This window comes from Eulemur rufifrons, chromosome 27 (assembly GCF_041146395.1).
Source record: "Eulemur rufifrons isolate Redbay chromosome 27, OSU_ERuf_1, whole genome shotgun sequence".
NCBI classification, from domain to species: domain Eukaryota; kingdom Metazoa; phylum Chordata; class Mammalia; order Primates; family Lemuridae; genus Eulemur; species Eulemur rufifrons.
In genome coordinates, this window is record NC_091009.1 from 7,286,308 (window position 1) to 7,430,486 (window position 144,179).

At 38.0% G+C, this 144,179-nt stretch overlaps 3 protein-coding genes, 1 non-coding gene and 1 pseudogene across 8 annotated transcripts; 4 read left to right on the top strand and 1 right to left on the bottom strand.

The window, feature by feature from the left end:
* The first annotated feature begins 4,218 nt into the window (after positions 1 to 4,218).
* GLRX2 (glutaredoxin 2) lies at positions 4,219 to 12,316 on the top strand. 2 transcript variants are annotated; one of them, XM_069459459.1, is made up of 4 exons: positions 4,219 to 4,434; positions 8,147 to 8,210; positions 10,950 to 11,126; positions 12,028 to 12,316. In XM_069459459.1, exons 1-4 carry the CDS (start codon positions 4,295 to 4,297, stop codon positions 12,160 to 12,162), a joined length of 516 nt encoding a protein of 171 aa, XP_069315560.1. In that variant the 5' UTR covers positions 4,219 to 4,294; the 3' UTR covers positions 12,163 to 12,316. The 2 variants fall into 2 exon arrangements, with proteins under 2 accessions (XP_069315560.1, XP_069315558.1); XM_069459457.1 differs by having other exon boundaries at positions 4,242 to 4,404.
* A 10,710-nt stretch (positions 12,317 to 23,026) lies between these two features.
* RO60 (Ro60, Y RNA binding protein) lies at positions 23,027 to 44,190 on the bottom strand. Its single transcript, XM_069459356.1, has 9 exons — positions 44,140 to 44,190; positions 34,587 to 35,188; positions 29,840 to 30,060; positions 29,232 to 29,378; positions 28,822 to 28,959; positions 25,353 to 25,469; positions 24,302 to 24,415; positions 23,900 to 24,046; positions 23,027 to 23,636 (listed from the first exon to the last, which is right to left on the bottom strand). Exons 2-9 carry the CDS (start codon positions 35,164 to 35,166, stop codon positions 23,484 to 23,486), a joined length of 1,617 nt encoding a protein of 538 aa, XP_069315457.1. The 5' UTR covers positions 35,167 to 35,188; positions 44,140 to 44,190; the 3' UTR covers positions 23,027 to 23,483.
* On the top strand, positions 37,318 to 44,492 carry LOC138375542 (uncharacterized; annotated as a pseudogene).
* On the top strand, positions 44,430 to 84,418 carry LOC138375619 (ubiquitin carboxyl-terminal hydrolase isozyme L5). 4 transcript variants are annotated; one of them, XM_069459357.1, is made up of 11 exons: positions 44,430 to 44,716; positions 52,002 to 52,065; positions 53,515 to 53,620; positions 66,138 to 66,263; positions 66,349 to 66,410; positions 66,487 to 66,617; positions 67,338 to 67,401; positions 73,318 to 73,420; positions 74,491 to 74,604; positions 77,561 to 77,659; positions 84,185 to 84,418. In XM_069459357.1, the coding sequence occupies exons 1-11, from the start codon at positions 44,641 to 44,643 to the stop codon at positions 84,227 to 84,229; spliced, it is 990 nt and encodes a 329-aa protein (XP_069315458.1). In that variant the 5' UTR covers positions 44,430 to 44,640; the 3' UTR covers positions 84,230 to 84,418. The 4 variants fall into 4 exon arrangements, with proteins under 4 accessions (XP_069315458.1, XP_069315459.1, XP_069315460.1 ...); XM_069459358.1 differs by having other exon boundaries at positions 74,494 to 74,604; XM_069459359.1 differs by lacking the exon at positions 84,185 to 84,418 and adding an exon at positions 78,376 to 78,414 and having other exon boundaries at positions 74,494 to 74,604.
* Positions 46,147 to 46,281, top strand: LOC138375905 (small nucleolar RNA U109). The gene has a single exon (XR_011231600.1). It is a non-coding gene; the product is annotated as a small nucleolar RNA U109 (small nucleolar RNA).
* Positions 84,419 to 144,179: the final 59,761 nt, after the last annotated feature.

Below are 144,179 nucleotides of genomic sequence, written 5' to 3' on the forward strand. Positions count from 1 at the left end.
GCTTCCCTTTTTTCCTCTCAGTATGTGAGCTACTTTATAAGTTGCTTCAGTGGCATTATTTCCGGGTCTTATTGCTGCTTGAAAGAATTGTCTTTGCTTTTGCTCTTCATCTTTTGATTTCTTCAATATAACCTTTCACATCTCTCCAATTTAAAATATTTGCAGTCCTTATGAGTGTTATAATGATGATGAGCATTGAATTTTTAAAATGTTGATATTGCAGTATCACAAAGCAAGCAAATCATCTTATTTTTAGCAGAAACAAGATAATATTGCAATTCCCAATCCTCATTAAAAAAATCTGTTTTTTCCTTCAGTGTTTTCTTCGTCTGCTTTGACGTGATGGATTGTTAAGTAGACAGAATTAAAAAAATACTGTAGAGCTCTGCAACTATTCATGAATTCCACTTCAAACAGAAACGTAGTGCACTGTTGTCAAGAGCTGATAACAGACTGGTGTACTTGACCCCCATAAACTCTTTCTAGCCAGCCTCATGTGGTAGTGGTGCCAGTCATGAAGGGGAAGTTAGAGCTAAATCATTAGCATAGCAGCTGTCAGGTTAGCCCTTATGGTTTACTTATGTTCTAATTGTTCCGGTCAATCTGGGAGGATTATTTTGTTGAAACTTATTTTATTCTTTGGTATTTTAAATATGTTCATTTTTAAAAGAAAATAAAAAATATAAAAGAAGAACAAAAATGTGTTAATAAAAATAAAGGATTTGTTCTGTAAAATTTGGATTTAGTCAAAAATCTGCACTTATGGACCTAGAAGGCCACATGTGGCCTTACGGCTACAGCTTCCCTACCCCTGCACTAGAGGTTCTAGTTTGGATAGGCAAATGATAAAACTTTCATTTCTTGAAATGCTAGAGTTAAATACTTCTTTTTCTATGACTTATGAAATAGAACTAAATATTAGGTTGACAATAGTGAAATAATTACATTATATAAGATATTGTAATAAAAATTCTATTATTTTTCAATAGAAAGCTGTGAATTTGTTTTTGATGACTGCTAAATTAAAATGTTATGGGCCGGGCGCGGTGGCTCACGCCTGTAATCCTAGCACTCTGGGAGGCCGAGGCGGGTGGATCGCTCGAGGTCAGGAGTTCGAGACCAGCTTGAGCAAGAGCGAGACCCCGTCTCTACTAAAAATAGAAAGAAATTATCTGGCCAACTAAAATATATATAGAAAAAATTAGCCGGGCATGGTGGCTCATGCCTGTAGTCCCACCTATCTGGGAGGCTGAGGCAGTAGGATCGCTTAAGCCCAGGAGTTTGAGGTTGCTGTGAGCTAGGCTGATGCCATGGCACTCACTCTAGCCCGAGCAACAAAGGGAGACTCTGTCTCAAAAAAAAAAAAAAAAAGAATCTGTCTCCAAAATATATATATATATATATATTCTGTACTAAAATGCAATGAAATAATTCATGCATTTATGAAATACTTACTGAATGTCTGCAACATGATATGCAAAGTTCTGGGACCTGGAAATCTGGTAGTGAACCAAATAATTGAGGCCCTTGCCTTTATGGAGCTTAGATTCTTTGGGGAAGACAGGTAATAAATATGAATACAAACAAGTATACAATATCAAGAAGTGGTAAAATAGTCTGGAGGAATATAAAGCAATAAGAGGTATAGGGAGTGTAGAATGTGTTAGCTATTTTATGTAATACTGTAAGAGAAGGCCTCTTTGATAAGCTGTTTGATTAGATTAAAAGGGTCTAGAATTGATTCAAAAGAGCTTGATTATCTTCCTATGGCATTGCTCTCTTCTTTCTCATATTTGTATTGTGGAAATAATTATAGATTTTAACTAATTCAGCATGAATAAAAAGATCATTATAGTTCCTTTTTTCTGAAAAATCATCAGCCTTCTGTTCTAGCAAATGTTATTAAATTTCCAATGTGAACTTATTTATACTACATTTAATGTCACTTATTTTTTTTTCCTGAGAAAGGGTCTTTCTGTGTCACCCTGGCTAGAGTGTAGTGATATCACCATAGCTCACTGTGACCTCAGACTCCTGGGCTCAAGCGATCCTCCTGCTTCAGCCTCCTCAGTAGCTGGGACTACAGACATGCACCACCACTCCTGGATAATTTTTCTATTTTTTGTAGTGATGGGGTCTCACACTTGCTCAGGCTGGTCTCGAACTCCTGGCCTCAAGTGATCCTCCCAGCCCAGCCTCCCAAAGTACTGGGATTACAGGCATGAGCCACCATGCCCAGCCTCCTTATTTAATTTCAAAATTAAATAATTTTAATATATGTATATGTGTTTGTTTTCTGTTGCTTATAGCACAACACCTGAAACAGTAATTTATAAAGAAACAAAACTTATTTCTTATAGTTATGGAGAAGTACAAGACTGAGAGGCTCATCTGGTGAGGGCATTCTTGCTGGTGGGGACTGTGCAGGACATTGTGTGACCAGGGTACTGACAGCATGCTAGCTCAGGACTCTCCTCCTCTTCCTATAAAGCCACCACTTCCACTCCCATGATAACTCACTAATCCACTAATCCGTTCATTCAAGTGGGAGCCTTCATGACCCAATCACCTCTTAAGGGTTCAGCTCTCAATACTGCCACATCGGAGATTAAATTATAACATAAGTTTCAGAGCGGAGAAACATTTAAACCATAGCAGTATACATTGTATAATAATCACCACAATTAAACTAATTAACATATCCACCATATGTCACATTTACCATTTTCTTTTTTTTTTTGATGAGAATACTTACTATCTACCGTCTTAGCAAATTTCAAGTATACAATACAGTTTTCTTAACTACAGTCACATTGCTGTACATTAGCTCTCTAGAACTTTGCATAATTGAAATTCTGTACCCTTTGACCAACATCTCTTCATTTCCCCCTTCCCCCAACCTCTGGCAACCACTATTCTACTCTTTGCCAACATACTTCTTAATGTGCTATTTAATCATTACAACTATAACAAAAAGTCATCACTTCCATAGCTACCCCATGAAGCACAAAGATGTTGAAAGTCATCAATACATTTATCAATATATTTAGCTTAATTCAGGCATAACATTTTTGTCTGAAGTACTTTAAAAAAAAAAAATCTGTCCAGTGAATTATTTGTTTGATGTAATGCATCCACACGGTATTAAACTGTCACGATTGTTTCAATTTTCTTATTTTGTAAAACAATTTGAGACACTAAGGTAAAATCCTACAACAATAATGAAAACAACATAGTAAATTTCCCAAATAGGTCTTTGTTGATTAAAAAAACCCACATAATAGATAGAAAACATACCTAATTATTAAAGTTAAATGTGGATTTATGAGGAATGACTTCACACCCTCTGGGAGCATTTGCTTTTGCAACTAACTTCCATTCTTTTATGAAGTCGTCAACCATAGCCCATTTGAAAGTAGGAAAAGAACTTTCAGAAACAGAAGTTCTAATTTTGTATCTTGGTAACATGAATTTAATACTTAGTTGAACATGAAGAATCACAAAAAAAAGGTCTGGATCGTTTTAATAATTGCTTAGAATTTTGGACATACCATTTGACCTTTGACTTTAATAGATTTCAGTGTCCTGAGTGAATAAAAATAAAGGCTAACCTCCTTGACCTACACAAAGAGCTATTACTACCATCACTGAGTGGCCCAAACAATCTTGTCATTAGTGGCTCTCGCTCATTTTTACAGCCCTGGAGAAACACCTCTGAGCTATTTTCTTTTCTTTCGTTTTCTAATTTCATTTTTATTTTGAAACCATAATCTTTGTAATAAACATTCAACATTCGATTACTTTTTTCTTTTCATTCTGAGTGGAAAGCCCAACCTGCGCACGATTTACATGGGCTCTCCGCACGCCCCGATGTTAAGATGACACATGGAGGAGGCTCTCATTTCATCCACACAGAAACTTGTCTGACGGGAAGTCGGAACGTGTCGGGCACTCGGATTCTGTTCCGGACCTTTTCTTCCTCCTCGGTTCCTCCGGAATGTTGGCCACCGTCTCCGCGCACCGTGTCCCCGCGCCGGCGAGCCTTCAGGAGCTGGTCCCGCCCCAAAAGGAACGGGGCGGGGCTTCGACGAGAGCGCGAGGTCGGCCAGGGAGGCTTCCCGGACCCGCCGGGTCTCCGCGCTCCCGGCCGCCGAGCGGAGAGGACGCGCGGCGGCGCCCGTGAGACCGGCGGGGCGCGGGCAGCCCGGCGGGGCGGGGCGCGGCGCGGAGGAGGCGGGCTCTGCGGCGTCGCGGTCTCGGGTCGCCTGGCTCGCGGCTGCTGAGGGAGGTGACCATGTACTGGCGCGGCGCGGCGCTGGCGGGGACGCGGCTCATTCGGAGCGGGAGCTGCTCGCCAGGCCGGCTCGGCGGGGCGGCGGGAGCTGCGGGAGCGGCGGCCTCCGGGTACGGGGCCGCGCGGGCCGCACGGGCGGGGTCTGGGGAGGGCGCCGGTGGCCCAGCCGCTCCGCCGCGCGGGCCCGGAGTCCTGCCGCGCGGGGTGCCCAGATGGGCGGGCCCTGGGGACAGAAGGGCGCCCTAAGCGTCTGTGTGCGCGTCAGGCTCCTGTGGTGCTCGGGGGGAAACGCGTCGCGTTCTCTTCACCAGCCCCCTGTGAGTAGCCGGCTGAGCACAGGGCGCCCTGACACACCGGAACTTCAGATAAACGGTGGTGGTTTCAGGCCCAGCGTGTCTCGGATATCGCACTGGACGTCCTTAAAACGAAAGCGTTATCCTCTGTTTCTCTGAAATTGTAATTTAACCGGTCGTCCTGCATTTTTATTTGTGAAACCTGGCCACCCTCCCGCAGGAGGTGAAGGTGACGATTCCTACTAAATGGCCAAGGATTTGAGCACTGTGACTTGTGTTGGTAGCGCCGCTGGCTAGACGAAAACAGTGCTTTCCTTGCGTCCCCCGTCTCGTGTACCCGCGGCTGCCGGGCGGGTTGTCGGAACCCCGGCAGCTGCTGTGACCTCCCGCCCCGGGCGGTCCCCGGCGGTCTTGTGGCTCGCGCCCTCGCGCCTGCCACGGCGCATGCGCCCCTCGCGCGGAGCTCCCTGTCTTCATCTGGGAACGGTAGGAACTCCTAATTAATTTTCCAGACCAAGCTGGAGACCCCCTCCGGAATGGGCTAATCACGTGGTGTTAACTGTTTGACTGACAGACCCTGGAGGTCCCGTGGTGTTTTTTCTGATACGTGTCCCTGGGGCATATGGCACTTTGCCTGCTTAGCACATCCTAGGCGCCCCATAGTGTAGCGTGACCAGTTGGCGCTTCGTCAGTGTTGAAATGTTTACTGTGCACTGACTGCCTCTGTGGATGTACAGGTGATAGCTTTTACGGAGGCCAACTAGGAATCCAAGGGGAAGGGTGCCTTCTAGAAACTTTCTCTTTTATTTGGCTGGGAAGGGGGTTCAAAGTGCGCCTCCTAGCTCCTCTCACTACCCAAGGAAACAATCTCTTATGAAAGTTCTACTGGAAAGCCTGTTTCGACAATAAATAGTGTGCAAAAATAAGTAAATAAAAAAATGCCATCACTACAATGGGCTGCTAAAAAAGAAATAAAAAGAATGCTGTGACACATGGTTTGGGATGACAGTCAAATGCTGGGCTTGATGAAAAGGGTTTGTTTTCTTAGTTGATAAACCAGAAACAGCTTGCCGGCTCATTCCACCAAAACTCCTTCTTAGGTCCAGGCCGGGGCTGCCTGACCTTTTCTTTTCTGGTTTAGGCTTCAGGAACTAAGCCTGCTTTTTCCTTAAACCTGCACCCCTCTCCTGAGTTGGCTGCAGTCTCCGCAGCTCGCTGCTCCTAACTCCTTCCTGAATTAAACACACAGGACTTTTTTGTTTTAAAGATTTTCTTGCTAATCTATTGGGAAGCAAGGAATAAAAGATTGTAAGCATTGGATAGTTATAATGTCATAATGTTTAGTTGCAGTAGTTCCTGTCTCTCTTACTCTTTGTTATAACTGAAGGTGATGTTTGTTATAGCTGCCTTATTCTGTGTGGGGTTCACTATCCAGTATTCCCCCCACTTACCCATGGGGGATACATTCCAAGACCCCTAGCGGATGTTTGGAACTACAGATAGTGCTGAAGCCTGTCAGGGAATTCTGGTAGTAAAAATAAAATAAAATAAATAAATAAATAAAGTACTGGACCCTGTATATACTATGTTTTTTCCCATACATACATACCTATGATAAAGTTTAATTTATTAATTAGGCAGAATAAGAGATTAACAATCATAACAATAAAGTAGAACAATCATATTAATAATAAAACATTCGTTTCAAGAGCTCGCTTGCTGAATCTTTGCAGAGGCTGAATGCTTTCTGGCTTAACACATTGCCATCCTTGTAACACATTTTCGGTTCATGTCTCTGTAAGTTTAATGCTTTACGCACTTACACGCAATGTGGCCGTCACTTTTGCAGTTTGATGTGTGACAGCAAAGCTAGCATGAATTTGTTTTCCTCTTCACAATTTCACAGATAGAGCTTTGCTTGTACTGCAGATCTTAGTAACCTTAGCATATGATTTTCTTTTCTTTCCTTGTTAAGTGTAGAACTTTTACCCTTGTACTTAAAGGGAAGCACTTTCGGGCTCCTTGTTGGCCTATCCTAATTGCCAGCATCGTTATTCTTGTCCTTTGGGGACATTACTAAGTAAAATAAGGGCTACTTGAACACAAGCACTGCCATACTGTGACAGTCAATGTGATCATCTGGAGGACTAGGACGTGATTAACGGGTAGGCAGGGTACACAGCGTGGATGTGCCAGACAAATGGAGGATTTGCATCCTGGGCAGGAGACAGCTAGATGGCACGGGATTCCATCGTGCTACTCAGAACTCAAAACTTATGAATTGTTTGTTTCTGGAATCTTTCATTTGATAGTTTTGGACCACAGTTGACCTTGGTAACTGAAACTACAGATAAGGGGAAATTATTACATACAGCAGATGTTCATCATCCAAAGATAACATATATTAGAAAGAACCATTTAGAGTGGATTAACTTTGACAAAAGTGAAAGAAAACATTATAAAAAGTAGCTTACTTTTATATTTGAGAACATTTTAAATGCACTCACTAAATGAATGACTAAATTGTTGATTTGGAGAAAAATCTTTCTGTCAAAATTTGAGTTTTGCAAGGTAATCCTAAGGATATTTTAAAAAATATTTGAAGCTTCAAATCTTTGCTCTCTTATTTCTTAGATATTTGAGTAATTGTCTTTTGAAGCATCTGTTATATCTTATCGTGTTGTAAGATTTGTGTGATAATTTCACTCTGCAGTTAGTGTGCATCATGGTATTTGATATTGTTCCAACAATGCAGTAGGGCCTGACTGACCAAGAAGGATGAGTGGATGGGGAAAGAAAGGTTCTAGGGATAAACAGAGAGATTTGATGATGTTAGACTGGTTGGTTTTTTAATGAATATTTTCCGACAACAAATGCTTGCTTTCACAAGCTCCCAGCAGCTAGGTTTTGGACAATGAATACTGACATAATGAGGGGCGCGATAAGCAGGAAGTAATGGTAGTAATGTCAAAGGTTATTGAACACTTACTCTGTGTAAGGCACTGTTCTACTTTCTGTGTGTCAATTCATTTAATTGTCACAAAACCCTCAGAGATGAGAGTGATTGCTGTGCCCACTTTATAGACTGGAATATTTGGAGCAATGGACTGTTGTGGTTGAGCCATCTTAGTTTCCTTGAAATCTTTAAATATCTGTAGATTCCCTGCTTCACAGAATGTTCATGGAGTTTTGTCAAGTTTTAATAAGAAAATGGAAACTATATTTTTTAATCAATGGTCAGGTCATATGGCCAATAAGTAGAACAGAATATTTGAAATTTGATGGTCATAAATGAAAATGTGATGGGCTTTAAACACAGTAAATGTGATTTTATTAAATAATTTAGGGCATTGGAAAGCTAGTTAGATAAGCACGTAGGCCCTTTTGGTTTTAGTAAACGAATACTTTGTAAACTGATCTTTTGTACTGATAAAAGGTAATTTTTTTTCTATTTTATAAGTTTGGATATATTTGTATATAAGGTTTTCTTCAAATAGAACTTGTGATAAATTACCTTCAATGCTTAATAAACCACGTTGACCTTTTTAATTCCATTTAGGATGGGGAGCAGCATATCATCATCTTTGGGGAAGTCAGCAACTGCTCCTATGAACCAGATCCAAGTGAGTGATATGGGAGATGTGGGAACAAACTTTCCTTTGTGGAAAAAGAATGATTTTACATATTCACTTTACTTATTCAATATCCAGACTTAATATAACTTAGCAAAAAATGAATTACTAAATTACCATTTATTTTAAAATCTGTCAAAATAAATCCATGTAACAAAGAAGTCCGAGATCATTTTGCTAATAAAAATTTATGAGATTTATTCTTAATGAGGTATTCATCCCCTCTAAGTCGGCTCTATGAGGTTGACTGCTCCTTTTTATCATACCCACCTCAGGGCCACTGTTGGCAGCAGTCGAGCTGCCCTTAGCTAGGGATCCTGTTTGATTTTGGCCTGGGCAGCTGTTTAACAGCTCTGTTCCCTAACATAGAACATAGTATGCAGTAGTTGCTCCATAAATGATGCTCTCAGCCGTACTGTACACTGCTGTGTTCTCTTGTTTTCTTCTCTCTTTTACTGCAAAGCTTATTCTGCCTCAGAAACCTTCTCTTACACATATGTTTTTCTTCCCTTGCAGCTTAAAAGACATACTCATTTTTTTTCTTTTTCTTGCTTATCACCCACTATCACCACATACAAAAAAGTTGTGCCTTTAATTGATTTGGCTAAACGTATAGCTGTCGAATGTAACAGTAATACTAGAAACAGAATACTAGGAACTAGATTTGGCTAAACGTGTAGCTGTGAAATGTAACAGTAATACTAGAAACCTGTTGTGAGGGAATTGCATTTTTTAAAATAAAAATACAACATCATGAAATGTAAAGTAAGGATGAACTTCAGAAAAGTTGGGAAGAGGGTTCAAGGAACCCTGACACTGTCGTCTTCAGTTCCAGCTCACTTTGGAATCTGTTTGTCTGCGTTTTTACTACGTATCGGCACCCACGAGGCTCATCTCTCTCCGACAGTGGTCTCGACAGTGGTCTCGGTGTGCCGGTAACCTGCAGCAGCATGGTGGAGGGAAGAGCGCTGGCTTTGCTATCGTGACAGGGTTGGGTCAAATCCCGGTATTGTGAACCTCAGCCTCAGTTTTGTCTTCTGTAAAATGGATTCACTAATATTATACATCTCTGGTATGGCTGCCCCTCCCTGAGGTAGACTTTTATACTAAATATTATGAGTAAGCAGAAGGGAAAGTATAAAAACAGACCAACTTGCAGACAGCTAGGCTATAACTTAGGACCTTTCTAACACGCAAGGGTGGGTACAACTTCTGAAGCACTTTGCCTGGGTACTGTACTTTCTGATATTTGGCCTTCATCTCGAAAGTGCTGCTATGACCACTCACCACAGAAGAACAACCTAGACAAATGCCTGGGTACTAAACCTATCCATTTAAAATTTCTTAAAGGACCTAGCCATTCATATATCTAGAAACTTAAGACAAAATAAACTTAACAAGCTGTGCAGATGCATAGCAAAATCTCATGGTCATTGTGGTAAAGGTCTGGAGACTAGTTTCCAAACCAGGATGATACAAGAATCATGTGGGAAAGTTTTTAAAAACTACAGATTTTGACCTCTGCCTCAAAGTCATTGAATCAGCATTTCTGGAAGTAGCTTTCCCAGGACCAACGGTACGAGAATATCAATGCAGTGACAACAGCTTTTGCACTATGAATATGTATAGGAAGGGGTGGAAGTGGAAGAGTGTGCTGTTGTTTTGACCTGGATCAGTGAAAGCCTTACATTTTAAAGAGAGCTCACACATTATTCCTCACCATTGAAAGTTATGGAAGGTGCCCTCTTGGCCTTAGCATCATCTTTCTAAAAACCTCCGTGCCAGGAGAGCCAAGTGGAGGAAGAAGTGAATGTTCAGGCTGACGCACAGCAGGAAGAGGCAGAGGTCCAAGTACACCACTTGCTTGTGCACACGTGAAGGCCACAAGAGAGAAACGTGGAAGGCCAGAGCCTGGGGATGCTGGGACCAGTTGCTGGACTGCACGCTACTGTCTAGAACTTGCCTCTCAGTGGATCTAGAACTTCATTGTCATCCTATCGCCAAGACCAGCTCTGAGAGACCCATCTTGCTCATACCAAAACAGTGCCTATTGGTCCTCTGCCCTGCACCTGACACTTTGGACTAGCTCTGTTCTCAGTTGTGGCTGAGTGTCACAAGTGTACAATAAATCATATCTTCTGCTGTTGCAAAAAAAAAAAAAAATTTGTAGAAGGTAAGGAGTTAACTCCTTCTGAACTCCTCCTACTGAATATTAGAGCAGCAGGATATCAGAGAATAAGTACCTGGACTATAGAGCCAGATTTGCCTGGGTTCAAATCCCAGCTCTCCCACTTATTATCTGAGGACCATAAACAAGTTATTTATCTTACTCTGTACTTCGTTTTCCTCGTCTGCAAAGTGGGGATGATAATAGGACCTATCTCAGGATTGTAGTGATGTTTATATGGCCTGGTAAAGGCAAAGTGTTGAGAATAGTGCCTGGCACACGGAAATGTTTGCTCAATATGAATTGGCTATGATTATTATTTGTTATTATTAGTAATATTACTATTCCATGCCTGGTGCTTTCTATTTGTAACATCTTTTTTTCCTAAAACATTCTTTGAAGTGCATAATATCCTCAGTCTACGGATGAGAAAATAGATGATAGAGACTTAGTTTGAGCCTGAATCATGAGACTCCAAAATCTACACCCTTTCTACAACAGTATGATATTATTCTAAAAGGTAATGTCTAGAATTAAGATGATTTTTTAAAATTTTATTTCAGGAAACAATTTCTGATCATTGTGTAGTGATTTTCTCAAAAACATCCTGTTCTTACTGTAACATGGCAAAAAAGCTTTTCCATGATATGAATGTTAACTATAAAGTGGTGGAATTGGACATGCTTGAATACGGAAGCCAGTTTCAAGATGCTCTTTACAAAATGACTGGCGACAGAACTGTGAGTATATCCTCTGGTGCTATTCCTCCTTGGTAGGTTCTGACCTGGATTACCTAGAGCTTAGACTCTTGTGTTAGGAAAATGAGCCAGACATTGAGTATCTTACATTGATAAAGAAACTGCAGATCTGGGAACTAGATTCTTGGAATAGGAAACAGCAGAGTTAATTCATTTTATTCTTATTCTTACCGTGTGCACGTGTGTGTGCACGTGTGTGTGCGTGCATGCCTGTGTGGGGTTTGACTGGAGCAGGTGGGGTAATGGAGTCATAAGAGCTTGTCTATGGTGCTTGAAGGTCCTCTTGGAGCTCTTTGCGAGATGAAAGGGTCCTTCCTGCCTTTACTTGGACAATACAGAACAGAGGTTGGCCTTCAAATACTGTGCTAATAGGAGTGCGCTTCATGTTTATGGGCTCTTGAAATTTGTAGATTTTTCCATAATTTGCATAATCAAAAAATATACAATATTGCCACTTTTTTCCTTCGTGTTTATATATGCACGAAAGAAGTTTATAGCCCATTCTTCCCCTTCGGTAAACAAATGTAAGACATAACCATTTAAACATTATTAATAATTAGACTGCTTAGTTTATCTTTTATAAACCATAGTGATTAGGAAGAAGGGTTTTGAATCAGATTGTCCTGGATTTGAATCCCAGCTCTTTGATTTACTATCACTGTGATCTTGGGCAAGTTCCTGGGTCTCATTTTCCTCCAAAATCAGGCTAAAAATGATTACCTACCTCAAAGGTTGTAAAGATTTAAAGTTCTAATTGTGAAAGAGCTCAGTGTGGTGCCTGGCTCATAAAAGTACCCAGAGTGTGAACGTCTATTATTATGTGAAATGATCTTACAGTTCTGATGCTGGGGGAAGCCTAATCTATCTTTTATTTGTCCAACAGGTTCCAAGAATATTTGTCAATGGAACTTTTATTGGAGGTGCAGCTGACACTCATAGGCTTCACAAAGAAGGGAAATTGCTTCCATTAGTTCATCAGTGTTATTTAAAAAAAAGTAAGAGGAAAGAATCACAGTGACATAGGTACTCAAAACTTTGCTAGTAAATGTCAGTTATTTACAGCGATGATGCCTGATAGTGTCTTTAAAATGAGGATGTTTTAAATATATGAATTCTCTTCATGAAGGAGATGTAAAAATAATGAACAATAAATGCAGTGGAAACCTCATCTTCCTACTTGCCAATTCTTTTTTTTTTTTATTTCAGCATATTATGGGAGTACAAAAGTTTAGGTTATGTATATTGCCCATTCCCCACCCCCCAGTCAAGCGCGTCCATTCCCCAGACAGTGCGCATCACACTCATTATGTAGGTATACACCCATCCCCTCTCCCCCCACATCTGTCTGACACCCAATTGGTGTTATTCCCAAATGTGCACTTGAGTGATTACTTGCCAATTCTTGAGCCAACGGGATGGTATTTAAAAGACAAGGGAAGAATGTGTTTTATTAGGAAGTTACATATGAATTTTACAACTGATAGCTAGAAGGTAAGCATTTGGAATTCTTTATTCCCTATAGTATTCAGAAGGAGTTAACTCTTTGCCTTTCATAGCTTTCAGTGGTAAGGACTGATGTGTGATTTCTCTGTAGAATTTAAATTTCTCTCATTGATACAGTTGTGAAGTAGGTAGGGATATCTTGTACCATATTGTGACAAGCCTTCACATTTTGTACTTGCAGAGTAATAGAAGCATATTAAATTTGTAGCATGGAACAAAATTTATATTAGAGAAACTAAATTACTCATTTAATGACTTAGTAGTTCCAGGGAACAGAACTGTACCTATGGGCAGAAATTAAAAGGAAGATTTCAGCATTTTATGAGGATGAACTTTTGAAACAGTTCAGGAATATACTTGAGTTATGTTCTGAGGTGAAGAGTTCTGCTTTCCAGAACGTGTTTAACGGCTGTTGGAAATGTTACATAAGGGAACCAGGTATTGGATGGGAAGCTAGACTGAATGTCCCTGGAGTCATTTCTGATGTTGATATTGTACAATTCTGTTGACTGGGAATACTATTCAAACTGATTTCATCTCAGATAGATTTAGCAAACAAGATTTATCCTATAGGAAGTCTTATTTTAGAATAATTGAAAATACTTTTAATACTTTATTGATCAAGTCATATTTTTAACTTCTTATCAATAAGACTTTTTTAAGTGCCTAGTACAGAAAGTATTAGTTGAAACTACAGAGTCGCATGGAGCAGATTACCAGATTCTGAGAAGAGAAAACTCTTCCTTTGAAGTGGAAGGAAAATGGATTTCAAGAGTGAGTGCTTCTGCTTTCTGGTCAGATAGAGCAGGGAATCTGGAATAGTCCTGAGGAAGACAGCTGGTGGCTTTCTTGGCCGTTTGCCATCAATGATGCTTCCTACATAAACTTAAACTGCCATTAGGAAACTTGATAAAGCAAGAATTTAGGTTATTTCATTCCCATGTGATAATTTGAATTATAACACAGAAGGGCACAGAAAATGGAATGTCTTTAGGTTTTTTTTGTTTTTTTTTTTGAGACAGAGTCTCGCTCTTTCTCCCAGGCTAGAGTGCCGTGGCGTCAGCCTAGCTCACAGCAACCTCCAACTCCTGGGCTTAAGCGATCCTACTGCCTCAGCCTCCCGGGTAGCTGGGACTACAGGCACACGCCACCATGCCCAGCTAATTTTTCTTCTATATAGTTTTAGTTGTCCAGATAATTTATTTCAATTTTTTTAGTAGAGACAGGGTCTCGCTCTTGCTCAGACTGGTCTTGAACTCCTGACCTCAAGCGATCCACCCACCTTGGCTTCCCAGGGTGCTAGGATTGCAGGCGTGAGCCACCGTGTCCGCCCATCTTTAGTTCTTTATTTTGCATCGTCATGAGAAATTTTACATGCTTGCTATGTTGTAAAATCTTTGATAGAGAGTTGAAGAAGTCTGATACCTATGAGAAAGATAAAACTGTAATTGTATGTCATCATTGTTAATCATATTAGGTATCAAGGGTTGAGGCAGTTTACTTCAAGGTGTACAAACACCAGGTGATGTTGATAGTGCTCAACTGTGAAGAAACATCTTTTATCAACTCTTCCTAGAATGGTAAAGGACGGGAGGGTGAGGGGCGAGTGGTGGTTGGTTCTTGATTATGTTCAGATCTTGAAATAATTCAGTATGAAGGAGAGAAACCTTATCATCAAGAGGCTCTAAAACTCTAGTGAAGGTAATATGATAAGAGATTATCACTTTTGGCTTTATCTTTTTTTTTTTTAAATAGAGACGGGGTCTCACTCTTGCTGAGGCTTGTCTTGAACTCCTGAGCCCAAGCAATCCTCCCCCCTCAACCTCCCAGAGTCTTAGGATTATAGGCGTGAGCCACCATGCCTGGCCTAGTTGTGGCTTTATTAAAAAAAGAAGAAATAAACCCTTCCAAAGGCTGCCTCTTAGTCTTCTGATCTTTATACTTAATGAATAATAAAAAAAGATTGTGGCCGGCTGTGGTAGCTTACACCTGTAAACCCAGCCCTTTGGGAGGCTGAGGCAGGAGGATCGTTTGAGGCCAGGAATTTGAGACCAGCCTGGGTAGCATAGCAAGACCCTATCTCTACAAAAAATATAAATATTAGCCAGGTCTGGTGGCATGTGCCTATAGTCCTGGCCACAAGGGAAGCTGAGGCAGGAGGATTGCTTGAGCCCAGGAGTTCAAGGCTGCAGTGAGCTATGATTGTGCCACTGCTCTCCAGCCTGGGGTGAAAGAATGTACCCTGTCTCTTAAAAAAGAAAAAAAGATTGTTAACTTTTGAGGGTCTCCACTGCATTAAAAACCAAGCATTTAGCAAGATTCTCCTAATTGTTAAATGCGAAGGGATGACAAAAATATGAGAAATCTGACCTCTTTTTGGCCATATGGCAGATTAAGTATCTTTAAAAAACCCAAAACAGTAACAAGAAAGTTGCCACATTAAAACTTTTAAAATGTTGGATACAATATTAAAAATTTTTTTTTTTTTAAATGCAGGGCTAAGGTGGTTTAAAAGAAAAATACAGAATCTCTTCAAGGGGAGAACAAAACTGGGAGCATACATAATCCGAGGGTGTGAGCAAGCACTTAAGCCAGCAGCCACCCTAACATGTCAGTTCTGGAATACTAAGAGCCTTAGTTTTAACTGTTTATTCAAGGGGCTAGTTACACAGCTGGGGGTTAAGGGAGAGGGATTTAGATAGGGGACCACAACATAAAACCACTAAATCACCAAAGAAAAAAATAATGGGTACTTTCTGAGTATATAATAGCCATCAGAGCAAGACAGACAAGCATTCAAATCACTGATGGTGTAACCAGTAGGTAACTGACTTAATCTCTCAGAACATCAGGTTTCTTATAAAATATGGATAATATCATCTTTCTTCAGGGTTTGTGTTTAGGAATGGAAATAATACATGTAAATTACCCAGCGTGGTGTTCAAGGGAAGGCAGATGCTCCAAATGTAATGGCCAGTTTATTAATCAGGATTGTTACGATATATGTGTGGTTTTCTTGTGGATCCATCAGGGTTTTCCAGGGTCCCCCCACGCCCGACTAGTCAAAATTTTAGAGGGACAGGGGAGCCTCGAAGCTTTCATGTTGCCTTGGATGTTGATTTCCATTTCTTCTCCCTTTCCATACCTTACAGCTGGACAAAAGTACAATATAAAACCTAAAGCAAACTAGGTTGTTGGAGCAGATCTGCTTTTTTTCCAGAACCATAGCTAGAAAGAAGAGAATGACGACTAATTTAAGGAAATTTAATTTTTTTCTCCAGTCCTCTAATTTATTTTTAATGTTAAGATCTGAAAGAAAAACTGTTTACTGAAGTCATTATTAAAAAATGGGCCATGTGTCTTTTCATTTTAATCACTAGATAATTTATATTTTAATTGCCAAAATATCTGTAATTAGGAAAATATTGAGGAAGAAAGGAATCTTTTGTATCTAGATTTTATTGTTTGCTAATATTATAAAAGTCATTTGAACAATATTTTTTAAAGTCAGATTTTCTTCGTAAGATTTACTATTGTTAAAATTTATTAAATCTAGTTTTCTTTATGAAGAAAGGTAGTTTGGAATCTTCCTTTTTCCTAACAACTGTTGACTCCGTCTTTAAATAGAGAACTGTGAAATCAACCAAATGTTTGAAGTTTGGGTGGGTGTATTCTGACGGAACTTGCTCTCACCCTTCTGCATTACCTACAGCTGGATCTCAGAACTTTTCAGACTTTATGGGCATTGAGAGAGAAATTTCTGCAAATTGGCAATGAAACAAAATGTTTTTATTTGCATAGTTGACTTTTTTTGTGTTAGTATGATTAATTTTTCCCAAAGGCAACTCTGAATAGATTTTTTTTCACAAAAGAATCCTGTTTTAAAACTGTTTTAAGAATTTGCATTTGGATTAAATCTTACTGTTTTGATCCTGTAATTGAACTCCACTGGAAAAGAATCCTCAACCACATATACTTTACTTAAATAATAGTTAAATACCATTAGAGACATTAAAAGGCCGATTGATGATAATTATTGATTAACGTAATAAACAATTTGAAAAACTTAATTTTACCTCTTCAAATATAACAGGTTAATTCCTGAAGGCCTTAGATAACCCCCAAATTCATACTTCTTGAAAGAAATAAGAAGTCAGTTATTTGATGTGCATAGAATTTATTTGGTACACCTATGAATTTCTACAATAATCAATTGACCAGAACCAGTTCACATAGTGCCCACCTGCACTCCAAGTCTCCAGGGATTTATTCAGTAGGATATTTTGAAAGGCTAGAAAGTCAAGATTTCACAGTATCAGTGAAAACTGTTTTCTCATGAAATAAACTTAATACATTAGTAAATTCATCCATTCCCTATCAGACAACAGCGAAGTTACATGGTTACGTGTGTTATTTACAGTGAAAACTTGGAAGACTTGACAAAGCGTCAGTTTGTCAACAGACCTAGGAAACTTCCTGGCCCCCCTGCCTTCAGGATCCTTTCCTTGGAAATGAAATAAATTTGTTATAAATAAAACTTTATATACCTTGAAGCACCAGCTTGACAATTTAAGATTTTCTTTCAGTTTTATAAAATATTCTTGCTTTGAAAGGCAAAGTGTATGTAAAAATATGAATGTAATTAAATCACTGGCCCGGATACTTTTTATTGCAATAGTCCTGATGTTTTACTACTATATATTCACTTCCTTGAATGAATTTGCTTGTAGCGTTGAAACAAAATATTTGCCTTTTATCCTGAAAAATTCCCTTTAAAAATTAATCATTTTTGGAACTGTACAACTGCATTTTTCACTCATAGTGTCAAATATGCAACTTGGTCCTTAGAGGTCATATTATAGTCAGAAAGTCCAGCTTCTTGGATAATTTGTTATATAAAACAATAGAAAAACCTTAAACGACCACAAAATCTTAACAGTCATGTACGTATAACACATCAGTGTACCCAGATTATACTGTTAATGGGCTTTTAAATTACCAAGATACAATCAGGTTTTAAAACTTAATAGTTAAATTCCCATTCATTACGTAAAATTAAAAGCTCTAAAAGACCCTTTGAGTTCTGTACTTCAGAAACACTAGAACACTATTAAGGCATTAATTAATAAACAGATCCCAAGGAAAGTAAGTAGTATGCCTGAATTGGAGGAGCAAGTCATATTTTAAGGCAGTCAAAAAGTTCATTTTTTCACTTTAAGGCTCTTGAATACTTAAATTTATTTTATGCAGACATTATTCTGTGTAATTTAAACACTCATCAAATGGTCAATTTTGGAAATCAAAGCCTTTATACAAAGCAAATAGATAGTTTAGAACTAGATTATAACACTGTCCTCCTCCTCACTCCACCACCCCCAGCAAATTTTTATTTTTTAGAAGATAAGTTCACATATCTCACCCCATTGGATAATTTCTTTATTATCAGAAGGTGGCAATAAAAGGAAGAAAATATTACTTAGATACATTACAAAAGTTAAATCTAGTCACACCATACCAAATATATAAAGTCTATATTTAAAATAATATTGCAACAAAAACATTTTCTCTTGGTTACTATCCGTTAATTGTATAATAATTCTACTTTAATTTGGCTGTGTATGGATTCTAAATAGTTTATGTTGCAAATAAAGCCTAATTTAAAGTAATTTAAATAGAAGTTTCAATACAGTGTTTGTACTGATACAATATTACATTATACGTGGTAATGATCTATATAAAACAGCAAGGTTCACTCTCCTTAACAATCCCAAGTATTCATTAAGTGAAACCAGCAGAAATGTAGCTAATTTACTATTTCCTTTGTTCAAGCACAGATTCTGATAATTTCTAAAAGTGCACAAATTTAAACATTTTAAAATTAAAATTTAAATATCACTTGTATTCATAAAATCAACATGATGCATGGCAGGGCTAAGTAAAATAGAAGCAAAGGGAAAAATCTTTAGGATCAGAAATAGTTAACTTTTGTGTATTTCCATTATGTTTACAAATTCATTCTCACTGAAAATAATCACCTTAATTTCAGCAATAGAATTTTGTAACATTCTCTTCTGGTTTGTTTCTTTCTGCCACTTTCCAATATAACTTGGTATTTTCGGAGTTTAAGAAAATGTGCCATTTATTACAATTTTATTCAGACAGTATGCTTAACTACATTATTAGTTTTTCTACATGAAAAACATTACCTTAGAATTAACTTTTTATTAATTTCATAATTTTCAAAAAAGCAAATAAAAAATATACCAATTAAAAAAAATACTGACTGTGAATACAAGTTATTTACAAGGCTTTTAAGGCTACAAGCCATGTATCTACATATGCTCAGTGAACTATTTAGTAAACCAAAGATTTTGACAGTGGTGTTTATAATTATGGAAACATGAGCATTGAGACATGCTATTTTCTGAAAGAGTATTCAGTTAATTATTTTTTTAAGAGTGCTTAATAGGAGAGCACTTCTCTTTCAATACAGCTAGATACATCTATAATTGCAAACAGTGGCTGAATAATTGATCTTAATCAAAAGCCACAAAATTTCTGCAAACAGCTAATACAAAAAGTATATAACTTGATTTGGGGAGAGAATATATCAACCCAATTATTGTTCCAAGAAACCTGCCCATTAATTTGAAAAAATATATTACATCTGTCTGAAACAAAAAGCAATCTGCAAAAGATTCGTCCCAAACCTAAATGTGAGTGACTTTCCTGTCATTCATTTTATTACCTGGGTAGAGCAGGACTAGAAAAAAAGAGGACAGAAATGTCAGAAAGAAAGGAATTTTAAAAGACAAAAAGGTATAAAAGTAATCTTCCAACAAATAAGAGATTAGGGAGGGAGGTATCAGGGAAACACTAAATAAAATCTACACAGTAAATATAACTAATTTCATAGCTTAACCTGTCATTTTTTCTAAATCTTTCTTGTGCATGTTTACATTGAGGCTATATATTTTGTTAGAGGGGATATTGTCATAACAAATCACACCAAACCTGTGATATACAAGACTAGAATTTTTTGTTGATACTTACTGTAAGGGTATCACTTACCAAGAAATTTATATTTGCGGCTATAATACCTTTAGATCAAATTAAAATAAGTCCAACAAAAGATTACAACGATTTAGCCTTTAATTACTATTTAGTTTTAACTTTATTGTGCTTTTCAGGATGTTTCTCACTTAATTGTCAGACATTCAGATTTATTCAGGGAATTCTGCCTTATCTTTCCAAAATAATTTTAATATTGCTTTTGCAAAATCTAGAAAATGAGGGGGATAAAATATTTTATCATCTGTAGATTTACTTATTTTAAAAGATTAAGCAAATGTTTAACAGCATCTCCTCATTTAGAGTATGAGTTTTTCTATGTCTAGGAAGATCTTAGACTTGGAATATGTTTTTTTCTCTTTATCAGAGAATAGTGACTTCTTAATAATTCAACTGTAAAAAATTTTCTTCTACATTTTCTCACTATGAACAGGAATGTTTTAAAAAATTATTGGGCCTATTGAGCTAGCTATTTTTCTAAAACATTTTATCCTGCAAAACATATCCTATTAACAAGAATGTTTCTAAGTCAAAAAATAAAAAAAATAAAGTTCTAACTTGAATTGCAAGCCCTCTTCCCAGTTTCAATTTTTATGTGAATATTAAGTCATTGATTCTTCTATGATTCAAGCATCAGATAATGTTACTTTTTAAAGACAGCAAAGTTGAATCACTTAGGTTAAACTGGTTGTCTACAGTCACACAATAAGTTAGATACAGCAAAAGAGGTTCGAAAGGGGCAACACTAAATTCCATTCACTAGCATTTGCCTTACTAATATTCTCATAAAAGTTACTAAACTAAATGTTTTAATAAATGCAATTTCCAAGAAATTTTAACTAATAAGAAAGGGTGAGGTTATATGATTAGTTTTTGTTTTGTTAATTATAACTATATCCTGAAAATATTTACATACTACCTAGGAAATAAAGTTTGTTTACTTTTCTTAGGAATGCTTTAAAAAGCAGTATTTCCTCAAATATTAAGGTAACAGTAATCATACAAGTAATTCAGAAAATAAAAAACTTGTTTACCACTTGAGTGTATTTTATTCATGAGGTAAAGTTTTTGTTTTTTTAATAGGACTGTTATATAGCAATGCAGATTATTAAAACATTAATTGTGCTTGAGGATTGCTATGAATTAACAAAATTATACTTGTTCACGATCTTTTTCTTCTCCTAAAAAAAACTCATGTATATACATTATTTCCTAATAGCTATATAAGAAAAGTCTTGAATAATTCTCTTTTATACCTTGCTCTTCTGAGACAGTGTGTTCCTATGTTGAGGAGAAATAAATACTAGAATGGGAATGAAGAGACCAAGAATGAAGGGACCAAGTACCAAGGTCATGGTACCTCAGAATCATACCCTGTTCTTGGACCTCAGCTCTCAAACCAAAATTAAAATGTTAGCTTTTAAATTTCTAAGGTTTCTTCCAGCTCTAGTGTTCATCATTTGAAAATAAAGTTACCTTCAGTGGCGGTTTCTTTTAGTTCCCTTTCTTTTATTCTTTCTTAAATGTTATCTTAATCTATTTAATTAGACCTACCCTAAATACTTCAAAAAGGTCACATCTAATCTTATTTCCCTGATGGGTGGCGATTTGGGGTTTGGGTTTTTGTTTGTTTTTAATGTGGAAAAGACCGAGCTTTGCTTTCTTGTTGGTTTTGAGTGAAGAAGACGGGCAGGTGAAGAACAATTCTGGACACCGATCTTTGTTAGTTGCTGTCTGACCTTAGTCAAGTTACATATCTTCTCACAGCATCAACTGGTTAATAGAGAAAATGGAGTTAATACGAAAGTAAGGTAAAGTATTAATGCTTAGATGTATTTGTCTAAAAGCACTGTTGAAAGAGTACATAACTGAAGGAAATAAATTTTTATACTATATTTAACATTTATATTAGGAATACAATTAGATGTTATAATTTTTAATTTCAGAAGATCTTGGGTTTACTTAAAAAATATAATTCTACTAGGTTCCTTAAATTCAATCTGAACATAATATTTTAATGTATCAAAAGTAGCTGACATATAAATTCAATGCTTGACAGAGGTTAAAAACAGAGTAACATCAGATGAAATACATATTTGTGGGGAAGTGGGGTACCACGAGCTTTGCTGACCAAAAACATCTCTGTTAAAAACTGCTCCCAGTTGCCTTGATAGAATGGGTACATATCAAAGCTGGCATTAATATGTCAAATAAATTTGAATGGAAAATTTTCTTATTCCCAGAGCCCAAATTTCCCATGAAACAATACACAAATCCTCACACTGCTAAAGTCCCCCTTTCCCAAAAAACATAAAACCTCTAACCCCCAAGCACCTAAAAGGCTATAATTTACATTAACTAGAGTTTGACTTTTCACATAACAGCAAGAAGGGCTTTATAAACCCTTAGTAAATCTTCAATTAATATTTAAAGAACAACGCATACAACTGAAGTTTTAAGTGTAAGCTACCTTAGACGTATATAATTATGAGCAAAGGTAATGGCATTTCAACAGATTGCTTTAATGTTAAACCTCACAAGGAAGAAGGGATACTTGCTCAAGAAAATAATGCACTTTAGTGTAATAATGAAAAAAGTTTAATACAAGATTGAAAAAAAAAATGTCCTACAGACTGATTAATTGGTATTACCCTACTCAGAAATTGCCTTTCAAACCTGAAGGACCTAGATTGCTTTATTTCTTTACACTATCAAAAGAGAATGTTTTGCCACAAAATGAATCATGAAATAAGAGCTAGGAGGCCACTGACATGTTTACAATTAGAAAATATCTAAAACCCCTTTACAGTTGACTAAAAAAATAGTTAAGAGTAATTGAAACAATTTTTATTTCTAAGGTAAGGAAAAAGCTAATCTAGTTATAGTTAATACCTTAATTGTTATACTTTCAAGATTAGAATGGGAGACTTAAATGCTTAAAACATTTTATGTTATTTTCATTTAGGAGTATAAAAAAAAGGAATGTGTGACTACCTGGCCATAAATCACCGTCAAGTCACACCCTTCACTCACTGAAATAAAATACAACAAAACAAAAAAGTAAAACAAACAGAATTCCTCAGCCAACACAAATAGTCTCTTCTTAGGGGCTGCTATTATATTTCTGGTTAATGGTAACATATTCTACAAGTGCAAATAAAACATTAGAAATAAAGTATCTTTTTCATTGAATAAGAAAGCTGTTATTTAGGTGATCTTAGAAAACTCTGAAAGGAATTGTAAAACTCACTCATAATTTAATCAAATGTCTTAGTGTTTTTTTTGTCCCTTAGTATAAAAGTTTACAGATGAGTTTCATATTCCATCACAGTACATGGTCTAGTGCATTTCAGAGTATTTGGACATTATCAAAGCTGTCCTTCCCAATGAAAACATTTAAGAAAATGTAAGCACTTCTCAAACAAGTGACATGATATGGAATTACACTTTTGGCTCTCACCTCTTTTAAGTACAAATGTATTATTCACCAAAGCAAAACTATTTTACATTGTCTATTAACAAAAAAATCCTCCATTAGATAGAGGAAGCTACAGTATCCTGAAGCTATTTCCCAAGAGCTAGTTTAGTAGATGGAACTTTGGGCTCTTCTTCTTCTTCTTCTTCTTTTTTGTTTTGGTAAGGTAACTTTCCATCATGCACATACTATACCTCATCTTTAGATTGACATTAGCTGGGAAGTAGCTGCAGATTTCTAGTGAGATCACTGATGGCAATGGACCTCTAAGATCATGCTGGTGCTTATGGTTAAATCACATCTAACGTGAAATTTCGAATTACATCCAGAGCTCCAGTGTCAAAGCCACACATATCCAACATGCCTCTATCATCTGGGTCTGCAATGGTAAAACCATTTGATGTCATTCCACAAACAATCAATTTAGCTGGAATATCCATTTTCTGTAAGAAAAGACCCAAAATATATATTAAAAACTTATATGTAAGGAAAAGCAAACCTCCCAAATTAAAACACTTTAATATCTCTCCTACAGCTTTTTATTACAGTGAGTTTTTTTTTTTTGAGTCAATCTTTCGAGGCCAGAAGAGTATGTGAGCTTTCGAAGAGCCACCACACCTGGCCCATTAGTAACATTTTTTGAAAAACACAGTAAATGAGAATTGAGTATCATTTGGGTGAGAAACCATATTAGAATTAGTTTTACCTTTCGATACTCCCTCAGAGCAGTAGCAGGATGGACACTTCCAGCAAAGGTCTCGTTATCAGTGAAGACAACGAAGACATCTGCAGCTGTGTTTGTCTTCCTCGCCCAGATCATTGGAAGAGAGCAATCAGTCCCCCCTGCTGGGATCTTACTCAGAAAAAAACATGAATAAGAATAAACACTTAGAAATACTATATTTTACATTATTGTTTTGTTTAGCACCAATATATAGGACTTCCCAAGGCCTGTATATATTTTTTGGCTTTTGTGCTTCTCATGAGAAAATCAAGATAAAGCAATTTGTTCTTATAAATGAATACCATGCATGACATCAACATAAAATCATTATACATGTTAAGTAAACTTACTAATTTAAGAAAACTTAATAAAACAGTTTCTTACCTGATTCATAGCCATTAAAACCTGTTGTAAGGTCATATCTGGAGTCAGCGGACATGGTACCATTTCATCTGAAAAAGCAACTACATAAGAATCTTTTTCTGTTCGTGTGACAACCTGAAAAATTCAATGGTAGTAATTTTCAGCAAATTGGGAGGAAATAAATACCATATCTTGAAGTTTATATATCTTTAAAAGAAACACTATGACGTTTATTATTTCTAATGTCTATTACTGTGTTTTAGAACTATATAGTAACAGTAGTATAGCTTTCAAAGTATTTTCACAAACTCTTATAAAGAAACTGGCTTTCACAATAATCCTTTGAAACAAACAGAGTATATATTCTTATTTTATTAAGTAAGAAATAAAGCCACCCTCTGTCCTTCTAAAGGATAAAATAAATTTTACTTTTATATGTCTAAAAAAAAAAAAAGAAAGCCACAGAAAAGCTAAAAGAGCAGCTAAAAAGTTTGCTTATTCATCTGCTTGCTAGTCCACAATAGAGTCAGGATAGAACTACAGTCTCCTGACTCTTATTATTAGTTCCCTGATCGTTTTGTTTTGTTTGTTGTTGTTTTTTTTTTTTTTTTTTTTTTTGAGACCAGGTCTCACTGTGTTGCCCAGGCTAGTCTTTAACTCCTGACCTCAAGTGATCCTCCTCCTGCCTCAGTCTCCAGAGTAGGTGGGACTATAATTGTGTGCCATCATCCTGGTTTAGTTCCCTGATCTTTTAACTTTTATATCATTAAATAATTTTTTTAAGCATTATCTGCTTCTTTAAAAATACCATTAGCATTTAATCTTTTGTGGTAAAAATTAAAATTTCTATTCTAACTATTCTTTAGACATGCTTTTCCAATACACTTAAAAGTTGGCTTTACAAAATTATCTTTAGATACAAAATTAAAAGAGTGCTAAATAAGCTGAAATGACAAAAATAGGTGAATATATACTTTTTTGAATATATATTTCTTAATCATATCCAACTTTATAGTTTTGCTCCATAGCAAACAGTTTTTTAGAGTGGCAAAACTGGCTTAAGTGTTCTCACCATGCACATCGCTGCCGCAACCGTACTGGCGTTGAGCACACTACCTAGAACTCTTTGGTTCATGGAAGCACTGACATCAACAGCTAGTAGGAAACGCTTTCCAGTTGGCTCAATTGTCTAAAGAGAAAACAAAATAAAATAATTTTCATTAAAAGCAATCATATAAATTATAAGTAGATTAAATTTCTAACAAATCATATTTACTTATCTTCCATTCAAAAGACTCTAAGATAAAATGCCTTCTGATTTTTTGCTATACCAGTTAACTGACAACTATTTAAAAATGCTTAGCTCTTACTACAGGTAATAGAAAGGAAATAATATAATGTATTCAATAATTTTATTTAAAGAAATAACCATCCTATTTTTTTAAATCTTTCTTTATTGAACTAAAACGAGAATTTCGAGCAAGAATTTTTTTTGTTGTGGTAAAATATAAGTAACATAAAATTCACCTTTTTAGCCATTTTTAAGTGTACAGTTCTGTGGTATTAAGTACTCTCAAAATGTTGGGTAACTATCACCTCTATTTATTTACAGAACTCTTTCATTATCCTAAATAGAAACTTGTACCTATTAAGTAGTAACTCCCCATTCACACCTCTCCCTAGTCTGGCAACTTCTATTCCACTTTCTGTATTTACAAATTTGCCTATTCTACATTCCTCATATAATACTTATCCTTTTATATTTGGCTTATTTTACTTAGCATAATGTTTTCAAGGTTTATTCATGGTGTGGCTTGTATCAAATTTCATTCTTTTGTAAAGCTGAATAATATCCCATTGTATATATATGCCACATTTAGTTTATCTATTCATCTTTTGATGGACCCAACCCTTGGGTTGTTTCTACCTTTTGGTTATTATGAATAAGGCTATAATGAACAATGGTATACAAAAGTATCTGTGAGTACCTGTTTTCTGGATGGTATGGTAATTCTATGTTTAACTTTTTTGAGCACTACCAAACTGTTTTCCACATGGGTGGTACCATTTTACATTCCCATCAGCAATACATTAGGGTTCTAATTTCTCCACATCCTTCTCAATATTTGTTATTTTCTGCTTTTTTATTATTAGCTATCCAACTAGGTGTGAAGTGGTATCTCCTTGTGGTTTTGATTTGCATTTGTCTGATGATTAATTATGTTGAGCATTTTCCATGTGCTTATTGGTATATCTTTGGGAAAATATCTATTCAAGTACTTTGCTCATTTTTAAATTGGGTTGTATTTTTGCTGTTGAACTGTAGGAGTTCTTTATAGTCTGGATATTAGGCCCTTGTCAGGTTTCTGATCTATACGTATTTTCTACCATTGTGTAGGTTACCTTTTCACTCTCAATAGTATTCTTTACTTTTTTTTTTTTTTTTGAGACAGAGTCTCAGTCTGTTGCCTCAGCTAGAGTGTTGTGGCATCAGCCTAGCTCACAGCAACCTCAAACTCCTGGGCTCAAGCGATCCTCCTGCCTCAGCCTCCCAAGTAGCTGGGACTACAGGCATGTAGCACCATGCCTGGCTAATTTTTCTACATATTCTTAGTTGTCCAGCTAATTTCTTTCTATTTTTTCAGTAGAGCCAGGGTCTCACTCTTGCTCAGGCTAGTCTTGAACTCCTGAACTCAAAGGATCCGTCCGTCTCGGCCTCCCAGAGTGCTAGGATTACAGGTGTGAACCCCCACGCTGGCCTTCAATAGTATTCTTTAATACATAGAAGTTTTTAATTTTGATGAAGTTCAGTTTATCTACTTTTTCTTTTGTTGCTTATGCTTTTGGTGTTTTATAGTTTTAGCTATTAAATTTAGGTCATTGATCCATTCTGAACTAATTTTTGTATATGGTATAAGGTAATGGTCCAACTTCATTCTCTTACATGTGGATATTCGGTTTTCCCAGCATCATTTGTTGAAGGCTGTCCTTTCTCTGTTCAACCATCCTGCCACCATTGTCAAAAGTCAACTGACCATATATGTAAGGTTTATTTCTGGACATTATTCTATTTCATTGGTCCGTATGGTTATCCTAATGTCAGTACCACACTGTTTTGATTACTACAGCTTTGTAGTTAAGTTTTGAAATCCAGAAGTGTGAGTCCTCCAACTTTGTTCTTCCATTCAAGATTGTTTTGGCTATTCCGGGTCACGTGAAAAATTAAGTATTTTAGAATGGATTTTTCTATTTCTGCAAAATATGCCATTGGGGTTTTGAAAGGGATCATGCTGAATCTGTACACTGATTGCTTTGGATAGTATTGTCATTTTAACAATATCAAGTCTTCGAAACTATGAACATGGATGTCTTTCCATTTATTTATGTCTTTAATTTTCTTTCAGTAACATTTTTATAATTTTCAGTGTATAAATCTTGAAGCTTCTTAGTTAAATGTATTTGTCTTTTATTATTTTTGATGCTGTTACAAATGGAAATGTTTTCTAAATTTCCTTTTTGGATTGTTCATTGCTAGTATATAGACATACAACTGATTTTTATGTGTTGGTTTTATATTCTGCAACTTTGCTGAATTCATTTGTTAACTCTAATAATTTTTTTGTGGATTCTTTAGAGTTTTCTACATATGAGATCACAACCTCTGAGGTCAGAAATAATTCTACTTCTTCCTTTCGAATTTGGATGTTTTATTATTTCATTTTCTTGCCAAATTGCTAGAACTTCCATTACTATGTGGAATCTAAATGGAAAAGGTGGGCGGCCTTGTCTTGTTCCCGATCTCAGGGGAAAAGCTATCAATCTTGCACTATTGAATACATGATGTTAGCTATGAATTTTTGTTTTTTTATTTATTCTATGACCTTTATCATGTGTTTAGAAAGTTCACTTTTATTCCTAGTTTACTGAGTTTTTTTTTTTTTATCATGAAAGGATGTTTAATTTTGTCAAATGTTTTTTCTATATCAATTGAGATGATCTTGTGGTTTTTGTCCCTTCATTCTACTAATGGGATGTATTACATTGATTCGTTTTCATATGTTGAACCATCCTTGCATGCCAGGGATAAATATCACTTGGTCATGGTAGATAATCCTTTTAATTTACTGCAGAATTTGGTTGCTAGTATTTTCTTGTACAGCAAGAAACTTTTAAAACCAAAGGTTTTAACTTATGTCTCCGAAGTGAGATTGCCATCCCTAAAAGCTCACTTCCTACCAAGATTGATGAAATCCATCTACCAATTAATGGGAAAAACACAGGACAAATACCAAGTTAAAGGACCCCATGGGAATGCAAATTTTTAAATTTAGTAATTTTAAAATTATCAAAGGGATCCGAAGGGTAAGAAAAAATACTTTACTCATAAATTTACAATGTTAATTATATACCCACCTCACATGAACTAAAGAAAAACAAACAGTATCTAATAAAAAATGGTATTGATGCTACCTTTAAAATGTATTTTTACGAAATTATTAAGCATTGAGTCATTTGTTTTAAAACAAAAATCAAACCATTACCTTAAATATTTTATAAAAAGCAGCATCCAATGCTTTCAAAATTTCTTCATCAGGGCGCCACTTCAGTTTTCCTCTGAGCCCATGACCTGTCTTGTAAGTTTCTAATGCAATTAAAACATGAAATGGATGTATACGAGCCTAGAAACAAAGAAAAAGTAAATGCAAAATTCCAGTAAGAAACAGTAATTATGTGTCTTCATTAGATTTTTATGTTATTGTAGCTAATAAATACTTTCATTAAAAAAAGAGAAAAATGAGGATGTATTAAACTTATATTTGAGTCAAAATACAATTTGGTATGACAAAATTCTCAGAACATCTAAAATATGTACTAAGTGCATTTCCAAAATTTAGTAGCCAACTTTTTCAGTTAGTAGTGGTAGCTAACAAAGGGCACTGATAATGCTTACCTTTTTTAACAGTTTTTCATTACACAGTTTTTCACAGACTAATGATACTTCTGAATTTCCTGGTTCAAGCACTGAATTTGCAGTCATCTTTCCTAGATTCCTAAGCAACGCAGTGAGAGGCATTTCTTGTAACAAAGCCTTCCATACCTATTGTGATAACATCGATAGAAATATCAGGAATTAAGGGGAAATGGATCAATATAACATAACTACATCAATAACAATATAATATATCTCTAAGGCTTTCATTTGGGGTTCAGAGTACTTTCAGAATGAAAATTTATTTTAATTGGTCAAAGGCTTTTCAAATAAGCTAAGTTATTCTTTACTAGAATAAGGAAGTGAAGTATATTTTAGGAAGGAAATACCCAGATGATTTTTTTTTTTAAATTAGCAAGGCAGCATATTCTCTGGAGCAGAACTAACATTTATGAATGCCAACTACATTAGGGCATCATGTTAGGTGTTTTAAATAAACATTAGTTTTAAGACATATTTTCATTATTTTCTCTCCTTTAAAGAATATATAGTTACCCAAAGTTTATCCTTTTAACATTTATAATAACTCATGTTTAATCACATGTTGTAAGATACAATAATTTACTCACCTCTTTAGACTTTAAGTGATTTGTCAGGAGATGTTCTCTAACTAATCTGTGTTCTTCTATTAGATGAATGACTTCCAGTTCATCTTTTGTGCGCTTCACTTTCTCTACAGCCTCCAGATACTTTAATAATTTTTCAGTCTCCACAGAAAGTGCTTTTTCTTTATACAATTCATGCACTTCTTTCCAGCCTTTTGTAATATATTTGGTAACAATTGCAAGTCCTTTAACAAGATAAAGAATTGAAAAAGCATGTAGGGTTACCAAGTAAAAAACAGAACATGTTTCCTAAGAATGCATCATATGGTTAGGCACAACTAGATACACAGGAGTTAACACCCTTAAACTGGGATGCTGTTTTCTATGATATAACAAACAAATTTAAGTAAATGGAGGGAATTAATTAATTTTGCTTATTCCATTATTACTGTCTAAATGTGAGACTTTGGGGGGGGAAAGCCTTCCTGTATCCTAAGTAATTTTATTACAGAGGCTTTTTTCTTTTTTTGAGATACTAGCATTAAAAACTTTGGTAGACAGTGCCTATGTCAGGTTCACAATGTCAGAACTACTCACAAGAGTATAGAGCTGTCTCAATTAATGCTACATTCACTCATCCTTCATTGTTGTTGCATAATTATACATTTACAAACAGCAGAGATAAGTGGAAATGGATGGGTAGGTAGGTCCTTTTTAATTATGTTTTAGTAGCTGAGAAGTAGTATAAGCCAAATTTTTTTTTAAAAAGGAAAGTAGTTATTTGTTCATTTCTTTTGGAATGTCTTCTAACAGAAGAAAGAACTTTGGATTGGAGTTGAGAAAATCTGGGTTCTTATCTACACTCTGTCAAGAAGTGGGTCTTCATTTCCACTTCTGTATAAGGGCGGGGTTGAATTATCAAATTCAAATGTTTATGAGGGAAAGGAAAGTGAAAATAAAGAAATGAAACAAGCCATGGTGATATAGTAGAGAGTTGTCAGGACTGTGATGAACTGAAGAGAGTGTGCCCTGACAAGTGTTTTAGCCAAGTATTGTCTTAGTGCTTGTCAAAAAAATGTATTTTCAAGAGAAGCCAGAATACGGATTTTTCTGTCTTGTGATTTTTAAAAATACTGGCAAAGAATTAATTTTTTTCCCTGAAATACTGAATAGGTCAAATGAAATACATTATCTAAGCCAGACTGAGCCTATGTGTTATTTTTGAACTCTAATTTAAATAAGTTGATCAAAAGTTAATATTAACATGCAGGAACTTCTATAGTATTATGACTCTTGCTATCTTCCACATTTTGGTGTCTTTCCAATGAAAATAAAAATTCCTTTAAGCAGTTTTATCCTACCCAGTTTATAATTGTGCTGGCCACACAGTAGTTGCACAATAATACGAGATTAACTGAATCATATTTTGACTTGTTTTATCTATTATAAATATATATTTCAGTTAAGGCATTAAAATATTACTTATTCTATAGTTATTTGGAGTTTGTTTCAAAATTCTGTTCACTCTGAAAAGCCAAGGGATTCTATATATCCAACATGACATTGCTATTATTAACAAAGTTTCGAGTATGAGTTCTGCTCTCAACAATTTGAAATTAAAGAATCCTATGTGTGAGAGTAAGTTTAGGGAACATCTGCTAATTCCTCATTTTATAGACCAAGAAAACAAACTTATGAAACTTACTTTCATAAGTTCAGAAACTAATTTGTCCAATTAGAACTAGGAGTAGTGTCTTAACAAACAAATAAATAAGCTGGATGTGTACATATTTCTTATACTGGATCAAAGATTTGTAAGTAAAAAAATAATGTTTCCTAATCATGAATATGTAAGGAAAAAAACCATAGGTAAGTATTTTTATGACTTTAGGTTGGAAACGGCTTTTCTAAATCTAACACAAAACAGAAACCTATGAAGACACAGATTAATTTGATTACATTAAAATACCCAACTTTAGTGTACCAGAAACAATCCCCATCTACCAAAAAAACTGAAAGACAAAAAAGAATGTAATATATATAATAAATTATTAACTTCTGTAATATGAATTCCAAGTTTTTAGAATAGTGTCCATCTATAGTAGGTGTTCAATAAATATTTGTTGAAGGGGTAATGACCACAATTAATATTTTTAAAAATAGTAGCTAAATGGATAAGGGGCAATAATACAATAATCCACCAAAGAAATTGGTAAGCATGTAAAAAGATGAGTTTTTGCCCAAAAATGTAAATTTATAGAATAAGATGTAATTTTTCACCTATTCTATTGGCAGAGATTAAAAAACAGTGACAACAGTTAGTGTTCAAATGTGCAGAAACTGACCACTTTCATATATTGTTTGTGGTTTAACCATTATAAAACATTTACCCTATACATGTTTTTTCATTGTAGTTTCACAATGTATAAAAAACTAGAATCTACTTAAATGTTGTCTCTTACTATAAATCATAGTATATTCATACACAGTATGGAGGTTCCTCAGAAAACTAAAACTAGAACTACCATATGCCCCAGCAATCCCACTGCTGGGCATATATCCAAAGGAGGGGAATTCAGTATATCGAAACGATATCTGCACGCCCATGTTTACTGCAGCACTATTCAGAATAGCCAAGATTTGGAATCAACCTAAGTGTCCATGCACAGATGAGTGGATAAAGAAATTGTGGTACATATACACAATGGCATATTATACAGTCACAAAAAAGAACGAAATCCGGTCATTTCCAGCAACATGGATGGAACTGGCGAACACTATGTTAAGTGAAATGAGCCAAGCACAGAAAGACAAATCTTGCATGTTTTCATTCATGTGGGGGGAGCTAAATATTAAAACCAATTGATTTCATAGAGATAGAGAGTAGAATGATGGGTACCAAAGGCTGGGAAGAGTAGTGGGGGAGGGACGATAAAGTGGGGATGATTAATGGGTACGAAAATATAGTTAGATAGAATGAATAATATTTGATAGTATAACAAAATGATTATAATTAACAGTAAGTTAGGGTATACTTTAAAATACCTATAAGAGTGGAATGGGAATGTTTCTAACCCAAAGAAATGATAAATGCCTGAGAGGATGGATTCCCCAATTACCCTGATTTGATTAATTCACATTGTATACCTGTATCAAAACATCACATGTACCCTATAAAGATACAGAAATATTATATATCCATAATACATAAAAATTTTAAAAAAGCAAACCCAAAAACCAAAAAATAAAATCATGTTAGGTGGCATTAGTACGATCAGAGGTATCAACTGTTTGGGATAGAGCAAATAAACATAAAAAATGTTAAATAACTGTAATAGAAAGTTTGTCTAATTAAGAATATAAATAAAAGGACAGCATTTCTCACCAGTAAAAAAAAAAAAAACAAAACCAAAAACCACCCAAAATTATAGTATATTCATACAATGGTATATATTTTCTACTGACCTGAAAAAAGCAATAACACTTTTAACTGAAACACAGAAGGTATATAACATTTTAGTGAAACATAGTGTATGCTTAGGAAAAACCTGCAGTATATAATGTATCACATATACTGATTTCTTTCTTTCCTTTTTTTTTTTTTTGAGACAGTTTGGGTATGTAGCCCCAGGGGGAGTGCAGTGGTGTCATCATAGCTCACAGCAACCTCAACTCCTGGGCTCAAGCGATCCTCCTGCCTCTTGAGCAGCTGGGACTACAGGTGTATACCGTCTCTATTTTTAGTAGAGACGGGATTCTTTCTCTTGCTCAGGCTGGTCTCGAACTCCTGAGCTCAAACAATCCTTCTGCCTCAGCTTCTCCTACAGTGATTTCTTTTGAAGGGCAGGACTCATACTTGGAAGGGCGGGGGAGGGAACCAACAGTGTACTTCTACTATATGTCAGGAACTTTGTGCTAAGTTTTAGAATATACGTTATCATATTTAGTCACAACAGTTGAAAAGTTATTATCTTTGTGCCTTTTTTAATAGATGAAGGTACAAAAACTCAGGTTATTTGGCTTAAGGACACAGAATTGAAATTTGAACCTACCAGTTTAAGTGGCTGTCTTTTCAAGGTTTACTTCTGGTGGAAAAAAATGTCAAATTTTGGGCATGCTGATTTTTGTGGAAGTCTATACTTCAAATTACACCTGCCTAAGAGTTTTCCTTACTTCCCTCCTAAGAAGGACTAGTAATTATTACTATGATAGATCCAAGTAACTTCACAAAAGTTTCTTCCCGTAGATATAGAAAAACTGCCCCAAGTTACCATGTTCCCTGGCTGACTGGAGACAATTAACATCCCGAATTAAGTTCATCACTATTTCAGGTAGCCTTTAGGTTCCATGGAACATATGGCCTATGAAGACAGGGAGGGAAAAAAATAAGGGGCCAGAGCACCATGTACAGCTTGGCCATCTGCCACCTACGGACAAGGCGCTGTTTTGCTTATTCCAACTTTAATCTTGTCCTTGCTGCTTTCACAGTCCACAATCACCCGGATGAATGTTCTAGTTAGCATGGTGATGTTTTAAGATTCAGAATATTAACCTGTAAATCTGTCATTTGATTCTTAATGTCTGGATTGCCTGTGGTAGGTGTTTAATTCCAGGTTGGCATTAAACATATTTGAATTCGACAACCAATGCATATTTTGAGAATGAAAGGCTATTTCTAGAAAATATTACATAATTATCTCATATCAAATAAAAATTGGCTGTTTTTGGAAAACCCTCACCATCCCTCACCCAATGAAGATCTTATGCTTACCTTCACTGGAAGGTTTAAGATGTGACAATCTCAATAGATCTTTGTGAGACCAGCCATTTCTTTGTTTATATTTTGTAACCGCCAGAGCGAGGGCCATGCCACCTTTCTCATTGTACCAGTCTGCTATGGCCTTCCGGAGGGCACGACCCCACATGCCACATTTCATGCTTTCTTTCAGATCTTTCTTAAACTGGATAAAAGTAAAGAGATGGGTAGGAATGCGACAAACTTCAGAAACGGCTTTAAATGCTGCTTGTTTTGTGCTTATGTCAGCGCACTGGGAACAAATGGCAAGTGCAAAGAGCATGGGCTCTTGCTTGGCGGTTCTGCCTTCTTGACTAAACGACTTTATTTCCTGTATCACTTCACATCCTCTGCCATCTTCGATCAGTCTAATTAAAGCTTCAGCATTTTCAAGGCCCAGCTTCTGTTCTTTGATATAGTAAGTCCCACCTTCAGAACCAAAACACAAGAACCGGTGTAGTCGATTCATGTCGGTGACGTGCCACACATATCCGTCTTCAGAGTTGGCTATCTGCTTCTCATTCAGTGGTTGCATTTGGTTTATGGATTCCTCCATTTTTTTCTGTCTTTTGGGAAACCTATCAAAAAGGCAAAATGTTACTACAACTAGATGGGCACAATAAAATTACAGAAAACTATAGCTATTAATCTATGCTTACTGATTAATATGAGTTATGAACTTTTAATTTAAAAATCTCTTAAGCTCATTAAGTTTTTCTCTTTGTACAAAATCAATATAGAAGTCCTGAAGTAAAATTAGAAAAGGCAGAAAATGAAAGAAGAAAACCACATCTAACCTCCTAGAAATGACTACTGGTATTAAGTTTTTAAAGTGTTTTCTTTGTTTTGCATATATTTTCATAATCTAAGAAAACTCAGAATCCTTGAGAGCAAACAATTAAACCAGATTATAGGCACAGTGGTACGATAACCAGAAGCAACAACTAGGGAGTCACATTTTTGTGGTGTAGTGTGTTGCTTCAGAGATGAAGCAGGTAGGTTGGTGTGGTGTCTTGAGGCACAGATAGAGAGGAAGAAAAGGGGGAGGAAAGGCAGCAATAGTAGCTGACACTAAGAAAGATCTTACTCCCTGAAGAACTGTGTAGACTTGGTTGCCTATCCAACATCCATTCCTCCCCCTTCTTCCTTTTCCTCTTCATGGTCTCCTGTCCTTCAGAGGAGGTCAGGCCTTTCCCTAGCCCCAAGGGGTGAATCTTGACTGCTCTAAGTCAGTGGTTCTCAAGCTCTGTATGGGAAGTAGCAATTGACACACAGACTGATGGAGCACCACTGGCACGGCCCTCCCTTCCCACCACGGCGCCCCCCGCCGTTTCTTTCAGAATTCAGTAGGTCTGGGGAGAGGCCTACGCATGGATACTTACCACGTTTCCAGGTGATGCTGCTGATGCTGAACTCAGGCCCCATCATGCTGTTCTCATTTCCCTTGCCACATGACCAGTATAGGCAACTGAGCATGTGTCATGACTCTGACCAGTATGATAAGTCTGCTAGGAATACTTTTGAGATTTTCTTCATTCTTAAAAGGGGGTTCAGGCTCTTAAAAAAGAATGTTCCCTTTTCTGCCTTGAGGCATTTTCGTTTGCAAGTGAGCCTGGAGTGGTGACAGCCATGTTGAGACCTCGAGGGGAGCCAGTTTAAGAGGGCACACCGACACATAAAGACAACAGAACAGAAAAAACAGAAGGAACCTGGGCCCCTGATATCATCAAGATACCCGAAACTCTCCTACTTCCAAGTTTCCTATTATGTCATAGATGTACCTTTACCATTCAAGCCATTTTTAGATTTTCTGCTACCTGTAGTTGAGCACATCCTGATTAATACGCTGTCAACTGTGCTTGCTTACAGTTTAGGTCATCTGTAACTACCCTCAATTTCCTCCTTCCATTATCTCTAGAACTCCTAGAACTAGCCATCTGGCAACAATATCCCCCTCTCTCCTCCCAGTGGAGCAACCACAATTGTCACTACTTCATCAGTCCACCAAGATTTTCACCGTAGTATAGCTGTTTATCCAGGTCTCTCTGTCTGTCCTATACTATTATAGTGCACTGGGCTTCTGCCAGCCCGTGGCAAAAAACAAAAACAACAAACAAACAAAAAACACAACCAACAAAAAACCTCAACCAGCATTTATTGAATACATACTATGTGTAGGATATGAAGGAGATTTATGATCCATTAAAAAGACCAAAAAAATTTTTGTTTTCCTGCTCTTAGGGAAGTCATATTCTTTTGGGGAAGTAGAATTAAAATGCAAACTGTAATTAAGTGCTATAGTAGAAAAATACTATGAGTAAGGGAGAATAAAATAATGTTGTCTCATAACCCAGAAAGACTTGCAGAAAAGGCAAACTAAAAAACCAGTAAGTTTGGGGGAGGCATTCTAGGAAGAGGTTTCTGAAATCCCGTTCTGTGTCTTTATATTCTAGAAAAGGAATTGTCTAAATGTACTGGCAGAGCCATAAAGACATGTTGACAGATTAGGGCAGTAGCTTAAAGAGGAACACAGGGTAAAAGAAGTTTTGAAGATAAAACCTACTTGAGCATGTTTATATATTGTGAGGAATTCTAAGGATGGAATCCTGGTGAATATTAACAATTAAGAGCTAAGGAAGGAAAGGCCCTTTAAAGGAGACAGAAAAGAAGGTAACAGAGTTAAAGAAAACTAGGAGAGAGTGGTATCATGGACCGCAAGGAAGAGACTTCCAAGGAGTAAATGGCTGGTGATGTCAAATGGTCAGAGATCAAGTAAATAAAGTAAGGGTTGGAAAACAACCATTGGAATCAGCGAACAGGGGAGACTAGGAAAAGCAATTGCAGTAGAGTGGTACAAACAGTATCATGATTACAGTGAAATGAGGAGGGTATGCAACGAGCAGGAGACTTCACAGGTAGACTGCTACTCTTTTGTAGAAGCATAGTTATAAACAAACTATGAAGGAAAGGTAGGAGAGAGTATGGGACCCAGAGAAAAACTTCTTCATTTCTTTCAATGAGAGAACACTGAAGTTGAGTTTGAAAGATTCAATTTGCAGAGCTGAAGACACAGTGGAGATAGGGCATAACTGAGGGAGTGAGAGTCCTGAAAGAAGTCACACAATGAGCTTGGAGCACCCAGGTTGAAACTGGCCTACTAACATCGAGGTACCTTCTTCACCCTTCAATGAGGGCAAAGGGTATGGGTGAGGACAGAGATTTGAGTGAGGGGTAAGTAAACTGAGGAAGTTCCCATCTCACAGAGATGTAAAGTCCCAAATGGTAGATATGGGAGCCATGAAAGACTGGGTCTCAGAGGGAACACAAAATGGTGTAGGGATAAGTGCATGGGAGAATAGAGAGTCTGACATTTTGAATGTGACTAAGGGGGACAGTGATTTGAACTGTGTTAGAAATATTAGGGTTAATATTCCAAATAAAAAGCTAGTATAAATTTGCTTATGTTAGTGCAGGAAGAGGCTTCCGGTGGTATCAGAGATGTAATGATCACATTAGTCATTAGGGATTTATAGTTACCGAATACAGCACAGGCTGAAACTCCTGGTACAGTGGATGCCTTTTCTATTTATTCTTATCCTCTTTTCAATTTAGCTTTCACCTCTACCTTTCAGTCCAAAGAACTCTGAGAAGACTAATAGGCTTCTCAAAGACTGACATCTTAATTGTCAATTCCAGTAAAAAATTTTATCTTATTTGATCTTTACATTGAATTAGACACTATTAGCCTCTCCCTTAGCTTTTACAAAAACAGTCTTGGGTGGTACTTCAACCTGTCTATTCTTTCATATTAGTTATATTTATTAGATGAATAACATTGAAATGACATTTAATATTAGATTATTCTACTACATCTGCTTTCCTGCACAAAGGTCCAAGTGGGGGGACTGAGAGGTCCCAATCCAAACCTCCAAATTCTCTTTCCTCAGACTCTTTTCCTGGAATTATTCATTGTTACCCTATCTAGCTACATCATTAGTTCCCTTGAGAATAGGGATCAGGTCTTATTTTTGCATTCCTTTTTGTACTGCTTTTAAGTAATTAGTAATAAATATATACTTAATCAAAATTAAATAGTATCAAAGTTGATTTCCTAAACTATTTGCCTAAGAATTATGCATGATGGGTTTTTCTTTCCTAGAACATGTTTATTTTGAAAATAAAATCTCAACATGTGAAATGAAAAACTTAATAAAAAGCCTTTAAGATAAATTCTGTAATCAGAAAAAAATAATAAATGTACATATGCAGGTAATGGAAATATAATCAGAAAAAAAACGAAAAAGTTACACAGAAAAGGAATGAGTACTGCATTAAACTGTCATCTGAGAACAATTTCTTTGTAAATTTTTCTTACATATTTAATATTAGGTATTCAAGTATCTTTTCTAGAGCAAGCAGCAAAATGAACTTTTAAACCTAGGAGGGATGTCCTGAGAGGTAATCCCTAAATGTAATCCTTGTAATCCCTATTATAAGAAATGAAGTTAGTTACTTATTCATAGCTGTATCAATCTAATCTTCCCTATGCATATTATCATATTAATGACAACCATGAAGATATGTCCTTTCAGTATTTCTGCAGCAGAATTACTTAGATTTTCATATGTTCTGTGACTATACTTTCCAAAGTGCAATGTAAAACAGTGGAAAAGAAGGTGACATTATCAATAGCCAGGGCATCTCTCTACTTGCTTGTGTAAATTTGTCAGGGTCAAATTTTTAAAGTGAGAGATGGCAAACAGAATGGCAGCATGTCCCAAACTAGGTTCTAGTAATCCCTACCCCTTCCCCTTTGTTCCCACAACCCTGGGGGTGGGTTGGGGTAGGGGAGTGGGGGTTGGGGTGAGGAAGTAGGTAGCTTCCTGAATTTATTACTTAGTGTCTCCTTTGTGCCTTTGCAACATTTGGATAACCAATTCCCTCCATTTTAAAATACCTAGGGTGATTTCTCTTTCTTGTCATTGAGTGCTGATATACAAATTAACTTTAAAATTGGCTAGGTAGCCCAGCTAGCTCAATCGGTAGAGCATGAGACAGACTCTTAAAATTGGCTAGGTGACAGTAGTAGAATAAAGAATATCTGGAGGGGGGGGAGAATATCTGGTCTTTATACAGGGTTCCTGGGTAGAGTTTCAAAAACCCTTGGAATTTCCTAAGGGATTGTTATGCTAATGAGGTGACTCATGGTAGGACCCTAGATAGGTTCAGGATGGAAGGTTGTCACCAGAAAGACCAACTATGTGATCAGAGGAATAAACTGGCTAGATCAACCTCCTAGGAAGGGAAGGGGGCTTAAGATTTAATCAATCATGCCCATGTAATGAAACTCCATGTAAAAACTCTGTTCACTGATGCTCAATGGAGCTTCCTTGTTGGTTAACAAACTGATGTGCTGGGAAGGTGATGTGCCCTGGACCTTGCCCTGTGTGTGTCTTCCATTTAGCTGTTCATGAGTTGTATCCTTTATAATAAAACTGTAATCAAAAGGATAGCACTTTCAGTGAGTGAGTTATGTGAGTCATTCTAGTGAAATATTAAATCTTGAGAGGGTTATGGGAAGCTGTGAATTTGTAGTTGGCAGCACAGAAGCGTGGGCAGTCAGGGAACACAACTTGCATTTGAAGTCTGAATTAAGGGCAGTCTTACTGGACACCTTGCCCTTTAACTTGTGGGATCTGATACTAACTCTGGGTAGTTATTGTCAGAATTAAATTGAATTGTAGGACACCCAGCTGGTGTTGGAACATAGACCGAAGGCACAAGTGACACAATAAAAAAATAGATGAACTATACTTTATCAGAATTTAAAACTTGTGATTCAAAGGATACCACCAAGAAAGTGAAAAGAAAACCCATGTAATAGAGAAAATATTTGTAAATCATACATATAAGAGATTTATATCTAGAATATTATATATTCTAGAACATGTACAACTCAATATTAAAATAACCCAACTAAAAAATAGGCAAATAATTTGAACAGACATTTCTCCAAAGAAAATATACAAATGGCTAAGGAATCTAAAAGGTATTTTTCCAAAGAAGATTACTAAATGGCCAATAACACATAAAAAGATGATGAACGTTATTAATCATCAGGGAAATGCAAATCAAAACCACAATGAGATACTATTTCACATCCACTAGTATGGCTATAATCAAAAGAAAAATAATATTTAGTGTTGATGAAGATTTAGAGAAATTGGAACCCTCATACACTGCTGGTGGGAATGTAAAATGATACAGCCACTTTGGAAAACAGTCTGGCAGTTCCTCAAAAGGAAATATAGTTAGCATAGGACCCAGGAATTCCACTACAAACCCAAGAGGAATGAAAACATGTATCCATAAACTTGTACACAAATGTTCTTAAAAACATTATTCCTAATAGTCAAAAAGTGGAAACAACCACTTACACACACACACGCACACACACAATGGACTATTATTTGCCAATAAAAAGGCATGAAGTACTGATACATGGTACAACATGAACAAATTTTGAAAACATGCCAAATGAAAAAAGCCAGTCAAAAAAGGTCACATATTATATCACGATTCCATTTATATGAAATTTCCACAATAGTTGAATCCACAGAAATAAAAACTATTAAGTGGCTGTCAGAGGCTGGAAGGAGGGAAGACTGGGAAGTGACTTCTAATGGGTGAGGGATTTCTTTTTGGACGATGAAAATGTGTGAAATTAGTGGTGGTGGTGGTGGTTGTACAACTCAGTGAATATACTAAAAACCACTGCACTGGCTACTCTAAAATAGTGAATTTTATTAGCATGAATTATATGCTAAAAATCTCATAAAAATATAAAGGTGAAAAATTTGCTAGTTGAAATATATTTGGGAGGTTATTTAAATAAATAACCATTTATTTAACTCTATTGTCTATAGAGTGGAGAGCGGCAATAGTATTCATTACACAAAAATGATACTTAGCCCTACAAATTTTATATTTGATTTTAGAAAATGATTTGAGATACACAGACATACACAGCAACTTAATTTCTTCTCTCCCCAAATGCCATCATTTGCCTCCTCAAAGCTTAAGCTCCATTATCAGTGGTTTAGAAGGCAGTTGGGCAGTAAGGGAGGTCAAAGCCTGGTCATCAGTTAATCCATTACTGAATAATCAACTGTTGTAAATCCAGATTAACAAACAAAAAAACAAAAAACTGTTAATACTTCTTTGGGTTGACCTGACCTATCTCCTGCCCTTAAAGCACACCACTGCAAAGAATTTAATACAACTACACTTGTATTACATCTCTATAAATTAAAATTTGGGAAAGAAGTGGAAGAGATCACAGTACTATTAGAAGCACAGCCACATTTTAAATTGGTTGTGGATATTTTACACATTGTCCAATTCTCTCTCTCTTAACTTAATTTAGAATACAAAACCAATAAATGCTAGTAAAACACATTATATAATAGCACTTTTTTCTGCTTCACATTCATTAGAACTACAACATGTATAGTATCTTCTAATAGCATTGATATGGTATTTCTAAGGATTCTCACATTTTTCTTGAATTTACACATCTTAATATCTTTCCAAAGTCTCTTAATAATTTATTTTAAAATGCTACTTTTCATCCCAAGAAGTCAAACAAATTTGCAGTTTATTCTTTTAAAAATAAAGTCAAAGCTGACATATCTACGAGAGAGTGCAAAACAAATGAAAAGAAATAATACTACAAAAACTGGGGCCACAAAATCAAATGCCTGTATCATACTGGTCATGTAAATGAGTGGATCAAGTGTGATGCAATAGAAAGTTGTTGAGGAACTGTGGGAAAAATGACAGCATGCTAGTCTGAAGGGAGCAGCCAACCGGCCAAGTGATGTGGACCTAGTATTGCCAGATCTCATTTTCATCAAAGATCCAGAAATCTGGCTTTTTATGTGAACTCTCAGGGCCAAATGTTATGCATGCATGTATGTTTGTTTATTTAGACAAGGTTATTTATTTATTTAGACAGGGTCTCACTGTCATCCAGACTGGAGTGCAGTGGCATCATCATAGACTGCAACCTCAAACTCCTGTGAGGCAGTTCTGCTGAGACTACAGGCAAGGCTTGGCTAATTTTTCTATTTTTCCTAGAGAGGGGGTCTTACTCTTGCTCAGTCTGGCCTCAAGCGATCCTCTCACCTTTGCCTCTGAAAGTGCTAGGATTTACAGGCCTGAGCCACCAGTGCCGGTGCCCGGCTGGGACTAAATGTTATCATAAAGAATTTATAAGCCCCCTTTCTGATTACTTCTAGATTGTGTTAAAGGCTACGTTTTCAGGTTGGTCCTTCTACAATACGTACTACATTAAGTTGGGTATCAACTAAATTTAGTTTTGATGTATTCATTTAGCACAGAAAGCAATTGTACAGGCTAAAAAATACTGCAAACTGTTTTGGGCTCTGATGCCTATCATTCTAGCTATGGTTCATAAGGGACATAGGCTAGACAGCCTTGCATTTCTCAAACTTTTCCAATTAAGAATCTCAAGGGCAGATACTCAATAGACTCTGCCCCCCAATCTGAGAGCAGAGTGTCTAGGAAGAAATTAAAAAAAAATTTTTGTTTAACCAACATTCCATACAAATTTGGGCATCTACTCCATATCATACTTATGATTATTTTAATACAAAAGTTGCTTTATTGTTTCCCTCGTAAAAGTTACCATGTTTGTTTTGTGGCTTCACATATTCGGTAGCACAATGCTCCCTAACTCGAGGTCACAGGTCACCTGTTTGTGAAGGAGTCAGAATTTCATCCACTAAAACACTCCTGGAAGCCAAAGTCCTTTCTTGATACATGTGGATTTTAAGGAGTAAAATACAAATATATTCATAATGACTATCACATTCTGTTAGAGCCTGCTGAATGAGAACGATTTAGTGAAAATAGGTATTTTTGGTTTAATTCATCATCCAGTATTACAACCATCCCCGATGTTTTTAGATTAATATACCACACTTCTTTTCAAGCTCATTTTCCTTTGGGCATCGCATCCCCTTGAAGCAATATATCATCCCCATGGACTATAGGACAGATCTTTCTCCTCTTCCCAGGTTATTCCCTCTGGGATAATTCGCCTCTGTCTCCCACAAAGATCCTTCTCCCCAAACCCCGGATCCGGGGCGACGCCTCTCCGCGCAGAAGCCGCGGGAGGAGGAGGAAGAGGAGGAGTAAAGCAGGCCCTCCCGACGCCGGCCTGTGCGGAGCTGAGCGGGCAGGAGCAGGAGCGGCACCGGGTTCGGAAAGGCCGCACCCTCGGGAGCGGTCGGGCCGGCCTAGCGAGGACGTCCCTGCGGCGATGCCGGTTCCGCTACCCAGCGTGGGCAGGGCGCGGCAGCGCAGCGGGGGAGAGCGATGGTTTCGCGGTGTCTGCCCGGGCCTCCGCCGCCGGGACGCGGGCTGAGAGACATGGAGGACCGGTCAGACCGCGAGCTGCTCACCGCACAAAGGGCCCGCAACCGGCCTCCCGCAATTTCCTCACCTGTGCCTCGCAGCCAACCCAGCAGCGCCGCCAGGAGAAGCCCTGCGCAGCGCTGGGACACTACAAGACGCGGCGGCCTGACGGGCGGCAACAGCTCCGGCTCCAGCTTCACTGCTGCGGGGACTTCCAGGTTCGGTTCCCGGGAGCGAGCCCCGCCCCTTTCCTCTTGCCCCGCCCTCCCCCAGAGTGGCAAGGATCCCGGATGTTACCTCCTTCGGCGCTCCGGATCCCCGCCTTTTCTTCTCAGGCTCCCGCCCTTCCGAAGCGCTACGGGTCCTGCAAGGCCCAGGAAGAGTTTCGACGTCTCCTGGGTGGCTAGAGCGTCCTCCCGCGCTCCGTCGCGTTGCAGGTGACGGCGCCCGGAGGCTGTCGGGAAGTAGGCGGGGTGACGTGGGGTTGACGAGCGCGGCGGCGGGTTTGCCGAGATCCGTGGTCGGCCGCAGCCGGTGCGGGGGGCGGCCGAGACCGAGAGGTGGAGAGGGGCGGTGTGTGGCCGGGGCCATGACGGGCAATGCCGGGGAGTGGTGCCTCATGGAAAGCGACCCCGGGGTCTTCACCGAGCTCATTAAAGGATTCGGTGAGAACCAAGGGGACTGTCCTGGGCCGAGGGTCACGGGAGGAGGCCCAAGCTGGGCATGGAGTGGTTCCCTACAGCCACCGCCGCCCCGCGTCTGAAGAGAGGTGACTTCAGGAACCTGGAGTCAAGGCAGGGGAAATGTGGGTCTCCTCGGCCCGTGGCAGTCACGGTTCCACGGTAGTTTTGAGAGCCACACCACGAGGACGAGGATCGTGTCTGCCTTCTGCCCCGCTGTATCATCAGGTCTTAGCACCCAAATACTGTAATTGACCTGAGGGCCTTCCCTCCCCGATCCCTTGTACGTATATTTTCCTTCCACTGTCCCTTCTCTGCGGAGCGCTCCCTGTCGCGGGCTGGTGCGCTCAGGTGCATCGCTCGGGCCATTGGTCCTGCGGGAGAAGCCAGCTTGGGGTGCGGTGTGCCTTCTCTCCAGGATGGGGTGTGTCAGGCCCAGGCCGCCAAGGAACTCGAGATTCTAGTTCCTCAAAGCAGAAGACCTTGAATGTGTGACTAGCTCTTCGGGACAGGACGTCCGCACACGCTGACTGGTTCAGCTCTCTGCTCATTTCTGGCTTCCGGTGAAGTGAGTTTTCTTGAGCTAGCTCTATACTAGGGGCCACATGCTTACCTCGTAATTCCTCTCTGGCTATATTTATGGCCTTCTATTGTAGATAATCAACACATTTGACTTTTTCCTTTCCCTATTTCTTTTGTTCCCAGCCTCTTCTTTGGGCAGCAAGTTTCTTCTTATCTATTCCATTTACCAACTGTTATTAATTCTAGCTATTATGTTAAAACTTGTACTCGAGATAACAATTAAATGTTGATATAGGTATTGAATATTTGGAGTACCATTTTTCAAGCATATATTGTTCATCTACTGTATCTTAGGCACAGTGGTAATGATTGGCAATTTTTAATGTGAATAAACCATGACCGCTGTTCTGAAAAACTCAAACTATAATATGGTATGTTAATTGCTATGTTAGAGTATGTACAAAATGTTGTAAGAACACAGATTGTGGAAGAGGATGGGCAGAAGGAAAAGCATGACATCAGTGGTGTTAAAGCACATGGTTTAGGCAACAGCTAGCAAAGTGACTAAAACATAATGTAACAGATTGGAGGAGTGTATTTGGATCTGAAGCTGAAGAGATAAACTAAGGCCAGATTGTATGCCATGTTGCATAGTTTGGATTGCCCGGCAGTAATTGGGGGCTTAACTGGCAAAGATATTTGAATGCTTAAATGACATTACTTTTATAATTAAGGTTTACTATGCTTGTAGTGGGCCGGGTGGATTAGAATGAAGGGAGAGAAGCTAGAATTCTCTTAAAATGGTTAGAGTCTGAGGTGATTGACTTCACATAAAGCAGTGGTTTAGAGAGGAAGCTGTATATTCAATAATTTTGCTGAATTTAAATCAACAGTTGCATGTGGAAATGTCTGCTCCTCATTCCTTTGGGAGCAGAAATACATCCATAACATGCTACATTACTAAAGGAGTTCTCAGGGCTGCCAGCCTTACAGTAGAGGTTGAGCAGTAGTATATTACTCTTACATAAAAGAAAAAAAGTCATCAGGACTGCTGACTGAGTTGATGTGGGCAAAAAGAGACAAAAATGACTCCATAATTTCCACCAGCTTGGGTGGCTGGTGAAGTACAATTACAAGTGAAGAGCTAGCTTGTTCAGTTTTTATACTGAGCCTGAGATGTCTACAGGTTTAGCCATAAATTTTACCTTCAGAACCTTAACTATTATGACATTTTAAAGTTGACTTTCAGAAATATTGTACTAGGTAACTTTATTTTAAAATTAATTCAGTCCATTAATAGCTACTGCTTCCATTTCATATGTGCAGAAAACTTGTAATTGAAAATTATATAAAGTCAAGCATCAAAAATGATATGTAAATGTACCTTATGCATCTGCACATTTGAAAAATAAAGCAATAACTTTACGAATTGGCTTTATTACCAGAAGAACTTTGCAAAAAGTTAAGCGATGGTAGTCTTATCAAATGCTTCAGAGAGAAAAGCAGTTTATTCCAGTCATTTCCATCATTTCCATTTAATTCATGCATTTTAAAAAGCTTTTAGAAGTTGATTCTTTCAAAAGTGTAGTATCTGTATGCAAGTGTTATTGTAAACTCATTTTAAAAGTTTCATCATTGAAGGGAAATTATTTGTGGATGCAGTGAAGATATAAATACAAAGATTGATGGAATATAATATCATAGTAGAACAAAGCTTTTATTAAAGTAAGAAACTAATGGAGCAGAACTATACTTTTAATTGGTATGGTGCATACATAATACACAAACCTGCCAAAACAAACTGTGATAGTTTACTAATAAAAATAGAAGTTGTAAACATCTGCTTCCAGCCAAGATGGAGTAATAGAAACTGGATCTGCTTTTCCTATGATAAACCAGTGACCCCAGCTTACATTTTAAGAAACTAGAAAATGAAGAGCACATTAAAACTAAAGTAAGCAGATGAAAGGAAATGATAAAGATCAGAGTCGAAATTAGTGAAACAGAAGAGAAAAAAACAGTGCAGAGAATAAATGAAACCAAAAGCTGTTTCTTTGAGAAGATCAGAAAAGGAGGAGACATAAATTACCAGGAATGAGAGAGGTGAGATCACTACATCTTCTACAGTTATTAAAAGGATAATAAAGGAATATTATGAATAACTTTATGCCAAGAAATTGAAATTGTAGTTTAAAATCTTCCCACAAAGAAACTCTAGCCAAGATGGTTTCACTGGTAAATTCTATCAAATATTTAAGGAATAATACTAATTCTATACAAACTCATCCCAAAAAAATTGGAGAGGAAGGAATATTTCCTAACTCATTCTATGAGGGCCAACATTACTCCAACACCAAATACAGACAAAGACATCACAAGAAAATAAAACTATAGACCTATATCCATTATTAACATAAATGTAAAAATTCTAAACAAAATTTTAGCAAATTGAATCCTGCAAAATACATTAAAGGGATAATACATCATTACTACATGGGATTTATCCCAGGAATTTAGCGTTGGTTTCACATTAAAAAATTAATGTAACTCACCATATTAGTAAACCAAAAAGGAAAAATCATGATTATGTGAATAGATAGATGCAAAATGCATTTGACAAAATCTAACATCTATTGAGAATTATGAAATGTTGGACTTTATCCTCCTTGCCAGTTAATAGTTAGCTTGCTAGTTTCATAGATGCTAGTAGACAACTTTTGGTTTAGAGATAAAGGATTTTATTACATACGGCGCGGTAGGCAGCAAGAGATTACGTTTGCACATTGGTTCCCTTGTCCTACAAGTCCATGGGGCTGGAGGCAGAGTCAGGTGGAGGCTGCACACATAGTGAGTGTGTGTAATAACTGCGGAACTCTGAGCTTAGGGAACTTGAAATTTTATAAAGGGGCTGCTAGCAAACCTGCTCAACCTTTGCCCCTAGGGAGATGTCTTCTTTATTGTCTTGGACAGCAAATGAATCTTCCCTCTGCTCAAGAGAGAGATGCTTATCTCTATATTCCGAGTCTGTTTACTATGTGAACATCCTTGAAAAGATAGTCCAGAGCAAATCTGGTAATTTCTCTCAGAAGACATGTAGAAACAGGACAAACCCATTGAGAATTGTGTCCCCAAAATATCCCCTCTTTCCACATGAAATACGCTATTCCCTCAACCATTCTGATCAATACGACCTGACCGACAGGGTTGGTACCAAATCTGTTTAATTTATCTCTGGTAGTGTTTACCTTAGAAAGCCAGGTGGCTTTTTAAAGTTTTTGTATTGACCTTTCCTCTTGGCTCAAGCTGTTATCCAGGTACTGCAGGGTATATTAGTGATTTTTGCGCACTCCACCTTGGCATGCACAGAGGAAGTCTAGAATAATTCCATCGTCTATAACAACTCTGACCCATAAGTTAAGGTAGATTTGAATGACTTGGGGGTCCAAGGTGGTGTTTCCTTAACATGAAGGTATATTATGACTGCTCCTAAGGTGAATTTCACCTTATTTTGAGGAGAGAGGCAAGTTAATGCCTAGCTTTCACACAAGAAATAGAAATATATTCTTGGGGGTGCATATGGTGCCCCTGGAAGCAAGTGTTCCAATTGGTGGGGCCCCGAAAATGAGACAGACTCAGTTTAGAGGTACAAGTTAACAGTGCCTCCAATTTAGGGCTCCCAATTCTGTTCAAATAATTGAATCCTTGTTTTTGGAGAGACTGCTTGAGGACCGTCAATCCAGTTTTTCCTATTTGGTCACATCACCACCCCAATGGGATTTATTGAATGAGTAATGACTGAGAATGGGGCTGGGGAAGACAGCTGGGCGTGTTTTTTGTAGAAGGTGCAGAAGCTAGGATCCTCCCTGTTGCTTCTGGTGGGCTTGTTAGTAAGATTAGGGAAATGACAAATTATTGTCAAAATTGTCTGTTGGAAGATAGCCTACCTAGCAGTGGATTACATTCAAGGCACTCGGCAACAGTTTGGGAGAGCTCCACAAGAGTACTTTTCCTAGGGAGGAATGCTCTGGGTTAAGAAAATTATTTTTGAAATTAGTTTCTGAATAGAGCTATTTTATAGTGCTACCATATCAATAGGAATGTGTTAGTGAATTTATAAATATTTCAGAATGTTTTACTTTTAGCACCCTCTTTCGCTTTGTAACAGTGTTCTGGTTTGGATGACAAGTCATAGGATCATCCTTTTTAAGACCCAGTTCAATTATCCATTACAGTTTTTCTGAGCAGCACGGATAGTAATGTTCTTTCCTACCTCTGAACTTTTAGAACATATATCATGTGTACCCTTCATATGTAATTTATGTATGCTACACTGTCTCTGAATTGTATATGCTTGTTTCCTACTAGATTGTGAGGTTTTTAAGTATTGTGGCAATAGTTTATTAATTTCTGTCCTTGCCAGGGCCTAGTACTATGCTTGGCACACAAAAGATATTTGGTAAATACTAGTATTTTATTAACTTTTAAAAACCTTCCCTCCTCCCCAACTTCTTATTTAATATATATTAGGGGAGTCTATATTAAGTGATTCTTAGTGTTTAGTGTTTGATAACAATATATACCTCATGAGAATTTTGTGGTTTGGATGAAGCAGGTAATATCCTTATTTTATGTATACATGAGGAAAGTGAGGCTCAAGGAAATTGTATTCTTTCTCAAGGATAAGAACTTTGAGGCAGTTCTGAGATTAGAACCTAGGTCTCTTGACCCATTGCTCACATCTTTGCATTATGCCATACTGTATTAGATATTGAATATATAAGGAGATAGGTGCTGATAGTTGAGTACTATATTTTCCTTACATAAAGAGGCATGTGTAGGTTTAACATGAGATTATTTAAACAGTGTCACCACTTGAAATTCTAGCTGTGCAGAAGATTTTGCAGCACTTTTATTCAGTGTATTTTTGTTGTGGTGGTGGTGTGATATGTGGAATGTTTTAATGTTTGGCTTTTTTTTTTTTTTTACACAGTTGATGTCCGATAAGAGTAACCAATGTTAATAATTGCATTAGCATCCTTCCATGCCCTTCTTACACTCACACAAGCATAGGTTCACATTTATGAGGTTTTCTTTCCAACTTGATATATGTGAATGTCTGTTACCGTCAATCTGTTGCTAGACATTCAGTTTTTTGTTTTGTTTTTTTTGAATTCTTCACAACAAAGCATGTAGCAACTCTCCTTGTACAATATTTTTAATACCAGAGTGGGCTCTTAATAGATATTTGCTGAACAGAGCAAACTGAGGCACTGAGTGGTACGAATGCCCAAAGTCACATTTTTGGTTGACTCAACTTTTTTTTTTTAAACCATTGGGTTTTGTAGGCAGCATAAAGCCTTCTCTAGCTCTCCTTTGAAAATCATCTGAAATATTAGAAAGTGCCCACACTTTGGAACCAGATGTGGATTTTAATTAATTTTCTGGCTCATACTAGCTGCACTGAATGTAGGCAAACCACTTAACATCCAAAGCCTCTTTCATTACCTTACCTTTCAGGGATTGGGGTAAATGCATTTAAAGCACTTTACAAAGACATAAAGACATACGAGACCCTGGTAAATATGGTTGTTTTTTGTATTGTGATGATAATTCTAGCTAACATATGGTGGACCCTTAGGGTGTGCTGGGCACTATGTTAAACTTATCTCATGCATTATCTCATTTATTCCTCACAACAACTCTATGAGTATGAGGAAGGGAGAGGTTAAATGATCATGCAGCTAGTAAATGGAGGAGCCAGGTTTCAAACTCTGGCAGTTTAGAGGCCAACTTCTTAACCACTACACTATTACTATAATACATGCTAGTAGAGCAGTGTTTCTCAATTTTGGCGCTGTTGACATTTTGGGCCAGATAATTTTTTTTTTTTGAGATAGGGTCTCATTCTCTTGCCCAGGCTAGAATGTAGTGGCATCATCCTAGCTCATTACAACCTCAAATTCCTGGGCTCAAGCGATCCTCCCACCTCAGTCTTCCAAGTACCTGGGAATACCGGCATGTACCAGATAATTCTTTGTTGTCAGGGGCAGTCTTGTACAATGTAGGATGTTTATCTACATCCCTGGCCTTTACCCACTAGATGGTGGTAGCAAACTACCCCAACTCCAGCGACAATAAAATGTCTCTGACTTTGCCAAATGTTCCCTGCTGGGTACATTCACCATAGTTGAGAACACGTGTCCTAGAGGAAGAGCACAGTTGGGGAGGGAGAAGGGAAGGTGACTTTGAGGTATCTGAAAATGTACAATTGTAATTTAGAAAAAGCATCAGAACTAAAGATGTGATTTGAAAGTCACTGTTAATTGGTAGTTATTTAGTTCCGACCCCCAAAAGGTGAACAGTAAGAAAAAGAAGGTTAAAGACAGCTGAGAAAACTTAATAGGTGAGTAAAAGGAGTGAGTGAAAAGGAACCAGAGATTGAGAGAGACAGAAGAAACAGTCATAGGGTGGTGATTCAATGAAAACTAACTATTGAAACCTTTTAAAATTAGGAAAGTAATATACTGCCATTGTAAATATTAATAATTGGGAAATTTTAAAGGAAATGATAGAATTTGACTGTGAGCTTTATCAGTTTTACCATTTTAGTTTATCATTTCTTATTGCTACCAGTTGTGCATTTTGTTTTATTAATATTTAATAGTAAAGAAAAAATGAATTATTTTTTTCTGAAGAAGAAATAAAGAAGATAATTTGTTTGTCTTCTGAGGATAATTTCTTATTTCAGGTTGCCGAGGAGCCCAAGTAGAAGAAATATGGAGTTTAGAGCCTGAGAATTTTGAAAAATTAAAGTAAGTATAATATTGGTTGTGTTAAAAATAATATGTCTATACTTCAGCAAACTTTTAAAGGATACTCAAATTTGTCTTTTTATTTTACTTGGATTACCCTAGGCTGAATGCATTATTTCCTTTAAGTTTCTTTTCAATCCTCTGAGATGGGCATTATTATTTTTATTTTATAACCAAGAACCTGAGGCTGATAGATAAATAAGTTGCAAGGGATTCAAACCTGTCTCTGTAATTCCGTACCCACACAGTATTGATTGGTTGGTTTTTCCAAATTCACTTATCTATCAATAGTGTTACAACATGGACACTTTAACATAAAAAACTGAATAATAGGTCAGTCTACAAAAGCATATTTAATAGAAAATATATCTTAATAGTAATTCATAACTTATCTACACATTATCACATTGCTTCTTGGGAAAGTTACAGTTCAAGTTTCAAGTGTTGATACCAGGAAGAACCTTCCCCTGTCCCCATCTTTCTGCCCAGAATCACCTCTCTGAGCTTCTTACTGCTGACCTCCGTGCCCTCAAACACTGGCACTGCGTCTGCAGATGGAGGGCTATAGGGGTCTTCACTGGTGGGAGAGTTCTTGGAATTTTGGAACAGGGACAAGGAATAGGCTTTAAAAGGGAAAATGGGGACTTAGGGATATGATAACTGTTTATAATAGTAAGAAGGAGATAAGGTGGTTTGCTGCCTCCTACCTTCCTCTTCCCCTCAAAAAGGACGATCACTTTGCATGGAATGAGATCAATTTTGTCTGAGATCAGTGAAGGTTCATTAAAGATGCATCATTTGAACTATCTTTAAAAAGGTAGGAAAGATTTTTTTTTTTGAGTGGAAGGCAGTTGTGAAAGATAGACTGTAGGTAATCCTAAAGTAGTGATTTAACGTTTCATGGGCAACAACAGTTCCTTTAGGAAAGTGGATGACTTCATTATGTATGAGGTGACAGCATCCATTCATATTGTAGTATGAAGGAGTGTGCATGAATCTAATAATATAGGAAGGTAGCTTCCTATATTCAATACCAGTTATATATATAATATCAGCCATTTATCTGTAAACATCCTACATGAACTTTATTGATATGTCTTCGAATTCAGTCTAGGGTTAACAGCTTCTTCTAGATTTGCTATGTTCTAATTTTTTGTTTTCAAGTGAGGTGATATAAGGCAGAAAGGAATAGTCCACAGATTTGAGAATAAACCTTTAATTATTATTTTATTGTAACTGATGTAATAAGTTTTATTAGCATATTATAAGGCAACATTTTAGTGACTATGAATGGCAATATCAATCTTTAAAAAGTTTTCTCATATTTAATTAATTAATTTACTTCATTTGCATTGTATTTGTTAAATAAGTGACTAAAATTTCATATATTAACAGCATGTTATAAAAGAAGCAAGGGTTGGTGTCACTAATTTGTGTTTTATTTTGTAGGCCAGTTCATGGGTTAATTTTTCTTTTCAAGTGGCAGCCAGGAGAAGAACCAGCAGGCTCTGTGGTTCAGGACTCCAGACTTGACACAATATTTTTTGCCAAGCAGGTATGGTCCTTGAATACTCTGAAAAGTCCCAAGAGCAGCCCTTTTCATAAACAGGACTCCAGTCTGCTGTGCGCCTCTAGTATAGCAATTCTCAAACTTGTTTGTCTCAGGACCCCTGTACACTCGTACAAATTATTGAGATTCCCCAAAGAGCTTTTGTTTACGGGACTATGGGTCAATATATTAAAATTGAAACATTTAAAAGTATTTATCAGTTGAGTTAAAAATAACAATAAGCTCATTGCATATTTATATATATAACATTTTTAAATTAAACATAACTATTTTTACCAAAACAAAAAAATCAGAGGTGTATATTGTTTTACATTTTGGCAAATCTTTCTGATGTCTAGCTTAATAGTACACAGTTGGATTCTCCTATCTGTTACTTCATTCCGTCTGTTGCAGTGTTTTTGTTCTGTTTTGCTTTTGGTTGAAATATATGAAGAAAATCCATTCTCATATGTATGTGTAGTTGGAAAGGGAGGAGTATTATCTTTTCCTGGTAAACAAGATATTCTTTGATACTATGTCAAAACTTTAAAAGTGTTGCTTTCTTAAAGGTTAATTGCAATGTGAAATTTGTACTTTGTAAAATCCTTTTGTTAAAATCCTTTGGATTATCTTGCCCTTAAAGTGGGTCTTTTATTCCTGCATAATTTTGTACCATTGTACATTGGTCATTTGGAAAACTTACCCATTTATGTACATCTTCTAAGTGTTGATACATTTGATATGCTTTGACAATGATATGATTTGACAAGTCACATTTGTTAATATCATCTGTGATATCATCAGAAAAGTTAAGTATCAAAGAATTTTTAAGCTCACACTGATGGATCCAAGTTTTATAAAGTTCTGATTTTTACTTCAAAGTTCAAACTTTATCAGTGACAACAAATATCATCAGGTGTTTTCTCCGAAGCCACAGACTGATTTCACTCATTTTGAAGAAAATATCTGCCAGATACCCTTGTCTGGAAAACCGTATTTGTCTGTCATTTCTTCTTTCAAGTAAAAATGATGTTTCAAGAAAAAAGCTACCAATTTAGCTCACAACTAAATTGCCCAAGTGCCTTTCCTTGAGATAACTAGCATATTTTGGTATGCAGCCGCAGTTCTTTATTGCTACTTCCTGTTTCATTTCACAGAATATTAAAGACTTGTGCTCCAATGTAAAAATTTAATAAAAATAACTTTTACTGCTTTATCAAAGACATTCTTCAGTAAAAACTGACTTTTTGTCTTATTTTTTTTACTGTGTGTGTGTCAGTGAAGTAGTTTAATGCCACTGTCTAGATTTGTGCTAAAATACCAGCAGTTTTATATATTATTGCTTTTGTGCCAACAGTGCAGATGGAAAAGCCGGGAAAAAGGCAAAAACTTTCTTAGAACTGTGATGGAAACAATTTTGAGCTCACTAGACCCTTTGGAAACGATCTTAGGGATTCCTAGAGATCCGTGGACTGCACTTGAGAACTATTGTTCTAGTGAATACAATGATTTGAAAAATACAGTTTTAACTCACGTATTAGATGCCTCCATGTATCTGGCTTGTTGTGTGGAAAAGCTGAAAAAGAGAATTAATTAATTAGTTTCATTAATGTTTGAAATCCAAGCTAAATATGATTGCATCTGTTTTAAAATTACACTTAGTTCTGAGACCCAAAAAATTGTTTAGAATAATCTGGTTAACCTTTAGAAAGGTGGAAAAATAAAACTGCTTATTCTCATTATTGCCCTTGAGATAAAGCCTTTGCTGTTCTACTAAGTAACTTGTTTTCCTTTTTTCTCTTATCATATTGGTTCTTTCCATTTTCCCCTGATTTTTTTGAATTGAATGTTTTAGAGAAATCAAAACTTTCTTGCTTTTACTTTAAGGAAAATATGTTTTTATTATTGTTTGGTTAAAAATATATCATTTGGTTTTTTTTCTGATAGCAGAACTTACATTACAGAAATATGTATATAGTGATGAAAGTGAATATCCTTGTAATCCCACAACCATCTCTACTAACCACTTGTAACAGTTTGAATTATTCATTTAATCAAGAAGTAGTTATTGAGTACCTACTTTATACAAGGCATTGTTTTAGGTAATAGGTATATAATAGTTAACAAGACAGTCATGTTCCTTATTAATAACGATCATAATGATAATACCAAGAGTAGCCAACATTTACCACTCTTACTATGTGCCAGATATTGTGTGTTGTGCTTTAGATTTATTCTTTATTTAATCTTTGCAACAACCCCATGAGGCTGTTACCCTCATTGCATAGATGAAGGAATTGAGGCCTTGAAAAATTATTTGCCTGAGATCAGAGATAATATGTGGTGGGTCCAGAACTAAAACCCAGGTTTGTGATTCTACATGTCATACTACCTCCCACATTTTCTAATCATATGCTAATATATTCTCCTTATAATTTTTTTTTTACTAAAATTGGATTATTCAAAATATTGTGTATCTTTTTTCACTTAATAAAAGTTTGACTTTGTTTCATTTCAGTACACATAACAGATATTAATTAACATTTATCAAAGGCTTGTTAAGTGTTTTTATATATTTTTTAAATTATTAATTTGTTTATAGTAACAAACAGCAGAGCTGGGGTACAAACTCAAGCACTTGGGCTCTAAAGTTTGTACTCTTAACCTTATTACCACACTGCCTCTTTAAAAAGTGTTCTTGGTATAAATGCGCTATAATTTATTTAACTAATCTCTTAATGGTCAACATTTTGAGTTTCTAATTATTTTTCTAACACAGATAATCAATTTATATGTTATAATATTTGTGTACTGTGAGTATCATTGTACTTACAATATTATAATTTTAAAACCACTGTTAGTGAATTTTAAAATCTGAGTAGCAGAGAAAAGATAGGGGACAGATAGTTTTAAAAGTCCTTCAGGTAATTTTTCTCCTTTTTAAAAAAAGTTTTTATTTTTTTCAATGTATATAGAATATATACCCATTATAAAAATGTAAGCATTATAGAATGTGTGATACAGAATACAAAAGTATCTTAGAACTCTGCTTTAGAGATAACCACTGAAAACAATTTATATTCTTACAAATTTTTTTCTGCGTATTTGTGTGTGTATTTAATTATATTTCTTCCACAGTAAATTGTAAACATGGGCATCAGGGATTTTGTTTTTATATATAGACCCTGGAACATAGTAGTTATCTAATAAATGCAGCCTGAACTGTTCATGTCTAAGAATATTACAACAAAGAATGCTAGAATTCACAATACTAAGATGCTAATGGTATCTGATTTATAGAGGCCTATTTTTAAGGTATAAGAAAATACTCCATGAAAGGAAAAAAATGATACTAGAGTATGAATTTTTAATTTCTAGAGTCCCTTAATATTTTTATTAAAGTGACAAGTCAATTCCCCAATAATATTTGTTAAGTCTTGTTAGTATATGACTCTTGTGAGTCTATGTTAGGAATTTATAATATATAAATAAATACATAAATACATAATTCTTAGTTTAAGGCTGTAAGAGCTTATGGTAATGATTTCCAACCCAGGGTGTCTGAACTCTTAAGAATATTTTCAGAAATTTAAAAAATTTAATTGAATCATATTTATTTTTGATAATGTTATACTGATTAACTAAATGGTATTTATACATGGAATCGCATCAATTTTGAGAAGTAACACTGGCCATCTTATGCTATCATATCCTCTAATTGGAGATGTGTGTGTGCATGGATCATTGATATTTTATTTATCAAGAAAAGAAATTATACCCTAGTAATTGCAATTTGTATATGAGCATCCAAAAATGACATTTTGGTAATGCTTCTCTGTAAAACAGTGTTGTCTTGTCACCATTTCATTGATGAGAAAGCAAGGTGTGATTCATGCCTAAAATAATGCTTCAGTGGTCCTGGGTTTGTCTGACTTTGTTCAGTCTTTTGAGACAGAGTGATTGAATACCTACAATGTGCGAGATACTCTGCCAGGTGCTGCTTGGAGAATGAAAAACTCTCATGATCCGTGCCCTCTAGGGTGCTTAGAGTTTAATGGAGGAGATTGGTATTAGTCAGTTAAATGCAAAATTACAATGGTGATAAGTGCTGTGTGGAGTGAAATGAGAACTATATTATGAAGTTTGGGAACCACCCAAAAGACTGTCCTCACTTTGAACATCAACTGTAGAGTTTTGGGTCCCCAAGACCACCTTCACTTCTAACAGCAATTGCAAGTTTGTAAAATGCCACAGGACCGTCCTCAGGTTCTATAATTTTGCTAGAGGGGCTCACAGATCTTACTGAAAGCTGTTATGCCTACAGTTATGGCTTATTACAGTGAAAGGATATAGATTAAAATCAGCCAAGGGAAGAGGCAGGTGGAGCAGAGTCCAGGAAAGTTCTGTGGGCAGAGCTTCCAGTTGTCTTCTCCTGATGGTGTCACAGACAGTGCTGACTTTCCTGGCAATGCTGTGTGACAATATGCAGAGTATTGCCATCCAAGAAAGCTTATCCAATTCTTGGTGTCCAAAGTTTTTACTGGGCCTTGGTCACATACACCCAGTTGACCACCCATGTGGCTAACCTCAGTCTCCAGCCCTATGGGAGGTTGAGCTGTTAATGTTGATGCAGTATCGCTACCCCTAAGTCACATTGTTGGACTACCAGTGTGGCCCAAAGCCCCCAGGTAAACAGGTACTTTTCTCAGGCATGACTTTTCAAAGGCTTGGAGATCGCCTCCCAGGAGCCAAGGGCAAAGGCCAGATCTTTCCTTGGGCAAGGTTAACTTCTTTACTGCACACATAAATAAAAATGGGACTTGACCTTGTTAGGGAGGTCTGAGAAAGCTTCTCTAAGTGATAGCTCAGCTTAAATCTAAAGGTTAAGTAGGTATTAACTAGGGAAGAGAAGTTGAAGATCATTCCAAATAAATAACAGCTTTATAGCAAAAAGTGAGTAGCACTAGTATAATAAAAGGCACTAGAAGAAAGCCAGTGTAGCTGAGGTGTGGAGAGCAAAGGGGAGATGTCATGGGATACGAAGCTGAACGCGCTGTGTGGATTAGAAACAGGAAGGTGTAGAGAAACAATAGTTTGTAAGAAATAGTTGCGGTTTTTTTCATATTCAAGAATTATTAAGGCTAAATACTCCTTCATTTTGCTCCTTTGTATATGTCTTCTATTCCAAAGGTTGCATCGTAGTACAAAATGATTGCTGGGTCTTCAGCCTTTCTATCTCAATTCCACATCAGACAGCAGGAATGGGGCAGCATACTCCCTTACCTTTATGGGCAAGAAGTTGCCCATGTCACATGCTTACTTCTCTTTGGCCAAAACTCAGTAAATTGAGTTAGCAGCAAAGGCGACTAGGAAAATTGCCTTTATTCCACGTTGCCATAGGCCCAGATAAAATTTGAGTACTCTGATCCTTTGTAAGAAGGAGAAGATGGATATTGGACAACAACTATCAGCCTACAGATGCAGATAGGAGTCAGATCATACAGTATTTTAGGCTGTGATTGAGACTTTTGTCTGTATCCATAGAGTCATAGAAAGTTAGTGGGGTATTTTAAGGAGGATGGCGTGATCAGATTTTCATTTAGAAGAGATCACTTTGGCTACCGTGTTGGGAATGCATTTGAAAAGTGTATAGGATATAAGAGTAATAAGAACTTTTGCACAAGTCCACGTCAGAGACTATTCCAAAAGACTGGAAGTAGAGATAGATGTGAACAGATTTGAATAATACTGAGGAGGTGAAGTATTAGCACCTTTAATTTGTAATGGATTGGAATATGAGGATAAAGGAGGACGACATCAGTGATGATGCCTGATTTTCTTTCTTCCTTTAAAAAAAATTGCTCCTAAGGTACACAGAATGGAATTATAATAATCTTGGGTGATGACACTTACGACTGGTCCATTCATGGCCTCCTTTTTATCTGTTTGGTTATTTGGTTGCTTATTTTAAGAAACATAGTAAGTGCCCAAGAACTCAGCACCCAAATAAACTTCATGTAACTGAGTTCCATCCTTATATCCTACCCATCATCCAATGTAATCCTCATCTTCCCTGCCTCCGTCTAGTGTAACCCTCATGTTGAATTCTATCATTTCCTTGCTCTCCTTTTTTATGTATTTTTTTGTAATTTTAAAAAGGGTGTATGGGCCAGGCGCGGTGGCTCACGCCTGTAATTCTAGCACTCTGGGAGGCCAAGGCAGGTGGATTGCTTGAGCTCAGGAGTTTGAGACCAGCCTGAGCAAGAGCGAGACCCCGTCTCTACTAAAAATAGAAAGAAATATGGACAGCTAAAAAAAAAAATAATAATAAAATATATATAGAGAGAAAAATTAGCCAGGCATGGTGGCACATGCCTGTAGTCCCAGCTACTCAGGAGGCTGAGGCAGGAGGATTGCTTGAGCCCAGGAGTTTGAGGTTGCTGTGAGCTAGGCTGACGCCATGGTAGTCTAACCCAGGCAACAGAGTGAGACTCTGTCTCAAAAAAAAAAAAGAAAAGCGGGGGGGAGTGTATGTATATAAAATTTTTACTTGATAGAAAGTATCATGCCTCCATGTAATTTTGGGAGACTTGCTTTTTTCACTTAATATCATTTTGTTACGATCCATCCATAAGTTGTTTATTATGATAGCTCATTTATTTTGCATGCTATATAGTATCAATTGCATAAACATACAACAGTTTACTCTTCTGTAGATTGTCATTTGGGTTTTACGTTTGAGTTACTGTGAATTGTGCTGCTGTAAACATTTTTGTACATATGTCCTGTTTTAGTTATGCATATTTCTCCTGGTATATACGTAGAAGTGGAATGACTACTTTATCTAATATGTAAATGTGCAACTTTGGGAGGAAATATCAAAATGTTTTCTGAACTAGCTGCTCCAGTTTATACTCCTACTAGCATGTATAAGAGTTGTTACAAAGCCACATATTCCAAGACATAGCATTGTTAGGATTTTTACTTTTTGCCATCCAATTGGTTTTAAAATGCTACTTTGTTGTCTGTCTTGGCTTACATCTTCCTAATCACTAATCATATAAAAATACTTGTCATGTGCTTAGTGGCCATATATATTTCTCTGTGAGATTCCTGTTTATGTTATTTTTCTATGGGGTTAATGTGCTTTTCTTTTTAATTTGTAGGAATTGTTTATGTAATATTGACACTGTTTTTCCAAGTTGGCACCTTATTGTTTCACTTTCTTTGAGATGTCTTTTGATGAAGAGAATTTTATGTTTTAGAGTTAATACTTTTTGCATCTTGTTTAAGAAATTATTATATATCTGAAGTTATAAAAGATATTTACTTCTATATTTACATTTTTGTTCTTGATATCTATGTCCTTAATTCACCAGGAGTTGGGTTTTGGTATATGGTGTGAGGTAGAGGTTCAATTTTATCTTTTTCCATATGGATTATCATTTTTTTCTAGCCTTGATTATTGAACATTTGTTTTCCCTGTTTATCTGACAGGCTATCTCTGTTGTATACCAAAGTACCATGCGTGTGTGTGTGTGTGTGTGTTTGTGTGTGTGTTTTCTGAATTCTCCTCTGTTCCACTGATTAATTTGTCTGTCTCTGTGCCATTACTACACTGTCTTCATTCCTTTCACTTCTTTGTAAGTTCTGATATCTAATAGGTCATGTCTCTCTTCCTTGATCTTTTTCAGAAATATCCTTGCTATCTTTGGCCCTGTGGAATTCATGTAAATTTCAGAATCATCTTATCAAGTTGTATAAAAAATTCTGTTGGAATTTTGACTAGAATAGCTTTAAATGTATACCTCAATTGGTGGAAAGTTTATATCTTCATGATATTAAATCATGAACATAGTGTGTCTCTCTATTTAAATTCTTTGCTGTCTTTAATATGTTATATAATTTTCTCTGTAGATGTCTTATACATCTTTTATTAGATTTATTTCTAGTTCCTTGATTACATTTTCTAGGTGTTTGCAGTTGGTATAAAGAAATGCAGTTCACTTTTATGCATCATGTTACATTTAGCCATCCTGCTAAACTCTTCTATTATCTCTAATAATTTGTTTCTTGGTTTTTTTCAGAGGATAAGGGGGGTTTCTATCAAAATTACTATATTATCTATAAATTATAACAATTTCATTTCTTCCTTTCTAATGCTTTTGGCTTTAACTTATTTTTCTTGTCTCATTTCTTGGCTAAGACGTTCAGTAAAACCATTTGCAACTTTAAATGGAATGCTTCTACCATTTCCCCATTTAGGATGATAATTACTCCAGTTTTTTTTTCTTTTGCTTTTTTAGATATTCTTTTTCAGGTAAAGAAGTTCTTTTACTAATTAGTGTCTTTATTATGAAACAATATTAAATTTTCTCAAATGATTTTCTGCCTCTATTGAGATGATTATATTTATATTGCCCCTTTTAATAGATTAATTATACATAAATTATATTTATGAATTTTTCCAATATTAAATTTGCCTTCCATTCTTGGGATAAGCCTAGTTGGTCATGATGTGTTCTCTTTTTATGCACTGTTGGGTTAAATACAGTATTATTTTGTGTAGAGTTTTTACATCTATATTTATGAATGAATTGTGCCTTAATTTTTCTTTCTTGTAATGGCTTTGACTAGTATTAGTATTTGGATTATGCTGGCTCAGTGAAATAAGTTGCAATTTTCTCTTTTTTTATTCTCTTGAAGAATTTATGTAAAATTAAGGTGATCTATTTTTTCAAATTTTGGTAGAATTGGCCTGTAAAACTATCTGGGCCTGGTATTTTCTTTGTGAGAATATTTTTAACTACTGCTTCAGTTTAATAGCTAAAAGACTATTCTCGGGTTATTTATTTCTTCTTGAGTTGGTTCTGATAACATATTTTTTCAGCATTTCTTCTTTTCAGCTTCAGCTTTCAAAATTGTTTCATATTGTTATTAGTATTCTCTTATTCTTCTTAAATTTATTTTATTTTTAGGTATATTCCTGACTCCTAGATTGCTTACTTGCATAGTTGTGTGAAGGCAGTTTTATTTATTTTTATTAATCTGCCATACTTTGTTTTATACTTGCATTAGGGTAGAAACCCAGCTGATCTTATTTTGATCTCCAGCCACCTTCAGTCCTTCCTGTAAATTGACTTAAACTGAATCATTCTGAAGCACTATTTTTATTATTTTATTTCCCTATGCAAAATCTCCTACTCTTAGGGTAAATTCCTAATTGCTCAAGGCCAGTGATTTACAGGGTAAAAAATGACCCCTGCTATGACTACAACTATACTAATACAAACCAATATGCTCATTGTCTCTTGAACATATTATGTAATCTTAATTGATTCCTTTGTTCAAACTCTTCTCACTTCTTGGGATGAATTTTCTTCTCTGTTCTTCAGGTCCTACCAAGTTTTCAAAGCCCTATTAAAATTTCACATTTATAGAGAAACCTTTGATATTCCAGTCTAAAATGATTCCTTCTTTTACTGTTTTAATTTTCTGTTGTTCATCTCTTTTTTGTGTATGTATTTCTTTCCAAATTCTTCATGAGCATGACATTTATCTTATACTTTTTTTTTTTTTTTAAAGTATCACTTTTCCTTTAGGAAGCCACAGTTACATTCTCAACCTTTTTTCTTTGACTAGTAACATAAAAATTTTATTAGTTTATATTGTTATAGCTATGACTCAGCGAAGAACTATAATTTATATATGCAATACTTTAAGCTATTTTTGCATTATTACTCTGGGCATCTACTGTGTTCTTTGGTATAAGGTATGAAAAGAAGTTAGACCCTGTCGAAGGAATTCAAATCAAATTCGTAAGGTTCTGGGCCAGCCCTACTTGGGACCCCCTACTTTAGCCTCATTTCTATTATTGAACTCTACTACTTTATTTCAAAATGTGTTAAAAGCCAGAGTATAAAGTAGAACACTCAGAATAAAAGAAAGATTTAAAACTTTGGGGACTACATAAATAATTTATAACTACAATAGATTTTTTTTTTTGTGACAAGTTAAAGTTCTTTCAAATAGATTTTTTTTTTTCATCTTATTATGGGGGATACAGAATTTCAGGTTACATACGTTGCCCATGTACCGCCTTTCCCCCCAAGTCAAAGCTCCAGGCGTGTCCATTCCCCAGACAGTGTGCATTGCACCCATCATGTAGGTATACACCCATCCCCTCCTCGCACCCCCCCCTCCCCGAGTCAGCACCTTCAAGCGTGACCATTCCCCAGACGGTGCACAACGAGCTCATCATGTAGGCACACATTTATCCCCTCCCCCCACCCCCACCTCAGTCTGATATCCGATTGGTATCATTCCCAGATGTGAATTTAGGTGATGATCAGGGAAACCAATTTTCTGGTGAGTACATGTGATGCTTGTTTTTCCATTCTTGGGATACTTCACTTAATATAATGGGTTCCAACTCTCTCCAGGAGAACCATAGAGATGTCATATCTCTGTTATCAAATAGATGTTTATAAGGTGATTTGTGTGTGAGTTTTGTGAGGACAAGGACCGCATCTTGGTCGCTGTATGTCTAGCATTTATCACAGTGTCTGGCACATAGTGGTTGCGTGGTAAATATTTGAATGAATGGCTGTGCACTGGTTTTTGGGGTTTTTTTGCTAATTTTGTAGTGTTTATAGCATAACCACTTGGTGGCACTAAACTCATTTTAAAACTCGAAGGAAGAGCTATGCTTATACCCACATACATTGTAATTACTGTTCTTCACATACACATAAAATGAGCTGTAATATATCATGGACAGTGTAAATTGTTGTTGACATCAAAAGAGAAATATCAGTAACTACAGGAGCTTTTTTCTACTTCTTTAAGAAAATTCCTAAAGTAATGGATTACAGATTTGCAGTTCTTAGATCATAGAAATATTTGATAGCATTCTCTACTGTAGCCTCACCTCCTAGTCCAGCATTGGGTACATATTATATCTTTGATGTGTCATGATTTTGAAAGAAAGTGTGAATAAGTATAAATTGTAACTTCACCTAACTTTACTTCTATTACCCTTATCCCCAGGTAATTTCACCCCAGGTAATTTTGGCTCAAGATAAGGGAGCACTAAATATCATAAAGTTTTAGTCAATCACTTTTATGGAGTCTCCTTTAACCATTAAAATTTTTTACCCAAATTCAGCTCAAAATGCATATTTATAAAAATCAGGAGCAATGATAATTGGTTCTAAATCTCCTTTTTTGCCTAATTCATCAATATGAGACAGTTTGTTTTTTGTTTGTTTGTTTGTTTTTTTGAGACAGAGTCTCACTCTGTTGAAGACCTTAAAAGCCTCTAGCAACACAAAAAGTAGAGGACTGTAAGAATTAAAGAGGGAAAATCATTGAAATTTTTTTCTTTTGAAATCAGGCAGGATAAAAATAATTTACTAAAATTTAAAATCATAAGCTAATTAGCATTATTGGAAAGACTAATTAGAAAATCGTGTTTCATTACAATATTGTAACAAAATATGGTAGTAGGACCAAGCTATATTTTTAAAAATCATTTAACTCTGTGATTAATCTTACTCATGTTTGCAGTGATCATCTGAGGTTCTTTCCAGCTGTATGATCTCAACACTGTAGGTGCTGTAGGGAGTATGGAAGAAACTGTTGTCCACAGTAGTTTATAATCTTGTTGGAGAGACCACATATATATACAGAGCCAGCCTAGCATGGTGGTCAAGTGCAAAGATTCTAGAACCAGACTGTCTGCCTCTTGCTTAGCTGTGTGCCCTTGGGCAAGTTACTTAACTTCTTTGTGCCTCAGCTTCTACAAATGTAAAATGAGGATAATAATATTACTCCTTCTTCATAGGTTGTTGAGAGGATTAAAAGAAATAATACATGTGAAGTGCCTAGAAAAGTACCTGGCACATAGTAAGTGCTATCTAAATGTTTTCTCCTCTGGCTAGAATGTAAGGTCCACATAATTTGTTAAATGAACAGTTAATTGCTAGATGATAGCACTGTGAAGACTGTACATAACTGAGTGAAAAAATATGTGGACAATATATGCCCTTTTTGGGAATTCAAATGAGGATAGAAACTAACTCAAATGAGTCGTTGCACGATTTCTCTAAAAGCTACGTAGGTGAGTTCAAGCTTGTGTTGGGTACTAAAATATGAGATTCATCTGGGTAGGTAGAAATGAGTTTAGAACAAGGTAAATAGGAGGGGAGGACAAGTTCTGTGGGCTTAATCAGCTATATTTTAGGTCAGGAAGATTCGTCTTGTTACTCTTAACTGGATTGGTTTTCACTAATGTTATGAGTTCATTCAGTTTATTCGGTTTCCTAGAATCTTCAGCTCCAGAATTATAGCAAACTCCTGAAGATAGACTAGAATAGAAATTAAACATGTTTATTATGTTTGTGCTAAGACCATCTGAGATAAAATTTGAAATCTATTAACCTAATTCACGTTTTTGGGGTCATTGTCACCAGTTAAAAACTTATAAAAAATAAATTGATGTCTTCACTTTTGTATTTTATAGGTAATTAATAATGCTTGTGCTACTCAAGCCATAGTAAGTGTGTTATTGAACTGTACTCATCAAGATGTCCATTTAGGAGAGACATTATCAGAGTTTAAAGAATTTTCACAAAGTTTTGATGCAGCTGTAAGTACAATCTTCTTATTATTCCTAAAATGCCCTGTTTGTAATAGTTCTTATTTTAATAGGCTACTTTAAAAAATTATTTTAGATGAAAGGTTTGGCACTGAGCAATTCGGATGTGATTCGACAAGTACACAACAGTTTTGCCAGGTAAAGAGACTTTGTATTAAATAAGTACTGTTTCTTTCTTCGCTTCTTTGTCTCACTATGTTTATCTTTACTGTAGACAGCAAATGTTTGAGTTTGATGCAAAAACGTCGGCAAAAGAAGAAGATGCTTTTCACTTTGTCAGTTATGTTCCTGTTAATGGAAGACTGTATGAATTAGATGGATTAAGAGAAGGACCGATTGATTTAGGTAATGCAGTTCCTACTCCTCATATTTCACTTTTGACAAGGGAAAAAAGGTTGGGTATTTATTTACCTTCATTATCATAGCTCACTGCAACCTCAAACTCCTGGGCTCAAGCAGTCCTCCTATATCAGCCTCCCAAGGAGCTGGGACTACAGGCGTGCACCAGCACACCCAGCTAATTTTTCTATTTTTTGTGGAGACCGAGTCTCGCTCTTGCTCAGGCTGGTCCTGAACTCCTGACCTCAAGCAATCCTCCAATGTTAGCCTCCCAGAGTGCTAGGATTATAGGCGTGAGCCACTGCAACTGGCCAGCCTTCAATTTTATCATCTGTAAAATGAGGGTACTTATTTTTAACAATACAAAGTTGTGAGTTTAAATGAGATAACTCCTCATTGCACAGGGTTGTGAGTTTAAATGAGGTAACTCCCTAATTCATTACTTTCTCAAACATTTTTTTAGTCCCTGCTAAGTGACATAGTAATATGGCAGTGCAAATTATAAAATTATGATAATAATCTTTTCTTTAACCATTACTAAGTAAGTAAGAATTAAAGTTAACATTGTTCTGCATGGTTTCTACTATCCTTTATTTGCTAAAGTATTTGTAAAAAAATATTTTGGACCAAACTTTGAAATAATATTACAGTTAATTTTTCTTATTTGTATTTTAAAACAAACTGTTTTTAAAATTTAAAATAACTGTTTTCAAAATTTCTTTCTAGGTGCATGCAATCAAGATGACTGGATCAGTGCAGTAAGGCCAGTGATAGAAAAAAGGATACAAAAGTAAATGCTCACCTAATCTTGTTGGCATAACATTCTGGTTTTTAAGCATTTTTTTTAAACTTTTATTGTTATTTTAGCAATGTTTATTATACATCTACTCTTGAATGGCTTAATACATTTAGAAAATCTATTTCAGAAAATCTCTGAATTTCACATAGTAACATGTCATCTTATCTTTAGAGAAGTTAAACATGCAGATCTCTACCAAGTTAGATATTTTGTACTGTTAGATATTTGTAACGAATATTTTGTGGAGTTTTGTTTCTGAGGATTTTTTTATATTAAATTCAACTTTTTATTTTGAGATAATTATATATTCAGTTTCTGATAATTACATACACTTAGTTGTAAACTATTAAACAGAGAGATCCTATGTTCTCTCTACCCTGCCACAGTAACGTCTTGCAAAACTACAGTGTAATACCATAGCCAGAATATTTGCATTGATACAGTCAAGAAATAGCAAAATTTGGTCACCACAAGGATCCTTCACGTTGCCCTTCTATAGCCACAGCCACTTCCCTGTCCTTCCATCTCTCCATTCTCCTCACTCCTTAATCCCAAGTTTTATAATTTTTGACATTTAAAGGATGTTATGTAAATGGAATCATGTAATATGTAACCTTTTTGCATTTGCTTTTTTTCACTCAGCATAATTCTCTAGAGATTCATCCAGGTTGATTTCAAGTATATCAATAGTTCATTCTTTTTTTATTGATGGGTCGTATTCTGTGGTATGGATACATCAATTTTTTTTGCCTATTCACCCATTGACAGACATCTGGATTGTTTTGATTTTTTGGCAATTATGAGTAAAGCTGCAATAAAAATTTTTATACAGATTTTTATGTGAACGTGTAAGTTTTCATTTCTCTGGGATAAATGCCCAGAAGTGTCATTGCTGGGTCGTATGATAAATACATGTTTAGTTTTTAAGAAACTACTAAACTCTTTTTCAGAGTGGCTGTACCATTTTACATTTCTACCAGCAATGTATGAGTGATCTAGTTTCTTTGCATCCTTGTTAGCATTTGATGTCACAATTTTTTATTTTAACCATTTTAAGAGGTATATAGTGATATTTCATTGTAATTTTAGTCTGCATTTCTCTAATGACTAATGATGTTGAAAATCTTTTCTTTCTTGCCTTTTGCCTTTTTTCTAATTGGTTTATTTGTTTTTTGATTGTTGAGCCCATAGTCCTTCATCAGACACACTGCATGCATATATTTTCTCCCAGTCTGTGGCCCTTCCCCTCATACCCTCTGTGTGGTCTCCCACAGAGTTAAAGGTATTAATCTCTATGACGTCCAATTTATCAGTATTTCCCACTATGAGTTGTGTTTTTGTTGTCAAGTCTAAGAATTCTTTGGCCCTAGATCCCAAAGATTTTCTCGTGGGTTTTTTCCCTAAAAATTTATAGTTTAACATTTTATACTTAAGCCTGTGATCTATTTTGAGTTAATTTTTTTGTATATGGTGTGACATTTAGGTCAAGGTTCATTCGTTTGCTTATGCACATTCAATTGCTCTAGCACCAGTTGTTGAAGGCTGTCGCTCTTCCACTGAATGGCTCCTATACTTCTGTAAAAAATCGCTGGGCATATACGTGTGGGTCTGTTTCTGGGTTCACTATTCTGTTCATTGATCTGTTTTCTGTCCCTCTGTCAGTAATAGAGTCTTGATTACCTGCTATAAATCCTGAAATCAGGTAGACTGATGCCTCCCACTTTATTCTTCAATTTTTTCTAGCTGCTGTAGTTCCTCTGCCTTCCCATATAAATTTTAGTATAATCTTCTCTATATCTATAAAAATCCTTGCTGGGATTTTCATAGGAATTGTGTCAAACATTTATATCAATTTGAAGAGAACTACTATCTTTTTTTTTTTTTTTAATTCCTTTTGCCACCCTCCTCATTTGCTGGCAGAGAACTGCTATCTTTACTATGCTGAGTTTTCCAATCTACAAACATGGTATGTCTCTCCATTTACTTACATCTTTTCTGATTTCTTTCTTGAGCATTTTGTAGTTTCTAGCATGCAAGTCCTGTACATGTTTTGTTTGATCTGTACCCAAGCATTTCATACTCTTTTGAATGAAATTATAAATAATATTGTATTTTCATTTTTGATTTCCATGTGATCATTGCTAATGTGTAGAAATACAATTGAATTTTTTTCTTTCTTTATCTTGTATCCTTTGACCTTGCTGAACTCACCCGCATTCCATGGCATTTTCTAAATGGATAATCATGTCATTTGCAATAAGGGAAAGTTTTGAATTTGTCTGTTTTACTTTCAGTTTATCAGTATTTGCTTTATGTATTTTCCAGTTCTGTTGTTTGATGCATGCATATTTATGATGGCTATTTCTTCTTGGTGGATTGACCTTTTCATTGTTAATGTAATTTTTCTCTCTCTATGATAATTTTCTTTGCTGTGAAATTTAACTGATAGTAACAAATCGCCACTCCTGCTTTTTTTTGCTTAATGTATGCATGATATATTTTTTTCTATTCTTTTATTTTCAACTTACCTGTATTATATTTGGAGTTTCTTGTAGGCAGCATGTATTGAGTCATGTTTTTTAATCCACTCTGACAATCTGTCTTTTATTTGGTGTATTTAGACCATTTAAATTGAAGGTATTGAGTTTATAAAATTACATATAAAATCAAATGCATATTTAATATAATTACTTTTATGTTACTATTTAATTCTGCCAATTTGTTTTTTCTCTTTGATTTCTATTTTTTCTTAATTTCTCTTTTTTCCTTTTCCTGCCTTCCTTTGAGTTCCCTGAACATTTTTCAGAATTCCATTTTTATTTATTTGTAGTGTTTTTCAGTGTATTTCTTTGTCTGGCCTTTTTTTTTTTTTTTTTGGAGACAGAGTCTCCCTCTGTAGCCCTGGGTAGAGTGCAGTGACATTATCATAGCTTACTGCAACCTCCAACTCCTGGGCTAAAGCGATCCCTCTGCCTCAGCCTCCCGAGTATTGGGGTCTACAGACATGTACCACTACGTCTGGCTAATTTTTTTATTTTTGGTAGAAACAGAGTCTCTCTCTTGCTCAGGCTGGTCTTGAACTCCTGAGCTCAAGCAATCCTCCCACCTTAGCCTCCCAGACTGGTTAAGATTACAGGCATTAGCCACTGCGCTGGCCCTTTGTATGGCTTTTTAAAATGATTCTATATATATTTCCAGATCACATCAGATATCATCATAATTTCTGCTTCAATGATGAAATTATTTGAAATCAAATAATTTAGGAAATTTAAAGAGAAGGAAAACATACTGTATGTACCTATATTTTTACTCTTTCCATTGTTCTTCCTTCCTGATGTTCCGGGACTCCTTTTATCATTTCCTTTCTGTTTAGAAAACTTTAGTTGGCCATTCTTTTAGGGTAGGTCCTCTGTCAACAGATTCCTACTTTTTCTTCATCTGAGAATGTCTGGATTTCCCTTTCATTCCTGAAAGATATTTTTACTGCACATAGAATTCTATGGGTTGACACTCTTTTCTTTGAGTACTTGAAAACTGTTGTGCCACTGCCTTCTGGCCTCTCTGGTTTCTGATGATAAATCTAATGTCACTTGTATTGTTTTCCCCATACGGATAATGTTGTTTCTCATACTGCTGTCAAGATTTTTTTTTTCATCTTTAGTTTTCAGAAGTTTGACTGTGATATATCTTGGTGTGAACTTTTAAAAGTTTATCCTGAGGTTTACTCAGCTTCTTAAATTTGTAGGTTTATGTCCTGTCAAATTTGGGAAGTTTTCAGCCACTAAGACATATTAGAATACTTTTTCAACCTCACTGTATTTCTCCTCTTCTTGTTGGTCTCTAAGGACTTGAATGTTAGATCCTTGTTTTAGTCCCACAGGTCCCTGAGGCTCTGTTGATTTTTTTTTTTTTTTCAGTCTATTTTCTTGTTCTCTTTGTTCAGATTGGGTAATTTCTATTGTTCTGTCTTCCAGTTCACTGGTTCTTTCCTCTCAATCCTTCACTTTGCTATTGAGCTCATCACTGAGGTTTTTAAATTTTGGTTATTATATATTTCAGTTGTAAAACTTCCATTTGGTTCTTCTTTATATCTTCTGTTTCTTTGCTGAGACTTTAAATTTTTCATTCGTCTTCAATGTGTTTATATTTGTTCATTGAATCATTTTTATAGGCTCTTTAAAAATCTTTGTCAGATAATTCTAATATCCGCCATCTCACTATCAAGTGTCTTTTTTACTCAAGTTGAGATTTTCATGGTTTTTAATACATTGAGTGATTACTGATGTAAACCTGAACATTTTGAGTGTTGGATAATCAGTCTCTGGATCTTACTGAACTTCTGTTTTAGCTGGCTTTTATGGGCACTGCTTCTGGCAGGGTAAATTGGAGGCATTGCCTCATGAGTGCCAGGTGTGGGAGTAGAAATCCATGTTCCCTAGTAGACCTTCGCTGACGTCTGAGGTGGAACGAGGTTCCTTTACTGCTGGGCAATGGTGGGATTCCAACCCTCGACAGGATTGATGCTGACACCGCTCTGGCTGAGAGGGGTAGGGGTACCTTGTCACTGCTCTCCACTGACCCTGAAGTGGGTCTTGGCTTCCCACTTGGTGTCCTCTGATACCACAAATGGGTGTTGTCATTACCACCTGGTGGGGACGAACCTACTCAGCCCTTTTTAGTACCAACCTAGGTGCCTCGTTAAAGCCTGGTAAGGTTGGAAGTCTGTGCTCTGCACTCCGCTTTTGCTTGTCTGGGTAAAGGGGGGTGATAATCGTCTAAAAATTTTCTATCTTTTAAGGCTTCTCCTTTTCTGTTTGGCTAGAGATAGCAGACTTGTGGGGGCTTTCTGTCTCTGCCTATTGGTATTTCTGGGTTGCTGGTTTCTTCGGCTCCAGGTGTGGGATATATGAGGCAGAAAGAGAACCCCAGGGAATTCACCATTGTTTCATTCTTGGCTCCTGAGTTCCCTAGCTTGTCTAGCTTTCATGCACCCTTCAGAATTTTCTCTCTTTCTCTCTTAAAAATATTGTGTCTAGGGTTTTTTAGTTGTATTTAGTGGAAGGAGTAGGGACATGGAAGTTCCACAAGTAGCATTTAAAAAAGTTTTTTACATAGTTCAAAGCACAATTGTTATATTGGCCATATTCTTTTCAATGAATAGAACTATGTATGAGAAACATAGAGATGAACTAATGGAAAAATGTTCTTACATTTTCTATATATTTTCATCTTAAGTGGTACCAACAAATGCTATGTATAATTTTTTTCATGTCAGTCCCAACCATGAACAAGCTTATGCTAGGAGGTGTTTCATTGGTATCAGAGTAGTGAAAATCAAACAGCGTTCAGAAATTTTACTGCAGGATATAATTACATATTAATAAAATATTATATAGATATCTTACATATTTATGCATAACAAAATATAAATAAAATTTTAAAATATATTAATTAAAAATAGAAACTATATCATGACTTGTAAAAAAATTATATAGTAAAGAGTATAGTTAATTGCCATCAAGATGTTAGTATAATTAATCCAACAATTGTGGGGTCTCTGTTTTTTTCTGATATCTTAAGTAAATGAATTGCCATATTTCTTATAAAAGGGAAATTGATAAAAATATTTGTTATTTCAGATTTGTTATTGCAGCTGTTTTCGGTGGACTAACATTATTTTAGAACACTTAAAAATATTTGTGATTGATTAAATTTAGCTAATTTTTTTTGCTGCAGTTGTCTTTCATACATGAAAACTTTTTTTAAAAAGTATCAATTTTTATTATTAGCCAACTTATAGATTTTTATTTTCCCCAAAGAATCATGAGGTAATCACAATGGATCATCTTAATAGTAAGTTTCATAATTCTTTATTACATTATAAACTTTCAAATAACTTTCTTCTAGGTACAGTGAAGGGGAAATTCGATTTAACTTAATGGCCATTGTGTCTGACAGAAAAATGATATATGAACAGAAAATAGCAGAGTTACAGAAACAACTTGCTGAGGTTTGTAGCCATGTTTTTAATTACAAAGTACTAGCTTAATTATTTTCTCAGGAAAGTATTTACAGTTTTTTTTTTTTTTTTTTTTAGCATAAGTTTAATGAAGTATTCTGAGTGGAGGTTAAGAAAATACAATCTATAAGGTTAAGTTCCTGGCTTTGCCACTTGGTGGATGTATGAACTTGAGGCATCTTTGTGCCTCGGTTTCTTCATGTACCGTGATGATAATAGTATTTGTCTTATAAGATCATCATGAGGATTAAATGGGAAAATATATGTAAACCACTTAAAACAATGACTGACATATGGTAAATGCTAAGTGTTAGTAATTATAATTTTTTTTTGAGACAGGGTCGAGCTAGAGTGTAGTGGCATTATCTACTCGGTGTAACCTCGAATTCCTGGGCTCAAGAGATCCTCTTGCCTCAGCCTCCCAAATAGCCAGGACTACAGGCTCACACCAGCACACCTGGCTAATTTTTCTATTTTTTGTTGAGATAGGGTCTCACTCTTGCTCAGACTAGTCTCTAATTCCTGGCCTCAAGCACTCCTCCCGCCGTAGCCTCCCAAAGCACTAGGATTACAGGTGTGAGCCACTGTGCCCAGCGGAATTATAATTATATTTTAACTATTTACTACGATTTTATTACATAATTAAGCAAGCTAGAATGTATTTCTCAAAAAGTTAATTGGATACATTGAGATTCACATGTAATATTTCCTAGTCCTTATGATTATCTTTCTGTGGTAAAGATGATTGGAGAAGAGATTTAGTAACAAAGTCTTTTTTACAATCCTTTGATCACATTCTCATGAGTTTATTTGAGGAAATTTATTTTATAGCTTAATAAGAGATTACAGCAACGTAGTATATTATAGTATAGGTTATTTTCAGGTGAAAATTTATATGTATTCTAGGATATAGAAATATGGAAGGCACTATTTAGGACCTTTATCCTTTAATTGCTGTTTTAGGCAGGCATTTGAAAATAATTGTACTGTTTGTCATTTAAAAATACCCTGGACTTATGCCTCAATCATTAGGGTGGCTGTTTCTTTTTCTTTCCCCTAAGGAGGAACCCATGGATACAGACCAGGGTAACAGTATGTTAAGTGCTATTCAGTCAGAAGTTGCCAAAAATCAGATGCTTATTGAAGAAGAAGTACAGAAATTAAAAAGATACAAGGTATGTTTTAAAAGCTCTGTTCTTTTAATGTTTTAATGCAGAGCAGTATATTTTGAGATAAAGGGATATTAAATGTTTGATTGCTTTCCCTCTCACTGTTTGCCAGTTTTTACAGTAACATATTGATTCTCTGGCATCCTACAAAGATAAGTAATCAGGTTTCTTTCTTTTTTATTTTTGTGAAGTTTTATTAGGAACAGATTTTTAACCTATTTCATATTTTACTTTATTGCAGTTACTATTAATATTGATGTTCAAATTATCTCATCTTTGGCCACTGGAGGCCATTGCAGGCTAACTCCTAAGTCCTTTTGACATAACCATTTTAGTTTTTGATAGCTTCCTTGCTTTCTGTTATGACAAGATGTTTCAGATTCATCGTGTAGTTTTCTTGCTTCAGACTTGGAATCAGCCATGGGTGTTCCCTTAGTGGGAAATGGTATTTAGAAACCACTATCTGGGTTCTCAGTGCTACTTAGTTGGTGATTGTTTTTAGGCCTTTTCAGAGCTAAGAAATACAGTTTTGTTTGTTTCTTGTTTTATTTTCGAAGAGCAAATTTATGATGAATATCATAAATTCATATTAATATTCAAATTTAGGATTAAAGGGCTTTATTCTTGAAGTTAAGAATTTACATTTCTTAAGCTGAAAATCTAGGTTTCCTAACAACATTAACGTAACTGCTTATTTGCTTTATGCCATGTATGTATAGTATGTATGTATGTGTACATATATGTATAAAAGTATTTGGAATAATAGTACCAATACTATTAATAATTGAAAAGTTTTTTTCTTAAGTTTGTTTTATTCTTTAGGATATATCCTGTTTTGGATATATAATCAAATTACTACAGTTTATTTTATTTTTAATTTAATTATTATTATTTTTTGGGGGGGGACAGAGTCTTGCTCTGTCACCCCAATAGAGTGCAGTGGCATCATCTTAGCTCACTGCAATCTCAAACTCCTGGGCTCAAGCTATCCTCCTGCCTCCGCCTACCGAATAGCTGGGACTATAGGCATGTGCCTTGATGCCTTGCTAATTTTTCGATTTTTAGTAGAGATGGGGTCTTGCTCTTGCTTAAGCTAGTGTCAAACTCCTAAGCTCAAGCAATCCTTCCACCTTGGCCTCCCAGAGTGCTGGGATTACAGGTATGAGCCACCGCACCAGGCAAATTAAAAAGTTTTCCTCTTGATTTTGCTTTCAGATTTTTTAGGTTTTTTAAAAAAATCCTGATTTAATTTTATTTAATTAAATATTTTTGTAATTCAGAGTCAAATATGAAAGCAAGATTATTTTTAATAATAATAATAATATTCTCTTTTCACTTGCAATCGTCCAATAAGCTTTTTTCAGAGAAGTGAAAAGAATGGAGGGAACCTTGAATTTTGTATGATTTTGGATGTGAAACTTACAATTTGTCATGTGTGTTACAGTAGTAAAAGGATTGTTTTTCAGGCCAGCCACAGTGGCCCACGCCTGTAATCCCAGCACTTTGGGAGGCCAAGGCAGGAGGATTGCTTGAGGCCAGGAGTTTGAGACCAGCCTGATTAAGAGTAAGACCCTGTCTCTACAAAAAATAGAAAAATTAGCTGAACGTGGTGGCACCTGCCTGCTGTCCCACCTACTCCGAAGGCTGAGGCAGGATGGTCACTTGAGCCTAGGCGTTTGAGGTTGCAGTGAGCTATAATGAAATGACACCGCTGCGCTCTAGCCTGGGTGACAGAACAAGACCCTGTCTCCAAAAAAAAAAAAAAAAAGGATTGTTTTTCATTTGAAGCCCAGTTGAAGGCAAGAATTGTCCTTTTTGTTTTTGTTGTTTACCACAGGGTCAATATAGTGCTTTGCATCATACTTAACAGACAACAAATGATTGCTAAATAAAATAAATGGGCCTTGTAGGATTTCTTCAGGTAGAAGTGGTAGGCACAGGCAGGTTCTGGAGTATTCCAGGCAGGAAAAAGAATGAGCCAAGTTCATGGACACAGGAAGTGAGAGATGAAAGCTTTAGCAGTTATTTTCCATTTCACATGATATTTTAAAAAAAAACCCAAAGTGCCCATCATTTATATATTGTTATGCAGAGTTATATAATTAACTTTTAATATCTGCTTGAAATAAGTTTTCAAAATCTTTGCTACATTGTTTGGGAATGCTTTGTTTAAAAAAATGTAAAATGGTCTTTCCTATTCAGGCTTTTAAAAAATAATAATGGTAAAATTAAAAAAAATAAAAAAGGTAAAATCATTCTCATATGATACAAAATGATCATGTATTAAGATGTAATTTAACTGAAGAAATCATATCACAACTAGTTCAAAGGAGAAGTCAAAGAAGCTCAAACTTATATGAAGTAAAGGAATAGTGAATGAATTTACAAAAGAGAGAGATTATTTTTTCCTATGGAAGAAGAGCAGTCAGTTAAACCTCTACAAGATAAAATATATGGTAGCTCAGTGACAGCGAAAGCCTAGAATTACCTAACTTGGGAGAGTGTCCTCTAGTTTTTTACTGAAGCACAGATTTTTTTCCCTGCAATCTATCTCCTTTTGATCAAAAATAATCTCAAAGATTATTCTTGATCACAAAATAGAATTTGTCTCATTAGATTTGGCTTGATTATTTGCACAGGTACAGTAGCAAGAATGTTGATTTATCATGTAGGCCTTCATAAGTTGCTTTTATAAGTTACGTTTTCATAACTAATCCTAGATTGAACTTTCAAAAGCCTCTGTTATTTGCGAAGCTGAGTATAGAAAGCCATGCCCAAGAAATGCTCTGCACATGTTTTATTATATTCGTCTTGATTCTCAGTGAGACTAGAATCTCATTTCTAATATTTTTTTTATGAGTATAGAGGATTTTATCCCATTTTTATTTTAATTTGGATGCAAAAAAATAAAAAAATTTTTAGAAATGTTGTTAGTGTGGTTTGATGATTTTTTTAATTTCAGATTGAGAATATCAGAAGGAAGCATAATTATCTGCCTTTCATTATGGAATTGTTAAAGACTTTAGCAGAACACCAGCAGTTAATACCACTAGTAGAAAAAGTAAGTATTTTAGTGACAAGTACTTAATTTAGGTTTAGATTCTCCAAAAACCTAAAATATTTGGGGGGTGGAGTGAATAGAGGTAAAATTTGTTGAAGCTTTTATTTTTATTTTTTTGTTTTTGCCCCTTGTTTTATATTCTATGAGAATTCAACCTGATACTGTAAAATAAAAATAAAGAATTTCCCCACTTGCATTAGCCTTCTAGAATTCTTAGTGTCAAGAACTCAGGTTATGCTGTATTAAAATTTAAATACTATTCTTTCTTTAAGCAGAAATAGATTTTTAATGCTAATAATTGAAATAATAATTTTTTTCCTATTTAGCAAAAATTTGAGTTGATATAGTAGAGTTTAGAACTAGAATGGACATTGAAGGGGGGGAAAAAAGAGTAGTCTGCACTAGGAAATAGGTTTTCTTATTCCTAATCTAGTTTCCTTTCCACTGAGGGAAAACTACCATAAGTTAGTGAAAATTTCTGATTTCTGTGATTTTTTTTCTTTAATAAAAGTAACTTAATATTTGTTGAATAAATGAAATACAGTTAAATTGTTTTTAAGTTTCATACTGTAAATTAGTGTTTCTGAAAGTGACCATTGCTGGATACTCTTTAAAATACATGTTACCCGGCCCCCCTCCAGATATTCTGATATAGGGGAAGGAATCTTTAATAAATGCCCCAAGTGATTCTAATGCAACTGGTCTGTGTACCATATTTTGAGAAACACTTTGAGAAGACACTACTAGGCAAATAAAATTTTGGACCATTAACTTAAAGACCAGAATACATGGTAGGTATATTTTTCTTATTAATTTTAAAGTTTGCAAAGCAAAGGTACATTTCAACCAAGCTATTTCATATTATAAATTCCAAATAATATGAGATGTGACTTAATTTTTTGTATATAACTTATTGAACCATGTGACCCAACTTATAGCATTAAATGCAAAAATTATTGCAGAAGACTGCTAAATATTCTTTTTTCCACCATAGGTTTTTCTATTCATGTATCTCAGCATATTCCAAGATGGGAAACTGATTTTTGAAACTTTTAGATTAACAATTAGGGTCTTGTGGTTTTCAAAATTGCTTGGTTAACAAGAGTACCTAGACGTGGTGTTCTTTGTATGAAACACTATGAAATATTTCTCTGTTAAAAATTTTGAACAAAATAACTATATAATGTACTAAATCATGTGATATATTGGATTTCAAGTATAGATAAATGTTGTTAAGGACACCTAGACAAATTTTAAGTGTATAAATTTTGCTTTAAAATTAGCCTGTAAATATAATTTTTTGTGAATATTACAAAAAGGGCCACTCTTGTTGATTTTTATGATACTATGTCCCTAGATTTTTTTGAGAGCATAGTTAGAGAACAGCTTTCAACTTTGCATTAGAACTTTAATTCCTCAGTTCACATTACTTTGGACACAAGGTGGCAGTATAAGAATACCTAATGTCAGTGGAACACCAGCCCAGTAACTGTGTTTGCATTTGTTTGTTTAAAGGATGTAATTATTGACCTTCTATTTTGCCTGTTTTTCCACACTGTTCTTTAATTAATATTGCATAAGCAATATTGAGATACATTTATTTCTTGTATATATGCAATATCAGTAATTCCCCTAGGTTCTGAAGCTAATTCAGAGTCATCATTTGGTTGGAATTCTTGAAATGTTTCCAATTATTCATCAAACATTTATCTAGCTGCAACTATATTCCAGGCAGTCTGTTAAGATCTAGGAACACATAATTAAGACATACTCTTTTCTCTTAAGCAACTCATGATAAGGTTTGGAAAAGGAATACATAAACAATTATAGTATTGTGATGAACAGTATTATTCTGATAAGTGCCAGAATAAAGTCATGCTAAAGATCCAGCACAGAGTAGCTCCTAAGTAGCTTTTTAGCCACTTAAAATTTCATCTCCATAAAATTGTAAATCTGTGGTTGGAATTAAATGCTTGCCCTGTATCAACATATCAACTTCCTTAGTACAGATATTATTTTGTTCATCTTATTTTGGAAAAAAAATTGTACGACATTAAAATACGATTTTCTGCTGATAAATGAAAATGTTACAAGTAAAGCAGGTTAAAAATTATTAGAATAGATTAAGATTAGATTTTATTTTTATATATTTTAATTATATAAAGGCTCTACTAGTGATAGTTAATTACTCAATAGTAATACTTCCAAGAAAAAATACTTGTGGAATACAGAAATAGATCATTAAATTGGAATGATGGGTTTTTGTTTTTTTGTTTTTGTTTTTTAAGGAAAAATAGGGTAAGAAAACAAAGGAACAAAGTGTGAAAGGGGTAGAAGGAACCAAACAGGAAAGATGTGGCTGCCCTAAGACTGCCCAGGATCAGGTTTTGGAGTAATAGGGGCAGTTGCCTATAGCCTATGATGGCATGAATGTATTTAAGCTAAAATCTTTGCATTTTACAGAATGATTTATAAAGGGTAAAGACTGATTCTTCCTTGGGCTTATGGCTAAGATTTCATATTACACGTTTTTATTCCTCCAGATGAGGCATCTGCCCTTATCTGATGTGTTCATTGAGTATACATTACATAAAAACTGCTCAGGAGGTAACTGAAAGTATACAGTTATAAAACTTCTTGTACTACATACCAACTCTATTCCTTAAAATATAAAATAAAATTACCTAGATTAAAATTCCATTTGTGAAACTTCTGTTTATTCACTATAGTTATAATTCTTTAAAAAATTTTTTCTTAACCTTTGTATGTAATTCTGAATCATTGTCTACCCAAGTTTTTAACAACTACCAACCACCTACCTTAATGTAACACAGAGTTGCAGTTGCTATGGGAGAGCAAAGTAACTTCACGATACTGAATTTTTTGCACACTTTACTGACATTATGATATAATTGGTGATAAGTTACCATCCTTTAGAACTTACTTTTTCTATCCCTTAATAAAAATAAGATAGAAGAATAAAGCCAATCACAGTAATATTTATATTAATATCTGTTATTATAAGATTATCTGATTAGAGTCAGTAATTTTTAATATGTTATTGGCACACTGTGTAGAAGGAAAATTGTTGTTTTTTTTTTTTTGAGACAGAGTCTTGCTCTGTTGCCCAGGCTAGAGTGAGTGCCGTGGCGTCAGCCCAGCTCACAGCAACCTCAAACTCCTGGGCTTAAGCAATCCTCCTTCCTCAGCCTCCCGAGTAGCTGGGACTACAGGCATGTGCCACCATGCCCGGCTAATTTTTTCTATATATATTTTAGTTGGCCAGATAATTTCTTTCTATTTTTAGTAGAGACGGGGTCTCACTCTTGCTCAGGCTGGTCTCGAACTCCTGACCTCGAGCGATCCACCCCGCCTCAGCCTCCCAGAGTGCTGGGATTACAGACGTGAGCCACCACGCCCGGCCAATATTTTTAACAGTGTACATTTTTTCTGTGCTATTTAGAAATATAACAGTATTTTTTATTTTTTGACAAAGGCAGAACAGACTATAGACTTTGAGTTTAAATGTCAGATGTGTTACTAGCAGTGCTTTTAGGCAATTATTTACTTAGAGCATCTATTTCTCATTCTTAAATTGGGAATCATGCTTATTTCACAATCTTGAGGATTCAATAAAATCATATCTATAAAGTATACAATAAGTGTTCAATTAGTGGTAGTAATTATTTTTAACTTATATATCCCTTAATTTTATTTAAATTATACAATTTAATAAATGTGTGTGTACTCTCCGCATTATATGTCTTTGTTCATTTAATTATGTTGTGAAGTTTATATCACAAACCAGTAAATTCATTTCTTGTTAATCCAATAAACATTCTGTTAAGTATATTCAGAGATCAATAAGGAAAGAAGTGCATACTTTTATTTTAAATTATGCCTAAAACTGAATTGTATTTTCATTATTTGAAAACAAAACTTTGTATGAGATATGGTATATATATCTCATGTATTACAAATTACAAATTTAGCAAATTGTAAATTATGCTTGTTAACTACAAGTGTTCGTGCAATTTTATTATTTTTCATATGATGTATAACCTGTTTGCTCTTAATGTATTGTAATTTATAGCACTCAATTTTATCATACTGTTGTATGATAGTTATACTACCTAATACATTATTAAAAAGATTATAATTGTTCTAATTACCCTATTTTTTATCTAAGGAAGTTTTTAAAAATTGTATAATAGCAAAAGTCTAATTTATTGGTTTCTTTCTGATTCAAGTGGCACAGTGCAAAGAACATTGTGTTCTAGTCCTCTAAAATCTTGCTTTTAAAAGTATTATCTGGAAAAGGACATAACCATCAAGTGCAATATGTGGACAATCCAATTATAAGACAACTGTTGAGACAGTTGGGAACATTTCAATACTGACTGGCTAGAAGATGGTATTAAGTAACTGCCTGTATTGTTAACTTATTAAGTGTGAGAATGGTGTTGCAGTTTTGTAGGAAAACGTCCTTATACTTTAGAGGCTCACACAGGAGTGTTAACAGGTAAATGACATATTGCCAGAGATTTGCCTTAAAATATTACAGAAAGGAAAAGGGAAAAAAAGAGAAAGATTAGGAAAAAATACTGCTAAATTAGTTGTTCCACTAAAATTAGTAGTAAATTCTTTTGAAGTGGTTGGGTGTCTGCTTCCTAGAATACTTTTGGCGCTAGGAAGTGGGGTTAGCTCAATTATTCTATGTTCTGTAGCTGTAACTACTTAAAGAATGAACATTTTAGTTTCAGAGAGAGAGAGACAGACAGACAGACAGCAGAATAGAGAGACAGAGAAACAGTAAGAAATAGTTGCTAAGTAATAGCTCAGTCAGCAGAGATCTGGAACATCTGGGGTCCCCGGAGATCTTTCAAGTGATTCATGAGTTCAAAACTCTTTTCATAACAATACTCAGGAGTTGAAGCTGAGATGGAAAAGCTGAGAAAGAGTATTCCAGGCAGAGGGAACAGCACGTGCAAATGCTTTACCGAGCACCGTGCCTGTGGCGTCCCACTCAGTGTTCCGTGTGACCGGAACACGTGGTTCACAGCACAGTCGTAGCTGACGGAGTGGTTTGGGGGAGGACTCCTTTTCGTCACAGTTGTTCCCGGGCAGAGGGTCGCAGCCCCAAGACTGAGCGCCAGAGTTCTTACCCTGCGGTGGGAACTGGCAGGGTCGGGAAGCCCGCCTCAAGGTATCAGATTCTGAAAACTTTTTCCTCATGTCGTTCCATACACCTAAAAATACTGTTCTTAAAGATAGGCAGTTTTGGCGAAATAACAGTAATTATCCCAATCCACCCTATAGGGCACTTGTGAGTTTATAAATCTCCTCCTTACAGGCATTTCTGCATTTGGATTTTGAGCCAATGAGGTAGACACAGTAGGCATTATTCACAGAGCAGGAAACTAAGGTTCTAAAACATTAAATATCTTGACCAGGGTCATCCAGCTAATGAGTGGCCAAGCCAGGACTTGAAGCTTAGTCTCCAGCCACTAAATCATTAAAAAAAACAAAAGTATTTTCTGAAGACCAGCAGAATTGGCATCACCTGAGAGTTTATTAGAAATGCAGAACCTCAGGCATTTTTATTTATTTATTTATTTATTTTTATTATTATTTCAGCATATTGTGGGGGTACAAAAGTTTAGGTTACGTATATTGCCCCCTCCACCCCCCCGAGTCAGAGCCTCAAGCGTGTCCATCCCCTAGACAGTGCGTATCGCACTCATTATGTATGTATACACCAAAATATCCACTAAAGAACCTCAGGCACTTTACTGAATCAGTCTGCGTTTAAACAGGGTGCCTGGGTCGTTGGTGTGTACATGGAGAAGCAATGCTATAGAACACGTCTTTGAGCTTTATTGAGGTTTTACCATATATACTTGCTGTGTCACGTTTGATAATGTCTGTGAGCTCTGGCTTCTTCATCTGCTAAAGAATAAAATAGAATTACTGTGTGTTCAAGCTATATAATTGTAATGAGGAGCAATTGAAATAAGGTGTGAAAACATTTTTTAGATCATATAAGAAAGGTTTACTGACACCACAGATACATAATCCTTTAGTGACATTATGTTAAACTCACATAAACTTTATGTTAAATTCATTTATTCAAATATGCAGAAACTAAGATAGGGTTTTTCTTACACTCATTTGAATAAGAACAAATATGTATGTATATTGTTTTGGAATACTCTTAATGAGTTTGACTTTATGGAATGAGTAATTACCTATTTTTAAATTATTACATTGTAACAATACATTTCAATTTCATATAAGGAATAACTGTACACCAAACATGACGCTTTCTTATTTAGGGCAAAGAATAACTATAATTGTCCAGGAATAGTTTGTTGCAAGTCTCAGGCTATAAAATGTAATGCTCTAGAAATCACAGAAACAGTGCATTTTCAAGCCTTTTAGCTTGAGAATACCCTCTTAAGCACATTTTAATATTGTCTAAAACAGACTTTTAAGATTTTGTAACATACTGTCTTTAATTTTTAGGCAAAAGAAAAACAGAATGCAAAGAAAGCTCAGGAATCTAAATGAAGAGGATCTTTTGGAATGTGTACACATTTCTGCTTCTGCACGTACTTTCATGGAAACCATTAAGTATAAAGAACTTTGAGCAACATTCTGATTGGCTCTGCACGTTTGTCAGTAGTACCAGTCTGTCTTGTCTTTAATGCATGGATTCATAAACTTTCCCTACCTGCATCATGTGCATGTAGTGCATATTAAATAAAAATGATATTAAGAGTACTTGCCCAAATTCCATTATTTGACACTGGATCTGAGAACATTAGTTCTCCGGATAGCTACCGTAATGAACCTAGAAAATGCACAAATGGTATTCTCTGCTGGTAATTGTTCTAATTAATCTTTTGATCTTTTAGCCCAGTTAAATACTTAGAATTTATAAATGTCAGATCTTGATTAAACTGAATCTTCCATCATTAATGGAAAATTATCAGTGTTTTTATCTTTGGTATTTGTTTTAACACTGAATTTTATCTCCAACACCAATTATTTGAGAAAGCATGATTTTAATGCAGATCCTTAGAAATGGACAAAAGTATAATTTCTAGTGATTTGTACTGCTGTCAGTAGAAAAGGTAATAAACATCCCAATTTTATTTTAGCAAACTTTCTATATTTATGTATTATAGAATTATTTTAGGAAGGTCTGTGTTTTATGCTTTAGAGCAAAATTTCAGGTAAAGAACAAATTGTAAATCTTAAAGAGTATTGGTGTTACTCTCAACTTGTCCATAATTTTCAAACAAGCTTTGTCTTTATGAAAAATTGAAAATTTGACAGTTTTGGCTATATGCTTTCAAAAAAAGGACTGCAGTGGTGATAAGGAAGCCTTTTATGCCAGTTTGAACAAAATTAGTAAAGGCAGCCGTTTTTAAGAGCCATGTGCAATTTTATCACCATGGATTTTTTTTTGTTTTTTTTTTTGCTTTTGGGAGTTGCTTTGGTTTTTATTTTACAAAATAATACTGTATTCTTGCTCCTAATCTTCTTTTCCAAGTTAAACCTTGGAGGAAATTTTATAAAACTTCTTTTTATAATTTATTTTATAAATCTACTTTTTTCCTTACCAAACACATTTCTGAAGGTATACATGCCTTTTTTTTAACATTTTATCATTTATTGTAAAATAAATTTAACAGAATTCATTTTATTAGGGGGAGTGTGTACCCATCTTCCATCTTCAACACATGAATTATTTTTCTTTTTCTTTTTTTTTTTTTTTTTTGAGACAGAGTCTTGCTCTGTTGCCTGGGCTACAGTGAGTGCCGTGGTGTCATCCTAGCTCACAGCAACCTCAAACTCCTGGACTTAAGCGATCCTACTGCCTCAGCCTCCCGGGTAGCTGGGACTACAGGCATGCGCCACCATGCCCGGCTAATTTTTTCTATATATATTTTAGTTGGCCAGATAATTTCTTTCTATTTTTAGTAGAGACGGGGTCTCGCTCTTGCTCAGGCTGGTCTCGAACTCCTGACCTTGAGCGATCCGCCCGCCTCGGCCTCCCAGAGTGCTAGGATTACAAGCGTGAGCCACCGCGCCCGGCCTAACACATGAATTCTTAAGGATTGTGTTAAGCTTAGTAATTGTGATGTTATTAACTGACTTAGAACTAAGGAGGGAAAACCTGATAAGATACTAAGTAGAAAAATTAATGAAATATTTTTCCTATATAAGGAAGAATATGTAGTTTTTCAGTTATTTGTGGGTAAATATATTTTGCTCATGGTACACTAGTAATTATGTAGTGTTTTCAAAGCCATGATATAATTTTTAAAAATGGTTTCCTAGGGAAGGCTCATCTTGATCCTGTTCATTTATTTCAGCTTGATTTATATATCCTCTTTTATTGACGCTTAAATTTTGTAAAGCAATACAAGGATTATGGTAGTAAGTAGTATCTACTAGTTAATACATTGTACTAGCATAGGACCAACAAATAAATCATTGGAATAGAATAAAGAGCCTAAAAACAGAGCCACATTTATATGCTCACTTGACTTTTGACAAAAGTGTCAAAGCAATCTGATAGAGAAGGAAAGTCTATTCAACAAATGGAGCCAGAATAGAATAGCTGAATATCCATCTGGAAAAAAAAGGAACAATGACCCCCTACTTTACAAAAATAAATTTGATATGGATCATAGACCTAAATAATAGCTAAGAAGTACAAAGCTTTTTAGCAGAAAACATAGGTGAATATCTTTGTGACTTAAGAGGTTAGCCAAAGGTTTCTTAGGTCACAGAAAGCAATAACCATAAAAATCGAAAGTTAGAGTTCATTAAAATTAAAAACTTGTCACTGAATGACACTGTTAACAAAAGTAACTAGTATCAAATGACATTTTAAAAATAGCTTTTCAAAACTACTATGTTAATAAAGAATTTTTTTCTTAGTAATCTAATTCTAATACAATTCCTTGATAGGAATTTCCATAGCTTAAGAATGGTTTATTTTATCTGCATCTTCTTTGGTGGTTGCAAATGCATTGTGATATTTCATGATTACTTCTGTCCATGAATAAAATAAGTATGACTTGTCTTTGTCTGCATCCTGTATATTGCTTAGTTTGAAGCTAAGTCATGAAGCTGGTGGGTAGAGCAAATAGAGGACTAAAGAGCCATCCAGAAATAGATAATGTTAGTTATGTGGAACTTTTTTTAATAGTCCATGAATTGATATATAAGGAAGTTTTTTGAAAGGAGTATTTTAAAGAAAGTCTCATGCTCATTTCATGTTTGTCCTTTCTTTTCTAAAATCTCATTTAATGATTGGGTAGGTGAATGCATTTCCATTCTGTTTTATGCCTTTTAAAATAGCCAATTCTAAGGGATGTACTTCTGCTATTATAAACAAAGAAAGCTTGCCAACAGCTGTGGCACTGGCTAGTCTCACCTCGTGTGTTTAGTTCCCAAGATAGCTGCCTTTTTTCTAACAGAGCAGTCAGCTTGACTGTGCCACTAGAAGAGACAAATATTTGTTTTGGGATCATGACTATGGGAACTTACTCCCCTATTTAGGACCATGATACATACTTCTGTGTGTATTATGTTGTTACATATGCAGATTGATACCTTTAGTTAATCCTCCTAGTTGTTTATAAAATTTCAAGATACACTTAGAGATATGTATATATTTTTTTCCGTTAGGAGGATGTTGTTTCTTTTGTTAGGGAGAAAAAAATGACTTTTAACGTATTCTAAAAAAACATTTAGAGAAAACAGATAAGCAATACTAAAATTTAAATTACCTATAGTTCTACCAACAGAAATTTCCATATTAACATTTTGATATATTTAGTAATCCTTTTTTCCCTCGTGCACACATATGTTTTTGTGTGTAAGTCTTGCATACCCTCCCTTATACTCTGAAATAGCTTTATGTAGTTTATATTATTTTTAAACTTGATAAAAAATTAAACAATTTTTCGTTTTATATCAGTAATGACTTACTTTATAGGAAACAAACCACTCTGGCTATTTGAAGAGGAATGGGGATTAATACTGAAAATTTTGAAACTACGTAATTTCTTACAAAGTCCTTGGAAAGGTTGGAGGAGTGGGCTGAAGTTGAGTCTTCAGAAATGATTCCCAGCAAAACATACAGTACTGGCCCACCACAGAACTACCTCTGCAACAGTAAAGGAGTCCACCACTGGAACTGTTGATGTTAGAAAGTGTTGTACTAGTTGTGTTCCAGGAGTGAGGAATCCGCCACCACTGTTGATACCCCGTGATCGTGTTAGAGGAGATGAGGAGACAGGGCTGAGACCGGATGCGGGGGCCTGCAAAGTGGGTGCAGGTGGTAAGGCCTAACCAAGGGGGCTTGATAACCACAGACAAGAACCAGCTTCAGCCAGACTGTCAGCTATCTAGGACACCTTACATGAATTTTGGCTAATTACATTATTTGCATTGTGGTTTTAAAATTTCTCCCTTAAAATGGCCATGACAGTTCCAAAACAATTATATAAGGTATAAAAATGAGAAGGAACTCAATTCTAGGAATTACTACCTAAGTTCTTAGTAAAAACCAACTTCTTAGCCTTGAATAGTCCTCCCCTCAATTAGTGAGACTTCATAAAACCAAAAACCCCTTCCTTTAAGGGCAGCTGCTCTTTTCGAGCCTGCCCACTCCCTTTCTCTTGAGAGAGTGTACTTTCACTTTTGCTGTTAATAAAAGCTACTTGCTCTGTCTTATGTGGTGTGTCCTGAAATCTTGTCTCTGACGATCCCCAAGAACCTGCAAAATACCTCCACTTGGAGGACAATGATAATTGTATACAGGAATGCAGAAAAATTTAACCTCTCATGCCTAAAATGGGAAAACTGGATAGTTTGATTTTTAGAGTAAGATTTCATTTTTCCCTATAGCCCCAGCTACTCAGAAGGCTGAGGCAAGAGGATCAATTGAGCCCAGGAGTTTGAGGTTGCAGTGAGCTATGACAACGCCACTGCACTCTAGATGGGTCAACAGAGTGAGACCCTGTTTCCAAAACAAAGATTTCATTTTTCTAAAGTAGTGTGAATTACTAGATTAGTCAAACATGCATGTTATTTAATTTATTCTTTTCTTTAATACATTGTTAACTGGCCTAAACCCAATGAATGACGTGGTAAAGATTCACCACTTCTAGTATACTGGATACTTTTTGTGTTTGACTTAATTATACTAGCTTTTTGAAAACTATTCAGTGATTTACTCAACCTATATCTGAGTTGTTCTAAATGCTGGAGATGTAGTATAACAAGATCAACCCTCTGCCCTCATGGTAAGACTGATGATAAACTAATGTATTACGTAATTTTTCAAGTGGTAGTAAGAATTGTAAAAAATAAAGCAGGGCAAAAGGATGGGGGAGCTGAGGTTTGATAGGATGGTCATGGAAGATCCCATTCAGGAGATGGTGTTTAAGCAGAGACCTAAACGAAGAGAAAGTTTTTCCCTGGAGTACTGAATCAGCACTATAAAAGTAGAATGCATACAGGCAGAACCAACTTGCAATAATTCAGAATATTAGTTTCCAATAATGCTTGATGATTAAACGGTTTGTGAAGGTGATCTGGAGTGTCAATATAAAAATAGATTGAATAAAAGTTATATATAGAAAAGGCACTGGGTGTGGTGGATCATGTCTGTAATCCCAGGAGTCTGAGGCAGGAGGGTCAACTGAGTCCAAGAGTTTGAGGCTGCAGTGAGCCACGATCCTACCACTACACTCCAGCATGGGCAACAGAGTAAGACCCTGTCTCAGAAAAAAAAAAAAAAAATGTCTATAGCCATGCCATCCTGAACACAGCTGATCTTGTCTGATCTCGAGAAAGTTCATCATAGCGTTATTTGTAATAGCAAATAATTAGAAACAACCTAAAACACAGCAATAGAGAATGGTAAGTTATCATACGTTGGAATACTATGCAATCACTCAAATATGAGATGAATTTCTATGTCCTTACATGGAAGGAAGGATGTCTGTGATATATTTTTGAGGAAAACGAAAGTTTCATTGTAATACTATGGTATGAACCCATTTCCCGAAGAAAGACTTTATATGTGTGTATATAAAATTAGAAAATATTTTAAAGTATCAAATTCTTAAGTTATTAGCCCAAGGCCTTAGGGGTGGAAGATTGAAGTAGGGAACTTTCCCTTTTAAATTTTGAGATTTCTGAGATGATTGAATTTTTTCCTACCAGAACATATTGCTTTTGTATTCTAAACAATAAGTAAATAGCTAGGGACAGTGGCTCACGCCTGATATCCCAGCCCAGGCAACATAGTGAAACCCCATTTCTACAAAAAAGTTTTTTAAAAAAGGAGCCAGGGCTGGGCGTGGTGGCTCATGCCTGCAATCCTAGCACTCTGGGAGGCTGAGGTGGGAGGATCGCTTGAGCTCAGGAGTTCGAGACCAGCCTGAGCAAGAGTGAGACCCTGTCTCTACTAAAAAATAGAAAGAAATTAGCTGGACAACTAAAAACATATATAGAAAAACTTAGCCGAGCATGGTGGTGCATGCCTGTAGTCCTAGCTACTCGGGAGGCTGAGGCAGGAGGATTGCTTAAGCCCAGGAGTTTGAGGTTGCTGTGAGCTAGGCTGATGCCACAGCACTCTAGCCGGGGCAACAGAGCGAGACTCTGTCTCAAAAAAAAAAAAAGGAGCCAGGCATTGGGGCACACGCCTATAGTCCTACCTACTCGGGAGGGTGAGACGGGTATCACTAGAGCCCAGGAGTTGGAGGGTGCAGTGAACTATGATTGCGCCACTGCACTCCAGCCTGGGCAAAAGAGCAAGACCCTGTCTCTTAAAAAAAAAAAAGTAAACCATATCAATAAATTAGCCAGCTATTATAACAAAGTATTGGCAGGATTTATTTCAGTAAGATGCTCTCTAAATGCATTTAAAAATATTAACAATGCAAACAAATGTGTGTGTATATATATACATGTATATATATATTTGAGTAATATATTTATTGTCTAATCCTACCATGCCTATAATGCCTTTCTAGCAATAATAATACTATTGATTATGGAGTGTTCCCATTTGTGGCCATTCTCCTAACATTTTAAATATATTTCACTTTATTCTCACATTAATCCTATGAGATATTATCTTTATTTTATAAATAATACCTACTTTCTTCCTTCTAGTTATTTCTTCACTTTGAATCAAACCATCTGTAGCCTGGGTACTCAAAGTGTGGTCTGCAGACCAGCAGCAATCACTTCACCTGGGAACTTGTTAAAAATGCAGAATTCGAAGTCCTGCCTTAGACCAATGGAATCAGAATCTGCATTTTAACAAGATGCCCAGTTGATTACGTATGCTTATTAAAATTTAACAAGTACAACCTCATTTGTTATTTTTGTAGTTATGGAAATAAATATTATCTTTATAATCAGTAAGGATTATGCTTTATTTTCTGCATTTAAAAATTTGGTTGTAGGACTTTTACAGTTTCAGTAGCAAAATGCAAAAGTACAATCAATTAGAAGAATTTATTAGAAATAAAATGCAAAGTTATTCACAATGTGCCAGGCCCTATCCTAAGTTCTTTTGCATATTAACTGTAATCTTCACAAGATATGAAATAGATCTTATTATCCCGGTTTTTCAGATGGGGGACACTAAAACACTAAGATATTAAGTAACTTGCCCAAGTTCATATAGCTAGTAAGTCTAGGATTCAAACTTGAACTTGTATTCCCTCTCTTCCCTTCCTTCCTCCCTTCCTCCCTCTCTCCTTTCCTTCTCTACTTTTTTCTTTTTAATGATTTCTTGTGATGCTCATCTGTACACCTTTTTAATACACTTCCACCATTCTTCCCATGAAAATTATTCTTAGAGGTGCAAGTTGCACTATGGACAGAATTACATGGTAGAGGTGCTCATGTGAGACACTTTGGATTTATCAGAAACGTTGCAGGAGACACTGATGCCCTTTGCTGAGTTATTAAGGAATGCCTGGAGCAAGCGGTAACCGTGAGTTCTGGGATCCAGTGGTTCCCGGAGGGCTGGTAAGTATAGTGATTTTGATTAGAGGCTAACAAGCTGTCTAGGCTGGGCCTCTCCGGTTGTGTTTCCTGGTGAGGTTACTAAGCTCCAAGGTCTGCCCGGCTCATGATTTGAGTACACATATTGGAGGTGATAAAGACTTTGGATAGTTAAGCCAACTTAATAAAAACTTGCAGGAGACTAATGTACACCTGAAAGACAATTTATTAATTTACTTTGCAATTATAACTGCAGCAGACCAGACATTCCTATCAGCCTATCAGTACATTCTCTCCCTGGTAGATAAATTTACCAAGGAAACCAAATTAAGACCAGAAGGTTGGCCAACCATAGAGCTGGTCCAAAGGAAATGATTTGTTTTTTAGAGATAATGGCTGTGATAGCTTGTGAACTATTTTGCCATACTAGACACTAGGCAGATCTGCCTGGAACGCTACACACCTCCTTGGTTAAATGTTACTGTGTCCTTCTACACATTGCTGGAGACACAATGACAAAATTTTAAACTCCGTAATTCTCACTTTTCTCGTGAGAATTCTCCTTTTCCTGCTTCCTTTCTCATGTAAATAAATGCTTTCAAATGTGTTGTAGTTTAAGTTTGATTTTAATTTTATTCGAATCTGGCTTTTTAGTGATATCTGGAGAGGCTCTTTAATATAATTTTTTAAACTGTCTCCAGATCAGCAGGCTATTTCCTGCAATCTATGAAATATCTATGTACGACAAACCAGTGTTTCATTCTAATATTGCCAACATGACCTTTTAAAATATCTTATGCATGAAATAGTCCACATCTAATTTACAAATTTGGAATGCTCTGCACAATTAGTCCAATGTGGAAAGTTTTTCTCGTAGAGCACATAGAGTTACTGGAGTGGTCATGTGGTTAATACAGCAAACACCATGGGTGATGCAGTTACCCTTTCAGATTTCAGACAAATTTACTTGAATTAATGTTTGCAATCAAAAACAATGGTGTGCTGACTTAAGTATCCTCCATGAGTAACTTGGTCAGTCTAGCTTCTGTGACGCTGTATTTCCTTGCCAACTTTCTTGAAGTTGGTAAACACAGCTTCACAGTTAAGACACTGAACTTTGTGCATACTATTTTATTCTCAAATTGTAAGTTGGGGGACAGACGACGGGACTTGGACTGATGAGACCTGGGATTCTAGTTGTGTTATGCCATTACCTATTGTGTGATCTTGGCCTATGTTCTATTATCTGCTGAAATGTACTTTGCCCCTTGTTATAAATTTCAAATAGCTCTTACAGAGCAAACAGATGGCTTCCACATCTGTTTATATGACTAAACCTTAAAACAAATATTGCTCCATTAAAGCTTCATTGTATTAGACACACACACACACACACACACACACAAACATACTCTTCTAGGCCTTTCTTATTCTCTTATGGTTGAGTCTAAACATAAGAAATCAGGCTTATAAAACTTAAAAGAAAAAACCACACATTTGAAGTTTTTCCAAGTTTGGTCACATTTTCCTAAACTATTATCACTCTACTTTGGGAACCTTTCCCCCCATTAACCACCTTATAGGCTTATAAATGGAATTTGTATTATTGTCTTGAAGCAGTTTTTCTTGCTGATTTTAATCTCTAAGATGATATAAAGAATATAAAGCCAGTGTGAACAGTATGTATTCTGACAGAGCATCTCCAATTTGGTATGTAGTCATTTGTACACACAATCTGTATAGCTTTTTCCAAATGTATGCACAAGAAGGAAAACCAGTTCTTCTCTGGATATGTTTTTAAATAAATGTAGACAGTTCTGGGGCCTAGTGATAGAATTACCAATTTAAAAATTTTGGATGCCAAATTTTAACGTCAGTAAATATCAGGACAGAAGCACTATTATAAATACCACATGAATCCTTTCCTTATAATAGAAGAGGCAAGATTGAAGATATGCTTGAGCATCTGCTTATTCATTCATTAATTCATTCAATCAAAAGGTATTTATTAATTGCTTTGAGTCAGGCTCAATTGTACGTGTTGGGGACACATGGATGAAAAGACGTGTCTTGCCCTGTATCATGTTTCCTTAATGATTCTGCAGGATTGGGCTGGGTTTTGACCTTGTGGGTTGTAATGTTCCCTGGTGGATAACTTCCCTAAACAGTAGGGACAACATTATGACAAGCCACTGTTGCCAGTGTGCTAGACAGAGCAGTCTCAGATGGACTAATGTGCCCCGACTTGCTGCGATAATGTTTGTGTATAAGCATACCTCGTTTTCTAGCACTTTGCTTCACTGAGCTTCACAGATACTGTGTATTTACAAACTGAAGTTTGTGGCTACCCTTCATCAGGCAAGTTTATCAGTGCCATTTTTCCAAGAGCATAGACGCTCACTTCATGTCCTGGGTCAGATTTTGGTAATGTTTGTAATCATTGAAACTTTTTCCTTATTATATCTGTTATGGTGGTCTGTGATCAGTGATTTTTGATGTTACTATTGTAATTATTTGAGGCACCATGAACCATTCCCATATTAGATGGCAAACTCAATCCGTAAACGTTATGTGTGTTCTGACTGCTCCACCAACCTACATCTCTCTCCCTCTCCTCGGGCCTCCCTATTCCCTGAGACACAAAAATATTGAAATTAGGCCAATTAAGAGCTCTGCAATGGCTCCTAAGTGTTCAAATAAAAGGAAAAATCACACAAATCGAAAGCTAGAAATGATTAAGCTTAGTAAGGAAGGCATGTCAAAACCTGAGATAGGCTGAAAGCTAGACCTCTTATGCCAAACAGCTAGGCAAGTTGCGAAGTCAAAGGAAAAGTTCTTTTTTATTCATCTTTTTTTGTTTTGTTTTGTATTTTGAGATAGAGTCTCCCTCTGTCACCCCAAGTAGAGTGCAATGATATCATCGTAGCTCCCTGCAACCTCAAACCCCTAGGCTCAAGCAATACTCTGCTTCAGCCTCCTGAGTAGCCTGGCTAATTTTTCTATTTTTGGTAGAGACAGGGTCTCGCTCTTGCTCAGGCTTGAACTCCTGAGCTCAAGCGATTCTCCTGCCTCAGCCTCCCAGAGTGCTGGGATTACAGGCATGTGCCACCATGCCCAGCCAAAGGAAAAGTTCTTAAAGGAAGTTAGAAGTGCTACTCCAGTGAGCACATGAATTATAGGAAAGTGAAACAGCTTTATTGCTGATATGAGGAAAGTTTGGGCGATCTAGATACAAGATCAAACCAGCCACAACATTCCCGTAAAAGCCTAATCCAGAGCAAGACCCTAACTCTCTTTAAATTCTATGAAGGCTGAGAGAGGTGAGGAAGTTGCAGAATAAAAAAGCTGGAAGCAAGCAGAGGTTGGTTCATGAAGTTTAAGAAAGGAAGCTGTCCCATAATGTAAAAGTGTAAAGCAAAGCAGCAAGTGCTCATGTAGAACCTGCAGCAAGTTATAATATCTAGAAGGGCTAGCTAGGATCATTGATAAAGGCAGCTACACTAAACAACAGATTTCAATGTACATGACAAAGCCTTCTATTGGAAGAAGATGCCATCTAGGACTTTCATAGCTAGAGAGGAGAAATCAGTGCCTGGCTTCAAAGGACAGGCTAACTCTTTTGTTAGGAGCTAATGCAGCTGGTGACTTGAATTTGAAACCAATACTCATTTACCATTCCAAAAATCCCAAGGCCCTTAAGAATTATACTAAATCTACTCTGCCTGTGCTCTAGAAATGGAACAACAAAGCCTGGGTGACAGCACATCTGTGTATAGCATAGTTTACTAAATATTTTAAGCCTATTGACTTAGTGCTCAGAAAAATGTTTCCTTTCAAAATATTACTGCTCATTGACAAGGCACCTGGTCACCCAAGAGCTCTGATGGAGATGTGCAAGGTGATTAATGTTGTTTTCATTCCTGCTAACACAACATCCATTCTGCAGCCCATGGATCAAGGAGTAATTTCAATTTTCAAGTCTTATCATTTAAGGAATACATTCTATAAGGCTATAGCTGCCATAGATATCGATTCCTCTGCAAAGATCTCTCTTTGATATTTGTGTTTTCTCCTTTCCCTGCCTAAATGCCACGATCAGTTCTTACAAGCCCTCGCTTGGAAAATGCCCTTACTTAATTCTTTCGCCCTTTTCTTACTTTGTACTATTCTTTTGATCAAACTACATTCTGAGTGAGTGCGCTGCTCTGCTGTTCCGAACCTGCACCTGGCACCTGAGTCGGAGATGGGGCCGGGGGAGGGGGGGAGGGGGTGCGGGGGGGACCCTCAGCCAGTTTCCTGGTCTCATTTGAAAATTTGAAATTCATGATCCTGAATCTCAAGCGGGCCCTCAGTGCTGTCAGGTAAGCGTTCTGTACTTCCTTAGGCTGTTCTGTCTCTCGCTCTTCTAGATGATTATTTCAGACTTTTTGCATTTTACTGAAATCCCAACATCTCTTCTATGCTCAGCTGATGACCATGCTTCCTCTTTTACCGAGAAAATGGAAACAAAAGGAAGACTTCCATAGACTCCCACCCGTGCATTTACTTACTTAAAGCATTGGCACCTCCCTCTGCCTTCCTACCTGTCACCACAGAGGTACTGACCATACTCCTGTCTAAAGCCAGCTTCTCCACTTGTATTCGATGCTGTCTCCTCTTGTCTCATCAGACAGCATTCTAGCAATTCTCTCCTTCTCCTACATCATTTTTTCACTTTCTGCTGGATCATTCCAATCAGCTTACCAAAAAACGTATTGACTTTACTTCCCTCAACAAATATCACTCAATTTCTTTGCCCCGCTTTGCAACATACCTCCTTAAAAACATTGTCTGTGCTCACTGTCTCCAGTTTTCTCCCTTTTCTCTTAAAAAACATACCAATAAGGCCGGGTGCGGTGGCTCACGCCTGTAATCCTAGCACTCTGGGAGGCCGAGGTGGGCGGATCGTTTGAGCTCAGGAGTTCGAGACCAGCCTGAGCAAGAGCGAGACCCCATCTCTACTAAAAATAGAAAGAAATTATATGGACAGCTAAAAATATATAGAGAAAAAATTAGCCGGGCATGGTGGTGCATGCCTGTAGTCCCAGCTACTCGGGAGGCTGAGGCAGGAGGATCCCTTGAGCTCAGGAGGTTGAGGTTGCTGTGAGCTAGGCTGACGCCACGGCACTCACTCTAGCCTGGGCAACAGAGAGAGACTCTGTCTCAAAAAAAAAAAAAACATACCAATAATTTGTTTGCCATCACCTCGTGGAAAGTGCTCTCTTTAAGATCACCGGTGACCTTCATGATACTAAACTCGCCGGTCAGTCTTCGCTCTCATCTTACTCGACCCGTCAGCAGTATTTGCTGTAGTTGACCAATCCTACTGCCTTGGTAAATTTTCTTCACATGGCTTCCAGGATTTCCTTTTTTCCTCCACGAACCACTCATTCTCCTTTGCAGGTTTTTCCTCTTCCCACACTCTTCATGTAGGCATGCCCCAGGGGTTGGTCCTTCTCCCTCGTCCCAGCTCTGTCTACACTGTCTATCTTGGCGATCTCGTGTTTACTCGTGTCTTTAAATATTTATGTGCTGATGATGCCCACGTGTATGTCTCTGGCTCAGGTCCCTTTCCCAACACCGGCTCATATATTCAACTGTCAATTAATTATCTCCAATGGGATGTCTTGTAGACATCTCAAACTCACCATGTCCTAAATTGCTGGTTTCTCTCTGTCTGTCTGTCTGTCTATCTGTCTCTCTCTCTCTCTCTCTCACACACACACACACAAACACACACACACACACGTGCACACACACACACACGACGTGCTGCATCAGCAGCCTTTCTCATTGCAATTGACAGCAACTACAGGCTTATCAATTCATCTCAGTTGCTCTGGCCAAGAAACCTAGAGTCATTTCAGACTCTTCCTTATTCACACACTACATCTAATCCATGAGGATATTCTGGTAGCTCTACCTTCAAAATATACCTAGGATCTGAACTACTTCTACTGCCTACATTGCTAATTCATGCCACCGTCATCTCTTTTCTGATCACCTCAATTTTCTCCTAGTAGGTTTCCCTTCCTCTCTGCTGGTACCCATACCGAATGATTTTCAGATAATTATTCAGAGTGATACTTCTGAAAAGTTAAGTCTGGTTATACATCCCTCAGCTTAAAACACGGTAGTGATTGCCCATTTCATCCGGAATAAAGCCCAAATCCTCCCAATGTCCTATGAGACCCCATATGATCCTCCTTCTCAGCCGTTAGCTTTCTGTCTCTTTCTTTACCCTCTCACTCAGCTTTAGCCACGCTGGGCTGCTTCATTCCTTAAACCCACCAGGCATAACCCAGACTTAAGGCATTTCTTCTTCATGTACCTGCTTCCTAGAAGATTATTTTTCCAGGTATTTGCTTGTCTAATTCTCTCACCCCCTTGAAGTGTTAGCGAATGAAGCCTAAGCCCCATTTCAGACTATAGATTTCCTACTTGTCAGCACTTCCAATTTTCCTTTGTTCTCATCTTTTTTCATTTTCATGATACTTAGCACTTTCTAACAGATAAGGTAATGCACTCATTTCTTATGTTTATTGTTTATTATTTGTATTTCCTTGCCAGAGTATAGGCTTGAATGAGGACAGAGATCTTTTTGTTCCCTGATGTAGCCAAGCACCTGAAACAGTGCCAAGCACACAGTAGAAACTCAATAAATGTTATTTCATTATTTATTATTTATCTATTTGTGCCTAATGTTGCTACCTCTGAAGAATTAAACATTTGCTGAATAAAAGAAAAACAGAAAACAGGATGAAGCATCCAGAACCTGACCAACGTGTATGTGGAAGAAAGTAAATGATAAAGGAAGCGTCTCATTCAACAGGGAACTGGATTGTTTAGTAAACGGTGGTTGGTTATCCATTTGCATGCATACAAAGCGGATCTCTTTTACTTACAAGTTAGCTTCAGAAAGAACTATTTTGGTGGAGTTTGAGATTAGAGGAGAGATTTGAATAAATGTGATGAGGGGTAGAAAGTGTGGAAACAAATGAAAAAGACCTAGAGCTTTGAAGGAGAGAGTGGAAGTGGCTGGAAGGGAATAATAACATCTCAACAGGTATCTCTCTCTCTCTCTCTCTCTTTCTCGCTGTCCTCTTGTTTTTAAGTCAGCGAGGAGCAAGACTGGACCGTGTCTCAACAGTGACGGCAAGGATTTAGGAGAGCGGGTGCTATCAAAGGTGCGAAAGAGGGATGCAAAATCAATAGTGTGAAGCATTTGAGGAAGTGGCAGCGGAGGAGACCCGAGCTTAGGTGGCATTTGCCACTGCATGCTAAGGAGCTCTGTCCAGTGGAGGTAGGAGGGATCTTCCTAACTTATCGTGACCTCAGTTTACCCCATCTTAACATCTCTAACAAAGACAGCAACCACTTGTCTGTCATATACATTGCTAGCATTTTCTCCAAGGTTGCATTTTACTTTGTTTAAAAGAACTGTGGCATTTCACACTATAGTTAAATCGTGTTAAACCATTAAGTATTATTTTGGCTATTGGTTTAAAAGAAATATTTTTGTTTACTGAATGTGGTTCCTAATGCCTGTAATCCTAGCACTTTGGTAGGCCAAAGCAGGAGGGTCTCTTGAGGCCAGGAGTTCAAGACCAGCCTGGGCAACATAACAGGACCCCATCTCTACAAAAAACAGAAAAAATTAGCTGGGTGTGGTGGCACGTGCTTGTAGTCCCAGCTACTCGGGAGGCTGAGGCAGGAGGATCGCTTGAGCCCAAGAATGTGAGGTTGTAGTGAGCTACAATGATGCCACTGCACTCTAGCCTAGGCAACAGAGTGAGACCCTGTCTCAAAAAAGTAAAAAATTAAAAAATATATACATATCTTTGCTGTGTTATGAATGTATACTTCTACTCCCACTTTACTGGGAGGTTTAAGGTGCTGTTGTTCTCCAAATCAGTTATAAAAGTTGAATCCTATCAAAATGTCTTTGAGGTACAGCAAGATAATCATTCAGGTTTTTTTCACCTTTTAACATGGTGAATTACATTACTAGGTTTTCTAAATTTGAACCATTTTTACATTCTTAGAATAAATCTTACTTGATTATGGTATTTTTAAAAATATAATGCTAGATTTGATTTTTTGATGGTTTATTAGGATTATTGCATATATATTCATACTGACAGTTGTCTCATTCTTTGTGCTTTTAATCAGATATTGGTTTTAGTATTGTATTTCTTTGTAAAGTGATTTGAGAAATTCTATATATTTTTATGACTTGAAACAGTTTAAATAGAATAATAATCAGTTCTTTGTAAATTTGTAAATTTGATAGAACTCAATGGTGAAATCATTTAGATCAGGCTTTCCTTGTTTGTTTGTTTGTTTGTTTTGTTTTGTTTTTGATTTTGTTTTTTGAGACAGAGTCTAGCTCTGTCACCCTGGGTGGAGTGCAGTGATATCACTGTAGCTCACAGCAACCTCAAACTCCTGGGCTCAAGCGATCCTCTTGCCTCAGCCTCCCAAGTAGCTGGACTACAGGCACACTCCACCACGCCTGGCTAATTTTTCTGTTTTTAGTAGAGACAGGGTCTGGCTTTTGCTCAGGGTGGTCTCGAACTCCTGAGCGCAAGCAGTCCTCCTGCCTTGGCCTCCCAGAGTGCTAGGATTATGGGAGTGAGCTGCTGTACCCAGTTTTTTTGTTTTTTTGAAGGGATTATTTCTTTGAATATTTCCTCAGTTTCTTCCACAGATATTTATGTTTAATTTTTCTATTAATATTTTGAGTAATATTTGTAAATTTACATTTTAAAAGAATTGTAAAATATTTTATTAACATTTTACATTTCTAAATGTAATGTGTATAATATCATAATTATTATTTCACTTGTATCAATGTTTTTTTCTTTCTAATCTTTACTTATCTCTTAGTTATTTAGCTATTTTATCTATTCCTCCAAATAATCTAATATTGGTTTTATTAATCAGTTATCTTTTTTGTATTTTCTAATTTATTTAGCTTTGTTTTAAATTTTTAAATTCTATTTTACTGCTTTCCTAAAGTTTCTTTTACTGTTTTTTTCCTAAATATCCTCATTTGAATGCTTAATGCTTTCAATTTTATTCTTATTTACTAATGTATATGTTTAAGGTTTTGAATTCTCTATTCAGTATAGCTTTGGCTCTATCTTATAAATTTTTATATGTAGTGTATTCATTGCTTTTAATTTCAAAGTATAAAATTTGTTTCCCTTTCTGACCAAAAGTCATTTAGACATTTGTCTTTGAAATTCTAACTGGCTAGGTATTTGGTATCTATAATTTCTTATTAATTTACTGATTTTAATCATTGTCATCAGGGAAGATGATCTATATGCAATTTAGTTTTTTTCAGTTTATTAAGATTTTGTTTGTGATCTACCTGGAATGTTGATGTGATGTTGGAGGTTGATAGTGTGCTCCTAAGGTGATGTTCACTTGCTAAGCATGCCTGAGCTGAAAGTTAGAAGGAGCTGGTTGCTAATATCAACCCTGGATGTTCTACCTCTGGATTTCTTATTGCATCAGAAAAATAAGATCCCTAATTTGTTTAAGGTTCTTAAAGTTTATTTTTATTTGTAATATTTGAATACATTCTATAACTATGTATTGCATAAACTGTTCCAATATACTGCTAATTTATATCCTTTATGATTAAAATCATTTGAATAGAATTAAGAAGTAATTTATAGCCAAGAATCCTTGGCTGGGATGACCATTCTGTGTAAATTTCTTTCTCTTATTCTTCAAACAGAGAATGGGCTTCCCATCGTTCTGCTTTCTGTCCGCTGGTGTGGTTGGTGAATCTGCTCTAGCACAGGGTGGTGGGCGGAAGAGCTATACCAGTTCAAGAACCAGGTCTAAGAGGATTTCACTTGGTGTAAATTTTTTCTCCAACCGTTATTTTGGTATTCTCCTACCTGTGATGTCTGCTCCTGTGGTGTTCTGAGATATAGTACGATGGAAATGGTGTTATTTCCATGACCTACTTCTACTAGTGTACTGCCTTTGCATTCATGATGGCGTTGGTGTCATGGGGCTTGATCTTTCAGAAAGAACCTGTCATTACTTATTTCCCACGACTTTCTACCAAGTTAACTTCTGGATTAATTTTCTGGATTGCTTGACTGTAGAAAGATGGAGAGAGGAAGAGACACAACTGATTGATGGGTCGGGGCTGGGGGAGGAAGTGGAGGGAAGTGAACGGGACGGTCAGTGGTGGGCTCATGAGCTCCAGACCCATCCCCGAATAGCAGAGAAGGGCTGCAGCCTTTTCTGCTGGTGCTGAACCTGGGCATCAGAATTACGGACAAAGAGTAGAAGAATATGAACACTCTTCCTTCTTTTCTCAGGTCATCTCTGTTTTTGTAAGTGACCAGGGTGACTGGGAGCTAAGGCTAGAATAGTTTTCACTCAGTCCAGCTTCATCAGGCTTATAACTGGAATCAAACCCTCCAACATTCATTAGCTAGCACTTATTCTTGTAGAACATGTTTCACTTATTCTGCATTTTCCAGATATTTAGAGAGAAACTGGGGCACACTGCACTTGATTCTCAGACTAACAGCCCCCAAAGCAATCTCTTCAAAGTTCTTTTTAAAGTGTTTTCACATAAAGTCACACAGCAAAATTGTGCAACACGTGGCACGGCTATTGAAATACCCCAAATCATTTCCCCCATTTTCTCCCTCTCCTCTGTTCTTTCCTGCAACTGGAAGTGACTCTGGTCCACTTGTGTCTTCATCTGTGTCTTTTTGGTGACCTCTCTCTACCACAGTTGAGTGACGACTTGGTTGTCTTCTGACTCATGGATCCAGCCTACCTGCTCTTCCCACAGTGTCCTGAGACTGCTCTGTTGTCCTCTCACATTCTGCCCACACACGAGGGTGAGACATCTCCAGAAACGGGTTAACCAATTTTCCACGAAGTCTCAAAGCAAACTTCCTATCAATAACAGGCTGCACATAATTATATCCAGGAAGCATCCAGGTTCCTATACAAGCCACGTGGCAAATGATAAACGAAATGTTTCGCTGCACTGTACTTTCCCCGCTCCCGTTCACACATTCCCACTGAACTGTCATTTACATTCGGTTCTCTCCCACACGGATAATAAGCAGATAGCAAGGCTTTAATTCTGATTAAGATGAAATGGAGGGGGAGTAATTCTTTGCTTTTAGGAAAATAACATTGGTTCTCCTCTAGCGATCTTCTAGTTTTCTTTGCAAGACTCCTCCATTCTCACAGGTTTAACTCACCCATCTGCATAGATGACTCTCAAAGTCTGGCTTCTCGCCCAAGTTCCTGTCCAACCACCTATGGAACTTCTCCATCTAGATATTCTTCTGTAATCTGAAATCTATTATGGCCCAAAATATGTTCACATCTTCCCTCCTGAGTAACCTGTTCTCTTCCTGGTAATTGGTCAGCAAAAATTCAAAGTTGTAGTCATCTTGGAGTTGTCGTCTACCTTCTCCTCCTACCCGCTGTGGCTGCTTTGGGAGTTAGGTCACCTTTGCAATGACTCATCGCCTCCTTCTTTGCATTTCCACAGCCACCACCCCAATACTGGCAGGGCCATATTAAAACTTTAAAGCTCCCTCCTCTCCTTTACGTTATTCACATTTAAAAATATAATGCATATATTCGCTGAAAGTGAACTTTTCGTATTTGTAAAGTGCCTCAGCTTTACTGTTTTCCCTAAGTTCATCATTGGTGAAAATAGTCCAGCTACCCTAACCTTACCCAAACTAATAAAAATATTTTGCTTTTTAATTCTATTATTGTGTCTCTTCTTTTTGATTTGCTTTATTCTCTTCTGTAAATTAATATTTCCCAGTTATAACTCTTTTCTCCCCAGAAATTTGAAATGCTCCCTCTGACCTACCCAATAAATGATGCGCCATTCATAAGGCAAGGACATCCCAGCAGTTCGACCACAACCCACCTGTGAAACCATTTCTCCCTCTACTTCTTGTGCTTCCCATTCCAATCCAGTGGACTTACTAGCTCCCAAATGCACCCTTACTTCCCAGCCGCCGAGCCACGCTTACGCTGAATTCCCTCTGACTAGAATCCCTTTTCTACCTATCCCTAATTTTCTTACAACATTCTATTAAATAGCTTACTTTTGGGGGTTCATTTCAAATGTTTTCTGTCTTTTTTTTTTTTTTTTTTTTTTTACCAATCCCCCTTCACCTCAAAAACAAGCAAACAAACAGAATTGGAGAAGCTAATGCTCTCCTCAGACCCCATATACAGCTTTAGGTCTCTCTTGTGGCAGTTGGTATATTTTACATTGTATCGAGTTTATATATGAGTTTTTTCAAAGGCATACACCAGATTCTCAACTCATTTTACTTTGCTGTACTAATAGATACACATATTATTTTCTTAGATGCAATGCTAATTATATGAAAACAGTCCCTACAGAGTCCCTATATAGTCAGTATTCCTAAAGTTTATTTCCTAGGTCACTCATTTGAAATTCTGAATGCAGCTTCCTCTTGAAATAATCTAAACAGAAATTAAGCTCTTGGCCAGCGCGGTGGCTCATGCCTGCAATCCTAGCACTCTGGGAGGCTGAGGCAGGAGGGTCACTTGAGGTCAGGAGTTCGAGACCAGCATGAGCAAAAGTGAGACCCCTGTCTCTACTAAAAATAGAAAAAATAGCCAGGTGGTGCATGCCTGTAGTCCTAGCTACTTGGGAGGCTGAGGCAGGAGGATCACTTGAGTCCAGGAGTTTGAGATGGCTGTGAGCTAGGCTGACACCATGGTACGCCAGCCCAGGTGAAATTTTTTTTTTTTTTTCCTCAACAAAAAAAAGAAAGAAAGAAAGAAAAGAATAAAGAAATTAAGCTCTTGAATGACTATTTGATCCTTAAATAACGAAAGAATAGAAAACTCCACTAAGGTGCATAATAATGACTACATCTACAGGGGTATGAAATCAGACTTCCGATGTGGAACTTTTCACATTCTCTGGTCTCTACCCCTAGACTTGACAGAGAAGGAGTGTGTAGGTGACTACAACTTCCAGTTCTAATAGACTAGCGTGGATGCCTGTGCCCTGAGGCAAAAGCTCTGGAAGAGTGGAGTGGCACAGAGCCCTCCAGGATGGGGAGAACTGTGAGCTTATGATCAGAATGGTACTTTGAAGAGAAGGAGGAGGTAAAGCCATATTTAGGACCCCTTCCTTTTCTCTCCCCTCTGTCGCTTGTTCCCTGTCTTGCCGTTCATGCCCCACTGTAGATGTGCTCTTAGATTCATGACCATTGACAACTATGAGGAAGGGATCCCAATGATCATCTAGTTCCCCATTTCCAATTTGAAAAGCAAATTAAAGGATTCAGTAGCCTTGGCAATAAGTGGCACAGAAATTTTTGCCCAAATCTTTAATTCATCTTTGATTTCTAATTAGACTTCCTGCTGTTTCTGGGAATATATTGCATTCTATTTCTTCAGATTCAAAAGGCTTAACAGCTTTTCCTGACTGTGGGCATAAGACCAAATCTTACTTATATTATACTAGAGTGCCCATTGGGCAAGCTAAGTTCTGTCCCATAAATGAAAACCACTGAAGAATAATATTTATGTGGAAAATCAGATCATTGCGGAATTTCTTCACATGTAATATATGATATGGTATTGCTGCAGGTGGAAGGGACCATAAACTTTGCTTTGCTTCAGCATCTGAACATCTGACCCTGATTCCCACTAAGCCAGAGTGATCCATTGTGAGAGTGACCCATTGTGAGAGTGATCCATTGGGAGAGCAATCCATTGGGACAGCGATCCATTGGGACAGTGATCCATTGTGAGAGCGATCCATTGTGAGAGTGATCCATTGGGAGAGCGATCCATTGGGACAGTGATCCATTAGGACAGTGATCCATTGGGAGAGCGACCCATTGGGACAGTGATCCGTTGTGACAGTGATCCGTTGGGACAGTGACCCATTGTGAGAGTGATCCATTGGGAGAGCGATCCATTGGGAGAGCGACCCATTGGGACAGTGATCCATTGTGACAGTGATCCGTTGTGAGAGCGATCCATTGTGACAGTGATCCATTGTGACAGTGACCCATTGTGAGAGTGATCCATTGGGAGAGCAATCCATTGGGAGAGTGATCCATTGGGAGAGCGATCCATTGGGACAGTGATCCATTGTGAGTGCCCATATACACTGACACAGCTGAGTCTACACCTTCTTCTTCATCCTTCAGTCCAGAGAGGTTCATGTTCTCATTTTCCGCAAAGCTGATCTTTTCATTTATATGGCTGTTTGTAATCTATATTTGATTAATGTCTGCCTTCCTGTCTTTAAAAATTATAACCAATACATATCTTCTTCCTACCCTTTATTTTTTATTGCAGTTATCAATAGCGTGAGTATCCAGTTTAAAGGCTGCTAACTCCAATGTTGAAGAGTTGGGCTGGTCTCTGTCTGCACAGTGATGCTAATGATGATACTAACCACAAATATATATTACAGTGTTTCCCATTTAATATCTGCTCTCTCTTGCATGGCTCTATAGGATTCTAGATCCTCACCTTACTTAAAGAATGAAGTAGATGAAAATTCTAGTTCTTCGTCAAACAAACAGAAGGAACTTTAGAAAAAAATCCTACACCTTGCTAGCAATAACTGAGAATATGATGGTGGTAAAAAGGACACAGGAAAGTTATAAATTCATTAAGATTCAAAGCAATAGGTGTCCCTGATATTCATTGTAATGCAAATAAAGCTAGGTGCTAACTTTCTCTAAACATGAAGGATACAACTCTGACCCGGACTTTGGATTCTTCCTATCAACTTTAAATTCTGCTAACCAGAGTGTTCTCTTCCAACATGCTGTAGAATTTCAAATTAATGGGCTCTTGCTTCATTAATATTTATAAAATTATTGAATTGCTCCTTCAGGAGAAGCTTGCTCGCACCAGCAGATTAGGAGGTGTGAGCAAGATTAATTTGCATCATACTAAGCAGCCCAGAGCTTATCCTTGGGTCCCCTTTTCCTCTTTCTTTCTTTCTTTTTTTTTTTTTGTTAACTAAAAATGGTAAGTGGAGAATGTTCTTCATCTGTCCTATGACACATTTTTTTCTTCTTTTTCTCTTCCTTCTCATCTCACTTGCCTTCTCAACAGATGAGCCTGTCCCAACTCCCAAACCCACACACATTCCCTCACAGCTGGGTGAGAATTTGTGAAAGAGTGGGGAACCTCAAAGTGGAACAGCTTTTAGAACAGGTATCCACTTTGATCAAGATGAGGCACTTTTGTTTCAATGACTCCCATCTAAACAACTCAACTCATTTGTTTCATCGTAGTCTTCATGTGCAAATGGTTAACTCTCCCTGTGACTAACACGTGGAATGGCTTGCTTTACACTACATGAATGCATATTTTTAAAATTCTTAGGTAAGTCTTAATTAGTGCCATGACTTATAAAAATTGAACAATGTTAAGCAAAGCCTAATGTGGTTCTCTCTTATGCAACAAAAAGGGTTCCTTTTCTTGAGTGATCGGAATAAGTGGATTTGGCTATGCAAGATCAGGTTTTGGGGTGGAAGTAAGCTTATCAAAGAATGGAAAGTGATTGCCTTGGTATCATGGGCAACATGAGTGCTGGGTGAGGCAGTAGACAGTTCTATCAATGCCCGAGGACCTTTTGGACAGGAGTCTGAGCAGACGGTGCCCGACAGCTCATCTCCCTTGCTTCCCTTTCCCAGATCCACTTCTCCTTCTTCCTTCTTTCTCAACTCTCTTTTCTTGGAACCTCCATAAGTTAGAACATTGGTCCCACTAGTGTCTGCAGTGAGGACAGAAATGGCTACTGCAGTGCCGCCCAGTCAGAGCACGTTCCCCAGTGATTGGCGGACACAGTTGTACAGCTTCTCATTGCCCATGGAGCCAATGTCAGCGGCATCTCCCTCGTCTAACTTTTGAGTTTATTTTGGAAACAAAGATTGGAAGGAGATATTGCTGTTTGTTTTCTGTCCCATTTCATAGCTGATATTCTTTACCCTTAATTATTGGATTTTTCTCCCCAAGGATTAGGACATAATGTCCCTGGCTCTACCCATAGTCTTGTATCATTGTAAGGATCTTACTACTAATTATTAGAGAAAAGCAGAGATGGATGAATAAAAATAAGGGTCTATGACAAACTGTGTAACCTCAGGTAAATCACTCAACCTGAGTCAAGAGAAGTCACTGTCCTCATCTGAATCATAGGAGGGGTTTGACTCACTGGGTGGTTGTTGTGGGGATAAAATGAATATTGTGTAAAGCAATTAGTGCAGTGCTGGAGGTGGTGCTTAATAGAAGGTAGCGATTATTATAATTGCTTTGTAGCAAGTTCTGATTGAGCAGGTTGGGGTGGAGGCTGAGAACAAGTGCTTGGGTGATTCTGAAGCAACCCACTTCTGCTCTAGACGGTATTCCCTATGTTTTCAATATTAATAAACTAAAAAACATTCATAGACTCAAATATGATAGTGGTTATACTTTTCATATCCAGTGATTAAGGAAATGCATAATGATAAAGTTGACCTGAATTTAATAATGCTTTGAAATAAACTTGTATTTTTTAGTTCAACACAATGATTACATTTGAAAATAATAGTAAGTGTATGTGATAGATGTTGTATATTTAGCCCAGAGACAATGCCCACTTGGTATTCCAAATCTGCTTTAACGATGTATTGAGAGGTTCCTTCTGGAGCCTGTGGCAGGTCAGAAGTCAGGATGCCAGACTACGTCTTCCCAAAGAGCTCTGTGAAACATGATCCATCCTCTGCAGAAAAAAAAAAGAAAAAAGTTGTTTGGCATAAAGTTAATACTAATAGATATTTACCTAAGAAAAATGAAAACGTGTCCACACAAAAACATGTGCATCAATGTTTACAGCAGCTTTGTTTATAAGGGTCCTAAACTGGGAAGAACTCAAATATCCACTAATTGGTGAACAGACAAACAAATTGTGCTACATCCATTCAATGGAATACCACTCCGTGATAAAAAGAAATGAATTACTGAGATAATACATATGGACAATACATAAAAGAAGCAAACACAAAATCCTACATATTCTATAATTCCGTTTATATAATATGCTGTGGAAAAAAACGATAAGAGAAATAATCAGACTAATGGTTTCCAGGGGTTGGAGTTAGGCCAGGGGCTTCACTACACAGAAGCATGAGGGAAACTTCTGGAGCAATGGAACTAGTCTGTACTTTGATTACGGTGACGGTTGCGTGACTGCACACATTTGCCAAACCTCACAGCCCCGTGCACTTAAAGAGGGTGAATTTTGCTGGTGGAAATTATATCTCAGTAAACCTGACTGAAAAACTAAACTAGAAAACCTGACCAAACCACATGAAAAACAAACCAACCCCAGTGGCTATACATATAATATTTTTACATATAAAATATCAAATATATATTTCCATATAATATGCGAATATATATTTTTTCTTTTTTCAGCTTGATTTCTTCATTCTGTGATTTCCATATTTAATCTGTGTTGATATATGTAGATCAAGTTCATTCATTTTTCATTGCTGTGTGGTATTCAACTATATTAATATGCTCTTAATATATAACGTGTGGTATTTAATATGCGATTTATTTAGCTCGCTCCTCAGAGACAGACGTGCGGGTCGTCTCTGACTTTTCCTTGTCACGATGCCAAGTCCCTGCGTTCGGCCAGGTGTGCAGGATCTCTCCAGGGCCAGCCCCTCTGGGTGTGGCAGTAACTATCTCCCCGGTCTCTGCTCAGCCACCCTGGCCCCTCCCCTGTGATTTACTTTCCACAGAGCAGCTGGAGAAAACCTTTTAAAATCTACACTAAATAACGTCCTTCCTCTGCCCAAACTCCTGCAAGATCTTTCAATCAAATTTGGATAAAGCCCTTTGTGACCGTAAGACCCTGCTATTCCCGACCCTTCACCTCAGTCCCTTCTCCATTCTGCTCACCTCCCTCCGCACCGTCGTTGCTCCAATGCGTGGAGCCCGCCCCGGGCCGGGGACCTCTGCCTGGAGGCCTGGCCCTCCAGACAGCAGCGTGGCTGGCTGCCCCACTCTTCTAGAACTTTCCCTAAACACTGTGTTCCAGAGCAGCGTTTCCAGACCATTCTGTGAAAAATTGCACCCCACCTTCATTCTGCATCCATGTCCTGCTTCATTCTTCTGCAGAACATTTATCACACATTTTGTCTCATTCTGTTTGTTGTCTGTTTCTCTCTCTCTGACTGAAATATAAGTTACACGGGAGCAAAATATGTCTGCGTAGGTCCTTGCTATATTCCCAGCTCCCCAAAGAATGTCTGGTATTTTGCATGTATTTTTGTATGCAGGTTATGTATTTTTCATAAACATTTGTTATATATTTACTGCGCACATATTTAATCCTCATACTAACTCATTTAGGGCTCACAATAGCCCACTGAAGTATAATACCATTATCCCAACTTTACAGATGAGGAAATGGAGGGGCAGAAAGGCTGATTGACGTAACCACAGTCAAATGGCCAATCGGGAGAGGAGCCAAGATTTAAAAAAAAAAATTTTTTTATTATTTCAGCATATTGTGGGGGTACAAAAGTTTAGGTTACGTATATTGCCTTTGCCCCCTTACCCCCCCAGGTCAGAGCTTCAAGTGTGTCCATCCCCTAAACGGTGAGCATCGCACTCATTATGTATGTATACACCCATCCCCTCCCCCCCACATCTGCCCGACACCTGGACACCTGATCAATGTTATTCCTAAATGTGCTCTTAGGTGATGATCAGTGAAACCAATTTGATGGTGAGTACATGTGGTGCTTATTTTTCCATTCTTGGGATACTTCACTTAGTAGAATGAGTTCCAGCTTTATCCAGGAGAACATAAGAGATTCTATATCCCCATTATTTCTTATGGCTGAGTAATACTCCATGGTATACATATACCACAATTTATTAGTCCACTCATGTATCGATGGGCACTTGGGTTGTTTCCACATCTTTGCAATTGTGAATTGTGCTGCTAGGAGCCAAGATCTGAGATGCTCTGTGCTCTGGACCAGCTTGCTGTGCTGCTTCTCACAGCAGGTGCTTACTACGTATTTGCTGAATGAATAAAAGAGTGGTGGGCGGGAATTTACATGACAGTGGAAAAAGGTTAGTTCTTTAGATGTCTTTAAGGTCCAAGTCCTCATTTAGAGCCGTGGATTTCATTACGAAAGGAAATAATCATGTGCTAATCTACATGATTTCACTGCAAAGATTAGGATGCATTCTATTATCATTAATAAATTTACTGCCCTGTTTTGCTATTAAGACAAGGTGTGGAGCTTATAGAGAACATTCCCGAGTCTTTTCCCTTTTTAAGTAATGAAAGCAAACAGCATTGGTTACTCTCACTTGTACTCACTGGAAGATGAGAAATTCCAAATGGAATCTGAAATAGCAGAAACGAGGACAGCAGGCCCTATTGTAGTGGCCCAGGTGGTTCTCCACTGCCACACTCAGCATTTGAAACAGCGCTTTTGTTCCAGGATGAAAATAAGAAGCAGTATGTTGTATATAACAGGGTCTTTCTTTTCACCTTGATTCAGGAAAACAGATTGCTCTAAGAAATTCTTCTGGGAACTACACAATTCTGTTCTATCTAATAAATTTATAACATTATTTATTTCTTAAAAGTGTTGTAACTTGAGATTAAAAAAAATAAAAAAAACAGGCCCCATAAATCTAGAGTGAGCCAGAAAATCTTTTATTCTGATTGAATCAGAGTTATATGTATTTGTGCAAAAGCACTCGTTGTTCTAGTTAATTTGTCTTCTCTTTCTCTTTCTTCATTGTGGAAATAAGATAAGGTATAGGATGGAGCGTGGATGTTGTTCAAATTCAAATCCTGCCATTCACACACTAGGTGATGCCGAGCAGTTTGCAGTCTCTCACTAGGTCTTGATTTCTTTAAACTAGCAGTGATGTTGCCTGCCTTACAAGTTACTGTGAAGATACAGCCTCTGCTTAAATGATAAATGTAAGCTCTTAACAAATGTTTGTTCTCATGTCCCATTTCCCTATTAAATGGATCTAATAACAATACTTTTTGTTGTGTGTCTTGGCCATGGGAAGCAATGCTATGCTTTTTGTCCATCTTTCCATTCATTTCTGTACTGAGGATTATGCTATCACTATATATGCCAGTGATTAACAAAACATTTAGAGTAGTGGCTTAAAAAGGAAAAATAACTCCAGAGGTAGGTTGGCCGGGGTAGGTCTGCTGGTTCCATGGAACCAAGGGCTGAGGTTCCTTCCATCTTGTTCTGCCAAACATGGCTTCAGTTTCCAAGGCCTCCTCTTTGGGAGCTCTACCTGGGCTATGGAGTTCACCTGTAATAACCATATTCCAGGAAGAAGGAAAAGGGGTGAAGATTAAAAGAAGATGTCTCCTCTCTTTTAAGGCACTTCCCAGGAAATACTGCATGACATGTTTACTTAGATGTGCTATTTAGAGAACTTGTTACTATGCTTAATAAAGAGAGCGGAAAATACGGCGACAGGTAGGCAGGACGCTGCTCCATGAAGTAATGTGAAGACTCTGGCTAGCGAGGTGGCTCTGCCACCCTCAACGCCACGGTCACGAGGCTGCTGCGGGAGCTGCCAGGTGCCAGGTCCAGTTGACACAAAGGAAAGGCGGGAGTCAGGCCGGAGCAGTCATCTCTAGGAGGACGACTGTCAGTGTGTCTTAGTCCCATGGCCACGGAGAGCAATGTCATTTGTGGCTGGTGTCAGTGACCGTAGCTTTAACTTGGCGAGGAGGTTTATATTATATTACCCAAAGGAAAAACAAGAGAACGGAACTAGCTATACTGGGGCTTTGTTAGCAATCTCCACTCCACATGTCAGTGGCCAGAATTTAGTCATCCACCCTGCTCCTGACAGCCAGTAGAAGCTGGGAAATGTTGTCTTTTGGTTGAGTGGCAAAGTAACTAGAGAATTGGTGTACTTTCAGAAAGAAGGAGAAAGTGGATATTGAAAGGAAATTGGCAGTTTGTATCACATTATATGATTAAGCTGCTGAATGACTAACACTTTCTTTACCAGAATTTCAAGTACGTAAAGGCTGGGTTTTTCAGACTGTAAATCACTATTATTGACTATTTATATTCAAGGTAAAATGACTCATCTGATAAAGTAAAACCCATGACTAAAACCCATGGAAAATCTGTCCATAACACCTGACAATAAATTGATTTCTATATTGTGGTTTTTGATAGAAACTTAAACTATTTGTACTACGTTAATCAACATTTTAATTGCCATGTCCATAATGACTTACTATTTCTTATCTCACTTCACCTGGCTAGTGACTTTGTCAATATTGATTATTTCCTGCTCTGGAAACATGCTACTCCTTTCTGTCTGCAGTAGCAACGCTCAGTTTGCTCTTCCCCAGCCGCTGAGATTGCTCCACCGTAGCAATTGCACCTCTTCTGCTCTTGCTCTCTACAACTACATACCTGTGTCCCCAACCTTCTGTCGGAGAGCTCTCCCCGTGCAGTCTCCCCGACCCCCGTGGCTTCTGCTGCTACTCACAGATCTCCGTCTCCATCTCAAGCTTCCCTTCTTCAGCTCTTATGCACACAGGCAAATACATACTAGAGAATTTCCTGTCTTTCATATTTTAAAAACTTAAAAGAATTATGAAATATAAAATGCCAGGAAAGTGCACAAAGCATAAATGTACAATGTAGTGAACAACGGACAGCCAGACACCTGTGGAAGCACACGGAAAAGACAAAGTGTCCGCGTCCTGCTGAATGTTCCTTCTAACTATTCCAGCCTTTCTGCTCTCTAGAAGTCGCTGTTATTTTGGTGTGTGTGGTGACGCCTCCTTTGCTTTGTAAAATTTAGTTTTACCACCTATGTATGCATGTCCAAAAAATATAATTTTGTCTGTTTTAAAAGTCTATGTAAATGAATCATATTGTATTTATTCTTTTGAAGCCATATTATTGATAAGCACATTTGAATTTAGAGTTGTTAATCTTCAGTGTATTGAAACTTTCTTTCTTTTTTTTTTTTTTTTTGAGACAAAAAAAAAACTTTCTTTCTTTTTTTTTTTTTTTTGCCCGGGCTAGAGTGAGTGCCATGGCGTCAGCCTAGCTCACAGCAACCTCAAACTCCTGAGCTCAAGCAATCCTCCTGCCTCAGCCTCCCAAGTAGCTGGGACTACAGGCATGTGCCACCACGCCCGGCTCATTTTTTCTATATATATTTTTAGTTGTCCATATAATTTCTTTCTATTTTTAGTAGAGACGGGGTCTCGCTCTTGCTCAGGCTGGTCTCGAACTCCTGACCTCCAGCGATCCACCCGCCTCGGCCTCCCAGAGTGCTAAGATTACAGGCGTGAGCCACCACGCCCAGCCAGAAACTTTCTATCATTATGAGGAAACCCTGTTTATCTTCGTTAATGTATTTATCTTGCTTTTAGCAAAGTCATTTGCAGCGTCATTTTAGTTAGTACTGGAATGAGATATTTCCTCCAGTCTTTTATTTTAGATCCTGTATTCTTATGTTTTACATGTGTCTTGTAAATAACACATAGTGGAATTTAAATCTAGGCTTTCAATGTTTGACTGTTACCTGAGATATTTAGTACATTTACATTTAATGTAATTGTTGATATGTTTGATTTTAAATCTACCATTTTATTTTGCATTTTCCATTTATTCCATCTGTTTGATCTGTTTTTCTTTTCTTGCCTTCTTCTGGTTTAAGTTGGTGCTATGGTCTGAATATTTTCATTCCCTCCAAATTCATAAGTTGAAATCCTAACTCCGAAGGTGATAGTATTAAGAAGTAGGGCCTCACATTTCTCATGTCAGCAAGCGGTGCTAGCTTTAGGCCAAGAACCCAAACCAGAATTACAGAGTGAGCCTCAATTCTTTCATCCTCCCCTGGCCCTGTCTTTCTCAATAATACTGCTTAACATCGCACCAGCCCATCTACGTCTCTTCATCCCTGCTGCCATATGTTAGTTCAGGATTTGCATGAATTATTACAGCAAACGTTTAAAACTGGTCTTTCTGTATTCAGTCTTGCTCCACTTCGGGACAGTCTCAACATTGCAGCAAATGCTATTCTAGAATCTCACTTTGCCAGGGATGCTGCTAAATATTCAACCGTGCACAGGACAGCCCCCCCCCCACCCCCCGCAAAAAGAATTATCCAGTCCAAAATGTCAATAATGCTGAAGTTGAGAGATCTTGTTCCAGAATATCATAGCCTTGGCAAGTTTTCTCTTAGGTTTAAGTGATCTGTTCTTACCCAGCATGGCAGTTATTGTAATGCATTTTATTGGTCTGTTTGTCTCACTCCTGTGGAGGGCAGAGTTTATATCTTATTCAGTATTGATTCCTCATTACTTAGCACAGTGCCTGGAACACTGAAGATAATCATTAACGGTTTTTGAATTACATTGCAATCGAACTTGTGTATCATCAACCCAGAGAACAATGTCTTCTTTAGCCTACTCCAACCTCCTGGGAGGGCTTAACTTTTTGCCTTATCAAACCACTTGAGAGGAAGAGGCTCAACCACAATTAGGATTCGGAGAATTTGGAGTGAGGAGAAAATAAATTTAAAACTCTTCCTTCTGTTTGGACTGTGCTTTGAATTGCTCCTTTCTCTGAGTCCCATGCGGCTGATAGCATGAGAAGGCCCTGGGCGAGGCGGGGCAGCGGACTGGGGAGGGGCCTGTTTCTCTGTCAGGGACAAGGGGGAATCCAGTGGGAAGGACAGCCTGGGTTGGGCTATTAGGCTGGCTGTGCTCTATCCTTTAAGAAAACACTCTTTTCTTTGGGTTGGTTATTCCTTCACGAGAGTGGAAGACCTTGATGGCTACAGGTAGGACGTGGGCTAGCAGAGAGGACCCAGGGGCCAACTTCTAGTCTGGGCCTTGGGAAGATGGGCAGGGGATCCTTATGGCACATACACTGCCCAGCCCCACAAGGCCTGTTAGTTTCCCAGGGCTACGGTAACAAAGGGCCACAAACTGGATGGCCTAAACCAACAGTAACTCATCCGCTCACAGTTCTGGAGGCTGGAAGGCTGAAGTCAAGATGTGCTCAAGGTTCGTTCCTTCTAGAGTCTCTGGGGGAGAATCTGTTCCACGTCTCTCTCTGTGGGTCTGGTGGTCACTGGCAATTACTAGTGTTAATGGCTTGTAGCTGCCTCACTCTAATACCTGCCTGTGTTGTCACACGGCCTTCTTCCCTGGGTGCCTCTGTGCGTGTGTCTCTCCTCTTGTTATAAGGACACCAGTGACTGGATTTAGGGCCTAATACTCCACTCAGAACCTACTCCGGTATGACCTCATCTTAAATAATTGTACCTGCAAAGACCTTTTCTGAATTTGGAGGGACACTATTTAACGCACATAAGAGTTGGAATCTCATAAGTAGTTTCTAGTCAAAGCCCTGTAGAATTAAGTGTATATTTTTGCAGACTCTCCACTCTGCAAAAATCTCTCACAAATTTATTGTGGCAGGAACTGGTGGATCTAAAATTCAGAAATCCCGTTTTTCTTACAATCCCTCATTGTAACCAGTGCATTTAACCTTGGTTGTGGCTCCTTAAATGTAGGTACAGCCTAATTTATTTTACATATCTAGTATTCTGTTTATATTTCTTCAATGACCAAAGTGAAGGATTACATAGCAGTGTATCATCCTAACACAGGATTGGGGCAGGCTTATTGAGAATGCATTAAGTATCAGTGGTGATAAGACACTGAGTCAGATAATATAGGAGAAGGCCTAGTGCAGTATTCTTAAAACTTGAAACTCATATTTCTCCTCTAAATTCTTCTCTAAATTCTGCCAATTTAGATATTTCATCAACCCAACCCAAACTCTTTTTCACTCTAGAGCATAATCAAAGAAGTATCAAGCACTTAAAGGGGTTATTTTCTTACAGTAGTAATTAAAAAGAAAACTCAGAGAATCAGAATCGCTAGTTTTGTGATAGCATTTCTGAAGGAAGCTGGAGAAGGAGGGTGTTGCAAGCAGAGTTTCAGCACAAGGCTTTGCAGTAAGCTGCATCCCCAGTGTCATTTGCAGTGATTTGAAACCATAGAAACAAATCAAAGCTACTGCCCATGTTTGCCTTGAGCTGAGCTTGCATGTGCGTGAACTGTTCCCACCACCAAAAATGGTAAGAGTTTTCATTAGCCAAAAATAGATTCAGGTACATTTGTCCTGTCTCTATGTATTCGTGGAGGCTTATTTATTTTGACGGTTATGTAATCATCTCTCTGGCCTCCTGCCGTCCTCGAGAAAGTGACTTCAGTTGTTTTTTATGGTAATTTGAATTGGGGGTGAGGATGGCTTGAAAAGAATAAGGCTGCAAAGCTGAACTGCGGGCTGCCCATGAGCACTCTGGCTGGAACAAGCCCGTCCGCAAAACGGCACGGAACTCCGCACCCCTCGCTTGAATGCGGGCGGCGTGCAGGGCCCGCGCTGGAAAGACAGACGGAAAGCGGCCATCTTTGCACGCTGGCTGGGGAAGAAGCCTCATGAAATTCTTGTTAGATGTAATACCACTGGAATAGAGATGAGCTATATAATTGAATGTCCTGGGCATTAAAAAACTTAACCACAAAGGAGCATGAGCTGTTTTATTTCTGTTGAGAATCAGCCTTGAAAACAGAAACTTTTGGGGATAGTAATTTAGAGAATCTTCTTCTATTTGATATTACATATGAAATAATCCATACAAATGAAACAGAACCAAGTAGAATTGGTTTTGAATATGTGGACAATTTAATTCTTTTCTTCTTTTTAAATCAAGGACAGAAATGTTTTAGAGTAGTAATTAAACTTCAGATTTCTGCAGATGTCTCTACATTTGGATGCTAGAAATTAGATATCTCCATATGATTCTCCTCCCTTCTTCTACTAGCAGCCAGAGACTGGCAGCCCAAGGATGAAATCTATCTCTCAAGTGTGTTTCTTTTGACACTTACAGTTTCTTTAAAATTGTTTTGAATGTGAATATTTTTCTATCTCCAATTGGTCTTCCTTGCCAGCTTTGCTCTTTGATTATCCATTTTTTTGCTTGATCTTCCTAAAGTGTCTGGCCACATTTTCTGTGTCATTCTAGCATTTATCTGATGCCATTTTCTCTATCTCAGGTAATTATTTTCCTTAATTCTTCAAACTGCTGCTATTCTTCTTTCTAGATTCCTGAATATCTGCTTTCTCCATTAAATTTACCATAATTGTTTATAATTTGCTCAACTGTTTTCCAACGCAGCCATTCACTCTGACACTGCAGGAGCAAGGTAATATGCAACAAAGAAACGATGCTGACAAAGCTGGCTTAGTTTCTAGAGTGGACAAATGGCTGACTGGAGACAGCTGATACTAACACGCAGTCAGGTTCCCTCTGCTTCTACCAGGGCCGTCACCTTTACTGGTCACTAATTGCTGCCTGGAAGTCTAGTGGACTAGTGACAAAGACGGAACAGTGGGAAAGGTAAGGCATCAGACGCTATGAATGTCTCCTGCCTGATTTTGCTCATGTACCCAGCCCTCCACTGCACGACTTGTGCCTAGAGAAAAATCGGCTCCATCCTCAACTCAGGCGATGTCCTCTGGTTGTTCTAAGCCGTGTATAGTGGTTCCACTGCTTCCATTTCAGGCCAAAGAGATACGGGGAGAGGTTGGCTAAGGCTTCTGGAAATAGTTCTTCACATTTAAGTAGGTAACACTGGAAAATCAGACCTTTTCAACCCCTGAACTTTATCCTGTGTGGCTGTGATAGCTATCTTGCTACCAGCGAGAAAGGAGCCAACAGATGGAGAGGGGAGAACTGATAGAATTGCAGAGAAGCGGAGCTGGGCCCTCGGCAGACCTCAGCTGGGGCTGCGCTGCTTCGCGCCAGGGCTTCCTGGCACTCACAGCCCAAGGCACCCAAATGACAGTCTCCCAAATTTACCATATCACGAAGAGGCAAAACACCCTGACTTAACCTCCAGAAATCTATTTGTGCCTTTGTTGTCCTTCGGAATGTAAACCACTTATAAATACGGATTCTTTCTCTGGGAAAAATCCCTACAGAACAATTTAGTCCAGTGTTATGCTGAGAAAGTTACTAAATAGTTACTGAGGATTACTATGATCTGCTTTTTTTTCATTTAACCACTATTACAATTTGGTTATAATTATTATACCTGTATCTGCAAAATAATTTTAGGTTTACAAAGTGCTTTGTGTCATTTCATTTAATTCTAACAACAGCCCTGTGAGATAGAGGAATAGATGAAAATGCAAAAAAAAATAGAGAATAGAAGGGTTACATAATTTGACCAAGATCACAAATCTAGAAAGTGTCAAGGCCAGGACTTAAATCTAAGTCCTCCGACCCTAGACCTAGGGCTCTTTCCACCAACCCACCGCTAGAGGTTGGCACAGACCTGTGGGTTACGGTGAAGGAAAGGTCCACGCAGAGCGATGGTGAGGAAGCTGGGTGCTGCTCCAGGCTGTGTCACCCACTAGCTGCGAAAGTGTCGGTGAATCATTTTATCTCCCTGAGCCCCAATTTCAAGGAATTACACTAGACAATGCATTATGTGCTTCCGGATTCTAGCGTCCTATGGCTCTGTAACCAAGAATTGCTTATGCAAATAGGGAACGGATCATGCTTTATATAAACTGTAAAACTTCCCCAGTGACTACCAGAGAGACACGACTGTGTGTGCTCTGCTTGCAGCTCTATTTTAGCTTCCACGTTTGTGCCACGAGAACTCCTGGGAAATGTCAGCAGCTAACAGATGGGGCGAACATCAGCTGAGCTGGCTTTACAACACAAGGCACAGGCTTCTCATTCACGGAATAATTCTACTCTGGGGCTGCAAAAATCATTTGTTGATGAGCTAATCTTGTCACTATGACTCTTAGGACACTTTTCAAAGGGCGTAAAAAGCCAGTCCTACAGAGTGGTTAAGATGCTTATTTATTATACTCTTGAATGGCAGGTTTCCACAATTAATTGTCCTCCGACTGATTTCCCTTCACTATTTTAATGAAGCGTGTGATATCTGCTGCCTCAGTAGATCTGGGTTTGCAAATTTAGCACTACGGAAGCTATTTTTTCCTAAACAATATGTCAGCAATTTGAGAAAATTGCCATCAGGGAAACTATGTGTGTTGGCTGCTGTTTCACAGTCCAAAAGCTCATCTTCACACAGACAAATTATTAAGTCAAAGAAAATGTAGCACAGCAGGGCGTAAGTCTGTTGACTAGAAACCGGTCATGTTAGAAAGCAGGAAATCATATTTTCAGGGAAATTGTAAAGAATTGCTTTATGAACAGATTTAAGCATTGGATGACTAGAAATATTGGGGTTACGGATACATAAGGAGAATAACTAGCGGGGATGTCATAAAGATTGGCAACAGTCTGGCTGAGTGTGACCCTAGCGGTCCTTGCCTTTGCTCTTGGAAAAGAGATGCTGGAAATTGAGTCCTCGGAGGAATGATGTGAGTGCAAATAAAACTTGTGTTAGGGTCTTTCTAAGTGACAGAAACCCAGTTCGTACCAGTCAAGTAAAACAGAATTTATTGGCATATATAACTGGGATGACAAAGGCCAGACTGGACTCCTGAGTGTAACCAACACTCAAATGATTTCATCTTTCAGTTCCCCTTCTCTTTGGGTGTTGGCTTCATTCTGTTCGTGAGCTCTTGGCACACACTAGAAAAGGTGGCCACAGGAAGCTCCCAGCCTATCTGCTTTTCCTCCCCCAGAATGCATGTCTAAATTCTGGGGAAGAACCTGATTAGCCCTACTTAGGCCAGCCTGTGTCATTGCTCATGCCTGGGGTTAAGGCAGCATTAGGACTGACCGTCCCCCAGGCACTCAAGTTGCGGGGGTGGGGAGTTTATCCAAAGGTAGGGATTTCGGACAGACTAAATCATAGGTCTACTTGTAGATTTCTTTAAAAGTCTCCATATTTAACACTGAACCTAAAGCTATAAAGCTAAAAACAAAAGTGACTTATGGATAAGCTTTTTCAAATGACTCAGAAATGCTTTGCCCTAAAATTAGAATAAATGAAATAATCAGAACTAAATAAGGCTTAAAGTAGGTAGTGTGTGCTCTTTTCATCTAATTCATATCTTCCCTGTAAACTCATTATTAAAAGAACTATGTATCAATAAATATAAATTGCTAAATATAAAATGACTGGTAATTTAGAAGAAGATTTAAACAATTATGAATTAGACAATTCTCTCATAATGGCAGAATCCATCCTCAATTATTATTTTCTGTTTCTATACTTGGGTAAATCTAATGTAAACCATAAGATATTGGAAATTAAGTGACTATTAAACTTTAATGGCATTAGTAATTAGATTGGGTTCCATGGAGCAGACTCTGAGATGGAAGAGGTAAGGAAGATTTATATAAGAAAGGGAGGAAGGCAGGATTAGGCAGAAGGAAAAGTTGGTCTGCCATGTGATTGCAGCTGAGATTCCAGCCCATCCTTAGGAGCTCTGGAGCTAGAGTAGCCTTCAAAGTTGTCCCGAATTGAGACGGGGCCAGGCCTTTGTACTTCTACAATGGCCAGTCATTGGGTACAGGCTGACCCAGGGTAGAGAGAAGGACGTAAACTTGGACTCAGCTGTGAGGCCTCAGCAGACAACAGTGCTGGGAGCCGGAGCAGCGAGTGCCCCTGGGCTGCGGAAGCGCCTGCGCGGCACAGCGCAGCATCCACCACAGCGACTGCTGCGCCAAGGACGTGTAATGGCACTACACAGATGTCAGATGTATTGTCATTTTTGTCTCTAGGCAGGAAGAGCCTCTCCAGGCCAGAGAACATTTAAGTGTTTCCCATTGTCACAGCAAACAAGAACCAAGCAGTCAGATCAAAGAATGCTAATCCTGCTTAGAGGAGACACTTGCCCAAGAGAACACGGATAACAGACCAGGTCATTCCAATGAGAGAAGCGCAGAGCATCACGCGGCCACTCCTGGGGTTAAAAAGCCAAGATTCACTGGGCAGGGCCTTGGAGCAAGACGTCTCAGTCCAGGCAAAATCTATTTTTTTTTTTTTTATTTCATCTTATTGTTATGGGGGATACAGAATTGCAGGTTACATACGTTGCCCATGTACCGCCTTTCCCCCCAAGTCAGAGCTCCAGGCGTGTCTGTTCCCCAGATAGTGTGCGTTGCACCCATCATGTAGGTATATATCCCTCCCTTCCCGAGTCAGCACCTTCAAGTGTTACCAATCCCCAAACGGTGCGCAATGCACTCATTGTGTAGGCATACCCCCATCCCCTCCCCCACTCCCCACCTCAATCTGATATCCGATTGGTATCATTCCCAGATGTGTATTTAGGTGATGTTCAGGGAAACCAATTTTCTGGTGAGTACATGTGATGCTTGTTTTTCCATTCTTGGGATACTTCACTTAATATAATGGGTTCCAACTCTCTCCAGGAGAACCATAGAGATGTCGTATCTTCATCATTCCTTATAGCTGAGTAGTATTCCATGGTATACATATACCACAGCTTACTAATCCAATCATGTATTGATGGGCATTTGGGTTGTTTCCACATCTTTGCTATTGTGAATCGTGCTGCTATAAACATTCGGGTACATGTGTCTTTGTTACAGAATGACCTTTTTTCCTTTGGGTATATGCCCAGTAATGGGATTGCTGGGTCAAATGGCAGGTCTACTTGAATCTGTTTAAGATACCTCCATAATGCTTTCCACAGGGGTTGCACTAGTTTGCAGTCCCACCAGCAGTGTATGAATATTCCTGTCTCTCCACACCCACGCCAACATGTGTTGTCTTGGGTTTTTTTGATAAAGGCCATTCTCATTGGGGTCAAGTGATATCTCATTGTGGTTTTGATTTGCATTTCTCTGATGATTAGGGATGTTGAGCATTTTTTCATATGTTTGTTAGCCATTCTTATATCTTCTTTCGAGAAGTTTCTATTCATGTCATTTGCCCACTTTTTGATAGGGTTGCTTGATTTTTTCTTGCTGATTTTCCTGAGTTCTAAATAGATTCTTGTTATCAGTCCTTTATCTGATGTGTAGTATGCAAAAATTTTTTCCCATTCTGTCGGTGGTCTGTTTATTCTCGTGACTGTTTCTTTGGCTGTGCAGAAGCTTTTTAATTTAATCATGTCCCATTCATTTATTTTTGTTGCTGCTGTGATTGCCTTGGGGGTCTTCTTCATAAATTCTTTGCCTAGGCCAATGTCTGTAAGAGTCTTTCCTACATTTTCTTCTAGAATTCTGATTGTATCACGCCTAAGGTTTAAGTCTGTTATCCACCGTGATTTGATTTTTGTGAGAGGTGAAAGCTGTGGATCCTGTTTCAGTCTTCTACAAGTGGCTAACCAATTCTCCCAGCACCATTTATTGAATAGGGATTCTTGACCCCAGAGTATATTCTTTCCTGCTTTGTCAAAAATTAGGTGACTATATGAGGATGGTTCTATATTTGGATTTTCTGTTGTGTTCCACTGGTCTGTGTCCCTGAACTTGTGCCAATACCAGGCTGTTTTAAGAACCATGGCCTTGTAATATAGTTTGAGGTCTGGCAAATTAATACCTCCCATTTTGTTTCTGTTGCTTAAAATTGCTTTTGCTATACGGGGTCTTCTTTGATTCCATACAAAGTGTATAATTATTTTCTCTATGTCTGTAAAGAATGATGTTGGTAATTTAATAGGGATTGCATTGAATCTGTAGATCACTTTGGGTAGTATAGACATTTTAACTTAACAGAACAAACAGCCTGAGGCCAGAGTCAATTCTCTTGTCCCAACTACTTAATTGTGATCCCCAGTACCTTGGTGAGTAAGAGCTGGGATTCACGGTGCATTATATATGAATAGTTTGTTCAGTATAACTGCTATAACTCAAGTGTTGGTTTTTGCTTCTCCTTAGAAGTCCTTTTATGCTGGTATATTAGGGCCAAATAGGAGGATGTTTCATATCCGTTCTCCAGCTGTCCACCCGGCAACTGTTCTGATCACGTTTTCCTTCTCACCATCTCCAGCTCCACTACAAGCCAAATTTCTCCTCTTTGCTAGTCCTACACCAGTTCCCTTGGGAGGTGGCAGCTTTCAAAGAAGGGAGAAGTGCCCAAAAGGTAGAAATGTGGGAGAAATCATGTTTCCCTTTACTTCTTGCCCCTTAGTTTTCCATATTAACCGCACAGAGCCTGTTGAGAAAGACTCAGAGCTTGGCACCTCACGACCCTGCAGAGCGGATCAGGCACGGAGACTGGGCCCATCTAAGGTTCCCCACCAGTGTGCCACAGACTTCTTTTTATTCTTTTATTTGTTTGACAAGTAACTATTGAATCTGTTATCTGCCTCCCAATCCCCAAATCCCATAAGCACTCCTTTTAAGGACAGATTAAATCCTTCAGGAAGGGGAAAAAATGTGTTCTTATTGTTCTCTAGTTTGCAAAGTCAGATTCTTCTCCAAAGGTCTGACTGATACTATGCACAGAGTGTTCAACTTAACGCTGTCCACCGCCTCCTCCTCGTGGAGAGCGAAGGCCGGGGTCTGTTGGAAATAGAAGCTGGCCATTTGCTGAGTTAAGTCTTTTTTTGTTTGTTTTTGTTTTTATTTTTATTTTGTTTTTTCTTTTTTAAGTTTTTAAGCATTTCCTCTTAATTATTGTTCCATTTTACATATTTCTCATTTTACATTTGGTTCAGTTATTCTGAATAAATGCTTTTATACCCTCATGAGGCCCTTCACATGTAGATTTATAGAGATGCCTGTTATGGTTTGAATGTTTGTTCCCGAAAATCTTATGTTAAAATTTGATTCCCAGTGCTGGAGGTGGGGCTTGGTGGGAGGTGTTTGGGTCATGGGAGCAGATTGCTCCCGAGTGGCTTGGTGTCGCCCTGCAGTGAGGAGTTCTCCGTTTATCAGTTCACACAAGAGCTGGTTGTGTGAAAGAGTCTGGGATCACCTCCTCCCTGTCTTGCTCCTGCTGTCACCGAGTGACACGCTGCTCCCCTTTCCCCGTATGTCTGGACTGGAAGCTCCCTACAGCCCTCGGCAGAAGCACTCACTGGCGCCATGCTTCTTGTACAGCCTGCAGACCTGTGCGCCCAACACACCTCTTCTCTTTATAAATTCCCCAGTCTCAGATGTTCCTTCACAGCAACGCAAAATGGACAAATGCAAGGCCTAAAGCAAATGGTCTCTACTTTCCTTAAGATTCTGATGTCCAAAGTGAGTAACACCAGGTAAGTGATTCTCACTGTGCAATCTTGTCTGGATGCACTGCACTTAATATTAACTCAGCTGAAATAGTCTTTGGTTCTTAATAAACAAGCATCCCAGATGATTTAGGTAATCTAGGATGCTTATTTGAAAAAGGACTTGGGACTTTATTTAATCTTTCTATTATTTATTTATTTTTTAATTTGAGCACAATAAGGTATTAAAAGAGTGGTTTTGGTCTTTTTTCATTTCTGGAGTATTTAATTTACCTGTACTAAGGTTGAGGGAGAGCAGTGATATTGAGCAGTCATCATAAAAACAAAGCTGTAAAGGCAAGCAGACCAGGTCTTACAGGACCTTGTATTTTATGCTGAAAAGTTTAGACACAAAGTCAATTGCTAAAGGCAGTGGGAACCCACTGAAGACTTAAAAAAAATTTTTTTCCATTGAAGACTTTTATACAGCAGAGTGACATGACTCTGTGTTTTGGAAAGATTAAGCTGGTAACAGTGTGGAAAATGAATTTTTAGAACGATTTATCTATTCCTTCATCCAACAAATATTATGAGTGTTTTCTTGCCCCAAGAAGCTTACATTTTTTGAGGGACATAAATGACAAACAACCGTTGACATAACGAGTCATTTGTTTAGACTTGTGATGAGTGCTCTGAATGAGGAGTGCAGGGTGGAATAGGAATGTGTAGGGAGGGAACTAGTTTAGAGGAGGAGGTTCAGGGAGGCCTCTAGAAAGTAAGATTCAGAGCACAGACACAAGTTATGACTGTCGCCTAACAAGAGTAGTGGAGTTGAATGGAGCCGGATCAGTTGGGGATATATCACACAGAATGAAATAGACTCAAACAACAGTGGCTAATCCCGTACAGGAGGGGAGCCAGGACTCTAGGAAGATTGACAAGTCTTTGGCTTAGGCAACTGGGTAGATGAAGCTGGTCTCCATCTGAAATGAGAATACAGAAAAAGCAGACTTGTGAGATGGGGAGGGGAGGGAAGATGCTGATTTTGGAGTGTTCATTGGCCACATTAGTTAAGATCCCCAGGAGTAACTGGACATAGGAATTTGGAATAAAAGAGAAAGCTTTGGACTGAAGGTCTAGTTTCTAAGTCATTAAGGGATAGGTGATAAATGTAGATATGAGATTAGAAGAGATAATTTGTAAATAATCTTTAGAATGAAAATAGAAAAAACTCAGTACAGAATCTTGAAAAATATTAAAGGGATAACAGAGGAAGAGGAACTCATGGAAAATATTGAGAAGGAAATAATAGGAAGTCAGGAAGGAAACCTTGTTATCATGGTCCCTAGAAAACGGGAAGAACCAGGGCCTGGTCACTGGTGTCAGATGCTACAAACAGCTCAAGTATATGCTGAAAAGTGTCAACTAGGTGTAATAAAAAGGTGTCCTGTGAGCAGGACAGTTTCTGTGGAGTGGTGGTGAAGGCCAGATAGCAGCAGCCGAGAATCACTGAGGATAAGGAGGTGGGGAAACAAAGGCAGACAACTCCTTCAAGACGTCTGACTGCATGGAGAGGAAAGAGGCTGTCATGAGGGTTTGGTAGAGTGAAAATACTCTTTTTGTTTTTTTAAATTTATTTTTGGCTGATAGAGATCTGAGCACGCGATGAGTATTGGGAAAAGCCAGCCAGAGAGGGAATGGGCAGAGACGCAGGAGAGCGGGGTGCTGTGACAGGAGTGAAGTCCCACAGAGACAAGTGAGGTGGGGGCCCAAGCGCCCGTGGGGACAGATGTGCGACTTCTGGCTCAAGACAGCATTTATCACTTTCCTCCTGACCTTGTAATGTAGTGATCACAAAAGAATAAACACATGCAGATTCACAGAAGAGAATGAGAGGTGCCGTAGGAAGATGAGAGAGTTCGGCAAAAGTCTAGAAGACAGAAGGTGAACAGAGTTGTCCCTGAGGTAGCCGGGAACCTGAAGCACAGAGGGTCTCAGCAAAGATATGACTAAGAAAAAAGGCAATTTGCTTGGCAGAGCCCAGAGAGGGTCTGGACTCAGAGACGTTAGGCTCTGCAGACAAAGGTTCAAAGTAAAGAGATGGAAGACTGTGCATGGAATAGTCAGCTACTACAGTGTGCACGATGCTGGCGTAATTCCCTCTGATTCCTAGTTAGAAGATCAGAAGCTTCTTCTCTAAATAAATTGGACAGTGTCCCCCATCCAGTGACTTCCAAATGGTGTTACTTAGGAACCCTGGTATCATAGCTTGTTCCCTGAGTCATCCGCCTAAAGCAAATGGAGTCAGTTGAAAAACTTCACCCAACTTAACAGACCCTCAAGTATGAAGGAAGGATGAGGGGCTACTGTACGTTTGAGAGAACACTAGCACCCGTGGAAAACAACCAACGTCCCTGAGGAAGTAGATACAGTGCAAGGAACAAAAGAGAAACACAAATCAATTCTAATTTGTATCCACACAAGGATTAAGGAGACCATGAGAAAGAAAATTCAGAGAACAAAAAAAAGAGCTCTTGGAAATGGAAAATGTTCATTAAAATTTTTAGAAATTCTATAAAAGAAACGATAACGTTGAGGAATCTCCCAGAAAGCAGAACAAAATAGCTAAGCGTAGGGTAGAGATTTCATGCATATCTCTAAATAAAGATTTTTAACTACATTTTATTTAAAGATTTAAAATTGTTAATAGACAAAAGAGGAGAGAGCTGATTGGCGATGGCCGAGACTGTTCGGGAGTGTAAGGTTCTGGAGGAGGCAGGGGTGAGGGCAGTAGACACAAAGCTGTGGGTACACAGCTGCGCGAGTTTGAACAGGTTCGCTGACCTCTTTGAGATCTTTCATCAGTAAATTGAAGACAATACTAAGATCATTAAAAAGACTAAATTAGTTCAAACAAGAAGCAGCACCTACCTTATAGCAAATACTCTCTAAATGTTAGCAATATGACCTGAATCCCTTTTTCTTTGGAAAACCAAGCTCTTGGAATGAAAAAAAAAAAAAAAATTTATACGCACACAGAATTCTGTGTCCAAAATGAGCACTTGTAGATTAGCCCACACTTAGCTGTCAGACAGTTGCTTCTGCTATGGGTTAAGAAGATCTCTTCAGTTACTCATTTAGCTTCTTTGTTCTCTCTGTATTGTTTTGCCTCTCTTATCCCAAGGCACCGAGGAACACTGTGGCACAAAGATAAAAACCTTGTGTATAATTGGAAAGTTCATTCTATCACACAAACAGATGTAAAATTGCAACTGTTACAAGATCTACAAGAGTCAGATGATAGCAGGATTATCTGTTCTCCAGGTTTAAAATAGTGATGAAACAAACAGCAGCCGGGTAGTCTCTTCCAGAGGAAGCTAGGCCTGAACAGATGGGAATTCTCACGTGGACATGCAGGAAGCGTGGCTAGCATCTTCCCAGGGCTCTCCCTCAGTGGACGGGAGGACAGAACTTCTCTGGAAGGAGTATTTTCTTCCTTTTTGCTTCCTTCCTCAGGGACATTCCACCCTCCCTAGCTTTTGTCTGGCCTGGTGTGATTTTACGATTATGACAGTATTTTCTGTTGCTATACACTGTGTGTAAGTTCACCGTAAGTGTGAGCTGAACCGATAGTCTTAAGTCACCTGTTAGTGTTGCCACAGGTCCCTCCAAGGCTCTGTGTTTTCAACTATTAGAAATATTAGTTGGTTCGGAAGATGCACAAATCAGGGCACATGGCTGCAAGTGGCAGAAAGACTTTTTCAAATCAACTTTATCAGAAAGAAAAATGCGTGTGTCTGCGTCCCTTGAACGCCGGCCTACAGCGGCTTCAGGTATAGTTGAGTACGAGAGCTTCAATGACGCTAGAGGGTTCTCTCTCTCTGTTCCTCATCTCTGCTTCCTTCTGTTTATGTTAGCATGTTGACCTCTTTTTCTTGTAACATGTTACAAGATTATTTTACAAAATTAATATTACAAATTTATTAATAAATCTTCCCAGAACTGTAACTCCAAAGGCAAGGAAGGAAGTGCTACTGGTTTGGACTAATCTAACAGTCACCCGGAGGGTTTTGATTGGCCCATCTGGGACCTTGTGCTCATCTCTGAGTGAGTCACTGTTGCTTGAGGTCTGGGCACTGCTGGCCGGACTAGTCCCTTGCTCGCACCTGTGACAGGCACTGTGGCGGGGTGGGGGGGGGTCTCAATGGGGAAGGCTTGTGCTGTTGCCACCCGAGCAGGTAAAATTCTTAGCACGTTTCACACCGTAAGAGAAGAGAGGAGGCTGACCTGCTTGTGTTCTCACTGCATCTTTGACTCGATGACCATATTCAGCCTCAGCTCTTCAGAAACCTAGTGGCTGTGCTTTCCCTACGTATTTGTTGTTAGTGCTCGGCAGGTGTATTTGGCACTTGGCAGTCACGCGCATTCACATGCCATGTTATGAGATTGCTTTGGATTGAGCTTTTTATTCGTTCATTTATTCGTTTTTATTGTTGACAAGCTTTTGTCAAGTACCTAGGACAGGCCTGTCCAGAACAAGAAAGTCATAGTCTCTCCCTCATCAAATGTACAGGGTAATGAAGGAGAAAGACAATCAGACACACACACACACACACACACACACACACTCTCTCTCCCTTTGAAGTTGTTTCAGACACTGCAAGATGATATAACAAGAGCGGGTAGTAATGGCGTATCAGAGATGCTGTCTCACACGGAGTACTACTCAGTGGAGTCTTGCATGATGAGTAAGAATTAACCAGTGAAGAGAGTGGGGAGAAGCTTCCAGGGAGAAGAAATAGCCTGCGTGGAGGACTGGAACTGAGAGTGGGGGACACAACGTGGGAGGCGAAAGATGAAGTAGGAGATCATGAAGGCCTCGAAGGGTGGACTAAGAATTTTCTATTTTTATCCTACATATAGTGGGGAGTCCCTGAAGGGTTTAAATCAAGGCAATGAAACAATTTGATTTATGTTGACAGAAATCAGTCTGGTCATTCATTCATTTATTTATTTAGGCTATGAACTATGAGAGTATAAATCTTGAGACTTGAGACTTGAGCTTGAAGTCTTAGTCTGCCGCTTACTAGCTATGTGACCCAGCATAAGTGACCTAATCTCTTTGTGCCTCAGTCTCCTCATCTGTAAAGTGGGGATAGTAATAGTAATTACCTCATAGGTTTGTTATGAGAATTAAATGAGGTAAAATATATAAACATTAGAAAAGTGCTTTGCGTATGGTGTTATCTGTTTGCTGGCATTATTATTATTGTTATTATTTACTATATAGCTATTGAGCAGTTCCTTTGAGCCAGGCATTGAGGAAGTATGAAACGGTTTTTGCAAAGAGTGGCAGTGTTTGCCCACTAGAGATACCAAGGTTGTCAGACAGAGCTGGGTGTCATTTTGAGTACAAACTCAGATGATTGTGGCCTACATGTTTTACAATTATCCAGGCTATTTATGAGTTTTAGAGTTAGACAGATAGACTCAAATTTCGTTTCTGGCTTTGCCTCATACTAACCAAGTATCTCCATTTAACAAGCCTCAGTTTCCTTATCTGGAATATGGGGGATTAAAAGCACCTTCCTCATACTGTTGCAATAAGGAACAAATGATATTTCATATGTCTGTTTATGTACCAGTATATATGCCAAGATTTCAGCACTGCGCATGCCACATCATAAGAACTCACTAAATGGTAAATTACGATATATTTTTTCAATGCCAGTCTCCATGCTTAATTGATATATCTTTCTGATACACTCTCTGAGAAATTAGAATTATTGTTAGCTGCATAAAATATACCCCAAAGAGGAAGACTACATGCTGAACTAGTACTGCAGTTATTTTTAAGTAGAAGAATGGAAAAAGCAGAACAGGCATAAAAACTTACCTATTTTACTGAAAATACTTACAAATTTCTTAAACCTTTGATGATGAAAATATGTTTACAATTTATTTATATGTTAAAAATAATTATTGAAAGAAAAAACTAAAATAGTGGCAGGGATAGATCCAAAATACTTCCTCAGCTGACAAAAATTAACATTTTATGCAATGGAACAACCTCTACTGGGAAAAAAAAATTAACGTTTTAAAAACTTGCATATGTAGTTTTAAATTTTATCTTCGTCTTATTATAATTTATAAGAAAACAAATCTAGTGAATTTTACAAAGCACAGATATTTTCTTGTTAAAAAATAAAGTTTGAAATGAATATGTTTGTCATTTTCAAACCTGTCTTCAAATCTACCCTTCTGATTTCTATTCTTCTTGTCTGTAAACATATATTATCATACGCTAGAGCTAGATGGATTTAATTTTTATTATGATCTAACACAAATGGAAAGTGAAATATGAAAAGGATATTTCCATGTATATAGCAATAAGTTAACATTAAATCTAGCTTTATGATGTTTAACTTGGAGGTATCCGGCCAAAACACAATTGATTGATAGGATGGAAATTAAAACCACTAATGGGATGCCTTGCTCTATAATTCAGGGTTGAGGATTATGAAGCTACAGTCATTTTCTTTATTGCTCTTTGAGGGAAGAAAAAGTAGGTAAACAAATTGAAACGAGGCTGGGGGCCTGGGTGCTCTGCAAGGATACCGACAGAAGGTCAGGTTACTGGGCTCGAGGGTTTATAAGCCTGTGGCAGACAGAACACAACACTCAAGAAACAAACTAGGAACAAATGCCTGCAAGTGAACCGACTACAGGAAAGAGAAAAGAACAACATTTGAAAGATGAGATCATGCAAAGGAAAAGTGAATTAGAAGGTGAAACACCCAGCAAAATCCTGCAATTCCTCTGCACTCTGCAAGCCGGAACAGGATTCTAATTCCTTGTGCTAGACTTGACAACACAATCTACTGGGAGAGATTTTTCAGCATTTAAAAACTGGGAGGGGCCAGCGCGGTGGCTCACGCCTATAGTCCTAGCACTCTGGAGGCCCAGGCGGGAGGATCACTTGAACTCACGAGTTTGAGACCAGCCTGAGCAAGAGTGAGACCCCATCTCTACTAAAAATAGAAAAATAAGGCAGACTTCCTGGCGCACACCTGTAGTCCCAGCTACTCGGGAGGCTGAGGCAGGAGGATCGCTTGAGCCCAGGGGTTTGAGGTTGCTGTGAGCTAGGCTGATGCCATGGCACTCTAGCCTGGGCAACAGAGTGAGACTCTGTCTCAAAATAAAATAAAAAACTAAAAAAAAAAAAAAAATAATAAATTTAAAAAAAAGAAATTGAACCTCCCTTGCCCCCTTCATATTCTAAAAAAAATATAATAAAATACAAACTGGTAAGGAGAATATAGATTTATCTGGCAAATCTTTTTTTTTTTTCAATTTTAGGTAAATATTTTCTTCATAGCCAGCTATGTAGAGGACACACATCTCATGAAGGAAAGAAATTATACATGTGCCTTGTATTTTAAGCCCCAAATGATTTTCCTAAAAACACAAAAGTATAAACTAGATATTTGGCATCAAAAATTTAAAAGAAGAATGTACTCTGTCTCTCTTAAAATAAAGTAATATATTTTCTCCAACCTTGCAGGAAACAAATGCTTTCTTTATTATTAGATTTAATTCCTTTTTCACCTCTACACTTTCTCCTAGACTATTGGAATTTCCTCTAACTCTGATTTCTCTCTTCCTTTTCCTGCATCTTTGCCCTGCTTATCTTTCTTTTTCTATTTGCAGTGCTAGTGAAACTAGACAGCTATAGTCCAGTCGTTCCCTAAACTTAAGCTTTAATGGATAAGAAAGTAAAAATAAATTAGGGGCAACAACGTGGGATTACCGATTTCCTCTTTGTTTTGCTAATGACAGACATCAAAAACAAATTTTAAAATATTGAATAAATTTAGTTTTATACAAAATTCATCACATTGTACTTAGTTCTTTTATTTCTTCTTGGATTAGTGAAAAATTGATTGCCGGCTGACCCCAGTCTGGGGACCTACTGTGGATACACTGCTCTTAGCTGACAGCCAGGCTAAGGGCCACGGCCTCGGGTTGTGAACAGAAGGTTAGTTCTCTGTTTCCTTTGTTCTATGATGACAAAAAAATGTACATTAAAGCACTTTTAAAATTATGTTTACTTTTTTGTTAAAGGAAATACAGTCTTCAGTGACTCTTCACGTTTAGGATGAAGTCTGCACTTTTGAAGATTGTGTGTATTTTTGTTATCTGGGTCCCATTTACTGTTACAGCCTTTTCTTCTGAGCACTTATACTCCCTCCCTGTGTGGTCTCTACACACACCCGCACACATGCACACACACGCACACACACGCACACGCGTGCGTCCGCGTCTGGCCCACTGCATTGTCTCCTTTGTGCTTTAACATGTACTGTTTCTTCCCTGATAGACTTTGTGTTTAAAACCCTATTCAAAGACCAACTCCTAGGGGAAGCCCTCCCGGGTAGCTCCAAGTAGAGGTAGTGATGTCTTCCTCTGTACTTCCATGTATGTATACACACACACACATGCACACACATGTACATACACACATATATGTGAAAATAAAATCACCCTTGTAACGCCTGTTATAATGTTCTATGGCAGTATTTTATCTAAATAGTCTCTTCTAGAAGAGTTCCTTGAAGATAGAAACTATATCACTTCAGATTTTTTGTTATGTAATTAATGTATCTTGCTGGAAAGTAAAAATATATTAGGCAAAAGTCACCTACTCTAAGTTTTGAAATTACAATCTTTCTTTCTTTTTTTTTTTTTTTTTTTTTTGAGACAGAGTCTCGCTCTGTTGCCCGGGCTAGAGTGAGTGCCGTGGCATCAGCCTCGCTCACAGCAACCTCAAACTCCTGGGCTTAAGCGATCCTTCTGCCTCAGCCTCCCGAGTAGCTGGGACTACAGGCATGTGCCGCCATGCCCGGCTAATTTTTTTTTCTATATATATTTTTAGTTGTCCAAATCATTTGTTTCTATTTTTAGTAGAGACAGGGTCTCCCTCTTGCTCGGGCTGGTCTCGAACTCCTGAGCTCCAGCGATCCACTCGCCTCCGCCTCCCAGAGTGCTAGGATTACAGGCGTGAGCCACCGCGCCTGACCTACAATCTTTCTTTTAACATGATTAAAATCTTAGGCAAGACTCCTCTTGTATAGGTTTGTATGAGCAAAAGGGAGTAGCATAGAGATTTATTCTCCCACTGGTGCGATTTTTGCAGCTGAGACCACCTTCTAACCACTCCCTGCCACTCCCACAGGGTCCCTTAGAGGACAGAACGACTACAGGCGAGTGTTTCTGTTTATCTGTTTAAGATGGCACTCCCCACCCTCAATGTATCTATGTATATTTATGAATAGTGAACACAGAGACTCTGATGGGTGTATATACATGCTGCTCTGGTTTGGCTCTTTGACGGCTTCAAACCTCATGACGAAATTTGATCCCCGGCTGGGCACGGTGGCTCATGTCTGTGATCCCAGCACTCTTGGGAGGCCGAGGAGGGAGGATAGCTCAGGAGTTCGAGAACAGCCTGAGCAAGAGCGAGACCCCATCTCTACTAAAAATAGAAAAAAAGAAAAAAAGACATTTGATCCCCCATGTTTGAGGTGGTTCCTGACGGGAGGTGTTTGGGTCATGGGGGTAGACCCTTCTTGAACAGATCAATCCCCTCCCTGGGTGTGGGGGTGAGCAGGTTCCTACTCCATGAGTTCCTGGAGGAGCTTGTTGGTCAAAAGAGCCTGGCAGCCCCGGCCCTTGCTGCTTCTCCTGCCGTGTGAGCTCTGCACGCACCGGCCCCCTCCCCTCCCACCGCCAGCGGACGCTGCCCCAGGCCTCAGCAGGAGCAGGTGCCGGCGCCAGGCTTCCCGGGCAGCCTGCAGAACCCTGAGCCCAATGAACCTCTTTTCTTCATAAATTACCCAGCTTCGGGTATTCTTTTACAGCAACACTAAATGTACTAAGACACACATACACCAAAAAGCAAGCAGTGCTTGTGGATGTATATTTTCCTTTAGTGTGAACCTCTTTCCATGCCAGTAAATGTGCTTTTATTTCATCCCTTTTACAGCTGCCTAGACAGACTCGATGGCTGTGTTTTATTTGGAGTTTTTATTCTCTGGCATAATGTCTGAAACAAGCATTTGTCAAATAAAGGACAAAACCTCTCCTCAGCGCGTTTCTCTAGGCCTGATTTGAGAATCGGATGCGTCCAGGAGTGACCTTGACCGCGGCCTCCAATGAGGAAACAGGAAGGAAAATGAGGGGAAGTGGCGGCCGCGGGATGACTCATGCTGTTTTTGTGTTGAATTTTCTCTTATCACAAAGTGAAAAACAGTGGCTGAAAAAAAAAAAAAAGATGTGGTTTTATAAAGCACCATCATTTCCTTACTAAAATGACAATGCAGCAACATATGATTATGAGAATGGATTTGGGCGCCCGATGACACGCCCTTGACGCAGGCGCCGCAGCCACCGTAGCCAGAACATCACCTTTGCTGAGGCACTGGGAATTCTGACATCGTGATACGAAATAAAGTAACTGAGAAAGTCATACATTGACTTGAGAAGCTCTTTAAATATGCAGATTGAGCGTTATGTGACTGCAAGAGGCAGATGGCTGGGACGGGTCTCCCCTCTGAGTGCCTAAGATTGGCCAGTGACGCTGTGGGGACACCTGCCCAGCGCCAGGAAGGCACGGAAGGATGTATTTTATCTCCAGACTTCTTTAAAGATTTGTAACCTCGAACCACCCCCTCGCCCTGTGCCCCTCCCCCTCCTGCAGCGTCCTGCCCAGCGATGTGGGTAGGACACACCCCAGCTCTGTCAAACCGCTGCTGCCGCCCAGAGGGGCAGTCGCCACCCTCTCCCCAGCCTGTGTGCGTGACCATCCTTCTACTTGGAAGAGATGGCCTTTACTTCGCCTTCTCCCAAAACAGGGTTTAGGGAATGACTGTGGTTACTTAGCATTGTGAGTTGCCTACTCAAAAGCCAGTCTCCTTTTTTCTTTGTTAACAAAGCCCTGACTTTGCTTGAATGTTCAGTTCTTCTGTGATTAGAAGATAAAATCCCGCTTGGTTTTGATAATCCTCTTCCCTCGTCAGAGATTGGTTTAGGGGTGAGTATGTGATCCAGTTCTAGCGGAGGGGAACTCTACTAGAGAGCTTCTGGGAAATATCTCCTCGGACCCAGGAGGGAACAGTCTCTTCTCACACAGGATTCTGTGGGACCTGGAGCGATGCCAAGACCGCAGAGGCAGCCGGTGATACGAGGAGAGGTTCCACCCAGCATGGTGAAAATGGTAAAATAGTGAGAAATGGGAAGAAACAAGTTTCCCTGATGAATTTGATAAGCCACTGAATTAGCATGTCCTGGAAGTTCCTACGTCTGGACTTTTTTTTTCACATGAGCTAGTAAGTTGCCTTATTTTCGGGAGGTTGGGGCTGTCTACCTCTTGCAGCCAGAGCATCGGTACCGCTAGCTGCCAACATCGGCGAGTCCCAATGACTTCTATTGTTCTACCAGTCAGGTTTCAGAACTCCTGGGACACACATGTTCTTTACTATTCAATCTTTACCCACACTACTCTAGCCACGGAAAATAACTGCATATTACATTGCACTGATATCTAGTGAAGATATATCCATTCTTCAAATCTAGTCTAGATCTTATTACCCGAGACAGCCTCCCAACACTCCACCAGGCAAAATAGCTTCTTCAGCCTGTGCATTACACTTGCTTTCGATCAGTCTTTTTGTAGTTGTGCTTTCTTGCCTTAATCTGTAGGTTTACATTATCAGTCTCCTCAAATAAATATAAAACTTCTTGGGCCGGGCGCGGTGGCTCACGCCTGTAATCCTAGCACTCTGGGAGGCCGAGGCGGGTGGATCGCTCAAGGTCAGGAGTTCAAGACCAGCCTGAGCAAGAGCGAGACCCCGTCTCTACTAAAAATAGAAAGAAATTATATGGACAACTAAAATATATATATAGAAAAAATTAGCCGGGCATGGTGGCGCGTGCCTGTAGTCCCAGCTACTCGGGAGGCTGAGGCAGGAGGATCGCTTGAGCCCAGGAGTTTGAGGTTGCTGTGAGCTAGGCTGACGCCATGGCACTCACTCTAGCCCGGGCAACAAAGTGAGACTCTGTCTCAAAAAAAAAAAAACCTTCTTTAAGGCAGACGTGAAATAATTTTTGGCAAATGATTCAAGGAATCATGTGATTTTCAGCGCAGCGTCTCTCCTCCAGCCCTGGGATGCTGCCTCTAAGCAGGTGCTGCCTACGGTTTGCCAGACTGGTCAAGTGCGAGACGAAAGGGTTGGTTAAATGATATGAAAATCCCTTCTGACGCTAAGATGTAGTGATGATATCTAAACTGGAGTGAAATCATGCTTCTCAGAGATACATAGAAATATGAGAGTTGAATAGAAAAAAAAAGGAAAACTGGTGGTGAAATACAAATATCTTAACTTTTTTATGATTAGTGTTTTTAAAACTATACTTCTATTTTTGGACATCTTTACTCATGATATTTACTGTTAGATGACTGTCCAGGATAGCTCTTTGCAAATGCAGAAAGTCCTGTTGTTTGGGAGGAATGTGCTAGAAATAGAATCTCATAATGCGTGGCTGATCATAAATCTTTTATAGCCCTGCCAATATTCTGGGATTTATTGTAGAGTTTTCTGTCCTTGTTTTAAACTTTGCATATCCCTGATATATTGGACTTGGAGGAGGATTTGTTTTGCTTGAGGAAAACACTCCAGTGGACTATTTTTGAACTGGCTTTTGACATTTAGACTTGGAAATACTGTGTTTCCAAGATACTTATCCTTCAATAAGCTTGCAATGCAAATGTAAAAGTAAATCAAGTTAAAATTTTAATCATCTGTTGATATGATTTTTTATGGAGGATTTCCCCATTGTGGACTTGTCTTTGCGTAGATTAAGTGATGGCTACAAAAGTAAATACAAGATGGGGAAAAGTACGCAAGGTTGGAGAATTCCCTTAATTATCCCTTAATTACTTACATCACATTCTCATTTCTAAGGTTTGTGAACACAGGAAAGGCACACACAAAATCCCCAGAGGCTCTGTGTTTCGGTTTAGCTTAATGATGTCTCCAATCTCTGCTTGTTTTTCCACTGCTATCTCAGTTAGTTCCATTGGCTCACGTGAGAACGGGCAGCTAGGTACACATTAGCTACTTGGAAGGTTCCACGGAAGAAATGGAGTGGAGGTCGGGGGTGCGGAGCAGACGATAGGAGGCAGAAAACGGGGCTGCTGCAGGTGGGTACAGAGCGACAGGGGGAAGCTTCCCTAATTCCTTGACCGGGCATAGGAAATGGGACTTCCCCCAGCTGCAGCCCCGAAGCTCCTGAGGTCGAAATCCTGCCATGAGCTTGCCTGGAAGCAGCACAGCCCGGGGAGTTTGGCAGGACTGCCTGCAGCTAAGGCCGAAGCAGGTACAAATTGCAGAGTGGAAGGTTCCAGTAAATGCCCGCTGTGGTAGATTGAGCTATGTCTTTGCCTGGTGACCATTCTCTCAAATGAAAAGTAGCTACTAAATCAACCTGTTTGCAGTTTCTGTAAAACAGCAGTTAGTGTCTCTGCACCCTTGCTCCTGTTACTTCCTCTATCTGGAAATATCTCCCTTTCTCCCCGTATCTCTGGCCCTTTCCCCCAAATTCGAGAGCACCTAAACATTCCTCAAAGGCTGGCTTTTTCTGAAGCCTTTCCTGACCCCACTGTTACCTCTCTTCAGGTAGAATTTGCCATCCTGTTTTTGAGCTTCCTGCTGTATACAGTAAAATGTGCATAGCCCCTATAATACCTTAATGTCTTTATTTTGTATAGCTGTCTTCTGTTTTTGTGTTTTTGCCTTCTTTAGGGCAGGGACTGACTCCTAATCATCTTTAAATCCCAAGAAATCAGCGCAGGCCTGGCTTATTGCAGGGATTTAACATATGTTAGTTCCACACGTAAATAAACGAAGAGTGCTGAGGGAAGAGGTTCAGAGACTAAATTGCTAAGGGTTTAAGGATTTCAAAGCTTTACCTGGTAGATAAGTGCAATGGTGGTTTCCACCCTGCAACTACCTCTTCAAAAACCGTCATTCCGCGGGGCGTGGAACCCTGCAATGACAGCATCCCTCTCGCTCTGCTCAGAATCCTGCTATTAGTTACTACCTGGGCTTATCGTCTCTTTCCCCAGCTAAATCCCATGGAATCTCATAGAAGCCATGAAAAATATCTAATTCTAAATATCTAAAAGTTTGCAAATTTGTGTCTAAATTTATTCAATAACCTTCACCAAGTGTTTGATGTGTATTTATAGCGTTCCTGGCACGATGCTAACCCAGGTGGTGGGTAACAGGATTCTGTAATTTACAAAACCTACATAAGTCACTGTCTCTCCTTTGAAGTTCCCAAGAAAAAAATCCCAGAAAGCAATTCACTACTGTCCCACGTTTCAACTTTTCCCTTGTATTTATTGGTAATGAATGAAGAGTTCGGCAGGACGTCTGTCCTCCGCGCTGGAGGGTATTTGAGTTTTTGGAAAGAATGTAGGCGTTGGAGGCAGGCAGATCAGTCTTGGGCTCCCCTCTCTTTGTTTGAAGTGATATGGTAATTCACGCAACACCTATACACACCAATTTCTTTTTTTTTTCATATGTCCCTCTGCTTGAGAATCAAATCATCAATTTCTTCATCAACAAAAATGATAGTACCTATCATTTGTGGTTGCAGTAAGAGTGAAATGAAATAATGAACATGGGAATATATCTAGGAAATATTAACAACACTGCTCAGAAGATGTCAGGTACTCTAGGTATTATTATTCTTTCTTATGGTTCAGAGCTGTAAGAGTAATAACCTTCAGCAAACCTTGTAACACCCATGTGACTGTGTATCATTTGCACATTTACAGGAGACTGTATATATTAGACGCTTTTCTGGAGTGATAGGGCTTGCTTGTAATATGCTGTAAAAATACCTTGGTGGATAAAAGAACCATCCCCACAGCACTGGGATTTCTTTCTTGGGGTCTTGGAACCATTCCAGGCCCAGACCCCTACTGCTCAGCTTTGCTAGGACTGGAAGAGAAGCGGTATGTCTAGGTTTAAAGGATAGCAACAAACATAGAATTTGCACTGTGGAATTAAAAATGCTCAAATTGGCCACTAACTAGCCAACTGATGATGAACACATTAATTAAACATCCTGTGGTAGACAGAATAACGCCCCCTTCAAGATGTCCACATCCTAACCCCTGGAATGTGTGAACACGTTGCCTTTCAAGGCAAAAGGATTTTTATATTTCAGCTATGATTAAGTTAAGGCCTTGAGACAGAATATCCTGAGTTATCTAGTTGGGCTCAGTGTCATCACGGGGTCCTCATGAGAGGGACCCAGGAAGAATCAGAGTCAGAGAAAGGAGATGGGCCACCGGCATCAGAGTTTGGAATGATGTGCACTGAAGGTGGAGGAAGGGGCCATGAGCCAAGGAACGAAGGCGGCAAGGCAGCAAATTCTCCCCTGGAGGCTGCACAAGAAACACGGCTCTGCTGATAACGTTTTGAGCCATGAAGTTTGTGGCAACGTGTCGCAGCAGCAATCGAAAACCAAAACACATCTTCAGTGTTAGTTTCTTCTTTCTAAAATGATAGTGCTATACATGAATGCTTATTGTGTCAGGTAATATTTTAGCCATGGAAGACACAGCACTTAATACAAAGTCCCTGCCATCAGGGAGCTTAGTTATTGTGGAGAGACAGATAATATTAAAAATATCATTCTGTACATGTGTAACTTTGTCTCAAGCAGTACAAAAGCAATGCATATAACTAAAACATTTGTATACCTGTCATATTCTGAAATAAAAAATATGTACAACTATTATATATCCATAATAAAAATAGTAATTTTTTAAAAAGAAAAAAATAAATCCTTCTGATCACAATGAGATATCACTTTACGCCTGTTAGAATGGCTATTATCAAAAAAAAAAAAAAAAAAAACAGAGAAAACAAGGATATGGAGAAAAACAAAACCTTACGCATTGTTGGTGGGAATGTAAATTGGTATAACTGTTGTGGAAAAGAATATGGAGTTTCTGTGAAAAATTAAAGATAGACTTATCATAGGAACCAGTAATTCCACTTCTGGGTGTAATCCAAAGGAAAGAAAATAAGTATGTTGAAGGGATATCTGCACTGCCATGTTCAATGCAGAATTATTTACAATAACCAAGATGTGGACTCACCCTAAGTGCTCATGGATGGATGCATGGATAATATGTATATATTATAAATTATATATATTATAAAATATATATATATTATAATATATATGTTATTCAGCCTTAAAAAAGAAAGAAATCCTGACATATGTGACATGGATGAAGCTAGAGGATATTATGCTAAGTGAAATAAGTCAAACGCAGAAAGACAAATACCGCATGACCTCACGTGTAATCTAAATGGCCAAACTCTTAGAAGCAGAGAGTGGAATGGAGGTTGCGAGGGGTTGAGAAGAGAGTGTTAGTTACCTTGATTGTGGTAATCATTTCACAATGAAAATGTGTATCGAAACATCAAGTTGTGTGCCTTAAATATATGCAGTTTTTATTTGTCAAATATATCCCAGCAAAGCTGGGGAAAATCATTCTGATGGTTTGAACTGGAGCTCGGAGGAGTGGCCGGAGCGGAGGCATTTTGGGGTACAGCTGGTACTCCCGCCGCGGGGGAGCAGCTCGCGGGCGCGGGCCGGCAGGCGGGTCGGGTCGGGTCGGGTCGGGTCGGGTCGGGTCGGGCAGAGAAGGACACGTGCGGGAGGAACCGGAGGCCGAGAGGAGAATGTGCTTCCAGATCGAGGCTGGTGTCCCGGTTGTCAGCAGCGTCTCTCAGTCTTGTTCAGTGTCCAGAGGTTACCTACAGACAGAAAGGTCAGGGCTCGCAGAGAACTCTCCAGAATGATTGCTGCACTTACTGTGACTATTGATGAAGGAGCTCAGCTCTCTCTTGATCAGCGGTCCCCAACCTTCTTCACACCAGGGACCGGTTTCGTGGAAGTCAGTTTTACTACCAGGGGTGGGGGGCGTCGGTGTTGGGGGGAAGCGTCGCCGCCCGGGTCGCCTAAGGCCACCTGAGACCCTCGGGCGCTGGCTGCAGGCCGGCCCCCCCCCCCCCCCCCCGCGCACCGCAGGTGGCAGCGGGGCGCGCTGCGGGCGGGGCCGGCGCGGTGGGTGCGGGGGTCCCCGCTGGCCCCTCGCCCTGCGGCGGTTCCCGCAGCCGCCAGACCACGCTGGTGCCGGCCGGGGTCGGGGTCGGGGTCGGGGTCGGACCGCAGATGGATCCTTCGGAAGCGCTGTGTTAGCACAGAGGGATCCTGCGGCTGCCTAATTCATTGTTTTCTTTCTTCTAGCATCTTCCCTGCTGTGTTCCCGAGTGTTGCCTTGTAATCATGGATTCAAAGACAGTGAAGAGCAGTCAACAGGCAGAAAACAGGCACCAACCGGACTCCTGCGTGTCAGGACTCGCTCCTGCAGACAACGGCAGGGTGTGACCCACGAGCCTTTGCTGCAGCTGGGAAAACACTACTGTTGTAGCATCCTGCGTGCTGTGCTCCATTTCCTTTATAACGAAATGACAATGAAATCCCACAGTACGGTACACAGACAATTGCACAGGGGTACGATCCGAAACTTCATTTCGCATTCATTAACTACAGATTTGAGCAAACGATTTCTAACTTTTCCGATGTTAAGACAGCCTATTTATGTGATTTATTTATTTATTTATTTAGTGTCATTCGTCACTCTCCGCTCTTTCTCATGAGGGCTGTAATGGAATAGTTTTACTGTTTGAATTAAATATAATTTTGTTCTGAAAATTCTGACGTCCCTTAAGGTCACTGGGAATAGTTGCAATGTTGTAAAACTACACATGGGAATAGCTGGGCTAAAAGGAAAAACAGTGCACAATGGAGCTAGTAATTCATTTTAACTGGAGAGCATTTTAAAAAGATTAGTTGTTATTTAAAATCACTTTGGTGCCTAATCTTTTAATTAAAGGTTTCAAAACACGATTCCTGCCCTGTGGTGGCACCAAGTTGGCTTTGCCCTCTCCAAATACATAGAGCTTCTCCTTTTTTGCTTAGAGTCAATCTCCTGATTCTCTTTCTAGCTCCGTCTGATGCCTCTTTTTCCCTGGGTGTTTGCATTCCAGCAGTTTTGGGGAAATACCTTTCTTTCTTTCTATCTCGTGCTTCAGGGCCTTTGCAAGGATTGCTTCCTCTGTGAGAGCTTACACAAACTGGTCCTCAGAGTAGGAGCAGCCACTGAAATAGCTGGGCTTTCCTGGGGCTTTGGGATCTGGGCTCACAGCCCTTCAAGGAGGCTGGCGAACCCTCTAACATTCTGGCCAGTGCCATGATACAAGATCTGCCTCTCCCAGGAAACGACTCCCATCTTTTGTGGTTCCAAATCACACTGGGTTGCAGACACACACCTTCACAGCCATGTGGAGCTTGTTGTTCAAGCCAGTACGAATTACCACAATATCATACTAGCTGGTTCTTCCTCTACTAAGCAAAGACCACTAATTTCCTTGGAGCTCTTTCCTAGCATGGTATCTAGCATATTTTAGATACTCCACAAATATTTGAAGAGTAAATGTGCTGGTCCTCCTATTCTTTCATTGTTCCCTATCTTCCTCACATTCTCGCTTCCCTCCTACCTCCACTTAGTTTCTGTAATCCTTCATTATACTCCATCTTCGTCTACCCTCACCCCCTGCCCTCTTCTCCCTCTCCATTAGTTTTCTGTGCTGCAGTAACAAATCAGCACAGACTGGGTGGCTGAAAACAACAACCAATGAGTGCATGCACAGCTTCCATGGGCCAGGCGGCCAAGCACACCTTAGCCAAGGCTTCCCGGGGCTTACGACACTGCACCAGTCAAGACACAGGCCTCCTCCAAGCTCTCATCATGACTGGCAGAATTCAATTCTTACAGCTGGAGAACTCACGCTGGTCTGCTTCCTCGAGGCCAGCAAGAGTGCGTCTCTGAGCTCAGAGAAGGCCTAAGCCTTTGTTGAAGGCTTGCTTGATTAGGTCAGGCCCATCCAGAATCATCCCCTTTTGATTAGGGCCCGGCAAAATCTCCTGCTACACAGCATAAGGTAACATAGTCATGGGAG

Excerpts from the sequence above, each read along its gene's own strand:
- GLRX2 (XM_069459459.1), top strand. The coding sequence starts at position 4,295 with ATGTACTGGCGCGGCGCGGCGCTGGCGGGGACGCGGCTCATTCGGAGC. Across the intron at positions 8,211-10,949 it reads CTCCTATGAACCAGATCCAA|GAAACAATTTCTGATCATTG; the intron begins GTGAGTGATATG and ends ATTTTATTTCAG. Across the intron at positions 11,127-12,027 it reads AAATGACTGGCGACAGAACT|GTTCCAAGAATATTTGTCAA; the intron begins GTGAGTATATCC and ends TTTGTCCAACAG.
- RO60 (XM_069459356.1), bottom strand. The coding sequence starts at position 35,166 with ATGGAGGAATCCATAAACCAAATGCAACCACTGAATGAGAAGCAGATA. Across the intron at positions 30,061-34,586 it reads TCTTAAACCTTCCAGTGAAG|GACTTGCAATTGTTACCAAA; the intron begins GTAAGCATAAGA and ends ATCTTGTTAAAG. Across the intron at positions 24,047-24,301 it reads TTTTAATGGCTATGAATCAG|ATCCCAGCAGGGGGGACTGA; the intron begins GTAAGAAACTGT and ends TTTCTGAGTAAG.
- LOC138375619 (XM_069459357.1), top strand. The coding sequence starts at position 44,641 with ATGACGGGCAATGCCGGGGAGTGGTGCCTCATGGAAAGCGACCCCGGG. Across the intron at positions 53,621-66,137 it reads CAATATTTTTTGCCAAGCAG|GTAATTAATAATGCTTGTGC; the intron begins GTATGGTCCTTG and ends TGTATTTTATAG. Across the intron at positions 74,605-77,560 it reads AGAAATTAAAAAGATACAAG|ATTGAGAATATCAGAAGGAA; the intron begins GTATGTTTTAAA and ends TTTTAATTTCAG.